General features: G+C 37.6%; 4 protein-coding genes across 8 annotated transcripts; 1 reads left to right on the top strand and 3 right to left on the bottom strand.

Annotated features, from left to right (window-relative positions):
* Positions 1-609: 609 nt before the first annotated feature.
* LOC140164404 (A-kinase anchor protein 10, mitochondrial-like) lies at positions 610-31162 on the bottom strand. Its single transcript, XM_072187681.1, has 13 exons — positions 30977-31162; positions 14377-14666; positions 12166-12543; positions 11958-12116; positions 9969-10067; positions 9084-9168; positions 7795-7918; positions 7012-7148; positions 6134-6282; positions 5027-5312; positions 4332-4420; positions 3800-3846; positions 610-2979 (listed from the first exon to the last, which is right to left on the bottom strand). Exons 2-13 carry the CDS (start codon positions 14453-14455, stop codon positions 2785-2787), a joined length of 1827 nt encoding a protein of 608 aa, XP_072043782.1. The 5' UTR covers positions 14456-14666; positions 30977-31162; the 3' UTR covers positions 610-2784.
* Positions 31163-31492: 330 nt separating this feature from the next.
* Positions 31493-46250, top strand: LOC140164405 (uncharacterized). The gene is given in 3 exon segments (XM_072187682.1): positions 31493-31587; positions 40973-43541; positions 43544-46250. Coding segments are annotated over 2 exon segments (2865 nt in total). The 5' UTR covers positions 31493-31587; positions 40973-40978; the 3' UTR covers positions 43846-46250.
* Positions 46251-56469: 10219 nt separating this feature from the next.
* On the bottom strand, positions 56470-72254 carry LOC140164406 (nuclear receptor ROR-alpha-like). Its single transcript, XM_072187683.1, has 5 exons — positions 71955-72254; positions 68478-68575; positions 63872-64010; positions 62364-63104; positions 56470-59764 (listed from the first exon to the last, which is right to left on the bottom strand). The coding sequence occupies exons 1-5, from the start codon at positions 71986-71988 to the stop codon at positions 59580-59582; spliced, it is 1197 nt and encodes a 398-aa protein (XP_072043784.1). The 5' UTR covers positions 71989-72254; the 3' UTR covers positions 56470-59579.
* A 9957-nt stretch (positions 72255-82211) lies between these two features.
* LOC140164407 (nuclear receptor ROR-alpha A-like) lies at positions 82212-96174 on the bottom strand. 5 transcript variants are annotated; one of them, XM_072187688.1, is made up of 6 exons: positions 96131-96174; positions 92620-92785; positions 92217-92311; positions 89542-89680; positions 87081-87986; positions 82212-86085 (listed from the first exon to the last, which is right to left on the bottom strand). In XM_072187688.1, exons 2-6 carry the CDS (start codon positions 92696-92698, stop codon positions 85835-85837), a joined length of 1470 nt encoding a protein of 489 aa, XP_072043789.1. In that variant the 5' UTR covers positions 92699-92785; positions 96131-96174; the 3' UTR covers positions 82212-85834. The 5 variants fall into 5 exon arrangements, with proteins under 5 accessions (XP_072043789.1, XP_072043785.1, XP_072043787.1 ...); XM_072187684.1 differs by lacking the exon at positions 96131-96174 and adding an exon at positions 94042-94130; XM_072187686.1 differs by lacking the exon at positions 96131-96174 and adding an exon at positions 94037-94098.
* Positions 96175-115470: the final 19296 nt, after the last annotated feature.

Below are 115470 nucleotides of genomic sequence, written 5' to 3' on the forward strand. Positions count from 1 at the left end.
GATGTGTTGGGGTTTTGGCAAGTTTCTTCAGTAGTCTGCTAATTTAGTGTAAACTTATAGTGTAAACACGGAAGTGGAGTTCTAATTGGCTAATTGAACCACATCATCATCACATCGGCACTTCATCCACTGGTCAAGCTGCGTAGCATCGCATGACCTAGTTTAAGTGCAGCCGGTACACTATTTTGGTCTCTCCATATGATACAATTCAATATGGTGGCTTTACCGTAGCATTACACACTGGACTACCGTAGAATTCTGTCTAGAAGCATATATGCCTCTAAACGAGGGTTTTTTTAACGAAAGATATGAAAGGCCAATACCCTTCTCAAAAACATCGCAATAGATTGGTCTTACAAATATACATGTTTGTACAGCCGCCTTTATCAGTGATATAGTTGTTCAAACTCCAAATAACGTTTTTGTTGAGAGTGTCTGCCTCTTGTCTCTTGTGTCAAAAAAACCTTGTTTAAAGGCATATATATGCTTATAGACGGAATTTTACGGTATTCCAAGTCTAATCACTTTGAATTCATCAAACTTCAAAAAACTTTTAAAAGAATAACAAAGATCAACAGAAAAGTAAGTGAGTAGGCTCTGCAATTTTTAACATTGCAAGATTAATATTCCCTATGAGCTGTGATAATTAAATACAGCAAAACGTACAATAGCATCTCTTGTGTTCATTCATCGGTGGTTATTTCATATTGGTTTAAAAGAATGATAAGAATGGTGGTTAACCAGAGGCAATGTCAAAATGGGCTATTCCAGTTGAAATCCATACACCCCCTATGGAAGACATGAACTTAATCTCCCACACAGGGGGTGTCAATTTCAAGTGCAGTCACCCACTCAGGTAACCCCATTTGAAATTCACACTCCCTGTATGGAAGATTAAGGTTATGTCTTCCATGTGCATTTCAACTGGGATAGTCCAATGACTGGAACCCATATCAGTTTCAGTTATTATGGACAAGGCTATCATTAAAATGCAACACAACCTCTGCCCAACAGGTGCATGTAATAAAAGGACATAAAACTATCAACAGTGGTCATTTCAAGTGGATCTAATGTTGCATTTGGAAGAATCAACTTTCCATAACATCAGGGAAGTGATGAGTACCAATCATTTTGATACAGCCAGGATCTGGTAATGAGAAGGACAAAACATAGGTTTACTGTGTGAAAAATAAGTACTATTTTACTACTCTATGCTAATCTTACACACATATATTGGAATACTTTGCTTGCATTTTCTTCATCTCTTGTATAGACGACAGCAGTGAGATTATTTTGCTTGCTCAGTCGATGAGTTGCCGATCAAATTTCGCTAAATCTACTCAACCAATCAGGATCTCATTTACCAATAAGTGTACCGCCCTCTTGGCTATAACAAAAAATAACCAACAATTTGAGCACAGACTTTACAATCAACTGCTACATACACTATAGTTTTACTTCAGGGTGAAGGTGAGGAATGTATGTGGCCTTGAGGATTGGGTTAAAAATGGGTAAGTAGATTGGCACAAACTTTATATAATATATATTTACTATGTTTAAGATCAAACTTCAACACCAAATTATTTCTAGCCCCAAATTACTAAGAATGCTTCTTTGGGTGCAGTGTCCAGTACAGTATGTTATAAGTTTGGTAGTGACACAGGTATATATTTGGCTGGTTGTAGAATCAAATGGAGCATGCTAACCTTATCCCGCACAGCATATACTTATGCATACAAGGGCTGTTTGTCAACATGCTTGCGGTGCAACCACGTAAATGCACTGATATCACTATTAAACTACCTGGTGAAATAAAGTGCAGTCTCAGAGAATAGATGTTTCAGAGAAACCCGATGTACCAGCACCCAGCAAACATTCATCTATGCATCACCCATCAACAGTGGATATGCTGTTAACAATACACACATAGGGCTATTCCAATTGAAAGCCATACACTCCCTATGAAGACATGACCGTATCTCTCCCACACAGGGAGTGTAGATTTCAAATGGAGTCACCCATTCAGGTAACTCCATTTGAAATTCACACTCCCTGTGTAGATGAATAAGGTCACCTTTTCCATAGTGAATGTATGGATTTCACATGGAGCATTATTTAGAGCAGCTTCAACCAGACACACATCAGTGTAACCACATGCTGAAGTTTGATCTTTTTAAGGGGTTATTTTATTTGAAATCCATACACCCCCTACAGACAACATGACCTTAATCTCCCACACATACAGTGTGAATTTCAAATTGTGGAAGATTAAGGTCATGTCTTCTATATAAGGGGTGTGTGGATTTCAACTGGAATAGCCCACATTATGTACACCTTGTATCACCACACCTTTGGTAGTGACATCGGTGCTCTTAACTTTTGCGCAGACCAACCATGCTCACATGTGTATACGCTCTACCGGAATAGTTTGTCGCGTATAAGTCGATACTGTCACCAGCTAAATACACAACTAAATCACTACCAAATTTGAGGTGAACAAAGTATAGACATTTTTATAACCCCATGAGAACTACATGCCTATTGGTCAAAAAGAAGTTTTCATTATCAATAGGACCAATCTGCAATATTGTTAGAATAATTTCACCACGCAGAAAAATTGGGGTGAATTATTTGCAAAGCTCCATTCTGATTGGTGATTAAAATGAAGATATCATGTAATTGACCAATCAGAGGCAATGTTATATTGGCAGATAGTGCTCAGCGGGATAACATCAAATATAAACCTATAAACCTTTCCATATATATATGCTAGCTATATATGTGTCAATGCTGTGAGCTGGCACTGCCTTTCCGCCTAGCGCCTTTGCTGATTGTCGGACTACCTGATGCTTGGCTTGTGATACTACCAGATGCTGGACTGTGGTGCTGTGGTGTGGAGCTGCCTGACGATGAGCCTGTCTGCAGGTTGACATCGTTGATGATTTTCTGGGCAATCTTCAAAGCCATTTCTTCTTTTGCCTGCGTAAAATATTGAAATTGAAACATGACAGAATGTCAACATTGTATGTCACTGATCAAATGGATCTGGCATGGGTAGCATGGATTGGCCAATCTGGTGCGTCAAAAATTAATTAATCCAAATTAAGGACCGTTAATATATATATAATAATCAATAAATCACCTATCCAATAATATTGATTTCGTAGATATCCCTTTCTGAAGAAAATCGATATATCGAAATTGGCCGATAATAAGAAAAAAAGTATTGCAAAATCAGGCGTATTTTGTGTGTTCACAGCCGCTATTACACCAGAACAGACACATTTTGAAATCTTTGGAATCAATAACTGGTGCTTTACGTCTTTACCGCAGTTGAAAGTTTATATTCCATATTCTACTTTTTGAAACTTTTTGTGACTTTATCATAGAAATTGGATATATCGATTTTATCGATATTGTGTGGCCGATATATCGATTTTTAAAATCCTGACATCAATGATCCTTAGTCCAAATCAGACAGAATTGTTCCAAATTGCTTGGGATGAGTCAGGTCGGGTCGGTATTATTTGTGGAATGCCGGGATTGAGGTTAAAGAAACATTGCCCTGCAGCGGACTACATGTAGTGTACAGCATTTTAAGTTACAAGTTATACCCATAATAAATGAATGGTCAGCAGGGGCAGGGGAAACATAGTGTTGGAGTGACTGAAATGTGAACAACTGTATAAACCCGCCAGTTATTCAGCAACACAAGGAGGAGGGGCTCAAGCTCTTCCTTCTCATGTATATGCCACTGGCTACAACCATATAACTGAAATATAACAGCATATTAGCTTACCGGATCTTCATCTTTGCTCATTAATTTCCTGAGAGAAAACTTGGAACCTATGAAGTAAAACAAAAAGTTAAATATTATTTGACAGAATTTAGATCCACCTTAAGCATAACCTTGAAGTTGAAGAAAACTATTGTCCATGAACTTGAAACTCTGAGTTAAATGAAATGCTCTTGATTTTCTTGAGATGCATGTAGATTTACTTTTCTAGGATTGAGGTGAGAACAGTGCTCCACCACAAGATTGAAGAGTCATCCATGTAATAATACAGGTTAGCTGTTCCATGTATGCTTCACATGCCTTAAAAAAAATCAGACCATACGCCATATTTCACCTTGACTTTCGTAGTGACGAAGGTGTGTAATTCAACTGGTCGCAATATCAATCCACACATGCTAACCTAATCCCACAGAACATATACACAATATGACATACGCATATAAGGATAGTTTGTTGGTAACCTTGCAGCGCAACTGCATAAAGCCAACAACATCACTCAAAGTCGCAGCTTAATTTGACCCTAACAATTACTCACCAGTAGCCTTCTTATTTGTTATGCCTGGATCGGGTTCATAATCCGCTACAAATTGACCTAGATGATTGACAGAACCAAATGTCAGATTTCTGAAAGAAAAGCAACAATATGTGATGAAAATTGAAAACAACCATCGGTTCAGAAACAGAATGGCCAAAATCATGAAAATCCAGGGTGTGTTTCACTCAACGTTGCAAACATCGTAAACCTCAAAATCTTAATGCTTTGCATGCTAGCCATACACTTCAACATAAAAAAAATTCCAAGATATTTTTCAAAATATCAAGAGCTATCTCAAGAACCAATACTGGGCTTGTTTGTTCTGAATTTAATACATTTTTCATGCTGATTCCCAAAGATTTACTTCACAAAGGATTTGAAGATCATATATCCTCCCTAATTAGTGCCCCTCCCTGGTACCAATTATTACAAAGGCATCTCATCAGCTCAGGGTGTATCCAAGGGGGAATAGAGGGTATGCGTCCACCGGGGTGGGGGGTCTATGCCTAAAACATGAAAAATCAGTCTATATTGGTGCATTTTGGGGGCTATTCTTGCTGCTGCACACCCGGGTTGCCTCTGCTCACCCTGGCGTAAAAGATTTTTGGGTATATCCCTGCTCATCATAACAAAAAATACAAAATTACACAATGCAGCCTTCAGATATATTTTAAGTCTTCACTAGGTTAACTTACCCTGAATCTGGTCTCTCCCATAACGAGTCTGGATTTAATGCACCCCAATCAATAAGCATGTCACTCTCATCAAACAGTTTCTTCACATTGCCCTCTGCCAGTAATGTATTCTGCTGATGACCCTCCTTTTGAACTTGTTTTTGTTCTGGCAATGCAGCACTGGCTGTTGCCTTATTGTCTGTTTCATTATTAGATTGGGTGCCAAGATTACTTGGTTTCACAGTGTTGATTAATTCAGTTAAAAATCTATAGTACAGTTCATTTTGCAGAAATCCAGGAAATATACCTGTAAACAAATGAAAAAGAGGTTTGGTAAAAACTAGCGAAAATTAGGTGAAAAGAAAACAGACAAAGTCCTGCAAAGTATCACCCTTTTTTTTTTGTTACATGTAAATGTACAACTTGTAAAAAGAAGACTGCCATAGTTGAAAGAAAATCTAAATTACCTACTGGCAGGAGTTTACTAAAGCCAGGATCCAAAAGCGGCCCATCCACAGACTCGATTATGGCCATACTGACCTGGGATTTATGCTGGCAGTGAGTGTGCCACCAACTACAATTCAACAGTAAATACATTACACTATCCCCTCCCCAACACAACGCTGCCCTAGAGTTGAGTACTTACCATTTCTAATGTAGTATATGCACTTCTCATAGGAGTATTGAAACAATCAGGAAGTGGGCCTCCTTTCCCTACAAATGTTACACTACCTCCTACCCACACAATGCTGTCCTAGAGCGAGTACTTTCCGTTTCTAATGTAGTATATGCCCTTCTCATAGGAGTACTGAAACAATCAGGAAGTGGGCTTTCTTCCTTACACTACCCCCTCCTCAACACAATGATGTCCTTGAGTGAGTACTTAGTTTCTAATGTGGTATATGCCCTTCTCATAGGAGTACTTAAACAATCAGGAAGTGGGTCTCCTTTCCCTGCAAATGTTACACTACCCCCTACCCACACAACGCTGTCCTAGAGTGATTACTTACTGTTTCTAATGTAGTATACGCCTTCTCATAGGAGTACTGAAGCAATCAGGAAGAGGGCCTCCTTCCCTACAAATGTTACACTACCCCTACCCACACAATGCTGTCCTAGAGTGATTACTTACTGTTTCTAATGTAGTATATGCCCTTCTCATAGGAGTACTGAAACAATCAGGAAGAGGGCCTCCTTCCCTACAAATGTTACTTTCTACTTCTAATCTGACGTTGTCGTCAAATCCTATTGGATGAGTTGCTTGGAGTGAAAAATACCTGCATGATTACAAAACATAAACCAATCAAGATTTAATACATTTTGAAATGTTGTTAATGACACATCTGACAAATAGATTTCCTTTCATTTTAACATTTTGCCACTCTGGCAAACAAGCTGTTTTTAGAGCATTACAGGTTATAGAGTGAGGGTACACAAATAAATAGATGAGATATCAGCAGTTAAGTGAAAGGTCACAGACCATTGGGATCAGTGACCTTGTGACAATAACCAATTTAAAGCTTTCTCCCATCCACTTTAAATGCTTACCCACATTCATAATACACTTGATTAGTTAACAAATAGCGTGTTTCATGTGGCAAGGAAGTTAATCCATCATTTGGACAAGCATAATCATCTCTGAACATACCTGGGTATAATTTGTGCACATTAACAGACTCCAAAACCCTCATAAATAAAATCCTTGAGATAACATACTTCTTCGTCCTATATATGTGCATCCCTCAAATTTGAGTATTGTCGCATGGGCTTAATGTGCAGTTTATCTATGCACGATCCTGGAACCTAGGATTGATTACAGATATCAGAACCGGGGATAGTCCCCCTTTTTCTTTGGTCCTCTCTCTGGAAAAAATCCTTGTATTCATGTACTGCGTTTTCATGTCAAGAGACCAGTATCAGATCTTTAGCAAGTTCTGCAACGTTGTTCTCAGCTTGCTCAATTGGGGTCATAAATATACTTAAAATAAATATGTTGACAAACTTACTGATCATAAAGCACCATGGCATCACTTTGTGCTTCCATACCATCATACTGCCCTTGCTGCGAGAGAAGATGCCGCTGGAAATTATCGGCTGCTAACCAGAACTGCAATAAGTGAACAGCGCCCTCTTGCTCTAAGTACTGTATGATAAAAAGTAAAAGACATGTCAATAAGCATACAGGAAATTTATATTCATAGCAGAACTGGATAACAGAGCATGGGAAAAGGAAACCTGGCGGAATGTCTTTACTTGCATTAACATCATTCACGACTGGAGACGTCATATTGCAAGACAGCTATGTAGAACAAAAACCTTAGGAAAGCCATTATGGCTTGTGGGATCCACCTGCCAGAGTTTTATTAGATAGGTAATAATAACATGATACAGATAGCACCCCAAAAGGCAAAGTCTAGCATCACCTATTAATGAAGGGCCGATTGTCCATGAAGTGAGATGGAAATACTACGCCCACTCTTGTCTGTTACAGCATATTTTTCAAAGCGCATGCATGCAATACCATGCAGGGATTGAGTTTTAAGGCATGCAAGTGCGATCCCATACCATCGCACACCTTAAATCGCCTGTCCGAAAGTGCGATTTATAGCACAGCTCAATTCCTAAACTGACAGCCGGCCTTAACATTTCCAGAAGTTATTTTCAATACTCAATCCCTGCCATGTGTGATTATATTCAATCAATTGAACAATCTGGTTTCATGAATATTCAAGAAAGAATTCCTGTCTGGCGCTATCTGTTCTATTTATATGACCATATTTTCAACTTACTTCCATAAAATGAAAAGTTGCTGTGTCATGATCCAGTATGTCTGCTAAGTAGACTCTCCCACTGGTCAGGACGTCTATTTGGTATTTACAATGGTAGTCACTCGTCAGAAAGGAAGGGAAATATCTGCAATGGACAAGACACACATTTTACTTTGCAAGAAGGGCAACATTATTTGACAATGGATAGATGAAAAATATTTCTGCCAACATGACAATGACAATCCCTGCACCAAGTAAATAAAGGTTTCACAGAACTGATGTCGGTCATTTAATACTTGTAAATGGTTATGAATGATGCACTTTTTGTGTCGTAAAGTCACACTCGGATTTTAAAACAGGAACAGGTTGGATTCAAATGTTGGCAACTTGCATAAGTTTTGGAGGTAGGTTTTCCTATGAAGTTAATGAGAAAGTCTTCCTACACCAATTTAAAAGGCCAAGGCTGTTTAACCCCCTGGACACTACTGGTCATCTAACATCATTTCTGATTGGTTGATAACTTGTTCATTGTTCATTAATGCTCATTTCAATTGCCAATTATGACTAGGCTTCAAACTATTTATGGTCAAACTTGCATTTGAAGATGATCTTATTAACCCTAACACTGGACCTGCTTTTTGGGATCGGAAGTCAAAGAAGATCCGAAAAAGTCAAGGAGAAGAAGAATTTTGACTTGGCACCCCCGGGATTCGAACCTTTGACCCCTCGCATGCCAACCACACAGTCACGGACCGGTAGCTACACAGGTTATTGCTGCCCGCCAGCAATTCCGTCCGCATATAACACTTGGGGTGATTGCGCGCCATCGAGACCCTGGGATTCATGCATGCGCAGATTTTTTCATCGTAAGATTTTGTAAGATTTTAGAGGGTTAGGGTTAGTGTAGGCTCTAATCTGGAAAAATTCATCTTAGTTAACCCTAACACTGGACCCTGCTTTTTTTTTTTTTTTGTCAAAGAAGATCCGAAAAAGTCAAGGAGAAGAAGAATTTTGACTTGGCACTTTTGGATTCGAACCTTTGACCCCTCGCATGCATGCCAAGCACACGATCACGGACCGGTAGCTACATCGGGTTATTGCTGCCCGGCCAGCAATTCCGTCCGCATATAACACTTGGGGAGATTGCGTCATCGCAGACCCTGGGATTCATGCATGCGCCAATTTTTTCATCGTAAGATTTTGTAAGATTTTTGGGGGTTAGGGTTAATACCCTCCTTGATTGGTTCAAAATTGGACACAATATTCATTTTGGCCAATCGGCAGGTAGTTCTCATGTGCAGTCAACTTACTGTTTTTCCATGACATCAAATATAAATATCTGGGCTCTCTTGAAGCAGTCTGGATTTAATGTACCTTCCTGGGGACACATTTTAGCTGAAATTGAACAAAGGAACACCACCATTTGAATGCATACCAACACAATTTACACAGATATATTATTTGTTTTTCAAACTTCTACATTTATATGTGACCTGCTACCACGAAATGTGTCTTAAGTTGCAAGTTGGTAGCTTCTAGACATCCTGGCTGACTGAGTTGATGTTCTTTGTTTGCCGCGCACCTGTACAAGCCAGTAGTATGTCCTTCAAGAATAGCCCATTGTGCCCCCATTCACAAAGGACATACAGACATACTACTGGCATGAACAGGTGTTTCAGAAACAAAGAACACCAACGCATTAGCCCAGGTGCCTCGAAACTACCAACTTGCAACTTAATGCTCATTCTGTTGTGACAGGTCACATATGTGTTAAAGGTGTCATTTTAAAACTGTGACATTTGACTAGAATTTATTTAATGGCCAGTATGTCTTACAATATGTGACATGATCAAAGGGAATAAGTCAGATGTCGCTAATATTGTTTTTGAGATTCTGGCAAAAACAAGTGCTCAAATTCTTTTGTTTTCAGCCACTGATAAATTGTTCATAAATCAGTAACCAAATGACCGATTTTGATGGGGTTTGCATCAAAATGTAGCATTTGTAAACTGCCAGAAAATGATGTAAAAACTTCTAATTGAAAATTGCCGACATGCGACTCATTCCCATTGATCATGTCACATATACAATTTGAGATCACACATTAAGAACATTGTATTACAACAACATCTTTGTGTAGAAAACAACATGTAATATATTCCTTTAAGATGACATGCTTGACCTCTTGACCTTACCTATGACCTCCATCCTGATATCTTCAGTGACATTGACAGGATAAGATGCATCCTTGCATATATACCTTGTGTAGATATTTGTTGCATCCCTTTCCACAGCTGCACAAGAAAAAACATTCATACAATTAATTCATGCTGTTCTCATACACACGATGATTTGTGTTCATCACAACAGCAGATTATGAAAACAAGAAAATACTAAATTATCCTACACAAGTAACATAGACTACACAACTGTGTACCATGGGCATGTTACCGGATGTAAAAACACAACTATTAAAAACAAATGTAAACAAATGTGGCTTATTATACCCACTATCACATTGGGTGTATCCTTGGTGTCAGATATTCATGAGCATGTTGGTAGCTCCTACTAAGGACAAACCTAAGAAATGCGACCGGTCTTGTGTCATCTACGGCGTCTCATGTAATAATTGTTCTTCCCAGTACTTTGTTGAAACAGAAAGACCTCTGAGTAAGCAACTCACAGAACACAAAAGATTGTCTTCCCATGTGGGGTGCATTTGAACCCTGAAGAGCATGATTTTAGTGCGGACAGTGTCAAAGTGCTTGACTCAGACTCACTATCAGTCTATAATATCGAATTGATTAATTCGAATTAAACAATTCATCGAGTGGCCATGGGCAGTGCCATTAGACATGTTACAAGACTACCAAGTAACAGGTGATGGACCATACACACACAAAAGAATAGGCACTTTTAATCATTTTCATCGAGGTTACTCAAAAAACCTAGCTAGTTTATTATACAGCAGGGGCCTCTGCCTTTTAATATGTTATGAAATATTCAAGTTCAAGTTATTCATCCCAGTCCGAGTCACATCCAAGTGTCTGCACTTCAGTCCAAGCCAAGCTCATTTCCTGCAATTGCATGCATATTCAAGCCCAGACATTCCAAGTCTGGATTTCAGAGTCTTCAACATGGGAACATGATTGCCAACCTTCAATTCGCTGTCGTAGTGCACGTTACAATATGACCGTTGCTAGGCCAACTGGATCACGCTTTCTTTGTTACGAACCACTGATCGAAATGATCACAACACAAAGCTTATGGCATCAAAATTCGGAACAGGTGTATGAGCCCAGGCTTGGAGTAGTAACCAATGGTTACTAACGTGCACGTCGACAGCGAATATCACACCTTCTGATTACACAGTCACACCTTGAACAAATTCTAAATTTTACCCAGAGCAGCCACCACACATAAACATGAAGAAAAAACAGTGTATCTGGCATGGTTGTTGATTTTTTAAATTTAAATCAGATTTTTTTATTTAAATTGATTTTTTTTTAGATTACAAGAACTGCTATACCCCATGATAAAGTGCCAGTGGAAACTTAAATATGCTAGTCATATGGACAATCCTACCAAGTATTTACAAAAAATCAAAACATGTTTTTGCATGTGAAAATTTCAAAGATAAAAAAATTGGTAAAATCATGGGGAACAAATCTGTTGAATTCTGCACCTTGAAGATGAATTTTTAGCAATAGATAAAGTGACATCATAGAGGTATTTTAATTGTATCCAAAAGTTGTAGAAGCATTAAGAATGAAGTAAAACAGTCAATTTATGCAAGAAATTAACTTAAATTGATTAAAAATGGAAAAAGGTGATTTTAATCAGTGATTTAAATCGGTGTGATTTAAATCAAACAACCCTGGCATCTGGCGAATCCGGCAACCTTTGTAATACATGTACTAGCATGACACTCTAAGCAACTGAGCCGAGAGGCATGCTGGAGAAGAGCAGGAGATTGAAATCTATAGGCATTAGGTTCAAATGATGTTCTTCATTTATAACAAATACACAAAGTCACATAGGAATGAAATTATTATTCAACCCACAGAACTAAGTAGAATAATCATAGTCACACCTTGTAAACATGTTACAAAGTAACTTTATACTGCTCACATATATGAATCAAATTTCTACATTTCCATCCATCATTTTCCACAGTAACCTACCTGTTCTTGTATCTACACCTTTCCAAGAATGATTCCTTTTATGTCCCGGTGATGAATCTGCCCCAGAATCTGACCAGCTCACAGTCTTTCCTATACCAGAGTCTGACCTAGTCCTGGAGTGAGTTTTGACGGAATTAGTGGATGAATCGTCTTCTTCATCTGAGTCAATAAATGGATTCGATTGTGACGGTGTCAATGACGAATCCGCTTTTGGCACTAGTCTGAGCATTGCTTTCTATTCGTACACCTAAATCACTGTTTGCATTTTCGTCACTTTTTACACCATCGTTCTCTTTAGTACTAGTTGATTCAGCTCTACCATCACTACTCGTAGTCGTAGAGTTCCTAGTGATATTTTGGTTTTTGCTTGCACTTTTGAAAGCATCACTTCGTAGCCGTGACCACGAAGCGGTGGAGAAACTCTCGGTGGCAAGCCAAAACTGTACTAAATGTACGGCATCTAACATTTCCATGTACTGTATTAAGTATGGTAACGCTCCATTGTCGTGTAGTACTTCTGTGAGTGTTTTGCATATTCTTGATTTGGTGGCTAGTCCTGTGCTTGTAAGCTTACCAGATGCTGAAGCTGCAAGGAAAAAGAGAGACAATACATCAGCACATCAGTACAGGGATAAAATTGTGGGTATAGTGCACCATATCTTCTATCTAAGTTTGGTTGATTTTCTGTCATCTTTACTCTACACAAATTAAATTTTACAATAGTCAAAATCAGAGTTAAAATAAATTCATATTTTGATCCAAAACAAATTGATTCGGGACTGTGGAGTCATAGATATATGTGATGCGATCAAGCAAAATCAGTCGAAACTCAGAAATATTGATTTTGAGATATAGCCAAACAAAGCAAATATTTCCTTTTGTTTCCTGTTGTATTGGAAACTCTTTAATTGCTTATATCTTTGGAGCTGGTTGTTTAATTCCAATGGGGTTTTCTGCAAAATCCAGCTTTGTCAATACTTTTTCCTATCCTATAAGAAACTGTAAATTTAATATTTCCGAGTTCCGACTGATTTTGCTTCATCGCATCACATATATTTGAATTTGCATTTTTATGTTCCATAAACATGTCATAAATATCATGGATGACCCACAAATTTGGAGTTACATCTAGTGTTCATCACACAGGTGGTTTACAGCTGTGACAGCCAGCATTAATTATGTTATGGTTCACAGTGAACCGTTCACTACATAGTTAGGTCATGCTACATAAATTTAATGCCAAGAGGTCACGTTATCTATGGATCATCATGCACCATCACTTCTTAAATTCATCAGCTGAATGCAAGAAGGTCATAAGTGCTTTGTTATTATGCACAGGTTACGACATTCTTCCAGTCACTCAAATTCAAATTCAACATCATTTTATCAGGGATTGTCTTTTAAAAATGAGGTTAAGAGCTGTAGCATGCTCTTCTGGTCACTCCAAGCAGAGCTTTAGAAGATTTAGAAGAGCTCTGTTTGCACCTGTGGCCCTTAGAACATAAAGAATTTAACTGGGCATCAAGAGGAGCTATAAATCGCTCTCCGCTCTTGCAAATGCAATTTCAGAGGAGCTGGGTGCTCTCACTCCTCTCAAAAGGCAGTCTCCGCTTTATCTCATAATGCAAAATGTATAACTTCCTTCTTTTTTCAAATTTGAAAAATTAGGTATCTAGAGCAAGGTCAGGTTTTTTAATGACAACTTGCATACATACATGTAGACCTATTATATTAAAATATCAAGAGGAGCTATAAATCGCTCTCCAGCTCTTGCAAATGCAATTTCAGAGGAGCTGGGTGCTCTCACTGCTCTCAAAAGGCAGTCCCCGCTTTATCTCATAATGCAAAATGTATAACTTCCTTCTTTTTTCAAATTTGAAAAATTAGGTATCTAGAGCAAGGTCAGGTTTTTTAATGACAACTTGCATACATACATGTAGACCTATTATATTAAAATATCAAGAGGAGCTATAAATCGCTCTCCAGCTCTTGCAAATGCAATTTCAGAGGAGCTGGGTGCTCTCACTGCTCTCAAAAGGCAGTCCCCGCTTTATCTCATAATGCAAAATGTATAACTTCCTTCTTTTTTCAAATTTGAAAAATTAGGTATCTAGAGCAAGGTCAGGTTTTTTAATGACAACTTGCATACATACATGTAGACCTATTATATTAAAATATCAAGAGGAGCTATAAATCGCTCTCCAGCTCTTGCAAATGCAATTTCAGAGGAGCTGGGTGCTCTCACTCCTCTCAAAAGGCAATCCCTGCTGTATGTCATAACGCAAAAACGTATAACTTCTTTTTTCAAATTGGAAAAATTAGGTATCTAGAGACCTATTCTATCCAGATAATGAAAAGTTCAGTACATTTTGAGAGCTGAAATGAAATGACGGATTAATTTAATCTACAAAATACAAACCTGTGCCTAAATCTCCATATTTACTCTCTTCATCACTGAGTACCCTCATCAGACTAGCTTTAGCCTCTTCTATGGACATAACAGCTGGTTGCTGCTGCTTTGGATGCTGATTTGATTCCCCATTTGCAATTTCTGTTGCTGTGCGGTGATCACTGGGGCTCGCTCACGCTGCACATTCTGTTGGACTGGCCGATGAGGGCCTGGTAGCAGTTGTCCTTTCACTGGTGGAAGAGAAGGGACTCTGCTGCTGGACACTGGTTTTCCTTTTGGTCCAGCTGCTGGTTGCTTCTCTGTTAATTGTAAAATCAATAAACTTTACAAAATTAATGTTCTGTTTAGTAAACCTTGCATGTTCAGTGTGCACATGAAGTCGGAGGCAAAAAATACAATGTGGAAAATGGTTTCAATGGATCACGGGCATTAATGGTAAAGTTATCCCAGAATCAGAATCTGGCTTGTGATTGGTCATCCAGATCTTTTGATGATTTCAAACCTCGGGTACAAAAAATGTATGTGCCTTAACCGAAATTAATTGATGATGGTCCAGGGAATAGACCTGGAGTTCAATAACTAAATGTATAACATGCACAACTAAAAGTTCAAGTTCAGGTGAATATGTTCATCATGATTAACATCTTTTATTTGTCAAAATTGAATACATGTAGGGTTGGTAAAGTCTAGGTGATACTGATCCACTCAATTAAATTATAATGCAAATTTAAATTTGCCAAACGCAATAATTTTGTAGCATCTTGTGTGTACTACCCATGTACCATGCCTCAGTACCGTACCATACATGTACATGTAGCTCTTTTAATTGTATCTGAAAACTTTACTTGCATAAATCATGCATATATAATTAGAAAATTACCTGGCAACTGGGCTTATATTAGAAAATAAAAAGAAAGTTGCCAATTTCTTAATTTCGCACCATTTTGACAGGCCATATCTCGAGAACTGAATGTTCGATTGAAACAAAATTTTCAGTTTTGTAATCTACAAGGCAAGAGCTTTAACATATTTTAATTGAAAGAAAATCTAAATTTTTGCATTAGCTAATAGGGGCACCTTAAACACAATAGTTAACTTTCAAGAAACAAAATATAACTAGAGCAACTGTGCCCTTTGCAAGGGCACGAGGTAAGTTAGGCGGATGACTGTGACGATCTGATCAAGCAGCAACACTGTGCTGGATAGTATTAATTTTAATAAGACTGTTTCATTAATAGCCGTTTTAATATACCTTCATCGTTGAAAGCTGGCATTTTGAAAACTTGATCTTTGACCTCTGTATGACCTCCTTAATGACCTTATATGAATTTTAAAATATTTAAAATACTAGTGCGCCTGTTGCTGTAATAGCCCTTTAGCTATTAGGGGGTATGTGGGCACTTATTGGGGTATGTGGTAGCTTATTGGGGTAAGGCGCTTATAGAAATGATTTTCAGCAATGAATGCTGGGAAGACACTATAGCATATTTGCAGCAATGCATTCTGGGTAGACATTTACAGTGCATTTCAAATTGGGCATGTAGCCAAAAGCTGAATGGAATCTATGAATGATTGACCTTGTTCACCTGCTTGGGCAGCTTGAAACTTGTTGTAGATTGTCTAGTGGATTCTTTTTATCCATGTGCACTTGCTGCTTTGTATCCACGTGGGGTATTTTCCCCATGACCTTTGACCTTGACCTCCGATGACCTTGAAACTACCCGGTAAACAGCGCACGCCCAATACCCATCTATGTGTGAAATATTGGAGCGATGCGTCGAAGCGCCATGGAACGCATAGCCGGACAGACGGACAGACACACAGACAGACAGACAACGGCTATTATTTTAGTAGTACTAGTGCACCTGCAGCTGAGAGAGCCCTGATGCTGTGAGAGCACTGGCATGGTAGCGATACTGTATGACCCCAGATTGTTGTTTTGCGCATATATTCCCCTCGTATCAAGGATTCCACCCACCAACTTTGAGCCCGATAGGACAAAGTTTGAAATCCATGACCTTTGTCCTTTAACCTCGGATGACCTCCATATAATGTTTTTCATGCTCCCCTCATACGAAGGATTCGACCCACCAAGTTTGAGCCCGATCGGACAAAGTTTGAAATTTGACCCCTCCGTAATGACCTTTGACCTCGATCGACCTCGATTTTATTTCGGGCATATATTCCCCTCGTATCAAGGATCCCACCCACCAAGTTTGGGCCCGATCGGACAAAGTTTGAAAGTTTGACCTTTGACCTTGACCTCCGATGACCTTCAAAACCACATGGTCAACATGCTTTTCCCAATACCTATCCATATCCAACATTTCGCTCGATGCGTCAGAAGCGTAAACGCATAGCCGGACAGACAGACAGACAGAGACCGCTTATTATTTTAGTAGTATAGATAGATGTTAAGAATGTCATCATAAGGATCATTGCATTGCAGCTCAATTGAAACATTTTGAAAACTTGACCTTTGACCCCCTATTGCCACTTAATGACCTTAAATGAATTTCAAAATATTTTCAACATGTTTAGAATGTCATAAGGATCATTGCATTTACATTTCAGCTCAATTGGAGCATTTTGGAACACTTGACCTTTGACCCCTTTATGACCCCTTAATGACCTTAAATGAATTTTAAAATGTTTTTAGAATGTTTAGAATGTCATAAGGATCATTGCATTTAAATTTCAGCTCAATTGGAGCATTTTGAAAAACGTGACCTTTGACCCCTTTATGGCCCCTTAATGACCTTAAATAAATTTTGAAATATTTTAAATATGTTTAGAATGTCATAAGGATCATTGCATTTAAATTTCAGCTCAATCGAGCATTTTAGGTTAAAATGACCTTTTTGACCCCTGTGACCTCTTGGATGACCTCTGACGTTAAACAACCCATGACTTTTGTAGCCAGCTACCCAATACTGCTTGTGACTGAGTTTGGTCAAAATCCGATCAAGGATGTGGAAGTAGTAGCAAATTGTGAGAAGAAGAAGAAAGAAAGAAAGAAAGAAAAAACTTGACCTTTGACCCCTTTATGGGCCCCTTAATGACCTTAAATAAAATTTTAAAATATTTTAAACATGTTTAGAATGTCATAAGGATCATTGCATTTAAATTTCACCTCAATCGGAGCATTTTCGATTAAAATGACCTTTTTGACCCCTGTGACCCCTTGGATGACCTCTGACGTTAAACAACCCATGATGTTTGTAGCCAGCTACCCAATACTGCTTGTGACCGAGTTTGGTCGAAATCCGATCCAGGATGTGGAAGTAGTAGCAAATTGTGAGAAGAAGAAGAAAGAAAGAAGAAAGAAATGGCAAGAAAGAAATAAGTTAGGCTGCACGCCTAACTTAAAGAAAGACTAGAGCAACTGTGCCCTTTGCAAGGGCACGAGGTAAGTTAGGCGGATGACTGTGACGATCTGATCAAGCAGCAACACTGTGCTGGATAGTATTAATTTTAATAAGACTGTTTCATTAATTGCCGTTTTAATATACCTTCATTGTTGAAAGCTGGCATTTTGAAAACTTGATCTTTGACCTCTGTATGACCTCCTTAATGACCTTATATGAATTGTAAAATATTTAAAATATGTTAAGAATGTCATAAGGATCATTGCATTTAAATTTCAGCTCAATTGAAACATTTTGAAAACTTGACCTTTGACCCCTTAATGACCTTAAATGAATTTTAAAATGTTTTTAGAATGTTTAGAATGTCATAAGGATCATTGCATTTAAATTTCAGCTCAATTGGAGCATTTTGAAAAATGTGACCTTTGACCCCTTTATGGCCCCTTAATGACCTTAAATAAATTTTAAAATATTTTAAATATGTTTAGAATGTCATAAGGATCATTGCATTTAAATTTCAGCTCAATCGGAGCATTTTAGGTTAAAATGACCTTTTTGACCCCTGTGACCTCTTGGATGACCTCTGACGTTAAACAACCCATGACTTTTGTAGCCAGCTACCCAATACTGCTTGTGACTGAGTTTGGTCAAAATCCGATCAAGGATGTGGAAGTAGTAGCAAATTGTGAGAAGAAGAAGAAAGAAAGAAGAAACTAGAGCAACTGTGCCCTTTACAAGGGCACGAGGTAAGTTAGACGGATGATTGTGACGATCTGATCAAGCAGCAATACTGTGCTGGATAAGATTAATTTTAATAAGACTTTCATTAATTGCCATTTTAATATAGGCCTATAGGCCTATTGATCGTGAAAAGCTGGCATTTTGAAAACTTGACCTTTGACCTTTGCATGGCCCCCTAATGACCTTAAATGAATTTTAAAATATTTAAAACATGTTAAGAATGTCATAAGGATCATTGCATTTAAATTTCAGCTCAATTGAAGCATTTTGAAAACTTGACCTTTGACCCCTTTATGGCCCCTTAATGACCTTAAATGAATTAAAAAATATTTTTAACATGTTTAGAATGCCATAAGGATCATAGCATTTTAATTTCACCTCAATTGGAGCATTTTGAAAAACTTGACCTTTGACCCCTTTATGACCTTAAATGAATTAAAATTTTAAAATGTTTAGAATGTCATAAGGATCATTGCGTTTAAATTTTAATATAGACCTATATTGATAGCATTGAAAAACTTGACCTTTGACCCCTTTATGACCTTAAATGAATTAATATTTTAAAATGTTTAGAATGTCATAAGGATCATTGCATTTAAATTTGAATATAGGCCTATATTGATCGTGAAAAGCTGGCATTTTGAAAACTTGACCTTTGACCTTTGTATGGCCCCTAATGACCTTAAATGAATTTTAAAATATTTAAAACATGTTAAGAATGTCATAAGGATCATTGCATTTAAATTTCAGCTCAATTGAAGCATTTTGAAAACTTGCCCTTTGACCCCTTTATGGCCCCTTAATGACCTTAAATGAATTTAAAAATATTTTTAACATGTTTAGAATGCCATAAGGATCATAGCATTTTAATTTCACCTCAATTGGAGCATTTTGAAAAACTTGACCTTTGACCCCTTTATGACCTTAAATGAATTAATATTTTAAAATGTTTAGAATGTCATAAGGATCATTGCGTTTAAATTTCAGCTCAATTGGAGCATTTTGAAAATCTTGACCTTTGACCCCTTTATGACCCTTTAATGACCTTAAGTGAATTTTACAATATTTTTTAAATATTTAGAATGTCATAAGGATCATTGCGTTTAAATTTCAGCTCAATTGGAGCATTTTGAAAATCTTGACCTTTGACCCCTTTATGACCCCTTAATGACCTTAAATGAATTTTAAAATATTTTAAGCATGTTTAGAATGTCATAAGGATTATTGCATATAAATTTCAGCTCAATTGGAGTATTTTCGGTTAAAATGACCTTTTTTGACCCCTGTGACCCCTTGGATGACCTCTGACGTTAAACAACCCATAACTTTTGTTGCCAGCTACCCAATACTGCTTGTGACTGAATTTGGTCGAAATCCGATCAAGGATGTGGTAGTAGTAGCAAATTGTGAGAAAGAAGAAATGACAAGAAAGAAATAAGTTAGGCTGCCCGCCTAACTTAACTAGAGCAACTGTGCCCTTTGCAAGGGCACGAGGTAAGTTAGGCGGATGATTGTGATGATCTGATCAAGCAATACTGTGCTGGGTGCTGGATAGTTTTACTTTTAATAAAACTGTTTCATAAATTGCCGTTTTAATATACCTTGATCGTGGAAAGCTGACATTTTGAAAACTTGACCTTTGACCTCTGTATAACCCCTAATGACCTGAAATGAATTTTGAAATATTTAAAACATGTAAAGAATGTCATAAGGATCATTGCATTTAAATTTCAGCTCAATTGAAGCATTTTGAAAATTTGACCTTTGACCCCTTTGTTGCCCCTTAATGACCTTAAATGAATTTTTAAATATTTTTAACATGTTTAGAAAGTCACAAGGATAATTGCATTTAAATTTCAGCTCAATTGAAGCATTTTGAAAACTTGACCTTTGACCTCTTTATCGCCCTTAATGACCTCAAAATAATGAATTTTAAAATATTTTAAACATGTAAAGAATGTCATAAGGATCATTGCATTTAAATTTCAGCTCAATTGAAGCATTTTGAAAATTTGACCTTTGACCCCCTTTATTGCCCCTTAATGACCTCAAATTAATTTTAAAATATTTTTAACATGTTTAGGATGTCATCAGGATCATTGCATTTAAATTTCAGCTCAATTGGAGCATTTTGAAAAAACTTGACCTTTGACCCCTTTATGACCCCTTAATGACCTTAAATAAATTTTAAAATAGTTTAAACATGTTTAGAATGTCCTAAGGATCATTGCATTTAAATTTCAGCTCAATCGGAGCATTTTCGGTTAACATGACCTTTTTTGACCCCTGTGACCCCTTGGATGACCTCTGACGTTAAACAACCCATGATTTTTGTAGCCAGCCACCTAGTACTGCTTGTGAATGAGTTTGGTCGAAATCCGATCAAGGATGTGGAAGTAGTAGCAAATTGTGAGAAGAAGAAAGAAAGAAAGAAAGAAAGAAGAACTAGAGCAACTGTGCCCTTTGCAAGGGCACGAGGTAAGTTAGGCGGATGATTGTAACGATCTGATGAAGCAGCAATACTGTGCTGGATAAGATAAGGATCATTGCCTTTAAATTTCAGCTCAATTGAAGCATTTTGAAAACTTGACCTTTGACCCCTTTATTGCCCCCTAATGACCTTAAATGAATCTTAAAATGTTTTTAAAATGTTCAGAACATCATAAGGATCATTGCATATAAATTTCAGCTGAATTGGAGCATTTTGAAAAACTTGACCTTTGACCCCTTTATGGCCCCTTAATGACCTTAAATGAACATCAAAATATTTTAAACATGTTTAGAAAGTCATAAGCATCATTGTATTTAAATTTCAGCTCAATTGGAGCATTTTTCGGTTAAATGACCTTTTTGACCTCTTGACCCTGGATGACCTTGGACGTTGAAAAACCCCATAACTTTTGTAGCCATCCCCCAATACTGCTTGTGACTGAGTTTGGTGAAATCCGATCAAGGATGTGGCAGAAGAAGCAAATTGTGAGAAAGAAGAAAGAAAGAAAGAAATGCAAAGAAAGAAATAAGTTAGGCTGCACGCCTAACTTAACTAGAGCAACTGTGCCCTTTGCAAGGGCACGAGGGAAGTTAGGCGGATGCCTGTGATGATCTGATCAAGCAGCAATACTGTGCTGGATAAGATTAATTTTAATAATAATAATTTTTTTTAATTTTCATTAATTGCCGTTTTAATATAGCCTGCCTTGATCGTGGAAAGCTGGCATTTTGACAAATTGACCTTTGACCCCTTAATGATCTTAAATGAATTTCAAAATATTTAAAACATGTTGAGAATGTCATAAGGATCATTGCATTTAAATTTCAGCTCAATTGGAACATTTAAAAAAACTTGACCTTTGACCCATTTATGACCCCTTAATGACCTTAAATGAATTTTGAAATATTTTTAAAATGTTTAGGATGTCATAAGGATCATTGCATTTAAATTTCAGCTCAATTGAAGCATTTTGAAAAACTTGACCTTTGACCGCTTTATGACCCCTTAATGACCTTAAATGAATTTTAAAATATTTTAAACATGTTTAGAATGTCATAAGGATCATTGCATATAAATTTCAGCTCAATTGGAGTATTTTCGGTTAAGATGACCTTTTTTGACCCCTGTGACCCCTTGGATGACCTCTGACGTAAAACATCCCATAGCTTTTGTAGCCAGCTACCCAATACTGCTTGTGACTGAGTTTGGTCAAAATCCGATCAACGATGTGGAAGTAGTAGCAAATTGTGAGAAGAAAGAAGAAAGAGGAAGAAAGAAATGGCAAGAAAAAATAAGTTAGGCTGCCCGCCTAACTTAAAGAAATGGCAAGAAAGAAATAAGTTAGGCTGCCCGCCTAACTTAAGAAATGGCAAGAAAGAAATAAGTTAGGCTGCACGCCTAACTTAAAGAAAGAAATGGCAAGAAAGAAATAAGTTAGGCTGCACGCCTAACTTAATTCTTCATCTTACATGAAAAAATTGTTATGCAAAATTTTGGAATTGCTACACAAAACAAATTTTGCATACGGTAGTGGTCGCATGTCATGAATTGGTCATCTTTTGTGTAAAATGATGTAAAATGAGAAAAATATCACCAATTTTGATTCAATTCAACACAACTTTTAATGAATACATTTTAGACCATTATAAGTATATATTTCTGGAAAGCTTATATTACAAGGATGCCAAATCAACAAAGCATAACATCATAATACAGGGTGGGTGAGAAATATACAGGGTGGAACAACAACAAAATTAGCATCTTTCTTGTCATGGTGAACCCCATATTTTTCCTTTTCTGAAAGCTATGTAGTTCAAAATAAATATGGATTCAGAAAGACATTGCATGGGTCCTTCAAACAAATTAGGAAGAAAGAGTTTAGTATCCCTTTCCCTTGCGTTAAACATACAGGGTGGTCAAAAATTGTAAAATAATTTTTATGACATTTTTCAATCAAAACTTTTTTCCTCCATTTCTGGCACTAAAACTAATAGCATAATTGAATTCCTCATCAAATTTCCTTAAAAAATGTGTTATTTTGAATAAGCAGGGTGACTCGGGCAAGAGATAGTCCATTTAGAAATGTCGGAGCATAGTATGCACACTTTGTACATTAACATATAGGGAAAACTGTCTTAATTAGCATTTAATTAGGCAATTAATTGGTTACATCTTTTGTTACAGTTGATGTACTATGAGGTAGATCTACAATCCAGGATGATATATGGTCGCATGTCATAAGTTGGGTACAATTTCCATTACATGGTCAAAAATGACAAAAAAAGTGTTTTTGGATATGTTGTATATATTGACAATCTCTAATATTTAACACCATTTTTAACCTTAACACATGCTTAATTTTTGAGATAATGCTTAATTAGTAATAAATTAATACACAGGTGTCTATGTAAATCTCAATTTTCAAATGCGTTTTTCTTAAATTGGACCTCAATTACAAAAATGACTGTAAAATTTTTATTTTATGCAAGAATGTCATCAGATTTGGAGGATATGTTTTCAATACATTAATGCTTCAAATGAACTTTTTAAAATAATTGTATGTATGTTAATTACATTGTGAAGGTCAATGACCTTTTTGCAAGTAATTAGCGAGATGGTTATTCTATTATTGAGGAAATGAATATCAAGAAGAGAAATGTACATTAGCATATTGCTAAAAATACTGAAATTCAACTAGGATTTCAATAAAAATGAAAAAAAATGGAACATATAACCCTTTAAGGTGGTACTACACACCTTGATAAATTTGTGACTATTTTTGCATTTTTCTCAAAATATAATATCACACTGGTAACAAAAGTTATGTATATTAGGGGTAAGGAATCCAGTTACTACACTGGAATTTCAGTGACTCAAGACAAGCGATGCACGTTATTTATGATAAGAAAAGAGGTACCGCTAGAATGTACCTCATTTCAGTAACATATATAATGAACCCCTTGTCTTGAATCACTGAAATTTCAGTGAAGTAATTGGATTCCTTGCCCCTATAAGTTATAATAATATACATATAACTTTTGTTACCAGTGTGTAGTTACTTTTTGAGAAAATGCAAAATTAGTCACAGAATTTATCAGGGGGTGTAGTACCACCTTAAGTAGTCAGTAATTGTTTTAGTTGTACTAATTCAACATTCAAAGCTGTCAATACATCATACCCTCCCTAGATTTGAAAAAGTAACCAGTAGTTTTGACATGCTGACATGTCAATTTTCACATAGGCCCTATTGCATACTCCCGCATCCGCCTGCTCCACATCCGCCTGCTCCTCCACCCCTGGCATTTTTCATTTCAACTGATGTGATTTGTTTACTGAATAATGTATAATTATATGCTTCAGTAGACTGAAAGAGTATAATATTAGGCTTAAAATGAGGTATCAACCACTGCTGTAGGATATGGGGTTACGGAAAACCAATCAAATTTGTATCACAATTTTCAGAAAAATGTAATCCCTCCAACCTTTTAGCATACCCAACTTATGACATGCGACTATATGTGCAATTTGAGGTCCATGCTAGTTGTACTTTTCAAGATACAAAGGTTTGAAGTTTGCCATATTTTCACAATTTTGTGTACAACCCTATGGGGCTCCCCCGTCCCGGCTCCCCCGACCCGGCTGCTCCATTGGCACATATTACATATTGAGGTATAAAACTCAAAGTACTTGTCCAATTGACTTGGGGTTTTTTGTATTTGAAAAAGAACATAATTATCTAAAAAATGACACCAAACTTTGTCAGGCCGCGACAAATCGCCTGTCCGATAGCCCGGGGCAATCACATTTTTTGTCGGGCAATTAAAACTCTGAAGAGCTGTGCCCGATCGGGCAAGTCTGAATTTAAACCAATTAAAGCTTGATGATTTGAAATAGAATATTTCTGTCCAACTTGGCGTGTTCACAGAAGTAAAAAAACAGTCAAAACAAAGTAGAAAACTTCTTGAAACGGAACTCAAATTTCGCTAGGCACTCGTATCCCACACCAGACTTGCAAACATATATGCTAATGAACATCATGGCATTACGTGACGTATTAGAAGTTTGGCCAATTATAGAACCTGTTTCGTGCAAATATCATGACGTCAATGATGTCAGCTGGCCATGTATTTGCATATGAGTGAGATTGAGATGTATTAGTGGTTGGCGAAATACGTAAATTGCTGTGACTTTACAGACAAAATTTCACATAAAATACACATTAGAAACAAACAGTTAGTGAAATAAGTGAATAAAATGTTTATTTTTTATAGTGCATTTCATGAATACTCATTTATTTATCAACTTAACTGGGAAAAATATCGGATTTCCGTAAGAATGAAACTGCCAAATTCGGCACACTTACGGTACTACATGTATGCACTGCACTGCATGATGAGTACGGTTTGTAACTTTGTTGACAATTGTTGCCGGGAATATGGGTTAATTTCGGGCAATTTCGGGCAACCAATTTTTGAATATTGCCTGCCCGATCGGGCAAGCTAAAAAATAAAATTTGTCGCGGCCTGAACTTTGTACAATAGGTATTATACTTGAAGTGTGAAGAAAGCGTTTTCATGTTACGGCTGCTCCATTTTTGGGTGACCTATTTGTGACATGCGACCTACATGTAGTACTTTTTTGCTACTGTTACACAGCATTAATGCTGGATATCGAAAAATGGACTTCATCATTTTCACTGATTTGATGTGATTTGGCAGTGGCGTAACTAGACATTTTCATTTGGGGGGCAAGCGGGAGCAAACATAATAAATGTGGGGGCAGGAATCCAGCACCTTTTGGCGACAAAAGAAGTTTATGGTACAAATGCGTGAGCGCGCCAAATTTTTTGGCATATTGAAGCTAAACTGGTGATATTGTGGTAAAAGCGCGCAAAAATTTGTGTTTTTTATGGTTAAAATGACCAGATATGAGGTTAATTAATAACTCTCAGTTCATAAGTAGGCCTACTTTTTCATTTGGGGGGGGGGAACAGGGGGCAAGGATTCAAACCCCCCCCCGGTTACGCCACTGTGATTTGGTAAACCCACATGGCTCAAGTCTAACTTCGAATTTCCTCATCACTACCCAAAATCTGGTAGAAAACAATGAAGCATTATAAGTTATATTGAGACAGAAAAGCAATGGAAGTTCAGAAGTAATCACAACGGTGACTTTACTCAAAAACTCTAGCTTCGAATTTGCACACAATATAGTTACGTATATTTCGATAGATTAGTGTCATTTTTTGCAACGCATGTTCTGTCAATGTTTAAATTTGAATGATTTTGATGAGTCAACTAAGGTCGTGTTCTCACTACAGACATGGGGTCTCGTACCTAGGTCCGAGTCCACATACAAGTGGACTCAGTCCACATTGATTTCGCGTTCTCACTAACACCAAAATGCTGATGTAGGATCGACTCCACTTACCCGGATGTTATAATATGATGCATGACGTCACAAATTCTGTTGCAATGCATGTTTTGAGCCGAACTCACAGCACAAATCAAACTTTACTAGACTATCAATTTTGAAAGATCATTTTTTTATTTCCAGGCCCCCTGATATATTTCTGCAATCTATGGATATGTTATTTTGTGATATGTATAATTTGGAAAGATCTGAAATAAAACGCTCTAAAAACTATTATTTTATATTAGGCCTATACGTGTAAAATGAGAGAAATACATCGGGTTGTTATTTCTGATTGTGGTCAAGCACGCCGATTTACACGCAACACAACCTCTAAATCACCACCAAAAATACTATTTTTGATCAAAAATACTATTTTTGATTGGTAATTTTGACTCAGTCTAGCAAAATGTACACCTCAAAAACGAATATATTACACCTGAATAATATCCTTTTGAAGTTCAAAGTCATTTTGTTTAATTCTGAAACTGGATAAAATCTGTATCTTGCCGCGATGCCGTTGTTTTCACACTGCACGAGAAGCATGCTGCTCATCAAACTACGGCAAGCATCTCAAACAAACTTCCGTGTATAGCCACTTTCCCCGAGCTTTTTCCCCATAAAAAATAAATGTTGTAAATTACTACATGAAATAAAGCCTGTAGAATACCAGCTATGAATTTTTAAAGTTGAAAATGCATGTTTAAATTTTATAATGGAAAATTATAAAATGTAGACTGTATATTGTATAGGCCTATAGTACAACGCCGGCCATCAAGGTCGTGCATAGAGCATTTCCGGTATAAGTGGATCGAGTCCACTTGTAAACGTGTTCTCACTATGCTGTTTGATACCACGTCCTAGGTACGAGATTGTGAATGCTATTGCAATAATGTATGATAATCCTTCAAGTTTTGTACAAACAGGTGATGGACCAACTGAAGAGTTTCTCTCTACTGCTGGAATCCTGCAGGGTGACACCTTGGCCCCTTACCTTTTTGTGATAGTGGTAGACTATCTCCTCAGACAGTCGATAGACACTGACAAGTCCAAAGGGATTGACATCATGCCCAATAAGACGAGCAGAGAGAAGAACAAGTATGTAACCGATCTTGACTGCGCAGACGACATCGCTTTAACAGCTACGTTATCACAAGATGCCCAAGATCTTCTGTCATCTTTAGAAGATGCTTCCGCCAAAGTTGGCCTCTTTCTCAATTCCAAGAAGACAGAATATATGTGTATCAATGGAGATAAGAACCCAACTCCAATCCTTTCTCGGGATGGCACACAACTCAAGGAGGTGTCGGACTTTAAATATCTTGGTTCATTTGTTGCCGACAGCAAGAAAGACTTTCTGACTCATAAAGCTCAAGCATGGAAAGCTTGCAACAAACTGCACACCATCTGGCAGTCCAACATATCAAGAAATACCAAGCTTGCCTTCTTTAGAGCCTGCATAGAGAGTATCCTCTTATATGGAAGTGAGACCTGGACAATGAAGAAAGATCTTCAGGACCGTCTTGATGGTACCTACACCCGGCTGTTGATGAGGGTTCGAAATATATCCTGGCGTGAACATAAAACCAAAGCAGAGATCTATGATGGTGTTCCACAGGTGTCCTCCATCGTTGCTCACGGCGAGCCAGATTTGCAGGCCACTGCTACCGTGCAAAAGACCAAATAATTTCAGATGTCATCTGTATGAGGCTTCCACGAACATGTAGAGGAAGAAGACCATTCAACTACATCGACTGTGTGGCAAGGGCGTCAATCAAGAAATTAATGACCTCCCAAATCTGATGGCTGATAGAGATTCCTGGAAAAGAATTGTAAACTCTTTCTCGGATGCGTCCGCAAGATAGATAGATAGGTACGAGACTACCTCAATGAGGTGGTCTCGATGCTACATCCTGGATGTAGGATCGAGACCACTTATTTCGCGTTCTCACTATGCTTGGAAGTGGACTCGATGTAGGATCGAGTCGACGTCCTGGTATCAAACAGGCATAGTGAGAACGCGCCCTAATACTATTGATGAGTCAAGCATAGGTTGCATATTTTGAATAGTCCAAAAGCGAGATAAAACTTTGCAATTTTAACATTTGATGTTTTGATGCGATCGCAAACCATGATCGGCCGGCTGCATTTACTTCCAAACTGGTCAGGCAGCGTAGGAAGCGCAACACGTGACGTACGAGGCTGGCGAAGATACAGGGCTGACAGCCCCATTCAAAATACATGGTTAAATTGAAAAATAACATACGTACAGTGTGGTACATTGTCGCATTACCTCAACAGTTTTAGAGTAAGATAATTTTGCTTTGACACCACATAACAAATTTAGAATTGTTTGTGAAGATTTCATGATTATGTGTTAATCCAATGGCGACCTCAAAATTGGCGATATCGCTTCCATACTGTGCATGGGGTACGAATTATTTGTATACCTATGACATGATGTCGATGAACCAGGAGTAGTACAAGGACTGTTACCGCACGGTAGCTGGTTGAAGGAATATTACAGAGTCAAGAATAGGCTCCATCATTTTTTTGTTCTGATCCCTCCCAGTCTCCCAAAACATCAAAAGCATTGCACAGTTACTTACTTAGGACTGTCCTTTTTCATATAACGCAGACAAAGTAGGGCCAAGCTACCTAGAAATGGTCAAATTTTGGCCATCTCTGTGTAATCCTATGTAAGTCCCATATCACATCGTTATCGGCTATAGTGATTTTTTTTCCTGAAGTTTGGCTGGTACCCACTAGCGACAGCGTCATGCATGTGACATGACACAGCTAAAATAATCGACCGGAAATCGGGGATCATTAAAACGTCAACAAATTTCAAAACACAGAAAGTAGTAAACTTAATGGCGAGCGGTCCGAATTTTGAGCCATACAAGTTTACGTGGTGAACTAAACCAGGACTCAGGAGCCACATTTGGGGCTATGCCTGCCACTTCCACATACTTGTGCATAATACGGAAGGTCGATTTGTGCCCATAAATGTTTAGGCCTATGTTAAACTGTATGTTATACAAATTGTACAGCTATCATTTCTACCCTATGACGAACCGACATACCTGTAAATCAAATAGCCCACAAAAAACTGGTCATCGCTGGTATTTTTCATGAAGAAAAACGACACTTTTTTACGCCGGAACATGTCCAAAACACGTCAGCTGACGTACAAGCCTCCCCACGCATGTACATAAACAAGCCGTGTTCATTGTTTAATTGTCACCTGCAGCTGTTCGCAAGAAAACTTTCTGCATTAAATTACCTGGGGTCAAGTTATCAGGCCTGAGACACACTGGCGCTAGTTTGAGGACAGTCACTATGAGTTACTAATGTCGGCACATGCAGAAAATGCGTGATGGGTCGCCATTTTGTGACTCGTGCAAGCTAACACAAACAAATTATTGGACTTAATAATCTTTTCAAGTTTTAATAAAACGTGCATCTATCATGATAATATTACATTTTATTATTTGAATTACATAAGCTATGTCAATTTTGTGTCCATGTTAATTTTTATATGGATTTACCTGTGTTGATTTTAAACTGTTGTGAACGTGGAGCTACGCAAATTGGCAGGCGATTACCCACCATGCAATGCGAATACACGGAAACGATCCAGTTTAGGATGCATCGCAGTTCCTGTTGTGTAAACCAGGCGTAAACCGCCCATCCAACCTGATCGTGTGCACAGGATTTGTGCTGGAGGCTAGTTAATGCGCACAACCAATGCGCAGAAGAAGACCTTGATACTAGGCGGAGCTTACGTTTCACAAGAATGATTGACAGCTGTGAGTTAAGTGAAATTCTGTTCTGTGATTGGTACAAAAATATGGTTCTCGTATAAATGAATATATTATCCATGGCTTCAAAATTAGGAACTGTTTCTTCCACAGAGCCCTATATAGGGCTCTATGGTCTCTACTCATCATACACGATCGTAGAAGATCTGGCAAGCGACGACGCTTGCCAATCAGGCTAGCTATTTGTACGGCGTGGCCTCTATCCTTTTTATTATCTCTGGTCTTGTCACGCTGGTAGATTCGCCCACCTGTGATTACTGACCTGGATCTGACAGAAGATTGTGGAATTTACGATTTTCAGCAGCAGGATTTTATGAAACTGCCAATATTTGCAAGTATTCTGAAGGATCGGTAATAATTAAAATATTTTTCATGGTGTCGGTAGTGCAAGTTGAAGTTAGTGAATTTGTGGTTTTGTATGTTATGTGCAAGAGCGTTTTCAGGAAGCGTAAATAGGCAAGCCGTTATGCTAAGCTCTCCATGTTATATGCGAGTTCGGCGACGAACTGGACACATCACACGGTAGTGTGATGTGTCCAGCCTGGATATAATTTGGGGCCAGGAGCTCATCAACATCTAAGCTCCTGTCCAGGCATACTTAATATAAGGCCTGAATAAACGACCTGACTTAAAATTCAGTACAATGCATTCAAATAAGTAATTGACTTCTTGACATCGACAGAAAGTAGCAAAAAATTGACTTAATTTTTATTTATAACATAAAAAACATGAAAAATACTTAAATAGTAAAATTGACAATCGTACTCACTGACCTGTTTTTTTCTTGAATAAAGGCATCTTCCGAACTCACATGGCATTTAGGAAAGAATGACAATGTAGGAATTTATTTTTGGACGGTGTTATTGTCAGAAAAGGGCATTGGTAAATGAATTGGTGGATTTTTAGCTGGTATAATTTTCGTGGTCCTCCTCCCATTTAATTCCGTCCATGGATGTCAATACGTCTTTTCCATGTATGTGAAATGCTAGAAACACTGTCATAATTGGATGTTTATCAGATATTCTATTGACTTTAATCTCTGAATGTGAAAATTCATTTAAATAGTATCATCATTAATCTAATATGTTACAATATTTATAAATTACTGATATTATACATTTTGTTCACCAAATAATTTACTTCAAAGTACTTACTTAATAATAAAAAAATTCACAAATTAAACACTACTAGGGCATGATGGGATATGTTTACAGCGCCCCCAATTTTCCAGCAGCAAATCCAACGAGATAGCGGAGAGATTGTCCAAATGTTTTCGCTTCAGTTGTCAATATTGTTCTAGTATACTCATGTAGAAGATCAATCGAGTGTTACTTGTTCTACAGACTTCAAGTATTTTGCATTATTTAGTGAATAGATTACTTCTGTAAGTTAAAATAGACAATTTATGTGAATTATTATTCGACGAAATTGCCGAATTCGACACCTTCACATGTGTTTACATGCATTATACACTTGTCAGTTGTATGACCCACCATACGACCCCCGGGAAAGGTGCATCATGGGTGGGTCATTTACCACCATGATAATGACGAAGGGGACCGTCATTGTAGCCTTTGGTCCGTCACGACTGTGACGATGGGGTGTGTCAATGTCAGTCAATTTACATACGTGCGTCATGATATCCCCGCTGTCAAAAAGGCCACGTGGTGATCCATCGGCATCATTGCCGCATCAAATACTCTCTACAGGCCCAACAGACTTTCCTTTTCACGTATTTAAAATAGACCTGGATTTAAAATACTTTCATTTTTTAATACGGATGTACATACCTTCTTCTGTCTTCAACAAAAATTTCAAAAACTCAGTCCAGACAGGGTCTTAGCCAGGATTTGAAAGTTACCCGTCCAAAAATTAGAATTATGTAAAAATACAAACTTTAATGTTTTAAGTCCTAGTGCACGCGAAGCGGGCACTGCGAGCGCCTTGGCGCGAAGCCGTGAACGGGTGGGGTCCAGGGGCCCGCCTTAGGGCCCCTGGTGGGGTACAGGGGCAAAGCGCCTGTTAGGGGTCCAGGGGGCGAAGGCCCCGGACGCTCTGAGGATTTAAGCTAATTTAGGACGAAATTTTGATGTATCTGGGACCAATTTTTCTGTTCATAAATCAAAATGTTACATACAAAAATTAGATACGATCGTGAAACACATGCAACATCAAACATTTACATAAAATCTCAAAGTTTCAAACTATTCAAGTTGCCGTACGTGTCAAGGTTTATCTTAATTGCTTACCTTTTAAATTAAATCACTAATTTCTCACGAAAATAAAGCTGTTTGTAGCGTCACAATCGCCAGGCTCAATCGGTCTCTGGGAAGCCCCCTCATCGTGAGCATCGAGTTATGCCACGTGGTGCAATTTACTACGTGCAAAATAATGCTTTAGACGAGCGAATGAATTTTTTAAAATTTATTACAAAGTAAAAGGCCTGTGCAATAATTACGAGCCCCGGAATGGGGGATTGCAAATGCAAACGACTCGCCAAAAATTGCCCCCCTGGCCCGCCAAAACTCCCCTTCTTGGCCTGCCAAAAAATCTTTCCCTCCCCCTCTGCACATGCCAATATGTGGGTTCCCAATTTGCATATATTGAACATTCCTGTAGGGTTTCCCAAAGTCATTTTAGAGCGTGCGTGTTATTTAAAAGGTGGTCCGTAAAATGTGTGCCAAAATTTACTTCCCCCTCCCTCTCGGTTTGCCAAAAGATCTTTGACCCCCCCTCCAAAAAAAAACCTCTACCCCGGCTCATAATTATTTCATTGGTTGACAATCAAATCGGTCAATGTTTGAGATGTCATTTACACCTGTGGATTTTGTGATCGTGGGGCAGTAATCCAGGCTTCACCCAGGTGCATAATTCCCTACATAAATTAACAAGCACGTGGAGAGACTTGATTCTTTTACCCAGTGGCGATTTTGTGATCGTAGTGCGCATGGGCAGTAACACAGATGCATAAAATTAAAAAGCATGTGGCGATCGAGGCTAGGCGAGAATGACTGAATACAATGTACATGGTGTACAATGTATGTACAATGACCCGGTTATACCTGGGGATTTTCTGGGGAGCAGTTACCCAGGTGCATAATCCCCTGCATAAATTAACAAGTACGTGGCATGGTGAGGTATACAAAATGTAAATAGAAATGAAAATTCAAACATCACGAAAGTGTGCATAAGAGACGCACCATTAGACTTCAAGGGGGGGGGTTATAGGAAGTTTTGAAAAAAAAAGTTTTGAAACTACATGAGCATGCTGTATATAAATGTTATTAACTGGGCGAGGCGATGTCGGTGTGCCCCCCCCACACACTCACACACACTATTTAAATTGGATTTTTGAGGAGCGCAGGGCAAAACAAATTTGAGTCAACAATTCACAACTTCCATCGGCAAAATTTTTTTTTCTGTCGGTAGAGTTACAAGTTGTGCCCCCCCTTCACCCAGGTTCTAAAACCTGGCTACGCCACTGCTGATTCGTACATTTCTTTTTAAAATTCATAATCATTTCGCCTTGGTACCGCACGATGCCCGGAAATCCCCTTTGAGGTGAGGAGTATGGAGTTGAGCGGCAAACATCTAAAGCAATGGTGTGGTACAATAATGGTACAACTTAACCGCGTTATAACAGCTTTATAATTTGATTCTGTTTGTTTACATCAGAAAAAGGTTCAGGGCCAGGCGTACTGTGATCTTTGCCGGGGTTTGATCATTTTATTTTGATGGCCTGATTACATCAAAAGAAAAGATTGACGTTATAATTTTATTTTTTAAATTTTTTCGGCAAAATTCTCCACAAATATCAAAACTTTCAAAATGTCATTTTTTCACAGCAACTTTGTGCGCAGGATGATCAGCATGCAGCATTGAAGAGCTCTAATCTGGTTCATGTTATATAACATACTTTGTTTACGATATTTATCACGCAATACATGCGCCTCGACTTTTACAGGGTCTGGCATTTTTGACTGTTGTTGTCGCTTCATCATTAAATCCTCGGCATTATAATCGCATCGATGGTGTTAAAAATAGATCATAACTTTTCCCAGGAACTTCATGAAAATCTTTGCTGCATGCGCCCAAACTGGGCGTAAACATAGCGTAACAGTTAGAAAGCTTTGTGGAAGGGGCGGATTTCTGGGTGCTTTTGTGCACACTCGAAAATAATGTGAATGTTGCCGTTTCTGTGCCCATCAGCTCCGCCCAATACACGATGACGCTGATTTGGGCGTGATATGTAGATATACGTACACCGCAGACTCTGGTAAAAATAACTTTCCCAGGGATTTCATCGATGTTTGCGAAACAAATAAATAAATAGGACTGCATAACGAAGATTTGGGGGGTTTCTTAATATAAATTGGTTGACAATGAAATTTTTTTGTGAAGCGGAGACATAACGTACGGAGTTTGTTGCATCATTTGTGAAAGCCTTTATTTTATTTTTCTTTGGTTGTGAAACTGCCCGTCTTTTAGACGTGTGGACGTATCGCTGGCTAAGACCTTGCTTCCAGAAGCAGAAACCATAAAACTTTCCATTCAATGGCGTCGCGTCGCGTCGGTTGGTAGGTAGTAGTCTCATCCCCAGAATGTATGGCCCTATTCTTCTGCATGCACGACAAACAGCAACCGACTGCCAAGTATCGTAAAACTGGGAACGAGTCGAAAGAATGCGGTGTTTCTCGATTTTTTCCGCAAAAAGAATAATTAATTGCAACGTCGGCGACCGTGTGTGCTTGATTTAGGAGAGTCATAGGACAGTCATGGTTCGTCAAAATCAGGAAATGGTGCGTCACAAAACTGACGAGAGGTACCGTCATTGCAAGTGAATGTCCGTCATTGTTGGGACGCTGGGGTGCGTCATGGTATATGAAAATCCGCCGCAGGTTGGACAAATGACGCTCCATTCCCGGGGGTCATATGGTGGGTCATACAAATGACAAGTGTATTATTGACATACATGTAGTATGTCATTGTCATGTATGTACGTTTAACTCGGTGAACTTAAAGCATGCACATGCATGAAAGTGCTAAAGTATTCTTTAATAATTCTGGGTCTTGGTACGTGATGATGATAATTGATCGCATTGGCTTGCCAGACAGTCAAGATCCAAACACAGCATTTGGCGTTTCTTTAGTACTATAGTAGGTATGCTAGGTGAATTAAAATTTGCCATCAAACTGCATCATTTTACATATCAAATTAAAGCCCTTGAGTAAAGACAGCCAAAACTGAAAACATTTTTGTCACAGCACTTTCCGTAACAAAGTTACATCTTGTCAAAGATTGACTTTCATCAAAAAGATTCTGCTAGCAAAATTCCCCAAAACGACATTTGTTTCTATCTATCTTAATCTCATGGCGATAGCAGCTTTTTTTTAATGGAACTGCTATCAAAATCCTCTAAAATTCCATGTGCGACTTGATTATCACCATAAAAATCATATATTTGGGTCAAGTGAAGTATAGAAAACATATTTATGTAGGTTTCCTTCACCGACCTATTCTCAAAAAAAAATGCAAATTTCTATGTAAATATGCATTGTGTTTGGGCCCGGTCTCGGTGAATTTCGCTGACTAGCAATGTGTTAACTAAGATTTGCCTGGGATACCTATTTGGTCGCATGTCATAAGTTGGGTACAATTTCCATTACATGGTCAAAAATGACAAAAAATGTATTTTTTGATATGTTGTATATATTGACAATCTCTAATAATTAACACCATTTTTAACCTTAACACCTGTTTAATTTTTGAGATAATGCTTGATTACTAATTAATTAATACACAGGCGTCTATGTAAATCTCAATTTTCAAATGTGTTTTTCTCAAATCGGACCTCAATTACAAAAATGACTGTAAAATTTTTATTTTATGCAAGAATATCATCAGATTTGGAGAATATGTTCTCAATACAATAATGCTTCAAATGAACTATTTAAAATAATTGTACATATGTTAATTACATTGCGAAGGTCAATGACCTTTTTACCAGTAATTAGCGAGATAGTTACATTCTATTATTGAGGAAATGAATATCAAGAAGAGAAATGTACATTAGCATATTGCTAAAAATACTGAAATTCAACTAGGATTTCTTTAAAAATGAAAAAATGGAACATATAACCTAAAAGGTGGTACTACACACCTCGATAAATTTGTGACTATTTTTGCATTTTTCTCAAAAAATAATATCACACTGGTAACAAAAGTTATGTATATTATAGGGATAAGGAATCCAGTAACTAACTACACTGGAATTTCAGTGGCTCAAGACAAGCGGTACTTTATTTATGATAAGAAAAGAGGTATCGCTAGAATGTACCTCATTTCTTAACATATATAATGAACCCCTTGTCTTGAATCACTGAAATTTCAGTGAAGTAATTGGATTACTTGCCCCTATAATATACAAATAACTTTTGTTACCAGTGTATAGTTACTTTTTGAGAAAATTGCAAAATTAGTCACAAAATTTATCAGGGGTGTACATGTAGTACCACCTTAAGTAGTCAGTAATTGTTTTAGTTGTACAAATTCAACATTCAAAGCTGTCAATACATAATAACCTCCCTAGATTTGAAAAAGTAACCAGTAGTTTTGACATGCTGACATGTGAATTTTCACATAGGCCCTATTGCACACTCCCGCATCCGCCTGCTCCACATCCGCCTGCTCCTCCACGCCTGGCATTTTTCATTTCAACTGATGTGATTTTTTTACCGAATGATGTATAATTATATGCTTCAGTAGACTAAAAGAGTATAAAATTAGGCTTAAAATGAGATATCAACCACTGCTGTAGGATATGGGGTTACGGAAAGCCAATCAAATTTGTATCACAATTTTCAGAAAAGTGTAATCCCTCCACCCTTTCAGCATACCCAACTTATGACATGCGACCATTTACTAGTTTCAGGCCTACAATTTTACATGTTAAAATATAGCTGCCTGCCTTGTGGAAGTACAGTGTTATAACCCTAACCCAAGGCAGCTATTACATGTAAAAATAAAAAACCCTAAAGTAAAGGAATGCCCATCATTTTATATATCAAATTAAAGCTCTTGACTGAGCCCGAGTAAAGAAAGCCAAAACTGAAAACCGTTTTGTCATAGCATAGCACTTTCCGTAGTAGAGTTACATCTTGTCAAAAATTGACTTTCATCCAAAACGTTCAGCCAACCGTATTGTTTGTAATAAACGCTCGCCCTCTAATAAATGCCCCCCCCCCCCCACCAATTTTTCTGTGAAAACTTTACAAAAATTCCATGGCATGCTATTATATTGTGTGAATAAGCTTAAAACTGGCATCAGTCAGTCAGTCTTGTCAGGAACGATCGGTAAATTGCATGGACAAAACCTGTTATGACTCGCACTTCCATCCATTCCATTGCCTAATTATGGTAGAATTTCACTAGATTCTTGCCTGATGATGTACTTACGGGTGTAATTTTGATGTATTTACCACGAAAATTATATTTTCCATGGGCGTCGCCATTAGTATAGCTGTAAGTCCCTCTTTTCTACAGAAGCACCATCGGGAAATTTAACTTGATTTTTAAGTTTTTTTCACTGACAATTCACCTTCAATAAACACCCCCTTGTGGAAAAATGCAATGCCCCTGGGGCATTTATTACAAAAAATATGGTAGTCTCATGAAGAGCAGCTTTTCTATGTGGAGTATTATCGCACTGCTTACAGACAAGCTGTACTTATTTTTACTCAGGAACGTAGAGTAGATGAGTGTATTTTTGAAGTACATGCAGTCAACAGTAGGCCTACCTGAACGATCCTAAGCAAGGATGTCAAAAACTTGTGCAACTAACGCTAAACGAGGATTTTACTCAAATAAAAACACCCTAAGTGAGGAATTGGTTTGAAATTTGCCCCTAAACAAGGGTAGACATTGTGTGTGTCAGTATTGGTGTCATTCAGATTTTTTTTTTCAAATAATATTGCTTGGAAACCAGTCTAATATGTGCTAAATAACTTGATAAATATCACTAATGGCTGGTAATTGAGTCATATAAAAATGGATCATCCTTAAAAAACACCCCTTCTTCAGTAAAATGAGTGTTTTGAGATCCTAATCGTGGATCCGCACGGATCCTTGTTTTCCTTTTCAAAACCACCCTAAATCCATGTTTTCTTTCACACGATGCTTACAACTTTTTATACATGAGTCCCCCCCCCCCGGATCCCATATCAAATGTTCACTGCTTGATATGGGATTTCCCAGACATATAGTAGCACTTATCCAGTCCCTGCAGTGCAAGTAGATGGAGAAATCACTGAATGTTTTGAAATCAAAAGAGGAGTATGACAAGGTTGTATCATTTCACCTGTCCTTTATCTGAGAAAAACTAAGTTTTAATATCTCAGTGAAAAATCTCAGAGGTTTATAATTGGTGAATACTTGGCATGATAAACTTAGTTTTTCTCACATCAGTTGTTTATTTGTTTATCCAAAATAAATTTAGTTTTTCTCAGATAAACTTGATTTTAATTAACATTCAGAATTTCATAAAAACTTTATTGAATTACTAAGGCAATAGAAACAAATTAGTTTGATCTTTCGATTGACCACCGATGCTTGGTCGATCCTTATTGGTTGATCCTTAATATAAATTTCGCTTTAATTCTGATTAATTAGTTGTTAGTTCAATAATAGCAAGCATCAAAGCAGCATTGACGGTCGATCCAAAGATTGAACAAATTTGTTTCTGGTGCCTAATTGGTGATATCCATCACCATAGGGAATTGGCATATTTTGTATTATGTTTAATAATATGCTGTAGAAGGTAACATTTGATGTTAACCATTTTTTGTCAACAGCTGTAGCCAATAGATATCGGGGAAGAGTATACTCTTAGTTTCCAGTAGATATAATCCTAGTGGTGACCACAATTGTTCACTGTTCAGGAATGCACATAACTTATGAATGAACTCTGTAGTTATCTTCAGTCAACAATTTTAACCCCTTGAGAAGTACCTGCTGATTTGCCAAAAAGAAGTTTTCATTATCAATTGGACCAATCGGCAACATTGTTAGAATAATTTCACCACCAGGGTTTTCATTAACGCACAAAACACGCGTATTTACGCGTTCAGGCACTTTGCTCACTCCTTCAAATCCAAAGTCCCAAAGTCCAACGCGTACAAAATCTTGAAAACGTACGCGTTCAGATATTGCAAGATTTGAATAGAGAAACACCCGATATTGTGCATTTATTCTCGGCTTTTGTCATTTAGGACCTACTCCCGATATGTAGGGCCCATCACATTTTGTCAGCATCGATCCATGCATGTTTTAGTGATTGCGAGTCTCTAAAATTGTAGAGTGTCAGTTTGAAATCTTGCAAATTGGGTTCAGGTCCTTTTTTCTGTTTAAATGATGCACCAAATGTCTTCAGTTGGACTTTAATTTTGCAAAATATTCCCTCTCATGGGGGAACATCCCCCTCAGACACCCCCATACCTAGTGGATAAACAAGTGACCATTTTCGCATCGGCTTTCGACATTTGCCAATTTAGGCCCTATGTTTAACACAATTTATAGGCCTAATAGGGAAAACGTGACAACGAAGGCTTTATGGACTGTCATTTCACAATTTTCGGCTTTTCAACTTAAATTTTACACAGTAATAGTGCCAAAATGGTCCACCAAATAACTTCAATTAGGTCTTCATTTTGCAAATTTTCCAAGTTCTGAGGGGGGAACATCACCCTGTGTAGTTGATAAACAAACGGCCACTTTCACTTCTGCTTTCGACATTTGCCAATTTATGTTTAACACAATTTATAGGCCTACCATAATAGGGAAAAGTTGCCGTCCACAAAAGGCTCCATGGACTGCTCATTTCACAAATGTTCGGCTTTTTAAACTAAAATTTTACACATTAATAGTGCCAAAATGATCCACCAAATTGCTTCAATTAGGTCTTCATTTTGCACAAGTTTCTTACTTCTTTTATTATTATTATTATTTTAAATGTTATTATTTTCTTTTAAAATTGCCCCCACCCCCTTCTGACTGCTCTAGATCCGCCACTGCTCCAAACAGTGGCGTATATTTCTTATTGACTTGGGAGGGGGGGGTGAAAAAATGTCTTGAAGTATAGTGAATCCAGCACCTTTTGGCAAAAGAATAAGTTTATGGTACAAAATATTTTACCATTTTGAAGCTAAACTGTTGAAATATGGTGCATAAGTGGAATAAATTCGCACTAAGCGGTCACTTTTGGGACTAAAATGACCAAATATGAGGTTAATTTGGTCAGAAACCCACATACAGGCGTCAACATTGGGGGATGATTGTATGGACCATCCCCTAGCAAAATATTGGGGGAGATTCCCCCCACCCACCCCCCCAGGATCTACATCTATCCAAAAACACACATATTGTTAAAAATGTCTTCAAAAATAGTATTATAAAAATACCCCTTGGGCAATGTTTTTGACTCCTTCAGAGGAAAAATTCACAATTGAAAGGGTCAAAAAAATTTGAAAATACCCTTTCAGCAAAATGCTTAAAGAAAACCCTGTTCACCACACAAAATAATTGGGGTGAATTATTTGCAAAGTTCTCCATTCTGATTGGTGATTAAAGTAAAGATAACATTGACCAATTAGATCAGCAGGTAGTGCTCAGGGGGTTAACATGTCTGATTTTTTCTATTTTAATAATCAATAATACTTACTTGGACAGCACAAATGACAATTTTGTAATTTGTTTTTGTCTCCACCGTCTACAGGCAAACATGAAGAGAAACGTAGGAAGAGAAATACGGAGGACAGCCCAACCTATTCCAACATCCATACCAGAAGAATATGATTCAGCAGGATGCATGGATTCAGACCAATCCAAAGAACCTAAACCAATACCAGAATGGGTCCTGCTTAGACCATTCCAGTACAACGGCAGAGTACTAGCCACAGCATTGCCAGGTCTATGTCTCGTTTTATCCTTGGCAGGAGAACTACTCCTATCAATTATCGTCATAGGTGCTCTGATCGTGCATCTTGTGGACAGCGGTGGCGCTAAACGACAGTCCTTGATCATATTTTTAGGTATTTTCATCGCGGTGCAGATGAGTATTATTTATTCAGCCATCCCGTTGGTGTGGTTATCCATATTTAATGTAGCTATTTTAGTCATTGTGAACATGTTTGTAGTGATAACAGGTGGATGGATATTGCTACAGTTTGACACATTACTACTAGAGGAACCAGTGCTGGCGGAGTTGATTGAAGCAAGTTTATTCACCGTTTACCCTGGTGTATCTGTTATATTACTGTCATGGATAATTGGGACTGTATGGTCTACAAAATATTTACACTATGTAGCTATATTACATGGGTTTCTATTACTGAGGATATTCATCACACCAAATCAGCCATCGTTCAGAAAACCAACTCAGAGAGCCGCACAAACTGGTATCGCCTACGTCATCGGAGTACCAGAAATTGCTCTCATGCTTATTATGTACGCAATCGCGCCAACATTAATTTTCGTCGTTTTTAACTTCTGGAATCTTGCCCGATATGATGTTGCTCTTGAACTTATCCATGTTATCAGTACGCCTTTGTTTCTAGTGTCTTTCTTAGAACTTCGCAGCTGGACAGAACATGCCGGAATCCCATTCAAGACAATTTCAGCAGTACGGTGGACTGCTGGTATTGTGTCCTTAATCGCTACTTGTGCAATGCTTATGCAAACTAAATCATCAGTACTAGTACTGTGGCTTCTGCCAGTTACAGCAACAAATGTGGTTCTAGGGTCTTTATCAAACGCTAAAGGTTACGCCATGAAAGCGTTGACGCCTCTTCTAGCGATTTCGGTCGGACTGATGTACACGATCGCAATCTTGGATGCCATACCGTGGCATCTAGATCTACCCAATGTTGACTTGATGTGGATGACTATCTCGCTGATCGCTTGCGCGGCACTTTCTATCGCCTGCTTCATGGTGGCAAACACTGGAAATAAACAGCTGCTATCTACCTTGTTGATTTGTAACATGGCTGCTGTGGTTTACATCGAATACACACTCTCTCTCCAAAAGCTCTGCTCAGCACCACTACTTGTGGCGACGACAACATGCGCCATCTACCTGCTAACACGACTGCACAACGCAGACGTCATTGCTTGGCACGCGAGTTGGGTTGGAGCTGCTTTGCATAGCGTCAAAGTTTTACTTTTTTTACAAATGATCAACTCAGACTCGTTAGAGCCAACATGGATCAGATCTGCAGTTATTCTTTTTGTCGTTCTAGTCACCACAAAATTGGTATTTTTCGAGAAAAGAAAAGAGCTGCCAGATTTATCAGTTTATCAGTATGTACTAACTATATGTACTAGTGTAATGTTATTTTATCTTTCGGTACTACGCAGGCTGTGGTTGACGTTCATCCCATCTCCGCCAACCGTGCAAGACGCAACATCAGTGTTCATCATCATCTGCAGCGCAATCTGTCTCAAATTATCTTTCTGTCACATGCACCAGTACAAAGGCATCCGTAAAATCAACATCCTCAGCCTCGTTGCCGGGGTGATGATGTTCATTCTACAGCCGACGATTCCCAAATCTTTGCTGGAAATATCAGATTGGTTTATCATAATTTCCTTTTGTATGATTCTCGCAACCACAGTAGGCTTGATTTCACCATCACAGAACTCAGGAATCCTACTCTCGCTATCATCTATGGTAGGATTCGCTGCAGGTGCCCATATTTGTCAATATCTGTTTCCACAGCAGCGTGTGGAATGTTACAAGACGATACTTTACATGTTAACTTGTACTTTATGCGCTTTTATAGGATTTAACATTTGGAACTATAACCTCTGTAAAGGTTCACACCGTGCCACTAAGATGCCAAATATCACTGCCCAATATGTGGCGCTCGTTGTTACCAGTGTAATAATGCTGGTGTTAGAGTGTAGTACACTGTCAATAGGTACGATAACATTAGCCAGCCTTGCCTTACCCTGTACCCAGCTATACTGTGGTGTGTATCTCCTGATAGCAGTCATCTTAAAAATCCACCTGACATGGCAGCAATCAACCGATCCATTCAACTACACATTGGGTAATATCCCAACAATAATTAACATGTCTGCTATTCTCTGCTACATTCTAGCCATTTTGAACTGCCCCATTGAACCATGGGAAATATGGAACTGCACATGTGCAATAGTGCTTCTGCTCCTCCAACCAGATCCAATTCTGTTGACTTCATTTCCTACCCAAAAGCATCAGTCTGGTATACTCGTGACAGTCTGCATGGCTAATCTATATATTGCTAGTGTTATGCACTGTGACCTATGGCGTGCGGCGTTGGGTTCTTCTCCGTCGTGGAGTTAATAATATTAATATTAGTTCTGCCCGGGTACATAGTACTAGGACGAGATTTTTGCAGTAATTTTTATTCGGCTTCGCCAGAGATGGTTGTATTCATATCGCCATTGAATTCCATATTATATGTTGTAGGGAGTAGCTACACTAGTTGGTTACTAGCTACTGTGGGACTTAGTGCAGCGACTTGGTTTATAGTTTATAAAATATCTACTGGTCAACAAATGGGAAGACCCCAAAGAAGTACAATTATGCAGTTACAAAAGTATTGAAATCATTTCCTACAACAGGCTGTTAATATCAGGAAAATTGAGATTTCATCAACACTGCACTCCTGGAGCACTAGAGGGTTAGGGGTTTATGGATACATTGCAGTACTCTTAGATTATGGTTAGGGCTTGTGTTCCAGGAGCACTGTGTGTTGACGATATCTCAATTTTGCCTAATATACAGGGATGTAAGTCTTCAGGCTTTTCCTGAATTCAGGTTTTTTTGTATATTTAACACAATTTCTTTTATTTTCAGCCTGTTTTACGGCCATTCTGGACTTTCATTCCTTTAACATATCGTCAGTCTGCTACGCTAATTGCCTAAGTCACTTTTTGTAATTTTGAGAACAAAGTACAAAATATGATTCAAGCATGATAATGATACAAATGAAAGTGAATAATCCGAAATAATAAGGGTGATTACGTAATTGATGCATACTTGGACCACATTTTGCACTTTGTTCTCAAAATTACAAAAAATGACTTAGGCAATTAGCGTAGTAGGCTGACGATATGTAAATGGGACAAACATTACAAGCAGTGTTTCAAAATAAGTCAAAATATTCAAGGGCTATTCAAGGCCTTGGGTTTGAACACTACAGGCCCTCAACTATTACCATAGGCCTGAACTCATTATTGTAAAATGTTCATGTAATATTATGTTACACTGGTCCAACATTTGTGACACTTTGTAAGATTTCATACTCTCACAAATTTTGGGCCAGTACAAGCCTATGATAATTTGATGAGGACCTGATTTCAAATGCAAGGGCTTAGTTGGCCCCCCGGTGGGTTCAGTTTGTATTTAAAGGTAGGACGTATGACCGTTCTAGGATTTGAAAATGACCCCTATTTCACGGGGAATCGAGGACATTTGCAGCAATTTTACCCCCTATTTTGCACGAAATCAAGGAAAATTTGCCCCAAATACCACCCCTATTTTTATCATCTTGAGGACGCATTTTTATTTCACCCCCGGGGCCCCCTTATCACAAGGAATCAAGGACATTTTTCCGAAATAAATACCCCTATTTTTACCATTTCAAGGACACTTTTGAATTTGCCCCCTATTTCATGGTGAAATGAGGACAATAACAACAACTGTAGCGGTAAAACACGGACGAAAGTCCTAGAAATACACCCTATTTTTCATTTCAAGGACAATTTTGCTCCAAAACACCCCTAATTTAAACAATCGCGAACAATTTTGTCCTCGAAAATTCCGCGGACATTTCTTGAAAAGTACCCCTAATTGGAACCATCATGCGTACACATTGTCAGTGAAGACTGAACCCACCGGGGTTGGCCCTTGGAATCCTACTTACAAATCAACAACACCATTTGTTGATGTTTAAAGTCTGCATTGAGTTTTCCTGTCTTCATTGACAAAACGTTGTGGTTTGAGGCCTCTAGTGATGTTCACTAGCTTTTGGCCCAAGGGCCGCCATATTTCAAACAGTGAAGCGAAACCATGGAACATACACAAGTCCACAAGTTCACAACCTTTATTTTTACCAGCAGACTGCAACTGATACAAATTTGATACAAATAAAACAAATTTGTTACTTGTAGGGCCGATATATTTGTATTAGGGGGCAACATTTTCATGCTTTAGGAAAAATATTTCTCTCATAGAGTTTGTGTACAGGTTCAATATCATTCAATTAACACTCGCTAACTCCTCGCTTACTGGTTGAAAATCAATCTTTCCTTAAAGGCCTGTTTTTCACATCTAACTATAATTTTTGCAAGGTTCCTTTTCAGCATTAACCATCGCAGTATACACGGCACGCGTCAAGCGTATGCATTGGACCTTATTCAAAATAATATGCGCTGGACGGCTAGCAGTACGCTTAATTTGTGAAAGGAAATCTGAAAAATTGTATATGTGCAACTCATTTGACAAAATAACTATCTATAATTTTAAACATGTATTTTATATAAAACCTGTAAAAAGTAAAGAATAAAAACACATCTCTCGTCTTGATTTTTAGAACACCTACAGGAAAGAAACTTTTTGTTTCACTGAGATGTTTCACTGGGATGTATGTACAGTGTACATACTACACAGAAGATATCTTACCCTTCCCAGAATCCTTTGCAACATGAGGCAACACCTCATTATGGCAAATAACACTCATATTACTTTGTACAGTTTTCCTTTGTTTTCATGTTGAGAATAGACTGGTTAAACATGGGTGGATATTCATAAAAAAATTAACATATTTTGCAAGATATTGATCTGCTCTGTTCATTGACCCATGTTGCACAGTGGTCCAATGGTTAGGGTGCGAGCTTCATAATCGAAAGGTTATGGGTTTGAGCCCCACCACAGCCAGTGTGTTGCGTCCTTGGGCAAGACGACTTAATTCCCAATTGCTTCACTCCACCCAGGTGTAAAATGGGAGCTGCTGGGGTAATCACAATCAGCTGAGAGTACCCAAGCATCAGTTGCAGACTTGTGGAAGCGGAAATGATTCTGATATATCCTAATGGCAGCGGAATAATTGTTGTAGTGTGCTGGTACTTAGGTGTAGCGCACATTAATTCACCGACATTTATTTATTTTATTTATTTATTTAGATAGCAAATCAGTAAAGAAAAGTGTAATGGAAGAAATGTATTATGGGAAGTGTAATTGCCTAAAATTGGCCTAGCAAGATAAGTACAAAATCCATCTAGAAACACTGGAGGGGCTTGTAAAATTCTGTACATGTAAATATGTAAAAGAAGAGTTTGATACCTAGATATTAATTCTGTTCTCTCTGTGTCAGGTAATATAATGGTCGAGGTTTACTGCCCTCTGACCTTTTTCCTAGAACTCACTCACAGATCCCTTTGAATATAATAACAATAGTGTGTGCATGGTAAAAAGCAGTCATGCATTATAGACACTTTGAGAATTCTTTCGCATGCAAAAATAAGTAAAATGGTGTTACATGTAAAAACAAATGAAATTAAAATAAATTAAATACAACTCCAATGACCAGAACTTTAAATCATCTTTGCAATTCATATTTCCAAAGTCAAGTCAATTCTTAACGCGGCTGTGTACTCTAGCCACTGTTTCTTTCTCAAAATTGAGTTTTTATGATATGTTTGTACTTTGTTATGTTTTTATAAATACAAGGAATGAAAATCCAGATTTGTAAACTCCAACTGCAATATTTTAAGGATTTTATTTCACTATTCCACTCGTGTTTGAAATTGAAAAGGAAAGAAAATCTTTGTTGTACCAGCAAGGTACACGCGCACAAGAACAATTCATCGCTATGATCGCGCAATTTGTTAACGCACAAATACGCGACGCATACGCGACGCTTATCTGCATGCGCGGCGCATCTTATGGAAACACCACAGAAGCACTGATTTCACAAAAACCTAGTGGTCAAATGGCTCCGTTTTAGCGGATAAAATGTGGGTTTTTTTAAGTTCTTTCCACCGATTTAAATATCAAGTTATGAATGGATTTCGCTCAAACTTCTCAAGGGGCTGTGGATTTACCCGATGTTCACGTAATATAAGTTACAAAAACGAAAACTGTCGCATTCTCCTGTGAGATTCGATGAAAGTGCAAAATGTGACCACTTTAAACTTCAACGGCCATTATTTCAATGTTCATTTTCTCGGTAAAAGGACGATTTAGGTACACGATAACTCAATAAATACAGCATCTATAGGTAAGCAAATATGATCATCGTAAAAAGCATGATCGACTCAAGAAATGGTTTTCTCATTTTTTATATTTTGGTCTATTTCCGATTTTGGGCATCATTTTGTGCAAATAGGCGCTTTTTGAATTTTAAAAAGTTCATTTTGATGCCTTATATGGTCAATATCTCAAAAAATAAGGCCAATATCAAAAAATAAAAAACTGTTTTTGGAATGGAGCCTCAAGATTGAGCTAAAAACAAAATAAAATATTTTGGAAAGAGTGTTTTTTGTTATGATGTACCTAACAAATATTGCCAAAAACTCACTGTTTTGTGATTTTCTTCAAAATTGTTGTTTTTACCCCAAATCTGTATTTATATTAAGATTTATTGATGTCTTGCCTTCATAAAATGTATACTTTTATATGTTTTATGTGAATAATTACAAAGTTATTGCACTTTTACTACATGCATGTCTGAGAGTACACAGCCACCTTAAGTACAAAACATCAGTTTATAACATGGCCAATTCTAGACGAATCCTTATCAATGTAAGGAGATCGCACAAACTACATTTTGTCTATGGGAAGTTATAGGATCAATTCTCGCTATTCGCAATAAGGGCGCCGCCAGCGGTTTGCGATGTATCATGGGAAAAATTGTGATGTATCATGGGAAAAGTCGACATCAAGTCCAGCATAATCTGAATATTACCATGCTATTACATAGGAACACGTGACAATATTTTTTAGTTTGTCAATATAACGGTATTACACGCAAATCGATAGAGAAAAAATTAATTGTGCACATTTCAAATCACATTTGAGTATCGATTCGCGTGTAACACCTTTATTTTGACAAACTAAAAAATATTGTCACGTGTTCCTATGTAATAGCATGGTAATATTCAGATTATGGACTTGATGTCGACCTTTTCCCATGATACATCACGATTACATCGCAAACCGCTGGCGGCGCTCTTTATTGCTAATAGCGAGAATTGATTCAATCACCACCAGTTCAATACACCTGAGTAATGTTCTGTACTTTGTATGAATAGGATATATGCACTGCTTTTGGACAGCAATGGGCATTTGTCACATTTTGCGATGAATCGTTTTTGCCTCAGCTACCCCCTGGTATTTGTATCAATTGATCAGCTTGATGCTCTGTGAAGTAAACACTGAGCATGTGAGAGAATTGCTTTTCTGCAAAAACAGTCAAGTATAAATTCAGTTTTAGAAAAAAGTGTGCTACAAGGGTTTTGCTGTCCTTCATGGGGCACCTTTAAAGGTTCTTTGGTTCTTCAAATAACTATCAAATGATTCTATTGATTCTATAAGGAACCTTTCTGGGTTCTTAAATGAATATATAAAAAACCCTCTTACAATATTATAGACCCATTCAGTTATCCCAGCACAAGTGTAAAAAAATTAAAATTGTTTATAAATTGCTTAAAAGTGAAGGATGAGTCATTCAAATTGTCATTTGCTATTTTTGAAATGACATATTTGAAGAAAACAGCACTACTGACGAAGTTGAAGCCCCATTCAAATACACATAGCTAATTTATATACTGTCAGTATCTAAATTACAGATTCGTGTAAAATGTCTTATTTTGTCTTAAATACACAGCTTTCGGCTGAACCACTCGCAGGCTATATTAGCACATCTATTACAATGACAAAGGTACCAAAATCTGAATTTTGATGATTTTTACGATCGGCCGGATGAGCAAATCACTGAATGGGCCTTTAACTTCTTTTGTTATCAGTCCACCTAATTATTGATATGAAAAAAGCCCAAATGTTTTTGTGACTGTGTCCATGTTGACTTTTATGTTACATGTCAGAAAAGTACAGTAACATACCAGGGCAATTTTAAATTATACAAGCAGAAAAAACCTTTGAATAGTCCAATTTGGTTCTTTGTGACAACCCTAAAATCGGGTGATTCAGCGTTTACTCCCCATTCCAGAAAAATACAGCACTAATTTTTGGGGATCAAAAAAATATATTATCAAGTTCTGCTAGATGAAACATAGCTCAATCCTAATCATTCATTTAGTCCTAACTGGAGATAAAAGAAAAAGTTCACTATTTTACTAATTTCTTGAAAAAAAGAGCCAAAACATGCAATTTTGCTCAAATTTTCACTGTTTTTGTGTTACTTGAATTAAATGGTTGGTTATAAGAATGAAACATGTCTTTTCCAAAAATTATCATGCATGAACTGAAATTAGTCTTAGTTCAAGTCTTTGAGCTTGATTGTCACAGCATACAAAAAAAGGGCGAAAAACACCCTTTTTTCCAAAATTTTGCCAAATATTAAAATGTGACTTTTAATGCTAGTTAGGACTAACTAAAGGATTAGGATTTAGCTATGTTTCATTTGGCAAAACAGGATAATATTTTTTTAATCCAAAAAATTTGTTCTATATTTTATGGAATGAGGAGTAATTCATATACCTTTTATTGTCACAAATCAAAGGAATTGGTTAACGGATCAATGAAGTGGAGAAGGTTATTTTTGTTGCAGGGTCAATCACATGACTAAATTGACAATAGACTTTTTTTTAAAGGATCTCTAAAAGGACAATTACATGTAAAAGGGAAAAAGGACAGTTGATTCCATATTAGCTTGTAGAGTGAATCTCATTTTGTCCAGCTTTGATATTTTATTTAGATTTTGTGGTTCATGGTTCCGGGTTATAGACTGTTTAATAGTAAGACTGGTAATTTTCATGTGGCTTAATATTTTATGTTACTTTATATTTTTATGTAACTAAATGTGATCGGTAGAAAATTTATCCATAATCGGACAGTGTTTTAGCTAGATGCATGTATGCCTGTCATTTAGGATGGGCAGTGTGCCCTATCAGGCAAAATCAGAGCCTTTTGTCTTTTACAGATCTAAGCCCCCCCCCAAAAAAAAATTGTTTGCTTGTCCTCCACAAAAGTTTTTCTTTTGTTTCACTGTACAAATGAATACCGACCCTAATTTTAGAAATTCCAAAAAAGTTGTTGTTTTTTTTTCAACATTTTTGACATCCTGAAAAGTTTTTTTTTTACAGTTTCTACACACTTCTGAACTGTTTTAAAAACATGAAGGAAGTGGTATACAGTAGAGAAATATCCCAATTCACAACTATTTGTGCTATTTATTAAGCTAATTAAAGGCATACAGTCAAGTTTGGGCTATGACCTTTAAAAAAAACAAAAATTCCGACCGACCGACCCAATTCTGAAAAAGTTGTGGAAGACAAGCAAACAATCTTTTTTTTTACCTAATTTGCAATCTTCAATCTTCTTCAATGGTGAATCCTTTTGCAGCTTTAAAAGCTATACTAGGGACAATTTTTTTATAGCTGTTAAAAAAATTTACCTGAACTTGATAATAGATGAGACACCTAAAAAAGGCTATGAAGACCATTCACATTCGTAAGTTTGTACGGTCATCTCAAAACAAGATTCCACTTGCGTAGTGTGTTTTGCATTGCTTCTTCTTTCATGTGCATCCTTTAATTACCACGTTTTTTCCGCTATCTCAATTCAGTTCCAATTGTTGGCCTTTGTGAATCGGATCATATCACATGAACTCTCACCATCATTTATAAATCATTAGGGGTACTACACCTGCCCAATTTTGTGCCTATTTTTGCATTTTCTCAAAATTATAGCGCATTGGGGACAAGTAAGATATGTATATTATAGGGGCAAGGACTACAACTACTGCAATGGAAATTTTATTTCAGCACAGACAACAGTTGTGGAGTTACAGTCAAAAATGAGGGAAAACCAATTTTTGATCAATAAATCAATAACTACTTGCTTTGAGTTGCTGAATTTTCATTACAGTAGTTGTAGTCCTTGCCCCTATAATATACATATCTTACTTGTCACCAATGTGCTATAATTTTTAAGAAAATGCAAAAATAGGAACAAAATTGGCCAGGGGTGTAGTACCCCCTTAAGTGTAAAGTATTGTATTCAACCCGCATGTAATGTTTTTGTACATGTATGTACACCCTATGCAAAAACCAACCAAAACAGTAACTTTACCCTTGAGATGGCATCCATGTTATATCCATGTAGGTTAGGATGCAAGTATTTGAGAATAATGATTGAATAATTCATATCAATATCTGACTCTCCAGAATCCATTTTGGAGGACAATGTTTTAATGTCATAGCATTGCATAGAATATGTATATAGTTCCCTAGGCCCAATGTAAAGTCATCCTTCATTGGGCTTTTTCAGGCATGAGAATTTTCAGGTTTAAACCCAATTTTCAGGTGTGTGTTTTTTGTCCAAATTTCAGCACTTTGTTTTAATTTCAACCTGTTTTTAGCCTTTGTAGACTAATTTCACACACTTTATCAGGTTTTTTCATGGATTATCACTCTCATGCCTGGCTATTCCATTTGAGTTCAACCCCCCCCCCTGTGGAAGATTGCAGTGCAATCAATTCCAGTTGCATGTTAATTCCAGCTGGAAATATTTGCTAGTTTATGGAAAATTTCAGTTGAAACATGATGAAATTATGCCTTTCCAGTTGAAATGTTTCACAATTTGGTCTAAAATTAGACAATTTTGATTGGAATTCCAAAATCTTCAACACCTTTTCCACCATTAATGTATGATTAAAATTCCACAAGGGGAATGTGGTTTCATGCACTTTACATGCATTTGGACCATTACAAAACTTTTGGTTGCAGTTCAGCAGGACTGTTTTGCAATTTTGCCCCCCCCCCCCGGAAATTGTGTTAGTGTCCGTAAATGTGATCTAAGTTGTTGGCGAAAGGTGATATCAACCAGATGTTTTTAGAATTTTGCAATGTGAAACGTGTCTAACTATTTGGGTATGGTACTAATTCTACTCAAGTTTGTTCAGCATATAATTGGCAAAAAGAATGAGACTCCTACATGTATAACATTTTAACATATTATTCTACAGTTGAGCGCAGCACTTACGCGAGTTTTGTGTTCACAGTTGTTTAATGCGTGTTTGGCATTCCCTTATGTGAATTTATGCGAGCGTAAGTTGTGATTTTATTGCCACAAGTAGCCAGGACAAGTAGTAACAAACAAAAAAAAACATTTTCACCAGTTACGAGCCAAACAAACTTTATAATGGTATTTCAAGTTCTGTTTTCTGGTAGATAGGTACATGTAGCTATAAGTTTTATGTATGTATGATGAGGATCATAATTGACATATTTCATGAGGTCAAAGGTCACATAAAAGTTTTTAAATGAATCGCAAGAATGACTTTTGTTTTTAAAGATTTTGTTATGTTTCGACTTTAATTAAAGACACTTGTGAGGAGTGACCTTTGACCCTATTTTTAACATATCGCATTGTATCATGTCACACTATATTTATGTCATTGGGATGTTACATTTGATACCCGCACCCCCTGTGGAAGATTTTGTAAATTCTGTGAAATGCAAAATTTAATATAGGGCTACTGGGATAAAGAATTGCCCAAATTCCAAACCTGAAATTCCACTGTGTTTGGATTTTAAAAGTGCTGTTTATATATAGAATGCTCAAACTACTGAATTTGGTCCAAATGTTCCACAGGGTGTTTGGATATATTATGGAAGAGTCCATTCAGAATCATCCATGTTAATTGTTATAAATAATTGATTAAGAAAAAACAGTACCGGTACCAATAACATGTTTTAATATAATTTGATATGATTTTATTTAAACTTGAAGAATAAATCTTATATCAAATGGCTTTATATAAAAAAAAGTATACATTTGGTACCTGTTGTTTGTTTTTGTTTACTATCATAATTAATCTTTCTATACTTTGATCAGCTCGTAATCGGCGGGAATTATTAGGCTTTTACCACTACGCCGAAAAGAGTTAAGAGTGATATCACTCTCAGAAATAAAGGTTCTTAAGTTGTCCTCTCAGGGGAACCCTAAGAGGTTCTCTAAAGAACCAAAAATGGTTCCAAAACTGTCGAAAATGGCCTCAAAAATGTGAAACAGAACCGTTTTTGGTTCTTTAGAGAACCTTTAAGGGTTCTCCAAAATTAAAGAACCTTTTTGAGAGGTTCAAGAGGGAGGGTTCTCCTGAGAGGACAAAAAAGGTTCTATTTAGAACCTTTATTTCTTAGAGTGATATAGTTGATCTGCCTGGTATATATTTAGCATCTTAATGAAAGTAGACCAAGTATAGGAAGTTCCATTAATAATTTGTAATACTTCCGACGAGATCTCACTTGTTAATTCTCCAAAAATGATATACATGTATTGATTTTAATCCGTTATGTTATTAGGCCTGCCGATTACGCGCTGATCAAACTAAACACAGCCAAATTAAAAAGTCGCCACTAGTTTCATCCCCATTTAATCAGAGTCAGTGAGTGCCAAGAATTATGTCGCCTGAATATGCCTAGGCCGGCAGGTTAATCAACTTCTACACATATGCATGCATCTGAGAGGTCTAATTTCATTGTCATTAGGTTTACCCATGAATGTCAAATTGCAAATCAAATACCCCGCTCTTTTAATTCCTGTATGGGTTGCTTTGGGCCACATATTAAGGGGTGGGGTATGAACCTTTGGACAGTATTTATTGTGGGACATTAGGCTCTAATTTAGAGCACATCAGACATATCGAATTGCATTCTGATATCCTTCAGAATGTCCTTCTGATAATAGTGATATCAAATAATTTTGATTTTTTTTTAATTCGCAAAATGTAATACACATTTTATGGCAAATGATTAAAAATTGATATTTTTTATATTTAACAGTACTCGAAGTAAACTTTATAAATCTGATAATATGTACTTAAAGTGTATGTAGGTGGGATGAAAAGCCGACGATCAATTGAAAATTTTGACCAGATATGGATTTTTTTCCAAAAACACCAAAAAAAATTGGGTCTTTTTGGGAAAAAATCCATATCTTCAATATGAAAGGTCAAAATGTTCAATTGATCGTCGGCTTTTCCTCCCAGTTACATACACTTTAAGAATATATCAATAAAATTTACTTGGAGGACTGTTATATAAAAAAATGTGAAAAATATCAAATTTTAATAATTTGTCATAAAATTTGTATTATATCGTGAATTTCAAAAAATGAAAATTATTTGATGTCAGAAAGACATTCTTCGTATTCAGAATGCAATTCGATATGTCTGATGTGCTCTCATGTCCCACAAAAAAATACTGTCGAAACGCTCAAAACGCTCTTTCCAGATCCCTTAAGCTGATACCATACATTGGCTTTTGCATGGTCAATTCGTACACAAATTTCCAAACAACGGTTCCAATGCTCACGATGATTAAACTTTTAATTTCAAATTTTGTATCACCCTTCAAGTGTATAGAAAATAATTATATAAATTATTTTGCCATAAACTCATCAGACTCTGGTTAAATGGGGATGGAACTAGTGGCGACTTTTTAATTTGGCTGTGTTTATATATGAAGAGCTTATTTCCAAACCGTGTTAAGTCCACAAGATTCACTTTGAAGAAAATCAGGAATTTTCTTTATGGCAATGAAAAAAAGTTAGATTTCTATAAAATTACAGTGAAGTGAAGGTGACATATATAGGACCATAAAACCATGTAAAGTTAAAATCTACAGACTTTTGATTTTTTTTAATGAATTAATTTGTTTTAAAAATAGTATGGACTTAACACGTTTTGACACAAAACGCAATTTCTGGCATGGACTTAACACATTTTGACACAAAACGCAATATCTGTAACACAGAACTAACCTCATTTTTCTCAAACTAGTCTTAAAAGATAACAAATTTATTAAAAACATACAAAATGTGATTCTCTCTACTATAAAACTGAATCTTGCCACAAAACACTTTGCATCTCGAACCCCCTCCTCCCGCCCATTTTTACCAAAATCTGACGTTTAATATTACAAAAGTCAAAACTTAGTGATTGTATTGCATTTCTCAGAATTGAATAAACATCATTTCACTGACAATAAGTGATGACCTGAAATATCCACTTGTTTCATCCCAAAATCACAATTTCCCCCTCCCCCATATTGACAGTCCTTTTTTAAAGTTTTTAATCCTTCAAGTTAAAAATAATACCTTGAATTTAGTAGCACATTTTGATAATCACACAAAATAATAATATCAAAAACTAACTCCTCTACCATCCTCTATAAACATTAATTCTACCATCACAACCTCTCCCCCTTCCCACCCTGTTCATGTGTTTCTGGAGGTATCTATCAAATATTTCAGAAATCCCATACAAACTACTAATATTATTATTTTAAAAAAAATATGCAGACCAAATAAGAACGAAGACGCAAAGCAAGGCAGTGTTATCAACTGTATTGTTATTTCACTCCAGAAAATTGATTTCAATTCTATTCAAATTCAATTCTTTCTATACCTGGAGTCTTCCTATTCAATTCCAATTCAATCCACCTTGCTTTAGAATTAATTCAATTCGATTCCAATTCAATTTGTCAATTTCAAAATCATTTCAATTCAATTCCAATCCAATGCAGTGAAATTAACAGCTAATCCATTTCAATTCAATTCTGAGCATTCATTTCAATTCCAATTCAATTCCAATTCCAATACAGTTGCAGTTTGTGTTAATTTACCAAAGGCACACTGCAAAAACTGTGTCTAGAGATTGAACACTTTTTTGTCCTCGATTTGTAAACACATATAAAATCTAAACACAAATGTCAAACTTCAAAACATTAAGTGTTTAATATTAATTTTAAACACAAGGCATCAAAATCAAATTACTAAACATGTTTAGCAAATAGCAATGTTTACAAATCGAGGACAAGATGGTGTCTAGAATGGTGTTTAACATTTAGACGCTGTTTTTGCAGTGCATGTTTTAAATGTTATACCAATTATACTCACTTTTCACATTCAAACAATGCGAGTGATCCTTGACCTCTGGGTCCTATTTTTATGAAACTTTGGAACTTCTTAGTTCTTAGGTGACTGACTTCCTAATATTTGTCCTAACTTCTTGTCCACCATGCACATCATTTTCTAAACTTAAGGTGTGTGGTATGATTGATAATGGGACCCTGTCCCCACACTGACCTCAAAGATGTCAAAAATCAAGGTTTTGATACTATTACATAGCCCCTACTTGTTACACCCAAAATCCTTGTACTTTTGAAAAGTGTGAAAAAAGCTGTCAAAGATATAGGCCTAAGCATTTTCTTTAATGGTTTTCTCAAAATTTGTTCAAATGTACAATGACATTTGAGCATAAAAATTAGGAGCTTGAGAAAATAAGGGCTTTATGATCAGTGCCAAAAGTTTGAGATCTTTGGCAAGTTGGGGGGGTCTCATACTCACATTATCGATCATATCAAGCAATTTAAAAGATTGGGAATGCTAAGAATCAATTTGCATCATGTTAGAAGATATTAGTGTCTTTATGAACATAGAACCTATAGGCCCTAATTTTCCACATGACAAGAGAGACAGTTGATATTCTTCTAAAGAAAGATTAAGAAGAATTCCAAGAAAGTCTCAAAAAGTTTAACTATACCTGTGTGTGAGAAATGATATCATAATACTTCTAATTTTCTTCAATATACGTGTATTTTATGCTATCATTTTTAAATGAAAGCTTTCCAGATTACTTAGTTGCAATATGTTTTGTAACACTTTATGTTTATGTTTTGTACCAGTTTATGGTGACCACTGTTTCTTTTTATTTATCATGTTTAGGGAAAACAGTTTGCTTGTTTAAACAGAGCAGAACTTCATGGGGAAGGGTACTTTTTACAGGTGGAATGATCTGGAATCACAGACATCTGCTTGTGAATTGAAATGCTGAATTGAAATCAAAGCTGAATTTCATTTCAATTCCACTTCATTCTTCATCACTCAACTTGATTTCAATTCCAATCCAATTCAATTCTTCATTGCTCACGATGATTTCAATTCCAATCCAATTCAATTCATGCCCAAGCCCACTCATTTCGATTCCAATTCAATTCCAATGCATTGAAATGAAAATCGCCCAAATTTCATTTCAATTCAATTCGATTTCAATGCATTGAATTAACATTAGCCCTATGCCGTGCTATTTGCCTACAAGCTGCCGCATTTCTCTTGCTCTGATTGGACTATTGGCCACGAGAGCAGTGTTCGTGGACTTAACACAGATTGCTACAAAACTGGGTTGGACTTAACACGTTTTGGGAAAAAATCTATACTTTGGGTGTCAATATTTCGGGACTTAACTCATTTTGTGAAAAACCACACACATTGCTGGATAGTCCTAGATACTCACTACCCATTTTCATCAAAATCTCAATTTTGAAGGTGGGTGGACTTAACACGGTTTGGAAATAAGCTCTTCATATATTTACCACATTTATGACACAATCTGATCCAATATTAAAGCCCAGTGGTTACACCAGGAACTTGGATGGGAGAGGGGTTGAATTGCCTACAATTTGGCATTTTTGATCTAAAGTAAAACATTTCTAATTTTCTTATTTTGACTAGTTTGTCTCATCTCAAAGTTGAGAGTAACCTTCAGTAACGCCATGTTGGATTTCGCAGTGGCAGTTTGGAATCAGTGAGTTTATGCAGTTGCATCACCAGCATATAGACATCTGTACCCAGTGAACACAAAACGTTTTTCAGAAAACGTTTAAATGTTGGGCTATCAAGGGTATAAAACGTTTTAATAGCACTCAGAAAACATGATGCAACACATTTTAATAGAATGTTTGTTATCAAGTGTTGACAAAATATTTTGCAAAAACGTTTGCCAAAAAATATTTTGCAATAACATTTTGACCGCATATTTAAAATGTAGTTGCAATGTTTTTGAATATAAAACTTTTTAAATATGTTTTCATGACCTTTATATTACCCACATTTAAATGTTATTAAAATGTTTTGACCAAAACCCCAGGACAAAACCAAAACGCATTTATATAACTATATTGAAATATTTTTGTGTTTGCTGGGTATTTAGAAAAGGGCATACTTTTAACTCTTGACTCTGTTTCTGTACATATCTTGTATTTTATTGGGGAGTGTACCTATAAAATTGAGTACAGGATCTGAGAGCAACCGAAAATGGAGAAAGGAAAAGAAACTTATAATTTATCACATGGTCATATCGTGAAAATCAGTCCATCAAAATGAACCAAAATTACACACAGGATTTACTTCAATACTCGACTCTAATGACATGTCAATATCTAAGCGGTTGCCTATTACTGACACAATTGAAAATGCATGGAACAGCTTGCTGTATAACATGTCACTGCCTGGACATTTCGTCAACATAGAGTTTAAGATATGTGAAGAAGTTGTGAGAGAATGTTGAGGCCCCTGGATTGGGGTGCATGGAGGCGTTTGTGTCTGTGTTGGCCTAGTATGCCGGGTGTTATTTTTGTGAGGCAATCCTGAGACAGGAAAGTGCACATTGCTGTTACAATTGCTTTACACATATATCAAATGGGCTGTAACATGTCGTCCAAGAAGCTGTTCCATGTCAGTCCATTTTACTGTTGTGTCAGTTGGGCAACTGATTGGTTACTGACATGTGAGAGTAGAGTATTGAAGTAATTCTGTGTGTAATAACTGTATACAATTAATGTTTTGGTTCTCATCCAGAGAATTTTCATGAATTGATGAGGGAGGGAGGGGTTTTTTTTTGGGGGGTGGTTTTTTTTTCAATGTGGAATAGTGTGAAACGGGCCGATTTCTGCATTTCACGCACTTTCTTCAAGAAACAGGTCTTGTTCTACACTATTCCACTTACTCACAGATTTCTTGTGCTGGGTGCCAATTATTGGGCTGTGAATTTTTTTTTCCAGGAAGCTGTTAAATGTCTGCATTTTACTGTTGTGTCAGTTGGACAACTGCCTGGTTACTGACATGTCTTTAGAGTAAAGTATTGAAGTAATCTTGTGTGTAATTTTGGTTCATTTTGATGGACAGGATTTTAAGATTGACATCGTAAAAAATTATAAGTTTCTTTTTTGGCTTAGTGTAGTTTATTCTTGTTCTTCCTCAAATATTTCTCTATACAGTGGTGGTATCATTGTAGCTTGTGGTTGCAGATGACTTATGTTCCATACAGCATTGCTATGTTGGCAATTGATTTCACGAATGTGTGGCAAGAGAAGCATGAGGCTCGCAAACACGTCATCATGGTCCGTTGGGTGCGTCTTACGTAATTGATGACGTAGTGCCTTTGAAAAAAAAGTTGTTGTTCTTCAATCTTGTTGCGTTGCTTCAGACCAATTCTGCCTGCAAGTTAAAAGACGGATAAAATACACTCTAGATGAAAATGCTTATACCTAACTTGGACATAACCATCTCAACTCAACTTTTGTAGAATACACAAACCGGCAGATGGAAGCATTCAGCTATTTTCAGGAGGTCCGACTAAATTCCTAGTGTATTTTTTTTCCAATTTACCGAAAATCACTTCTTTTAAATTCAAGCTGCAGAAATTGTTGCCAGCTCCCTCGGGCCTTCTGAACCGTACAACCCACCCAGTGCCCAATACCTCCGAAGAAGGGGGTAAGGGGTCCGGGGTCTTAGTGCCAGGGGGCTGTATAACGTAAAGATAAGATCAGGCCTGAGTTCTTCCTTTTGATTTTTAAAGTCACTTTCTTGTCCGGGACCTGACCAAGATCATCTTGACCAGACCATTTACTTGATATAAATGACAGCTGATCTGACTTTGAACAAAAGAAATACAATGGATAATGGAACAAAAAAAGAGGGCTAGACGTATAAAAATAAACTGATAGCAAGAGATGTCCTTAAGTTATAGGTTAATAGGGAGAGGCTAATACAAATACTTATATAATACAAATTATCTATCTTCATTAAGAAGTCACAACAAGTGTTAATAGATTGTCCTGTCTTAAGGTCATCACTTGCTATCAGTGTGTGTGATCAGTTTTAAGATGATAAGACATTGTGTAAGATCCATGTGACCATTGACTTAGCTTGTGTTAATGCGACTTAAATAATAAGATAAACGATTTGCCACACGTTCAGGCTTCGTATAAATACTGCTGACCGTGTCCCGCTTTATACAGCCCTTTTTCTTATCGGAATTGTATAATCTTAATGCGCCTCTTAATCATCATGTTGATAAGATAAACGGGTTGTCCCGGTAGTAACATGAGTAATAATAATAATATTGTTAAGTAATTTTTGAGTATCAGTGCTGACCTTTTCCCGTCACAATACACATCCCGGCCGAAAGCCCGGTGTGAGTTCAGTTTGTATTTAAAGGTAGGACGTATGACCGTTCCAGGATTTGAAAATGACCCCTATTTCACGGGGAATCAAGGACATTTGCAGCAATTTTACCCCCTATTTTGCGCGAAATCAAAGAAAATTTGCCCCCAAATAGCCTACCTCCCCTATATTTTTATCATTTTGAGGACGCATTTTCATTTCACCCCTTATCACGAGGAATCGAGGACATTTTTCCAAAATAAATACCCCTATTTTTACCATTTCAAGGACGCTTTTGAATTTTCCCCCCTATTTCACGGGGAAATGAGGACAATTTGTATCGGAAAAAATATCCTATTAAATTTTGTGTGGAACTACTAAAAAAACAGACAGAAAAAGTACAAAAAAACAAAAACTGTAGCGGTAAAACGCGGACGAAAGTCCTAGAAATACACCCTATTTTCATTTCAAGGACAATTTTGTTCCAAAACACCCCAAATTTGGACAAACGCGAACAATTTTGTTCTCGAAAATTCCGCAGACATTTCTTGAAAAGTACCCCTATAATTGGAACCATCATGCGTACACATCGTCAGTGAAGACTGAACCCACCGGGGACGAAAGTCATCCCCGGGAACGCGGGAAGTCGTCCAATAATTTGCAGGGAAGTGGCATTGAGCACTTGCACAACCACAGGGGTCACTTCAATATGAAATGGGTTTATGTGTAAGGCTGACTCTTTTACAGCAAGAGGCATTCGGCGAGAGCAAACTATTTGAAGATATGGGGTCATTGGGTGAGAGCATGGATTTTAGCATTCAGTGAGAGGAAAATGTAAAAAATATGGGGTCTTTGGGTGAGAGATGGACCGTTTGGATCTGCATTTGAACGGCATTGGGTGAGACGGGTCATTTCCTGGAAAGCTGGGCTGAACATAAGGCCCTTCACAATTAATTCTTAGTTTCCTGTTTCCCGCCCGCATCCAAAGTAAAAAATTGCAAAATATTTAATTATTTTACTTTTATTTTGTATTTTCTCTTTTAAAATAACTTTTAATGACTTCCATTTGCTATTTTCTTACTTTGATCATATCAACTATAATGATGAATAAACAAAGAACATAACTGTACCATTACTAATGTATAAAATCAAACGTAGTTGTAAAATAATTAAATGCATGTGCCTAGTCAAAACGGGTTGATGTAGGTTGCGACCGCTTGATTTAAAATAAAGAAAATAATAGATAATTAATAATTAAAAGTCGCCTCATCCCTTGTTTTCAACCATGAAACAGGAAACTAAGAATCAATTGTGAAGGGCCTAAGCCTGACTGATTTCCCATCCGGGTCATAATATTTCCATCATGGCTATTGGCTGAAAAACTGGTCCGGACTGGAAATGAGGCAAGGAAAGAATTCCTTTGGGAAATAACGCTGTCAAGAAGAATTGGTTAAAACTTTCAGGGCCCTGTACCGTAACCATGGTAATGGTGATGACGTGGATATGTGCAGTGGCGTAGCCGGGGCAAATTAAATTGGGGGGGCAAAAGAGTATAAAATGTCATTAAAATGACTAAAAATGGGATAAAATATTGAGAAATGGGGACAAAATTTTGCCCCCCCCCCCCAAAAAAAAATGAGCTAAAACTTACCAGCAGAAAAGACGAGAATGCCGCACACAATACTGAATTCTGTAATTGTTATATTGAGACTCATCAGTCGAGCACTAACACGCTCTATGTCTCGGAACAAGCGCTCCAATGGCGTACCCGCCAACATTTCAAAAGGTAAAATGCAATGAGGATCGCCAAAGAACACCAAACTGCCATTTTCTATGAAGAATGCCGCTCGGAATGCTACGATCTCAAAAGTTGCACCTTTCAGTACTTCCATCTGATCCTCAAGCGAAATGTCCTTAAATCCAGGCACAGCTTTACAGAATTTAACTACTTTTTCAATCAAGTCTGTTACACGTGAGAATATCATGGAATATAATTGGTCCGGCTGTCCATCGAACCGCGTAGCCTGGTCAAAACGTATGTAATGACCCCTCAAAACGCTGTTGAATTCGGTAATGCTTGCTGTTGGATGGCCATGGCTACATGGGAACGTAAACGAATCCATGAAGGCATCATAGGTTTGCTGTGCTATAGATTCCATATGAGAGACTTCATCAGGCGGGATAGCATAAGCGCTTGCAGCTCCTGCAGATGTTGATGCAACGTCCGCAGACAACACAGATGCTGCAGCTGACATTGATGGTGCTTCTCCAGGCATGAGATGCGCATCCTTAGCTGGTATCTTACTTGGAGTTGAAGTGTCTGGGGCCATTGCAAGATTTTTTGTTGCAAGTTTGTTTTTCAGATTCTTGGAGCGACGGCCGAGTCTGACACCTGTACAGTTAGTGAAATAAAATTAAATTATTTAGAATATTTTCCTGAATATCCTTTTTTCAGATTCGTACCGATTCCGACTTCGAAGGCAACTCTACTTCTTTATAGCATGCAAGTTTTATTAAGACTGTGGATCATTGATCGACACTATTAATTGCAATTTGTCTTATACGCTTTTCAGTCTTCGCTCCCCTTTCCCTTTCCGAATCTGATTATTTCTGTGTCTTGTCTCTGTGTATACGTATCTCTCACTCACTCACTCACTCACTCACTCACTCACTCACCCCCCCCTCACTCACTCACTCACTCACTCACTCACTCACTCACTCACTCACTCACTCACTCACTCACTCACTCACTCACTCACTCACTCACGCACTCACTCACCACGCACCCCCACTCACTAACGCACTCCCCCACACCCCATCCCTACACCCCCCATCCCTACACCCCCACCCCCCCCCACCCGCCCACTTACGCACTCTCGCTTTTCCTGATCCTGTCTCTCTTTTCTGCTTTCTGACTTTCTCATAATATAAATGTTCGAACTTCTAGCTTTCTTCTTTCCCTTTCAATAGTCTTCCTCGCTCACTTTCCCCATTAAACGGTGGACGAATTATGTGATTGCGATTTCTTTTACGCCTTGATGTTTACGCTCTTCTATTTATTCAAAATCACTCTCCTGTGATGAAGTGATTTTGAATGGTTATATGGACGTTAGCACCAAGGCATGAGAAATCACAACCCTCTTAACTATTTCAACTCACCCTCTTTGGACATCCCCACGGACAAACATTTTCGCCATCTGCAATACATGCATCGATTTCGCGTGTCTTTTGTGATAACACAGTTCTTCGATGGACACGAATAGGATGCGTTTGTTGGCAGCGCCCGGGCAAAGAAGCTCTGGATAAGAAAGAAGACTAGATGCCACAGTAATGTGTTTTACCAAACACGAATATCTATGCCCGTGACCACACCTAACCCCCTTCCCATATTCACAAACAAAAACTTGGTGAGCACCATGTGAAAGCACTTGTTTTAAGCTTTCATTTGATATACATGTAATGCTCATAACACTAGACTGGCCCACACTCTCTCTGATACCCAACCAAGCCTTCACTCTCTCCTACACTCCACCAGACCATCACTCTCTCTCAAACACCGCCAGTCTGGACCATTCTCTCTCTAATACCCTACCAGACCCTCACTCTCTCTTATACTCCACCAGACACTCACTCGCTCTAAAACACCACCAGGCTGATCCATATTCTCTCTAATACCCCACCAAGCCTTCACTCTCTCTTGAACTCCACTGTACAATCACTCTCTCTAAAACACGACCAGACTGGCCCACACTCTCTTTAATACCCTACGAAGCATTCACTCTCTCTTATACCCCATCAGACCCTCACTCTCTCTTATACTCCACCAGACACTCACTCGCTCTAAAACACCACCAGACTGGCCCACACTCTCTCTAATACCCTACCAAGCCTTCACTCTCTCTTATACCCCATCAGACTCTCACTCTCTCTAAACCGCCACCAGACTGGACCACACTCTCTCTAATACCCCACGCCTTAACCAACCATACCCCTTGTCCTATCATGACAACATTTTGAGGTGGTCCAAGGAACCAAAATCAAAATGCCTACACATTCCCTTTTTAAGGGAGTTTTTGTCAAGTGATCAGTTTCCTTGGCGTACGATTCAGACCTTCATCATTGCAAACACAGGTAGCTAACAAAATACTACCTATTGCGCTATACTGTGTTAATAGGTCGCACCTATTTTGCTTTTTAAAGCCTTTAGACTTTGACCTCTGGGGATGCGGCTAATACAGAATACATCAAGGGTCATGAGTCATCATTGTACCAAGTATGACCCCTGAGGGCGCTGTAGTGCTTGAGCTAGAGCTGTTTGAAATTTTACACATAATTGCTCACTGTAGTCCATGACCTTTGGCCTCTGGGGTCGATGTTACCTCAAAAAATATCCAAGGGTCGTGGGCCATCATTTTATTAAGTATGAACCCTGAGGGCGCTATAGTTCTTAAGCTAAAGCTGTTTTAATAGTTTACACATATTGCTTCCTGTAGCCTATGACCTTTGACCTCTGGGGTCGCGGCTTCCATATGTTACTTTAGGGATCATGGGCCATCATTGTACTAAGTATAAACCCTGAGGGCGCTGTAATTTTTGAGCTAGAGCTGTTTGAAATTTTTCACATATTGCCCCCTGTAGCCCATGAACTTTGACCTCTGGGGTCGAGACTACCCTACGAAATTTTCTGGGGCCATGGGCCATCACTATACCAAGTTAGGGCCCCGAGGCTACTTTAGTTCTTGAGCTAGAGGTGTGCAAAGGCGTGGTCTTAAGAAGATGAAGGAGAAGGAGAAGGCGAAGAAGCCGAAGACTAAACACAACAAATACAATATCTATGCCCCGTTGCACGGGCATAGATAAATACCGAGCGGTTATGTGTAAGACCCAATCTATATGAGCTGCCTTCAAATGTCAGATGTGTACAACACATTATAGAATGCAGAAATTGCCAAATGTATAGAGCCCATGCCAGCCAGGACCGGGTTTACCATTGGGCTATATAAGCCAGGAGGCCTGTGCATCACCCGTTTTAGCCCGAGTAAAAACTTTAACGTACTATATGCTTCAAAAAGGTTCGAACTTGCAAACAAATTGTTTCAACAAAATTTTGGTCCTTAAATAATTATGTCAGGCGGATTTATCCGCCTGATATACTGTGAAGCTCTCAAATCTTCTTCTTTCTTCTTTAGTAAAACCAAAAATTGCTACTAGTGCCAGATGCTTGCACCAATTTTGACCAAACTTGGCCACAAGAAGCACTGACCCAAGCTTAATATAACTTCTACACGGATAGGGGTCAAAGGTCACATAAGGGTTATTAGTGGTCATTTTGTGAAAATCTTAAAAATGCTACTGCTCCTTTAAATGACATGCTATGACCACCAAACATGGTCAGCAAGAACCGCTGGCCCAAGCTTCAAATAAGTTGTACCACAGATTGGGGTCAAAGTTCATGTAAGGCTTGATAGGGGTCATTTTGTGAAAATATTTGTGTGAAATGTAATGAAGCAGCTATCATTAGAGGCAGCAATTTGGCTGATAGGCAGTTAGGGGCAGTAACAACATGGAGACATCTAGTCTAGTGTTTTGATAAACAAGAGATAACCACAGACAATGGTTCTGCTGTCTGAGCTTCAAAACGTGTAAAGTTTCGTCAGAATTGGTCTATTGCCAGGTGGTGAATGCCGTGCATTCTCTAAATTCAGTAAATTTCCATCGTCAACCGTGTGGAAAATGTCATACGGCCGGGCGGTTTCACAAGTTGCCGGCTCTATCATGCCACTCGCCGCCTGGCTATTGCAACTGCAATCCATACATCAAAACGTGTACATTTTCGTCTAGTAGGCTATTCCAACTGCAATCCATACACCCTTCATGCAAGACATGACTTGAATCGTCCACACAGGGATTGAATATTACAAACGGAGTCACCCATTCAGGTAGGCCCATTCGAAATTCACACTCCCTGTGTGGGAGATTAAGATAATGTCTTCCGGAGAGGTTGTATGAATTTCAACTGGAACAGCCCAGTTGGGGTGTATGAAACCGCAAGTGGGCGATTCACACGAAACAAACTGAGGTATGTTCAGATGCCAATTTTGTTACATATCTTGAGTGTAACTTGTGATGTGATGCCTGTATGTTAGATATAAACAGCTATATAATTTTCACTGATGGCTAATAAGGGTGTGTGTGTGTGTGTGTGTGTGGGGGGGGGGGGTGATATCTTGGCTAAAACTGCATCATGCCTTCCTATGATGCATTTATGAAAATCAATAATTCCCACTATATATAGTTTCTACAGATGACGCAATAATGGTGAATAATGGGGGGGGTAAGTCGAATGTTGAAATATGACCGCATAAAACTGCAAAGGTCATGTGAGGTCAAAGGTCAGGTCAAATTTGAAGTTGCTCCGATCAGGCTGTAACTTGGGGAAAATGATCCCTGACACTTGGGGAGTATGGAACCGCAAAGGTCATGTGAGGTCAAAGGTCAGGTCAAATTTGAAGTTGCTCTGATCAGGCTGTCACTTGGGGAAAATGATCCCTGACACTTGGGGAGTATAAAACCACAAAGGTCATGTGAGGTCAAAGGTCAGGTCAAATTTGAAGTTGCTCCGATTGGGCTGTAACTCGGGGAAAATGATCCTTGACACTTGGGGAGTATAAAACCACAAAGGTCACGTGAGGTCAAAGGTCATGTCAAATTTGAAGTTGCTCCAATTAGGCTGTAAGTCGGGGAAAATGATCCCTGACACTTGGGGAGTATGAAACCACAAAGGTCATGTGAGGTCAAAGGTCAGGTCAAATTTGAAGTTGCTCCGATCAGGCTGTAACTTGGGGACAATGATCCCTGACACCTGGGAAGTATTAAACCGCAAAGGTCATCCGAGGTCAAAGGTCAGGTCAAATTTAAAGTTGCTCTAATTGGGCTGCAACTCGGGGAAAATAATCCCTGACACTTGAGAAGTATGAAACTGGAAAGGTCATCCAAGTTCAAAGGTCAGGTCAAATTTAAAGTTGCTCCGATCAGGCTTCAACTTGCGGCAAATGATCCCTAGTGTAAAACCGAAAAGGTCATCCGAGGTCAAAGGTCAGGTCAAATTTAACGTTGCTCCCAATATGAAACCGAAAAGGTCAACCGAAGACAAAGGTCGGGTCAAATTTAACGTTGCACAGTATTGCTGCGTGATGATGTCATCACAGTCATACGCCTAACTTACCTCGTGCCCTTGCACAGTCCCTTATACCTCAGGAGTATAAAACCGCAAAGGTCATCCGAGGTCAAAGGTCAGGTCAATTTAAAAGTTGCTCCAATCGAGCTGTAACTTGCAGAAAATGATCCTTGACACTTGGAGAGTATAGCATGAGTTTACCCGAGGTCTAAGGTCAAACGATACTAATCAGAATCAATCACCGCCTGACATTCGTGGCTCGTGAGCCACAGTAGCTCTAGTTGTGATTTGTGATCACACTTATGCGACCATTTTGACACATTCCTAAACGTGAGTTTTTGCCCAGTTTGGAGATGAACATTCTGGGCCCTATTTTAAAGACATTTTCAAACAAAGCGGTCCTTCAAAAGTAAAAAAAAAGGCAAACAGGATACTTTTTGATTTTTTTCTTCTTTTTTTTTCTCTCTGCTTCCAAAACCCGGGCCGAGGGTCCCAATGTAGCTCAATGTCGGCGGCTCCGCGTGTAACCTGTTTTACTTTGGAACAATAATTATTGTATTTTTGCATTCGACACGTTTTACTCTTTACCTTGCATCCTTGACATGCTAGAACTCCGTAATGTATAGCAGTTGCTTTGTCGCCACAAACTTGACAGATGCCACCGCCATCGCTAACTCCTGAAACTCCTGAAAAAATAGGTACATTGCAAGTAAAGTCTTTACAAAAAGTAACACAACCGTTATAAATACGCCTATAGTTTCAGAACTAATAATCGTATTCACAATGATACAAAGAACGATGGTTTATTTACGCGCATTTTGATACCATAAAATGTACCGTACAATGTCTTTTAAAGGTCCGTAACCCGATCGACAGCATCATCCCCCCGATTTTTTTCAATGTTGATAAGGTTTTGGTATCACATAATAGATACTATTTTTCTCATTACTATCCTGAAATTTGACGCTCCAATTCGATGTATTTCCGGAGAAATCATGAAACACAGCGGTTTTTACAGGTATACCAGTTGTTCGCATTTTACACGACACGGGAGTTTTGGGTAGTCATAGAATGAAATCGGAATAGATTCGGAAGACTTCACCCCAGTACCAATTCGTCCGCAAAAATACATCAAATAGGCCCCTAATGTCAAACTATAGATGGCGCTATAATGATATAAAACAAAAAACAAAAATAAAGAAATACATAAGAGGCGAAATAAATAAGGAAACATGACCTATATTGTCAAGCATGATACGAGGAATATGAAAAAAATTATGAGAGCACCTCCCCCCCATTAAAAAATTATTTAAAAAATAAAACAAAGAAAAATCATAAATATGTGAAAATGTGCATCATATAGCTAAAAATAAAGAAATAATTAAGCGAAGTAAATACAGCATGGGCTATCTTGTCAAGAATGATAATGAGCGCAGTAATATGTAATGTTTTTAAGATTAATCAGTATGAATAGAGGGTATAAAAGTGTACAGGGGCGAGCCGGTTTTCAGTGCCAAGGCGAACACTTCCTGTTTCCACCGGGACATACGCTCGGCCGTTGTTTCGAGATGCCTGACCAGAATGCAATTCGCGCGTACCAGTGTATTGGCTTGCTAATTATGCTAATTATTCACATTTATGCTGAAATTGTTCCCGTTTTCTCACATAGATGGATAAAGGGGACAATATTTGACATTGTATGTAAGTTTGAAGAGAATCCATATCCTAAACCGATAGGGTTACCCCCCTTTAATATTAGCAACAGAGTACTGTTTTAAAGAAAAATACCCGCATTTAAAAGTTGCAATAAATTGCACGGGTTATTCATGCCACAATGCTTGCGTAATACATTGTAAAGTATAACTTTAAAATTTGGGCTAAAAAAAATACGTGATGCTAATATTGAACGACATCAAACAAACATAGGCTTAGGAACCGGGGGATTGGGGGTTTAGCCCCCCCCCCCTCAAAAAATGAAAGACAAAAGTGCCCCTCTGACTAAAAAATGAAAGGGAAATCTGGAGGGCAAAGGAAAAGAGGCAGGGAGATCCTTTACCATCAAAATTCACCCCGATAATGGGCTAAAATAGTGTAAATTACATAATTTTGTCACATTTGTCTCAATAAAGCCCTTTTCATACCGATCATGGCCGAAAAATTTATAATACATTACTGAGTTTGGCGACTTGGTAAGGCTAAAAACTTCTACGTTTTACATTATTTCGGAAAACGGATTTTTGCGTTGCGTAGAGTAAAGTTGTCCGCACCCCAATAAAACGTCCAATTTTGTTTTTGTTTACGTTAAGGGTGTCAATTTATGTTAATTAGTTTCAAAGGCACTACCAGAGCACCTGCATGCTAAAACTTTTCAGGCCAACACAATACACTAATGTTGACATAGCCTGAATTAGGCCTTCTATCCTGTCATCGGTGTGAGGATATTATGCCTGTAGTCTCAACTATTAAATGACACAGTAGAAGTATGCCTGCAGTCTCAACTATTACATGACACAGTAGAAACTCAATTAACATATATTGTTTATTCAACTAATTTATCAACATTAGCATGTATTCTGTGTTTTTATGGAGAACCTATAGTCAACAGTAGAGTGTTTGTTTATTGAATTAGTTTGTAAGTGAAACTTTTGAAGGACAAATTAATCAGGGTTGCCAAACCTGTTGGTAACCCAAATGGGTGACTTTTGAACAGTTTCACTGAGACTTCCCATATGAACAGATCATGGTTAAGAAAAACACAGCTGCACAGTGGTGTAGCCAGGACTTTTCAGAGGGAGAGAGAGAGGGGGGGGCAAGGCAAATTTGGGGATTGTCACAAATGGGCTATAGAGTATGACAAATTTATCCAAAATGGGCTAATAAATAAAAAGTACAACAAATGCATAGAAATCTAAAATATCAGATCACCCAGCAGGCCACAGGGGCCAAGAGGGATGTGAATAAAATTGTGTTCATCTGCTCAGTGATGTAGCCAGGACTTTTGCAGGAGGCGGGGCAGCAAGGTACGTTTCAAGGTGGGGGAAAACTTGGATGAAAATGATAAAAACATGAGCTAAAAGGTACAACAAATTTGTCCAAAATGGGCTCAAAAGTACTGTAGAAACAAATGCATAAAAATTTTAAATATCAGAGCCGCCAGCATTCCACAGGGGCAAGACTTCTCACGGTGGATATGATATGGTGGCAAGAAGACTTGCTTCGATCATGATCTAATTGCAATTTCAAGCCATTGATTTATATGGAAAAGATACTAAATATTATACTTCTAAGTTCTAAATGATAATCTCCTCTCATACCTTTAATCACATTAAATAAAACTTTTACATGTACACAAAATATACAAAATTTACCAACCGCGAAAGACTCTGACCGCGAAAGACGGGTGACCGCTAGTACTATAAAATACAAACTTTTTGCGCGCTACGCGCTCACATCGTCACATTAAAGCCTTTTTTGACTGCAATTTTTTCCGTCTGTGCCCCCGATATTTTATCCCCCCCCGCCCAGGAAAGCTGACTACGCCCCTCTATGCCTATCTAATAAAATAAGCAAAAAATAACATTGGGGTGGCTAGGCGCTTAAACACAAAATATTAAAAGCAGAATAAGCAAGGTATATAAATAATTTATGATATACCCCGGTACTATTAAGCATAACAAATGTAACATATATTCAAAGAAAATTTGTAGAAATCATAAAATACAGGGCATATATTTTTTTTAATTAAATTGTTATATTATGTGTATAATTATATTACTTTACCGTGATGTAGTGATCAATAACGCTTGAATTCCACAGGAATTGGCCCATGTGAATTTTGGCATGCCCCATTGACTGTATAACTTTTAAAACAAAACCTCTATTATCACACAGAAAAATCATGACTTAACCAACATCATACACGCCGGCAAATAATTTTTCTTTTCGATATTCCTTTTCTTTTAATAAAAAAAAATACAATTGTAATATTTTTTGAGATACACTGTATCTGATAAGAAACACGTAAAATTCACACAAAACAAAAGCAGATCGGTCTGTTTCTTTTACCTCTTTCGGTACCTTCGTGTTGTAATTCGTCCATTGTCGCTCACGATGATTCTGTGGTACATCTGGACAACATCTAGGTATGGATGGCAAAGAAAGTATCGAAGTATCAATCACCTTGTCGTGGTATGTCCGTTATTAATATGATAAGAAATTCCCTCCTGTCTGCAAACTGAATTACATTATTGTTGTCACTGTACGTGTGACATGCAATCTTATCGGGTACTGTCATGAATTACGAAACAAGGCCCGTATATCCACGGAAGTACATAGTCCATACTTGTTTTTAATTGGTAACCATTGACCTGTGCTAAGCGTCAACTTGAAATCACACGTAAAGTCATATGTGCCACAAGAATACGTTGCCAAAGAGAAGCCTTGAAATTGTGTGCATGTGCGGCTTGACAATCCTAAGTTCATATGTCCTTTTTTATTAATATTATTCAAAAGTAACTTTTGTTTATAGTTTACAATAATTTACAAACAAATTTATACGGGTTAAATTCTAGTTAATTTTCAAAAAATAAAATAAATTTATACGACGGGGATTTAACCCGGGGAAACTTGAGTAACAAGTCACTAAGTAAAATACACATTAAATATCTAAATTATTTAACCTGTGAATATACCACATTTTGGAGTTTTATTTGGACGAACTTAGGAATAGAAAAGAATAAATTTAGAATAATACACAGAAAATATCTATTTATAACCTGTGAATCACGGCACCACATTTCGGAGTTTTATTTGGACGAACTTTTTAGTAGAATAGAATAGAATAGAATAGAATAGAATAGAATAGAATAGAATAGAATAGAATAGAATAGAATAGGATAGAATAGAATAGAGAATAGAATGGAATGGAATGGCAGTCAGTCGCTTACAATGTGTAAGTACTCGGATACTCTAGATTGCCATGCAGTACCTGGTACCTCTGGGGAAGAAACAATTGGAATCTGGCCGTGCATGACTACAGAAACGTTTTTACACAAATGATAATGCAGCCATGGATGCAAATCAGCCTGGTTTACGTGTGGTATAGTCTATTGTAATCCAACCTCAAAAAATAAAATAGCGTTATTTTTTTATTTTAGTAACTTATGGAATACCAATTATGCAAATCAACCAGACCTGGTCTACGTGCAGTTCGTGACTTGTAACAATCATGCTAGATCCCGGGTGCTAGATAAAGGCTTCAATTGTTTTATTGATACTTGAATAAATTGTTCTCTTAAAAAGTACCACGAAAGAAAAATAAGTTCAGATTATGAGACATATATACGTTTTATAACATTTCGTCAACCATAACTCCGGGAAAGCAACAACTGGTGCCTTGGGTAATTTGGATTGTGGGTCATATTTTGAGAATGGGTCATGAATTGCCATCACCAAACCCCAACTACCAGTATTTAAAGGCATGTTTTGCTATCTTATGAGCCAGTGCCCGAAAGCACACAAAATTTTACTACCCTATTTGGGCAAAAAACTTGGTGTGTTTCGTGCTAAAAAGGGGGGTCGGACCCCACCTAAAATATAGGGGGGTCCTGGCCCCGCGTCTCCTCCCCCCCCCCCTTCCGCCGGTATATGGTGGACATTATGGACGAAGTCCAGGGACCCCGAGGGTTCAGGGGCTCACCAAGTCCCCCACATGTACGAGTATGCACGCACACACGATATTCTCTGTGTAGGCTAATGGAGACAAATCAGACATCAATGTAGTTTTACCATTGCCAGGAATACCAATTTGCATAAAAATCAATCTTTTTATAGTACAGGAAACACAGCCATGCAGATTAACACACACCCAAACAAACTCACACCACCCCCCCCCCCCTCCCCCCACCCCACATACCCCCCCCCCACCCCTACACCCTATACCCCGGTACGCAATGATTTATCTGTATTAATTACACGCGCGCGTAAAACCAAACGTGCACCCAGACAACAATTTGCAGCACACAGACACTGATTCATAACACACACTCCAACCCCCCCCACCACCACCCACACACACACACACACCCCACCCACCCTCCACACATCCAACAAACAAACACACTCCACATGTGCGAGTATGCACGCACGCACGATATTATCTGTGTAATCATGGTAAATGGAGACAAATCAGACATCAATGTAGTTTTACCATTGCCAGGAATGACTTGCATAATAATCAAGCTTTTACAGGAAATGGTAAATGTCTCATTTCAGGGATGTGGAATGAGCCTTTCGACAGTATTTTTGTGGTACATGAGAGCACATCAAAAATATCGAATTGCATTCTGAATACGAAGAATGTCATTCTGATATCAAATAGGCCTAATTTTGATTTTTTGAAATTCGCGATATAATACAAATTTTATGACAAATTATTAAAATTGTAAATTTTTTGATATATAACAGTCCTCGAAGTAAAATTTAAATCTAATGATATGTACTGAAAAAAGTGTATCTAGCTGTGAGGAAAGGCCGACGATCAATTTTTTGGGTGTTTGGGGGAAAAAATCCGTACCATCAATACGATATGTCAAATTTTTCAATTGATCGTCGGCTTTCATCCCAGCTACATACATTTAAGTACATATCATCAGATTTATAAAGTTTACTTCGAGGACTGTTAAATATCAAAAATAAACATTTTTAATCATTTGCCATAAAATGTGTATTACACTGCAAAAATTTTTTTAATTTAAAAAATCAAAATTATTTGATATCAGAAAGACATTCTTCGTATTCAGAATGCAATTCGATATGTCTGATGTGATCTCATGTCTCACAAAAAATACTGTCCAAACGCTCAAGGGATGGGCCCTTAACATGCTTAAGGTTAGCAACATTTTTAAACTGTTGCGATTTGGTAGTTCACTGCATCTTGCGATATAGTGCGCTTTGGCAAAAATTGCATTGATCATTTCATAGCGAGTGTGTAGAATAATTCAAATATCACATATATACTTTTTTAGGTCCTACAGTTCTTGAGTTATATTATAAAAAGAGGGCTGAAACAACACTTTTGTAAAACGACTCATTCACAACAATAAATCAAGCAAGTTTACAAGTATCTGATTTGAAGAATGAACTTTTGCAAAACACTGAAGTGTTATTTTTCAATAATATATTGATTTAGATAATGAAATAATTTTTAGCCTTATCTAATGTTATCTTACCATACTGACTTACTCTATCATGTTGCTTATGGTTTATAATCTTCTTGATATAATTCATTCTGTATTTTTACTGTATTTATACTAAAACTGGTCTCAGTATACGATTGTTACTGACTGACTGTGTTTAATTGATATAACATTATTAGGTTACTATATCACTCTTGTTTAAAACTTGCTCAGGCTAAAAAAAATTGTTATGTCTCAAAGCCCATGGCAGTTTCAAAAGCGAATGTGGAATGAGTTATTTTTTAGAGATTTTTATTTTTTTCAAAGATTTTTTTAAAACTAAATTTTGAATTAAGATGTCATTTTCGAGTGTTCAAAAGTACACAACATAAAATTGTGGTTGATTTACACAATTTAAGTACAAATATCAATTGTTTTATACCTAAACAATGCTAGTATCGAATCAAGTAACTTTTCTTTCAAATTTGTCTCAGAATTTCATGGTTTTACGGCAAAAAACGGACAAATGAATTTGCCGTTTCAGCTGACATGGACGAGCTAAGAAAAACGAACGCGCGCAGGCGCTTTGAGGCATAATTTTTTAAGCCTAAGATGTGTTGTAGTAAAAACTTTATTAAAAAGGTAACTTTTAATTAACAGTTATCAATTATAATAATACTCCACTTACAATGTACCTTTATTAATCGCTATTATTACATATTCACAACTCACGTTCGTATGGCATTAACGCATTGACTCTCCTTGCTGCGTTGAAGTCCGTCAAATATTAATGAAAACATTGACTCTCCTTGTAGCGTTGAACTTGAGGTACGCCAAATATTGAAGAAAACATTGACTCACTTTGCTGCGTTGACTTGAGTTCGTCAAATGTTGAAGAATTTAGAAAGCAATGATTCTCTTTGCTGCGTTGAGCCCGTCAAGTATAATGGACTCTCCTGGCGTAGATCATTATATAACAAAATCGTCATAAATTGAATATTTGTGCTATAGCAACGAATTGAGTTGCATCTTCAATTTACAGATCAAATTGCAGCGAGTATGATTTAATTTTACAGATATGTGGTGTTATTGGATGAATACTCTACACCGAGCTTTGTATAAAATATAATTATACGTGTATTTTTAAAAATTAAAATTTTACAAAGTGTTACAATAACCAATAATAAAACAAACCAAATACAAATAAACTGCGATTTCGTGGCAAGTATGAGAAAGTTGATCACAAATGAGGGCCTAATTATGAGTCTATAATCAGAGTGCATTACACTTCCATGTTTACATGGCTGAAAGGGAGATAATCATTAACTACTTTTTTAAACGTTGCCGGGTCAAAATGGCAGAAATGGATAACATTTTGCAATGTTGTGCAAAGTGACATTGTGAGTGTGTGCATGGTTGGACAATTTTGTGACCATTGCAACCAATGTGACGCTACCTTGTACAATATGTGGCTGCTTGGTGCAATTTTACTAATCTAAATCAATTTAAAGCAACTTGTTTGACTACAGTTTAGTCATCCTTAATGCAACTCACTGAAACAATTGAGCAAATTATGCACTTTTGTCAATTTCAGCCACCTTATGACATTTTCCCATAGCGAAAGTTCCCCATTATCAGATACGTTTTTGTCTCACCCTTCATCTTGGTAATCAGGAAATTCCATCTTCCCCAAGCATCCGTAACCTGGGTGTTATTTTTGATTACTCCATGACAATGGCTGATCACACTACCAATTTGTCTCGTACCATTAACTGGCAGCTGCGAAATCTCAATCGTATCCGTAAATACTTAGATACAGACACTTGTCATAACATTGTCCGCACTCTCATTTTATCCAAACTGGACTATTGTAACTTACTCTTCAATGGTATTGATAAAAAACACCTAAACCGTCTTCAAGTCCTCCAAAATAAGTCTGCCCGTCTTATCTTCAGGCAACCGAGTCGCAGTCATGCCTCTCCTCTTCTCCAATCTCTCCACTGGTTGCCTGTTGCCCAAAGAATACAGTTCAAGAGTCTTCTCCAGACATTCAAAGCATTTCACACTCAATCACCTGATTACATCTCTTCTTATTTTCAACCTCGGACCAACAAAACATCTTATGCGCTTCGATCTGACGCTGCTGTCACATTTGAAGTGCCTCGTTCCAAGAAACAAGCTATGGATGGCGGAAACCTTTAAAATACGCCTAAGAATACGCCTAAGAATACGCCTAACCTTAGACGTCTAAGATGCAATCTTAGACGTCTAAGATGCATTCTTAGGCGTCTAAGATGCAATCTTAGGCGTCTAAGAAATTAGGCGTCTAAGGAATTCGCGGTAGACTTAAATAAACGAATCACAGGACTAGAAATCCCAAACAACCAATCATCTTAGGCGTATTCAATTATTAGACGCCTAAGATTTTACACGCCTAAGAATTCTTACACGTCTAAGATTGACCATTTGACCGTTACTAGTGATGGACGGTATCGCAAATTCGATCAAAACGTACAACGGACGCTGTGCGTTAGAGAATATTTCGAACAATGGCTGGGTGGCGTGTTTTAATAAACTCCTTTTCTCTCCATAGCCACCCGCGTCAATCCCAAAGAGAAAGGGGTGCTGGGATGGGAGGGGGATATCACGTATGCTATGACTGAGCCAAAATACACAGTTAAGAGACCTCGATACCTCCATTCAACAAGAAAATTAACCTGACGGTGTAGGGTATGATGTGTTTATATCCAATACGTTCAGAGGTCAAGTTATTACTGCACACACATTATAAGGTCAACCAACTATGTCTTTGTAATTCGAACAGCGTGTGACATATTTTCGCCAAGGTCAAATCGTCTTTTATATTATTGAAGGGATCAGATATGCATAATTTCAGTCCGCAAAGTGCAAGAAGACAAGAGGTCAAATTTTCCATGTTAAAAATAGAATCATGGAGGTATATAAATATATGCTAGGCATGTTTGTTCCTCTTTGTTGTTTGTGTATTAATTTTCATCATCATCATCATCATCATCATCATCATCATCATCATCATCATCATCATCATCATCATCATCATATCATCATCGTCGTCGTCGTCGTCGCCGTCATCATGCTCATCAACATTAATACCTCGACTACTACTAGCCACACCAAAACAGCACACCAAACCAACGAAAATAAAATCAAACCAATTAATCAATTTTGCTGCAAGTCCTCAGAGAAAATCACATTGGTGATACCGTCCATCACTAAAATATCAATCTTAGACGTGTAAGAATTCTTAGGCGTGTAAAATCTTAGGCGTCTAAGATTTCATTGGTCAATAAAATTGAATACGCCTAAGAATACGCCTAACCTTAGACGTCTAAGATGCAATCTTAGACGTCTAAGATGCATTCTTAGGCGTCTAAGATGCAATCTTAGGCGTCTAAGAAATTCGCGGTAGACTTAAATAAACGAATCACAGGACTAGAAATCCCAAACAACCAATCATCTTAGGCGTATTCAATTATTGACCAATGAAATCTTAGACGCCTAAGATTTTACACGCCTAAGAATTCTTACACGTCTAAGATTGACCATTTGACCGTTACTAGTGATGGACGGTATCGCAAATTCGATCAAAACGTACAACGGACGCTGTGCGTTAGAGAATATTTCGAACAATGGCTGGGTGGCGTGTTTTAATAAACTCCTTTCTCTCCATAGCCACCCGCGTCAATCCCAAAGAGAAAGGGGTGATGGGATGGGAGGGCGATAACACGTATGCTATGACTGAGCCAAAATACACAGTTAAGAGACCTCGATACCTCCATTCAACAAGAAAATTAACCTGACGGTGTAGGGTATGATGTGTTTATATCCAATACGTTCAGAGGTCAAGTTATTACTGCACACACATTATAAGGTCAACCAACTATGTCTTTGTAATTCGAACAGCGTGTGACATATTTTCGCCAAGGTCAAATCGTCTTTTATATTATTGAAGGGATCAGATATGCATAATTTCAGTCCGCAAAGTGCAAGAAGACAAGAGGTCAAATTTTCCATGTTAAAAATAGAATCATGGAGGTATATAAATATATGCTAGGCATGTTTGTTCCTCTTTGTTGTTTGTGTATTAATTTTCATCATCATCATCATCATCATCATCATCATCATCATCATCATCATCATCATCATCATCATCATCATATCATCATCGTCGTCGTCGTCGTCGCCGTCATCATGCTCATCAACATTAATACCTCGACTACTACTAGCCACACCAAAACAGCACACCAAACCAACGAAAATAAAATCAAACCAATTAATCAATTTTGCTGCAAGTCCTCAGAGAAAATCACATTGGTGATACCGTCCATCACTAAAATATCAATCTTAGACGTGTAAGAATTCTTAGGCGTGTAAAATCTTAGGCGTCTAAGATTTCATTGGTCAAACCTTTAAAATACGCCTAAGAATACGCCTAAGAATACGCCTAACCTTAGACGTCTAAGATGCAATCTTAGACGTCTAAGATGCATTCTTAGGCGTCTAAGATGCAATCTTAGGCGTCTAAGAAATTCGCGGTAGACTTAAATAAACGAATCACAGGACTAGAAATCCCAAACAACCAATCATCTTAGGCGTATTCAATTATTGACCAATGAAATCTTAGACGCCTAAGATTTTACACGCCTAAGAATTCTTACACGTCTAAGATTGACCATTTGACCGTTACTAGTGATGGACGGTATCGCAAATTCGATCAAAACGTACAACGGACGCTGTGCGTTAGAGAATATTTCGAACAATGGCTGGGTGGCGTGTTTTTAATAAACTCCTTTTCTCTCCATAGCCACCCGCGTCAATCCCAAAGAGAAAGGGGTGATGGGATGGGAGGGGATAACACGTATGCTATGACTGAGCCAAAATACACAGTTAAGAGACCTCGATACCTCCATTCAACAAGAAAATTAACCTGACGGTGTAGGGTATGATGTGTTTATATCCAATACGTTCAGAGGTCAAGTTATTACTGCACACACATTATAAGGTCAACCAACTATGTCTTTGTAATTCGAACAGCGTGTGACATATTTTCGCCAAGGTCAAATCGTCTTTTATATTATTGAAGGGATCAGATATGCATAATTTCAGTCCGCAAAGTGCAAGAAGACAAGAGGTCAAATTTTCCATGTTAAAAATAGAATCATGGAGGTATATAAATATATGCTAGGCATGTTTGTTCCTCTTTGTTGTTTGTGTATTAATTTTCATCATCATCATCATCATCATCATCATCATCATCATCATCATCATCATCATATCATCATCGTCGTCGTCGTCGTCGTCGCCGTCATCATGCTCATCAACATTAATACCTGACTACTACTAGCCACACCAAAACAGCACACCAAACCAACGAAAATAAAATCAAACCAATTAATCAATTTTGCTGCAAGTCCTCAGAGAAAATCACATTGGTGATACCGTCCATCACTAAAATATCAATCTTAGACGTGTAAGAATTCTTAGGCGTGTAAAATCTTAGGCGTCTAAGATTTCATTGGTCAATAAGAATTGATACGCCTAACCTTAGACGTCTAAGATGCAATCTTAGACGTCTAAGATGCATTCTTAGGCGTCTAAGATGCAATCTTAGGCGTCTAAGAAATTCGCGGTAGACTTAAATAAACGAATCACAGGACTAGAAATCCCAAACAACCAATCATCTTAGGCGTATTCAATTATTGACCAATGAAATCTTAGACGCCTAAGATTTTACACGCCTAAGAATTCTTACACGTCTAAGATTGACCATTTGACCGTTACTAGTGATGGACGGTATCGCAAATTCGATCAAAACGTACAACGGACGCTGTGCGTTAGAGAATATTTCGAACAATGGCTGGGTGGCGTGTTTTTAATAAACTCCTTTTCTCTCCATAGCCACCCGCGTCAATCCCAAAGAGAAAGGGGTGATGGGATGGGGGGGATAACACGTATGCTATGACTGAGCCAAAATACACAGTTAAGAGGCCTCGATACCTCCATTCAACAAGAAAATTAACCTGACGGTGTAGGGTATGATGTGTTTATATCCAATACGTTCAGAGGTCAAGTTATTACTGCACACACATTATAAGGTCAACCAACTATGTCTTTGTAATTCGAACAGCGTGTGACATATTTTCGCCAAGGTCAAATCGTCTTTTATATTATTGAAGGGATCAGATATGCATAATTTCAGTCCGCAAAGTGCAAGAAGACAAGAGGTCAAATTTTCCATGTTAAAAATAGAATCATGGAGGTATATAAATATATGCTAGGCATGTTTGTTCCTCTTTGTTGTTTGTGTATTAATTTTCATCATCATCATCATCATCATCATCATCATCATCATCATCATCATCATCATATCATCATCGTCGTCGTCGTCGTCGTCGCCGTCATCATGCTCATCAACATTAATACCTGACTACTACTAGCCACACCAAAACAGCACACCAAACCAACGAAAATAAAATCAAACCAATTAATCAATTTTGCTGCAAGTCCTCAGAGAAAATCACATTGGTGATACCGTCCATCACTAAAATATCAATCTTAGACGTGTAAGAATTCTTAGGCGTGTAAAATCTTAGGCGTCTAAGATTTCATTGGTCAATAATTGAATACGCCTAAGATGATTGGTTGTTTGGGATTTCTGGTCCTGTGATTCGTTGATTTAAGTCTACCGCGAATTTCTTAGACGCCTAAGATTGCATCTTAGACGCCTAAGAATGCATCTTAGACGTCTAAGATTGCATCTTAGACGTCTAAGGTTAGGCGTATTCTTAGGCGTATTTTGAAGGTTTCCGCCATCCATAATACGCTGGCGATCGCGCCTTTTCAACAGTGGGGCCGCGCCTTTGGAACGAGTTGCCCACCACTGTCCGAGGTCAAGAAAATATTACCACGTTCAAGAATCTCCTTAAAACCCACCTCTTTCCCACTGATTAGCTCTTTTTCCTTTCTTGTCTTTCTCTCTTTTAGCGCTTTGCCTACTTTTGCAAAAGAAGCTTTATAAATCGCATTGTTTATGTTTATGTTTATGTCCCATCAAAAATGTCACTACATGTATACTGTAATTAAACAAGAGCCAGTAACCGCCAAACAAGGTTCATATTAAAGTGGGCGCCGTGGAAACGAAAACAGTGCTCTTCAGGTTGAGCTCATCAAATATTGAAAAAAAATCATGGATTAAGTCTCTTTACTGCGTTGAGCATTGTTGAGTTCGTCAAACATGAAAAAACATTGATCTCCTGGCGTAGAACATGATATAACATAATATTTTGTACTATAGTAGCGAATTGAGTTGAATCTTTACTTTACAGATCAAATTGCAGCGAGTATGATTTAATTTTACAGATATGTGGTGTTATTGGATGAATACTCTACACCGAGCTTTGTATGAAATAAAATTACATGTGTATGTTAATTTTACAAAGTGTTACAATAACCAATATTAAAACAAACCAAATACAAATAAACTGCGAATCGTGACAAGTCTGAGAAAGTCGACCACAAATGAGGGCCTCATTATGAGGCTATATACAGAGTGCATTACATTTCCATGTTTGCATGGCTGAATGGAAATAATCATTACTACTTTCTCAAATGTTGGCCAAAAATGGCAAAAATGGATAAGATTCTGCAATGTTGCGCAAAGTTAACATTGTGAGTGTGTGCATGGATGGACACTTTTATGACCATTGCAACCAATGTGACGCTACCTTGGACAATATGTGGCTGCTTGGTACAATTTTACTAATCTAAATAACTTTTAAGCAACTTTGTAAAAGTTTGACTACAGTCCTTAATGCAACTCTCTAAAGCTTTGAGCAAATTATGCATTTTTGTCAATTTCAGCCAACTTCTTACATTTTTCCAACTGACGTGGCATCTCCTGCTGTTGATCATGATATAACCTAATCTTCAGAAATTAAATATTTGTACTGTACATGTAGTAGCGAATTGACTTGTATCTTCAATTTACAGATCAACTTGCAGCGAGTATAATTAAATTTTACAGATATGTGGTGTTATTGGATGAATACTCTACACCGAGCTTTGTATAAAATATAATTATTATGTGTATGTTAATTTACCAAGTTTCACAATAACCAATAATATAGCAAACCAAATACAAATAAACTGCGAATCGTGGCAAGTATATGAGAAAGTTGACCACAAATGAGGGCCTCATTATGAGGCTATATACAGAGTGCATTACATTTCCATGTTTGCATGGCTGAAAGGGCGATATCATTAACTACTTTCTTAAACGTTGGCCACAAATGACAAAAATGGATAACATTCTGCAATGTAGTTGACATTGTGAGTGTGTGCATGCTTAGACACTTTTGTGACCATTATTGCAACCAATGTGACGCTACCTTGGACAATCTGTGGCTGCTTGGTACAATTTTACTAATCTAAATAACTTTTAAGCAACTTTGTAAAAGTTTGACCTCAGTTTATCCATTCTTAATGCAACTTTCTGAAAATTTGAGCAAATTATGTACTTTTGTCAATTTCAGCCAACTTATGACATTTTCCCAACTGACGTGGGGTCTATTCCTAATCTATAGCGAAAATTCCCCATTATCAGATATATTTTTGTCCCAACCTCGTCAAAAATGTCACTATACTATAATTAAACAAGAGTCAGTAACCGACAAACAAGGTTCATATTAAAGTGGGCGCCGTGAAAACGAAAACAGTGCTCCTCAAGTTGAGTCCGTCAAATATTGAAAAACACAATCATGGACTCAGTCTCTTTGCTGCGTTGAGTTCGTCAAACATGGAAGAAAACGTTGATCATGATATAACAGAATCTTCAGAAATTGAATATTTGTACTAGGGTAGCGAATTGAGTTGCATCTTTAAATTTACAGATCAAATTGCAGGGAGTATGGTTTAATTTTACAGATATGTGGTGTTATTGGATGAATGCTCTACACCGAGCTTTGTATAAAATATAATTATAAGTGTATTTTTAAAAATTAAAATTTTACAAAGTGTTACAATAACCAATAATAAAACAAACCAAATACAAATAAACTGCAAAATCGTGGTAAGGTCGGGGGTAAGGTTAGTACAGGGTGAGTCAAAAAAAGTGCAATAGAGAAAAGAATCCATTTTTATTTAAGAACCGAGTTGAAACTTTTAGGTTTTAAAACATTTTATAAATGATACATACATTAGTGACCTTGTGTGAAATAATTATGGAATTAGCATTTACCGTTTTGTTTTTATGACACATTTTATTGCGATACCCAATTTTAATGTTTGTCCAAGAGACGTCTAAAATTTGAATGTCAGCTCACTATGTGTAAGGAAGATTTGGAACAACTGCCATTTTCTTAACTTTTAAGGCATTGAAATAAAACGGAGCACCCAAAGTGTTATTGCCCTTAGTCTTGTTTAAGTAAAAGAAACATTATTTGTTGTTATTTTCATTTTACCTTCACTTTAAAGATGTTTTTTCTCTATCAAAACCATACAAATTTGTAGGCGGGGTTTTCAAATGTCGAAATGAAATGCACGCAAAATTGAAGTTTAGTGAATTACAAAATATCAAGTAAGTTGGACATATTGGAATTAAAGTTGGAGTCGAGTGAGGTATGAAGGACTTAAAATAATGTTAGAAATTTTGTTTCAGCAGAAAAAAAAATAAAATAATACAAAGATCAACCTTACTTAAGTTAAAGTCAGTTTCAGAGCTGGTGCCTTTATCGTCCATTGTGTGCTCTCATTCAAAATACATGGTATCTCGTGGACAAATAATGAAATTGGATATTGCAGCAAAAGGACTCATAAAAATTAAACGGTAGTTGTGATTCACTTCATTTTTTCACAGAAGGTGACAATTGAGTGTGGCATTTATAGAAACTTTCAATAATGGAAAAGTTCAACTTGGTTCTTACATAAATATCGATCATTTGCTCTATTGCACTTTTTTTTACTCACCCTGTATCAGAAAGTTGACCACAAATGAGGGCCTCATTATGAGGCTATATATAGAGTGCATTACATGTCCATGTTTGCATGGCTGAAAGTGATTAAGGTGATATAATCATTAACTACTTTCTCAAACATTGGTCAAAACTGGCAAAAATGGATAACATTCTGCAATGTTGTGCAAAGTTGACATTGTGAGTGTGTGCATGGTTGGACACTTTTGTGACCATTGTAACCAATGTGACGCTACTTTGTACAATATGTGGCGGCTTGGAGCAAATTTACAAATTTAAATAACTTTTAGCAACTTTGTAAAAGTTTGACAAAAAACACAATCATGGACTCAGTCTCTTTGCTGCGTTGAGTTCGTCAAACATTGAAGAAAGCATTGATCTCCTGCCGTTGATCGTGATATAACAGAATCTTCAGAAATTGAATATTTGTACTATTGTAGTAGCGAATTGAGTTGCATCTTTAAATTTACAGATCAAATTACAGCGAGTATGGTTTAATTTTACAGATATGTGGTGTTATTGGATGAATACTCTACACCGAGCTTTGTATGAAATATAATCATTATGTTTATATTAAATTAATTTTACAAAGTGTCACAATCACCAACATAACGACCCTAGGTCATCCACCAGCTGAAGACCAACGGTTGAATTAATCACAATCTGTTTTAGACAGCTTAGGAATTAGGAATGATTACGAATTCTCTGAGCTACTAGTCCTAAACTGCTTTCACTCGCGCCTTCTTGGTCAGACAAAGCAAGCTTAGTTATCATCTCCCGCAAAAACTTCTTTATGCAAAGGTGGAAGGACATCTGGTTGTCCTTCGTTGAATTTAACAATCATGTTGCTGTGTTGACAATTGATCTCACGAACATGAGGCATGAGTAGCATGAGACTGGTGAATACGTCATCGAAATTGGTGGGGTGCGTCTGACGTAATTTATGACGTAGTGCTCTTGATAGGAGGAGTTGCTGTTTGTCGACGACTTCGCGCTTCTCTAGACCAGGACGACCTGGAAAATAAGAAAAGAAACAAATCCTGTATGATTACTAACTTGAACACGTGTATGAAAGTTTACTTAGATATGATGGACGAAACGTAGAAACAATTATCGTTGCCAGTGATAAAGGTGATTACTAATACATGCCGACAACCCGGGCCGACAAGGGTTTTTTCATATCACAAACGCTTATGTTTATAACTCTAGACAAATTATGTCACAATAGTCCTGTTTTTTGTTTTTTTTTGTTTTTGTTTTTTTCATTTTATTAACCATATCATCGGTGTACTTATTACAGACATTTTGCAAAAGCTTGTAAGATGTACCAAGTATAAGGACTACTTAACCGACGGACCGTATACCTCTCTCGTAGCTGCCTATTGGTAGAAATACAACAGGCCCGGGGGGGCACTCCAACTTTGGAGGTGACGCGTATGTAGGGCTGTTAAGACCCCCCTTTTCAGTGTCGCTGTCACCCAAAGACCCCATATTTGTTTTTACAAACACATGCTCTGTCACCCGAAGACCCTTATTTTTTCATTTGATCTGTCACCCAAAGACCCTTACAAGTTCAATTTGAGCAGCAACTTTCATTTATCACTGATTTTGTTACTTATTTTGAAAAAACAAAGAAATTTGAAGCCATTTAGAACTAGAAATTCGATTTTCGAGGTTTCTGTGGCGCTCTTTTGGCTCTCACCCAAAGATTCCATTTAAAAAAATGGTCATGTTCTCACCCAATGACCTCATATCTTTTACATTTTGCTCTCACCGAATGCCAAAAATCATGCTCTCACCCAATAACCCCATATTTTTTACATTTTGCACTCACCGAATGCCCCTTAGTGCGGAAGTGCCAGCCCTACACCTATATCCATTTCATATTGAAGTGCCCCCCCCCGGGACAACAGGATCCTTGCAGCACCTTACCCGCTCGATGTAATAACATATAGGTATGAGTAAACAAAGGTTGCAAGACATTATCACAGACATTATGTCAAACTTACCGGGCGACAACAGTACAACGCCACACAGTAGGCTCAGTTCTATAGGTCGTATCTCTAGACTTTTCAGTTTGCTGCCAACGTGCTTCAATTCTTCGAGCATAATTCCGAAAGGAGTTAAGGACAGCATATTAAATGGTACTAAAACATGTGGGTCTCCCAGGAACGTCAGCATTTCGTTTTCCAAGTCCACGACACTCGCTGTTTGTAATGCTACTATCTCAAATGTGGCGCCTTTCAGAATGAGCATCTGATCATTGAGACTCAGGCTTCTGAAACCAGGAACACCTTTGCAGAATTTGACCACTTTCTCTATCAAACCAGTCATACGCTGAAACATGGATTTATTGACATCCATTCCGGGATTAGGTTCCATTGAGGTTACCACCATGTGATGCCCATGACGAATGTTCTCGTGAGACATGATTGATTCCGATGGGTGACCATGAGAGCATTGGAAAACAAAGGCGTGCTCAAAACTCGTAAAGGACTGATTTGCAGCTTCTTCCAATGCAGTGGTATCTATAGGATCTTCCTTGAGCTCATCTTTCATCAATAACTGCTCGGAACTTGATGGAGGGCAACTCATCAGGTAGTTGCTTGCTTGAAGACCTGGTATTGATGTATCCATCGGAGTGGGTCCATCTGGTGGGTTGGTAATTCCAAATGCACGTTCATCTTGTGGCGTTATTTGGAGATTGCTGAGGTCAGAAGGCAGAGTCGTCACAGTTGCTCCCGCTTCTACTCCTTCTTCTTTGTGGAGGTCATTGGACTCATATGCCATTTTACAATCTGTAGGCGCTTCAACGGCTTTGATCTTTGCTGGTGTTGCCGCTTCCTGGTATTCGACTTGAGTGTCAGCTGCCATCTTGTTTTTGAAGTTCTTCGGGCGACGTCCGAGTTTTGCACCTGTTCAGATGGAAACAATTAAATCAGAATGGTTCAGTTTATAAGAGCTGCGTGTGCAATTATCTTTACCTTTGTGGCTCAGCAAAGTTCAAAACTATTTCCTGTGAGCGAAGCTCATATGTTAATAATGGATACATTCAATTGGTGAGTGTTATGGCACGTATAGTGTTGGATTTTTCTGCGGCTTGTGAAACAGCTATCACATATTGAATATTGGCAATTGACCGCTCCGTTCTTGAAATAATTTTACGAAAATCCCTCATTTTCAAATCTTTTCACGGATTCAAATATCAATCAATCAATCAATATGCATTGGAGTACCAATCAACGCATTAGGTGCATAATTGGCGTTGATTTATATTTTCCAAAAAATTCTTATGTTTCAAGAACGCATGGCCATTGTCAAATGTAATAGCTGCTTTATTCCTTCTCCACGTCAATTACTTAGTTATGTTTGGTTCAGGCATTAAGGGGGTACTACACCCCTGCCCATTTTTGCCTATTTTTGCTCAAAAATTATAGCGCATTGGTGACAAGTAAGATATGAATATTATAGGGCATGGACTATAACTATACTGCACTGGAAATTTTATTTCAACACAGACAACAGTTGTGAAGTTACAGTAAAAATGAGGGAAAACCAATATTTGATCAATAAATCAATAACTACTTGCCTTGAGTTGCTGAATTTTCAGTGCAGTAGTTGTAGTCCTTGCCCCTATACTATACATATCTTACTAGTCACTCACCAATGCGCTATAATTTTTAAGAAAAATGCAAAAATAGGCACAAAATTGGCCAGGGGTGTAGCACCCCCTTAAAATGCCAAAAATTGAAGCTTCTGACGATACTTCTTTCAGGGACACCCTGCACGTACCAAGCATGAATGGGACTGGTGGCGTGACTGTTAATTCGCCAGCGAAGTGCTTCTATTTCCAGGGTCTATGATGTAATCCGATTGAATAACAGGGCATTCCGGGCGCTTGATTTCTTTCTGCGACCATAAACAATAATGGGCCGCTGCAACTATGGGCCACAACGTAGGCCTACCTAATCTTTAGGGTTGGGGTTAAGGGTTAAGGTTAGGGTCCCGGTTAGGGTTAACGTATTGCGGCCCATCAGAAAATAACGCTTCCCGGGCCGCGAATCTGACCACGGTCTTGATGTGGTGTATTTTGTATTTTTTTCTTTCTTGTTTCTTTCATGAAGTAGGCTACTATAGACGAATCCAACGAGCCAAGTCATGGTCAGGATTTGGTCGGCCATCTTTGGGTCCCCGCAACACCAAAACGCCGCTTAAAAATCGATGTTAGATTCTTTTGTGTTGTAAACTGTCATCATTCTTTTGTAACATGGGTGATGGAATGCAGTTTAAAATACCCTTCAAGGCCGCATTATTTCACATTTTAGGTGAGATTGAGCCGACGGGGACCCAACTTTGGCAGCCATTGCGGTATAGCAATGCGTGAAATTGGTTTCGTCTATAGGCTGTTTGATAGACTGATAGTCTGTCTAATTGTCTGTCTGTCTGCTTGCAAATAATACGTTTACTCACTGTCTTTGGACATTCCAACAGCCAGACATTTCAGCCATCTGCAATACATACATCGATTACGAGTATCCTTGATAATTATGCAATTCTTGGTTGGACAATCGTATGACGTGTTGTTGGTCAAGGCACGGGAAAAGAAGCTCTGAAACACAACAGGGAGGCCACAAACAGATAAAAAAGATAAGTAGACTATAAAAAGTTATATTAAGTGAAAAACATGAATTAGCAACAAGAATGAATGTACACGTTGGTATAAATGAAGAAATAAGTGATTCGCGCAATAAGAACGGAAATATCAGTAAAAGAATAAACTTGACTCAGACCAATTAGTCTTGGTCCCAGCCGATTTGTACTCATTCTAGTGACGGAGGAACACAAACCGGCTGGGACCGAGACAAAGACCAATATATGCTCCTCATTTACGGAAGTTTGGTCATAATAAACAATATGCATCACACCCTCCCACATATATACGGTACCCTCACACCCCTACACACCCCGACACACATCTACAAACTCCCCATACCCACATGAATCCAAACAACACAAAAATGTGTCTATATCAAGAGTTACATCAAACATTTGTACGTATTCAATATTTGCCATGGTTGTCAAGTTTATCATTGCATAATATTAATAATCAACTTTTCAACATACATGTCACCAGTAGAGATTAGACCCACCACAGACAAATCATCTCATCCCACGCACCCCATTATACACACACCCCTCACCCCAAGCAAACACCCCCCCCCACCCCTACCCCTACAACGTAAATCTCTAAACAAATTTGGCATCAATGTTGTTTTACCATTGCCTGGAATACCATTGCGTGCATAAGCCCCCTATCTACTTTTCACAATATGCTGCAAAATCAAACGTGCGTGCACCCAACACACCCCGGCCCCACACATTAACTTACACCCCCCCCACACACCCCCACTCCCTATATTAACCCGTGACTACCCACTCCCCTCAACACACAAGATATCTCTGTATATCCAGAAACAAATTGTTTTACCATTGCATTGTCAGGAATGTCAATGCATATTATTAACTCATATGCTGCAATGCAAACAAATATCAGACATGATCACCACATACCCCACAGCACCCCATACCCAACCGTATAATACACACAGCCACCCCAGGGAGCCACCCGCTCGCATTGGCGGCGCCAGGATTTTTTCGGGGGGGGGGTGTGGCATGGGGGCGGGGGCACAAAGTGAATTTCAAGGGGGGCAAAATTGCAGCAAAAAGTTGAAATTTTCGTAATTTTGGATTGTTACTGGGAGAAACAGGGGAAAGAGTTCTGACTGGGGAATTTGTCCGCTACCCATCCCCCCGTGGCGCCGTCACTTCCCGCACATACAAGAAAAGCGAGAGTACTCTCAATTCCCTGTGCACCCCTACACCCACCCCAACACATTTTGTTGTTAATAAACATCTCAAAAAGTAACTAACCCCCCTTAAATAATGACCATTTAATATTAAAAAACGGGTGATCTGTAAAATGCGTTGGAAGCAGAATTTATTCTTGCACATTTTGACACCTCATTTGTAGCAATTGACTAAATATTGACGTCACAGCGTACATTCACAGTGTGGCGTACATTTAAGTCAATGTAACCCAAGATTTGAAAGTTGTAGTAAATTGTATTGATTTTGCATTCAGTGTAATGGAAAGAAATCTGTGTAATGATATTTGAGTGTTTTTGTATTGGAAGAATTTGTATTTAAGTGCAACTTTCAAATCTGGACCTCACTACATTAAATTGACCGGTGTTTCATTATTTTCTGGGCTGTCGTATCAAATCATGGAGGTAGTAGAGACCTACCTCCATGATCAAATGAGGTGTCAAAATGCGCAGAAATAAATTCTGCTTCCAACGCATTTTACAGATTTGTAATACAATAGCCCCTTTTTGAATAATGGGCATTATTTAAGGGGGGTTAGTTAGTTTTTTTTGAGATGTTTATATACACTGAACCAGAAGAAATAAACACACCGGGGTTCAATTTAATGACTCATGAGGAAACTTAATATAAACATAACAAGAGAAAGGATCTTTTGTTGTGACTAGAAGATCATAAGAAATAATTGCACTTGAAGGTTTCAAATTATCACCACTTAAACACCAAAGAAGTAATACATTATGCCGATAATGCCCCCCCGCAACTCAAAGAAAAAAAAGGAGTAAATTTAAATACGCACACATTCAGTAAACACCTTGTTTTGATGTATAAAATAGTGTAAAATTCAACTTTACTTTTCGCACACTATAACAATGTGTATCAACTTTTTCTTCAAATAGCATGAAACTGAATTTTTTCGCGGGCAGATATCCCAGAACAATTGGGCCGAACTATAAATACACAAGGAGAAAGTTTTTCAAGTCCCCCGCACAAAAATTCCTAAGTAGACAATCAAACTAGTGGCGTACATAGAAGCAATTCAGTGGGAAGCTGCTCCCCTTGTGGAACATCCCCTTTTGCCCTCATCCCTGGTATACTGGCCCCCGTAATACTTTAGATTATCAATGTTGACAATTTCCGTCAAAGTTCCCCCTCCCCTGAAAGTCACTTTTCCCGCTTACCCCTGGCCCAGCCCCCTGGTCTCCCTCAAGACAAATCCTGGCTATACGCCACTAAATTGATCATCGTAATGTAAACCTTACCTTGCATCCTTCGCACGTCAGGACTCCATAATGTATGGCCTTTGATTTGTCACCACATACTTTACATATGTCTCCCCCAACATCTTCATTTTTTTCTGGAAATGAAGAGTATTGCAAATATAATGTCATGAAATATGAATATTGTAACATTTATTTAATCTTTCATCGTTTTTGGTTATTTTCTCCTAAAAATAGATGTTTTAGCTCAAATTTGTAATCACATTTTATACTAAATTTTACAAGAATTTTACAATTTTGAGACGAATACCGAAAGAATGCCATCACGGTCCCTAGGCAGTCGTTCGTGATCATTTTGTCATATCTCCGATAGGCTTGGCTTTATAAATATATATACAACTGATGAATATTCACAAACAAACAAGCGACGACGTGATATACGCACCTTCTGCATTATGATAGGAGGATGAGATCACATTTCTCTGCACAGCAGTTCCGGTTTGTGTCGGAATATTGGTCGCCATGGTTACGTCTTAGCATGCAGCTCACAGGCGGAATATTACGGTATTGATGATGATGATATCAATTGCCACAAATCTCTAAATCAAAACCTAATTATAAAAGCGGGAAAGTTGTTATAATCGGGTCTACTATAAACACTAAAACACGTTTATTTTTATATTTTACACGTATAAAAGTATACGGGAGGCCAGTGGCGTAGCCAGGATTTTGGAACCGAGGGGGCACAACTTGTAAATGTACCGACGGAAATATTTTTTACCGACGGAAGTTGTGATTTGTTGACCCAAATTTTTTAGCATGGTTTGAAAAAGTGAAGAGCAAAAAAAAAAAAAAAAAAAAAAAAGGATAATAGGCGCTACTAACATAAAAACACATACTTTTTATGTGCAATTGTCAATTTTTCATCATTTTCGTTACAATTCTCCTAATTTTTCTGTCCCCCTGGATGGAAAATCCATATATTTTTAACCCAATTTTTTTTTCAACAACGCCTTCCGCCTACCGACGGCCTTACATGAACCGACGCCCATGACGAGCGGAGGGGTGGGGCACCGGCCCCCTGCCCCCCCCCCCACTGGCTACGCTACTGCGGGAGGCATTGCATACGATTAACACCATAATACGTTTATAGAGGTATTTGTGATTTAAAAAAATATTGAACACTCCATTTATATTACCGGTATAATCCATCAATAAATCCTTTACGTGTTATAGTGTTAATCGTATACAACGCCTCCTATACTTTTACGTGTAGAATATAAATATAAACGCTTTTTAGTGTTTATTAAGTGTTATCCGTTATACAGTGTGGCGAAATAACGGGTACTCGCTCGCACTCATTTTGTACTATTTGTGTAGAATATGGCAATTCATCACAAATTGAGCGTGAGTTATCAGAATTTAATAACACACTATTCTACGACTGATTTACCCCATCATTTGCGATAAGATAACAAAAATCTAGTATAATTTTCTGAAATTTACCCAAATGTAGCATAATCTCTTGTTTTCCTGTCGCAAAATTTGGCACAATTTGCTGTGATCTCGCAGAATTAAGCAAATTGTCTGCGATTTACCCAAATTTTTAATAATTATAAATATAGGCTACCTGTACCTGTGCACATTGATGTCTTTTGAAGCGTAAGACCAAAACAAATTACGTGTAATAAAATGCACGTTTTGTGACTCCTCGTGTGAGGTTTCTTCTGCATCCGTGAAATCATAATAACCATGTAGGCCTACAACTTTATAGCATTGTTAATTCAAATCATTAGTCCAAAACGAAAAATCGCAAATCGTAATTAATTTCATACCAAAACCCGGATTCAAAAATACATTACCATACCAAGCTTTTTCCGTTTTCACTTCAGCATATTATACAATATATCAGTGTGTAGGTTTTCATTATCAAAAAAGAGTTCGTTGTGACCTCGGGTTTCATTATGAATATTCATTGAACCATTATACGTACACAGAACAAGTTCAAAGAGAACTGTTTATCCTATGAACTGTGCAAAATAATGAAGAAGAAAGCTGAAATACTAAACACAAATGAACGGCAAATACAAGATTGTGGTCGGATTTATTTGCCATTGTGTCAAAAATAAAAACTAATTGTGTTCAAATATTATATTTTGAGCTAACCATAGCAACGACCACAACATTTTATTGTTTAATTGTACAATTACGCGTTTTCATCGACTGTGAAATTAAAAGATATTTTGACTAACAGATTGGCCTATGTGATGCTTTATATTTCACATTATTATTTCACTTTTTTTTTTCTAGAGATTAAACGCATTGTATAGCCCAGTCAAATCATGAAATCACCCACCACTTGCTACAGAATCCATTTCACATGCGTCCATTTCCCAAAAGCTCACAAAAAAAATTCAAAAGTCCCGGAAAATCCAAGTAGTGGAATAGTGCCCAATTTGCATAAATCCAAAATAAACCCCTGATATAAGTGTTCCTTACAATATTTTTCAAATTTTATGTCATTATATGATTATGAAAGAGCACACTTAAATATTGTCCATATATTATAGCTTCATTTCAATGAGCAATGGTCAATTCTCTTTAAATTGCAAATCATGTATTGCAAAAAGTTACTATTTCGCCTAACTATATACGGTATATGACTTTGCTAAAGAGCGCTTACAAATTGATATGCGACACCCCTTGAGAGGCACGCCTTCCACCACCTCCCCTTTGCAAAGAGCCCAATACGTAACAAAAGCCCAGTACGTAACAATTTGATACGTATTGGGCTCAACCACTTCTACCAAGAACAAAAGTGGCAAAAATAAATCATCCCGCCCAATACGTAACAAAACTAAAATTTGATTAAAATTACTTTATTCATACTCCCTCCCTCTGTAGTGGTTTTTGTTACGTATTGGGCTCTATACATTTTTTTGTTACGTATTGGGCTCTTACAGACGCCTATGACCAGCCAATGTACAATTGGTCGACAAACCCAGTTTTTTGAAAAATAAAACAAGTTTATCGGTGACAAACCTTTTTTTCAACCGAAAGCTTGGTTTCTCGATCGACAAACCTAGATTTTTGCAACCGGGTTTCTCAATTAATTGCACATTTGGCCTGCCGTAATACGTCACTGTCATTGAAACCTAGGCCTATTTCAGTCTTAACATACACAACCAGTGGCGGCGCCAAGGGTGGGGGGGGATAATATTTTGCAATTTGGGGAAATACAAAAAAATGTGTTCCTGATAGTTTCGAAATTTTGATCGGCATACATTTGTACAGGAAAATTTTGTTTCCCAAAATTTGGAAAATCTGGGTCGGTCAGGTCCGTAGAACAGGGTTTTCTTTTTTCGTCGCTAACCCGAACTTGCAGGTTTCTTCATTTGTCAATGATCAAATGTACAACATTATCATTAAATCCACGTGCATTTTGTATCGAATAACTAGCATGACAAAATTATTCATGGATCTTTAAGATCTCATAATGTAAGTAAAAGAGTTCAATTTAGTGAGACATTTCACTCATGATGTGAATTTCAATAATTTTTACACTTTGAGAGTGAAGAATTCACTCCGCGGGATTCACTCTTTCCATTTTAGTCCACTTCTTGAGCGAACTGTCCTTTTTTTCTTATTTTTTGCTTAGAATGAAAATTGCCCCTCCGACGCGACATTTTATTTACCCCTCCGCGGATCCGACGCAACGTTATCCTGATAGTAGTGCTCGGTGACTTACCCCTTCGATGCGACGTTTACTACTCCGTTCGACGCGACGTTTATTTCATCTTCTCAGTACTAGTAGTAGGCCTACATGTATGCTCATCACCTGTCCCGTGGCTGATTATTTTGAACATCATAATTTTATTTAAACTGCATAGGCCTATTTATTATAAGCATGACAACAACCCGATAGGCCTTAATTTCATATCAACATCCATATTTACCGATAGTCAGGTTAGCTCCGGTTAGCACATCATTCTATCTTGTCTTGACCGAAAACAGCAACCGTCGCTTTTGAAAATCAATCTTTATGAAAATGTATTTGTTTCGTCGAATACGTTGGAGAGCCTTATCCTATTTTGCATATACATGTCATCTATTTTAATTAAGGCTAATTGCGTTGTACGTACACAGGTCGAAACACATACAAGGAAAACAGGAAGCCATCCAATGAAATCCCCTGAATTCTTGGGAAAATACGCTAATTTTAACCACACATTGACAATAGTAGCATCTGTCCCGTTATTAGTAGAAGACCGTAGTGTAGAGTTCGTGAAAAAAAAATTTGGTTAACAATAGACTAATTTGTACCCAGGGTGACAGAAAAAGGGGAGAATTGTAAAAAAATTGTGAATGAAATCGAATTTAACATAAAAATGTTGTGTTTTTATGTTGGTACCGTCCAACATCCTTTTTTTTTTTTTTTTTTTTTTTTGCTCTTCACTTTTTCAAACCATGCAAAAAAATGTTGGGTCAACAAATCACAACTTCCGTCGGCAAAAAATATTTCCGTCGGTACATTTACAAGTTGTGCCCCCTCGGTTCCAAAATCCTGGCTACGCCACTGGTATAAAACAAAACACCCAGTGACTGCCCTGCCCAGAGATTTTTTTTTCATGGATAGCTAGCTAGATGTTGGATCAGAACAGGATTGATGGATTTTCCATGGTCTGAGGGATTAGAGTGATGATAAATTTAAAATGATCTACTAAAGTACACTAAAATATCATCAGCTTATAAAGCGTTCTCCATAATTCCAATATCCCCCCCGCCAACCAAAAGTTACGCAAATTTCCACTTTTTGCGCAAAATTTGTTGATTTTGCCCCTCCTGAAATTCACTTTGCGATCCATCCCCACTGAAACAATTCAAGGTGCCGCCACTATAGCCAATTACGACGCCAAGCTTATAATTACGTTGATTAATCTCGTTAGTGCTGATGAGACAATAATTGTCACAATAATTTTGTTACTTTCCGCCAAAATGTCTTTTGACTTGAAGAAATGTTATAAGCAATACAGAAACAAGCTCGATTTATTCGTCAATTGTTCGTCATGTATAAGATTATGTCTGAAAAAGAATAGTTTGCACTATCCAGAATGCTTCGCGAAGCAGGTAGACCTATAACCAGGATCTGTGACTTATTACATAACATCAGGTCAACCTCCACATGGCATGTGGCAGTGATGCACCCTCTGATGGCCTATTGATAAAACACTAATACTGATTGTATGACCAACCCAGGGTACACGAAAATGTTCTTAAATGTTTATTCAAAACGTTTTAACAACATTTAAATGTCGGATTATATAAAGGTCATAAAAACGTAATTGTGAAATATTTTGGGCAAACTTTTTTTTATAGGGGACCTATATAACCCGACACACACCGACATCGCCTGGCTAATAATTATTTGGTCCAGCAGTGACATTAAAATGAATACACGGGATCGATACACGTGAATTGCTATGCACGATTTTGATATCAGACGAAAATCTTCGGATACTGAGTTAGAAAATGATGAATATCTCCCGTAAATTAATTTTCTCAAGAAACCAGATGTGGTCTCATACACTTGAAAATACGTGTTGAACAGATATTATAGTCGTTAGCGTGCGCTTTGAAAATTGGCCGTGCGCTTTGAACTCAAAATTTGACCAAGACTCTAAATTTTATATTGCGTTGGTCTTGTATGGACTACAGCGCGCAGCAGGCTATAGCGGCACTCACTCAAGTGGAGAGAGTATAACCATTGACCGCAATGTCGTATACAAGCTTGCTCACAGAGCGAGAAATCAATTACCCCGTCTATGTCAGTAGCCTTAGTCAGGTCACTTCGCTAATAATATGCATCTCATGAGGTACGAATAAAATGGTCATGGGTGGCTGTGGATTCAACCTACCATGGCGATTTCTACTATGAAGATATCGGGGCGATGTCACTGTGCGACATTTAAACGTCTTCTGTGAAACGTTTTGTGTTTGCTGGGTAATGCGCCGATTCAGTGAACAAAACTAATTCAAGTCAATGTGGTTCTCAGTATCTAAATTCTTCGTTATGATCGCATTTAATAATGGTGCATCGCCATAATGGGAGCTAATGGGATAGATCTTTTTGTCGCGTTATCAAAATTTTATTGAAGTAGAAATATAAAGGCCTAAAACAATCAGAAGACGTATAAATCTTGGATTTAAATTAAGCCAATATTGTCTGGTAACATATGCTTACATTTATCCGCTGGCGCCCCCCGTTTACAGGTTGACTCGTTTGTGCTTGAAGACAACTTTGCATTCCCTGGCATTCAGTCACTACCACGCCCGCCCTCTATCTCGTTGATTTTATTTTTGCACGGACAACCAGACGCTGGTAAGTTTACTATACTACATACATTTTACCAGTAATTCACAAAAGGGTGTATAGCTTTGAATTGATGTGATGGGATTCAATTTTTATATTCAATTGCGAGCGCAGCGAGCAGGAAAATTTGCATCGTAGGCTTTAAAAGCGTTTCTGTACTGTTTTCCTAAGCCTTTTTTTAGAGTATTTTATTTAAAATGAATGTGTGCCAAAAATCGCTTGTCCCCTCTCGGCTTGCCAAAAATTACTGCTCCCCTTGTACTTGCCCCCTTTCGGCTCGCCAAATATTTCTTCCCTCCCCCTCATCCCACCAGTGCTTAGTCATAATTATTGTGCAGCAGCTCCTAAGCACGCAGCTTCAGTTTTCAAATTTCATATTCCCCTACTGAAGTTTTTTACCAAAGATTAAGGCCTACTTTTTTCCTTTTCTTTTGAATCTTTCCTTTTCCATTAGGTCTATAGCTGTTTTAGCGAACGTTCATAAATACCTTGGTGGGGGCTGGGAAAATTCCAGGGGGGTCAAAAAAGTTTTGACCTTCCAAAAAAAAGGGGGGGGGTCAAAAAGTTTGTGATGTGGCAAAGGGGGCGGGGGTCAAGAAAGTTTTAACACAGATACAGTGAGGCATGCATATTTAAATCACCATGTTTAATTATGCAAGATAATTAAACACACAATTTTAGCACATTTTGCAGGAGATGCTATTTTGTGCTCAAATTTCATTTGATTTTTATGTCTTAAACAGTTCATTTATTTCACAAAAATGAAGTTCTTTGACTTGAATGAAAGCTGAAATTGTGTTTTTATATTTATTTTCAGTATCAATAGAGAAGTAAATTTTGACAAAAATCTCAATTACGACATTCTTCCAGGTACATGATGAAATGTGAAGTGTATTTTTGTCTTAAATATAATGCCTTTGTGTAATAATAATAATAACGAAGCATATCTTTTTTTTATGTAATCCTGTAGACTTTTAAGTGTTTGTGTGCCAGACATTTCAATCATTGGAAGGACTTGGTGTATATAGTGATTTCCCATTTCATCCTTTGCCAATAATCATTTTTTTTTGTATGATAAATGACAATCCATGTCTTTCTCTTTTTATTATGTAAATGCAAACTTTACTGCTTTATAAGCTTTTATATTGAAAATCCACATGTGTCATTGTACCGGGGAACGTGTATATTTGTATAGTTTTGATTTTGGTCACGAAAATAAAAAGAACCTCTAAATCAGGGTTCGCAGGTTTTTGCCGCAGGTGGAAAAACCGTGGTTTTAACCACGGTTTTAACCGCTTGGCAAAAACAGTTTTTGCCGGCAAAAATGGCAAAAACTAAAAAAGTGATTTAAAGTTCGGATTTTTGTATTTCAAAAACAATTATCAAATTAAAAATTTAATTCCTGAGTGTAACAAGGCCAGATTTTGTAACATATTTGTTTATTAAGAAATTAAAGGCATGCATTTTCATTGCACAATACTGCATTTAACTGAAATGTGGCAACTTTTTCACTTTACGGACTTGATTCGATTACAAATATGTTCAATGATGAGCTTTCTGTGTTACTTGTTAATATTTCAGTGACTAAAATTATGAGTTTTTGCCAGTTTTTGCCATTTTTGCCGGTTTAAACCAGGCAAAAACAGGTTTTTGCCAGTTATTGCCACATTGTCGGCAAAAACAGGTTTTTGCTGGCAAAACCCGAACCCTGCTCTAAATTTCTTTTCAGAGATGCAGATGGGATGCCTGTAACATGGGTGAATCTCACCTTTTTGTTCAGAACAACAATCAATTTAAAATAATAAATGAATAGGCCTACATCCGTGCAATAACCTGGTTTAAAAAGCAATATTTCTATGAGGTCATGAACTTATGGACAATTAGGTCTATCAATAAGGCCTGTAACATGATAAGTGTCGGCCCTATTGCAGATCTGTTTTTTTTTTAAATATTGTAACACGGTTGAACTGCATTAGTAAATAAGTTTAATCCATTATAGTAAAATAAAGCATTACCTATATACCGTAAAACCTCGTCTACAAGCAGGCCTGTACGCAGGATTTGGATTGGGGGGTGATTTTGAAAAAGTGGACTTTTTTTCCAAGGGGGGCGATTTTGTGAAAAGTGGACTTTCTTCCCAAAATTTGGACCTTTTTTGACCAAAAAAGTGTAAAAAACCTGCTTTTTTTGTGTAATTTTTGGGACTTTTTGTATAGGCCTACTTTTGTCAATTTGGGGAGGGGGTCGTACCCCCCTGCGTACGGGCCTGTCTACAAGCATAGAGTGCTTTTAATGAAAGCTAAATTAATCCAGGCGCCATCCATCGACAAAGTTATAACATTGTGAAGTTTGGGCAAATAAAGCATATTCAGCCTATTGGCCCTGGGGGGGCACTTCAATTTGAAATGGATATAGGTGTAGCGCTGGCGCTTTCGCACTAAGGGGCATTCGGTGAGAGCAACATGTAAAAATATGGGGTCATTGGGTGAGAGCATGATTTTTGGCATTCGGTGAGAGCAAAATGTAAAAAATATGGGGTCATTGGGTGAGAACATGACCTTCCAAAACAGCGCCACAAAAACCTCGAAAATCGAATTTCTAGTTCTAAATGGCTTCAAATTTCTTTATTTTTTCAAAATAAGTAACAAAATCAGTGATAAATGAAAGTTGCTGTTCAAATTGAACTTGTTAAGGTCTTTGGGTGACACTCAAATGGAAAAATAGGGGGTCTTTGGGTGACAGAGCGCGGAGCGAGCATGTGTTCGTAAAAAAATATGGGGTCTTTGGGTGACAGCGATGCTGAAAAAGGGGGTCTTTAACAGCCCTACATACGCGTCACCTCCAAAGTTGGAGTGCCCCCCCCGGGCCTATTGGCATATTTACGGCTGTTTCATACCGTAAAATGGGGTAACTTCGCCGGCAGAGGCTCCGGAAGATGTTAAATATTGGGGGGGGGGGCAATGGTGCCTGGCCAAAATTATTTTCCCCAATAATTTTCCATAGGCATCCAAATTATGGGGGGGGGGGGGCGCGCCCCCCTGCCCCCCGGTTCCGGAGCCACTGCTTCAGTCAACGGAGTAACTTTGGTCGGTCAAATATATATTTTTTAATGGTCATATTTTCGTACAGCAATATTGTTTTTAGTCATATTTGGTGTCATTTGTTAAAAAATATATTTGGAAGATATAATAGTCGCTCATGTCCATTTTCCTCGAAATTTAAGACTACAAAAGGGGGTCAAAAAGTTTTTGAGTCCATAAAGGGGGGTCTATTAAAAAGTTTAACATCATGACAGACAGGGGGGTCAAAACAGATTTGACATACCGAAATCAAAATTTTCCAGCTCCCCCCTCACCAAAGTATTTATGAACGTTCCCTTATTGTGATCAACCATAGGCCTTCAACAGGGCCTTCAACTGACAAGAAAATGCAGTTGAGGGGAGTGAAGTCAGTCAGCATGCAGCAGTGATGCTTGTCGATCGTCATTCATTGAAAAAAATTGACTTCCGGACCTGTTTTCCTTATTTGGAAAAATTGATCTGCGCCTGCGCAGTACGTACGTAAATACTGAATGAGTTTTCATTATAGAAACAATATTGTCTTGTTTTCCTATAATTCAGTCACACTTTTCCATCCAATAATGATGAATGTTATTTATATGTCACTCATACTAACTAAAACTATCCGTTTTTACAGTTTTTCATAATATGCAACAAAAATCAAGCTCAAAGTAAGACAATATAGATAAATATTGATGTTTTTTTTAGAACTTGTGCAATTTCATAAACTAACAATACTTAATTTTCTAAAATACTGTCATGGCCGCCACGCCGTATCTTGCGAATTGAGAGGGATCAGCATTGCTGATTTAGGTGCTGTAACATCAGCATGGCCAGTCAGCGACCACTGGATTGGGTATCTTTGCTGATAGCACGATTTGAAGAGCAGGTAAGGTTATCAATCTCAGTCTTCAGTTCCTTTTGAACATGTTTACATCGTCGTGAAATGATGGCCGTATGATGAACTCATTCACTGCACTCATTCACTTGCACCATAGACTCTGAATATTCAGAGTCTATGCTTGCACCCAGTTCTGCACTGCATTGTACAAATGTATATCAATATCATTGTAGTGTAGTGCACTCTCTTCTATGTGTCAGACTGCGATGTTTATTTCCAATTCGATATATGAATAAGAACACTAACTGCATTGCACCGATTTTCTTCGTAGAGTACTAAATAAAAGTCAAAAAGAAAATTATGTGTCCTCAATAATTAGGTACGGTATGCTAGGTGAATTCAAATTTGCCATCAAACTGCACCATTTTACATATCAAATTAAAGCCCTTGAGTAAAGAAAGCCAAAACTGAAAACATTTTTGTCATAGCACTTTCCGTAACAAAGTTACATCTTGTCAAAGATTGACTTTCATCAAAAAGATTCAGATAGCAAAATTCCCCAAAACGGCATTTAGGGGTGTTTCTAGATCTCAGTCTCATGGCGATAGCAGCTTTTTTTAATGGAACTGCTATCAAAATCCCTCTAAAATTCCACGTGCGACTTGATTATCACCATAAAAAATCATATATTTGGGTCAAGTGAAATATAGAAAACATATTTATGAAGGTTTCCTTCACCGACGTATTCTCGAAAAAAATTCAAATTTCTATGTAAATATGCATTGTGTTTGGGTCCCGGTCTCGGCGAATTTCGCTGACTAGCAAATGTGTTAACTAATGTTTGCCTGGGATACCTACAATAATCACCCATGTGTTATGAATTATGTACATCACATTCACAATAAATAACAAATGATCGTTCACATAGCTAACAGTGTTGGAGGACTCGGACTCGAGTCTGGACTCGGGAGCTAAGGACTCGGACTCGGACCCCAAGGACTCTGGGACTCGGCTCCGAGTCCTCCTCGAGTCAGGCAAAATACAGTTCCAATAATTGAAACTCCCGCTCCGACGGGGAGTTCCAACAGGTGCTGTGTATGTGTTTGTATGTGTTTATTAATGTGCATTCACATACACACTTAGCCGTCAGTCTGAAGAAATCGTTGCTCCAAAAATGATTGCAAATTACACATTTGTAATCATTTTTCACCACAAAATATGATATGAAAACTAGGGCTGTGGTCGGCACTGTTTTTTATTGTCGACATGTCGATATAATTCGTATACCGACTGTCGACATAAAGAAAAATTCTAAAAAAAAAAAATAAAAAAAAAAAAAATTTAATTTTCAAAAAATATTTTTGGCCAGAAAATCAAGTTATAGGCCCAAACTGACTTGTTATTCAAGGTTGGAAACCAGAGAAATACTGCTACTATAAAAAAATGCCAATTTTTTTTACAAAGTTGGAAAAAGTTGTACATTTTAATTACTTTTGTTTCTATTGAACAGCTAGCAATGCATACTAATTCAATGTGTCCCTGACTGTTCAATAGAAGCAAAGGTAATCAAAATGAACATGTTCATCCAACTTTGTAAAAAAAAAATTGGCATTAGTAGCAGTATTTCTCTGGTTTCAACCTTGAATAACAAGTCAGTTTGGGCCTATAACTTCTTTTCTGGCCAAAAATATTTTTTGAAAATTCAAAAAAAAAAAAAACCCATTTTTTTTTTTTATAGAATTTTCTTTGATGTCGACATGTCGGCATACGTGCCGACGTCGACATTTATGTCGACATAAGGCATGTCGACCACAGCCTAATGAAAACACAGGTGAGCAATGTATGAATATATGGAGAGGTGAAACAGGTTGTTAATTATTGTCAATATTAATATTTTGCAACATTTATAATGGAAATAATTAACACTGTAGACACCCTACAGTGTATGGCACCTTCTACAACTTGAGAACAAGTCCTCAAACGTTCGAAATTTGTAGTTACTACAACTGGGCAAAATAGGGTCTTTTTAGGTCTTTCAATGTAAACTTCCTTGCTTGATCAATGTCCACATCACATGATTAATTTAAGTAATTTTGAATGCAAATAAATTCAGTTTGTAAAAAAGTACAAGTAAAAAGCAAGATTGGTTTCAGTTATATCTTTAATGGTTTTTAATCATAATTGTTTTGACATGACTGCTTTGTTAGGCGCAAGTCTAGAATGTAGCCTACATGTACATGAGTACCGTAACCACCCGGGTATAAGCCCACCTTCAGGTATAAGCCCACCCCCTATTTTTAAAAACATTCTGGGAATAAGGGTGCACTCGGCTATAAGCCCAGTACTAAATTTTGGCCAAGTTCTTAAATCAAATCAATGCTTTTCTCTCTCATATAAAAAATATCAGTTGATAATTAACATTCCACACTTAGAATTTTAAGAAATTGACATAGATCAAAGAAATTACTGGTACATTGGGCATATACAAATGGGGATGATTTTTCTTATTTCTTAAATTCAAGTACTAGCCCCTCCCCGGTTATAAGCCCATAAGGGGGGTGGGCTTATACCCGAGTGGTTACGGTAATACCCTGGGATGGGGCACTCAAGTTAAATTTTGGTAGGGGTGTGTGGCGCCGAACTTTGGGAACTAAGAACTGATTTGTGGGCAAAATAGGGGTTTGATGAACTAAAATTTCAACATTTTTGTGGAGGTCTGTGAAATTATAGGGCGAAATTATAGGCTTTGGAGCTAACAAATTCAAAATGTTTCCAAATTTGAGCTAAAGAGCTTCAATTTTCAGAGTGTTAAGCTGGTTTCATACTACCCTGCCGCTTGCCGCTGAGCGGTGTGGTGCATGCCCATTGCAGACAAACGGACACAATCAAGGCTTGTCATTGGTTGAAACGCCCTGCCGCAGCGGCAAGCGGCAGGAAAGTATGCTGGGGGCATTAGGCTCAATGAACTGGAGCATGATGCAAATGTGGGTCTTAAGGAACTGCCGGAGAGCCTGAACAAGGGACCCTTGACCGCCGCACCTACCAGTACCACCTTCACATGTGAGGGACCCCCCCCCCCACCCCTGGAATAATACTGCATAGGCCTACCTACAGCCAGATCCAACACCCCTTAGTTTGGCACCTGAAGTTTGGTAGAGACGTCATATTTTTATTGTCATAATGCATCTTTTGCCTACTGTGAGTCTGTGATTATTCTGTTTCCAAGGTATGCTACCTACGGGGCTGAGCAAAAATTATGAGCATTGGGGGAAGGTAAAATTGGGGGTAAGAATTTTTTGGCCGATCAAAAGGGAGGGTGGAAGCCATTTTTGGCAAGCCGAGGAACAAGCAATTTTTGGCACATACGGGGCTCCTTTCAAATAAAACGCTCTTTTTAAGGCTTATAGAAAACAGTCCGGAAGCAGCTTACATATGCAAATTTCCTGCTCGCTGCACTCGCAACATAATCTAAACCATTTAAGGTTTGTAAATTGGAATCCCAAAAAATGGCATGTGCAAAGGGGGGGGGGCGGTGCAAAGATTATTGGCAAGCTGGGAGGGGGGGACAAGCGATTTTTGGCAGGCCGAGAGGGGATAAGCATTTTTGCAATTACACCCCTCCCGGGCTCCGCATAATTATTGCACAGCCCCAAAACAATACTAGGCATGCTAGTTGGGACTAGCAAATTATGTATTTTACAAGAAAATAATATAGAACTAAAATTCTGGTTAACCGTTCGTTGACAAAGTAGGCTATTGGTGAAAATCCCAGGGCTTGAATTTGATACATAAGGACTCGGACTCGAACATTGAGGACTCGGACATCAGAAATTGGCAGGGACTCGGACTCGGACACCAAGGACTCGGACTCGGATAATGAGGACTCGACTACAACACTGATAGCTAAGGCCATGGGAATTAAAGTAGTAGATTTGCGTCCACCGCCCGCATGAAAAACTCATTATTTCAGATAAATTTCATTATTTGTGTAAAAACATTACGTAATGCAGCAAGAAATGAACTACAAGCGCATTTTTGAAGTCAACAAAAGTCACAGTGAATCCTCAGGTATACCTCTGCACCCTTCAACGCACTTTGGACAACAGCAGTACATGTACAGCGTGTTCACACGCTGGCTGCGATATCCACTTCGAATAACGTGTTAAAGCGTATTCACCCGCCGCCGTTGATATCACAAACAAACACGCTGTTGACATTGAGAAATAATGGAGTCTTGATAGCCGACAGGCAACACCAAGCATTACTTATCACTGCATCCGAATTTTGATGATGCGTCTTTTACGAGCACAATGACATCATTATATATCGCTGCTCATTAAATATTCATGAACCCGACCATTTATGAATGGCAAGGCGTGCTCTCTCCTGTGATGTGATTGGACTATTTTGAGATTTAGCCCCGGGAAATTGTAAATCAACCAATAAAATTGTGCGTCTCATCAGTTGTGTTATAAAAGCTGAAAGTTTCTCCATAAACTTCCGTGCATGGAGATGAGTGAGTACTAAAATCAACATAAAATCAATACCGGTACACTATAAACGGCACTGGATAATAGGTCAAATAGGTCTACAGAAGTAAGTCATTGTTTGCGTACATAGCTGCACTTGTTTACAGCTATCTTCTAGCATCTATCTGTTGAAGGAAATTCTGGATGCAAATCTACTACCGTACTTTATCCCATGGCCTAATCAAATTAAGTATTTCTTGGCCGAACTTAATTTGATAGCGGTTCCGGCGTTGCCCAACTGGCCTAGATTGCATGGCTGATCGGAGTGTTATCATCAGAGCACCTCGGACTAACTTGAGTCTTGTTGACCATATTCCCCTTGAATAAATTGGACTTCTCCTAAACATGTTGAGTGGCTTCATTTATTTGCTTTTTCATCCTTTAATTTGGAGGATTTATTACGCCGATTTATGATAAAATTAGCAACATTGAAAGTGGCTTAAACTGGTTTACAAGTGAAGTTGCAATTTCACTTCCTGCTTTTCAATTTCTGTCAGTGGAGTAAAAATATTAGTCTGTCTCAGCTCAGACTTGTGCTCAAGTGGGAAATGGTGTCCGCTTTATTCATGTATTTGATATTGAATTTAGCTTGTATGGTTCAGATGAACATATTAGTATACATATATGCCAATTAAAATATAAATGTGCCCAAAGAGGTCCCAGGGTCACACTTCACCTGACCCATACAAACTAAAATCAATATCAAATACATTTTTAAGGGTCGGTTCATAGTGAATATTCAAAGGCGAATATTCGGCTTCAAATACTTTTTGTGACGTCAAAATATATACGGCAACGAATAAAATATGATGACACGCCGAGTTGAATCGGATTAAATATCGCGCAACTGATAGCATCATAGCGAGATATTATTGATTCATATGAAAGGCTTGAGGTCACCTGAATATCGTTCGAACGATGATTTCAAAAATCCCCAATGAAAATTAATCTGCACAGTTGTCAAAATAAGAAAATGTTATTAGTGCGGTACAAGTGTACCCATTTTTATATGACATAAAAGTAAGGGACTATATAAAGACGTCCAGAAAAAGGAAAATGCCTGGCAGGCAATAGCATTCAATGCTGTAGTGATGGTAAGTAATGCAAATAATATGATATTTAGGCTTACAAACATAACCTACAAAATGTACAAGTGAATGTTTCCATATTAACGTAGCTCTATTTAAATCGACTAATGCATAACTCAAAATTCAGATTTATGCCTCCACCCCGGTTTGTCTGACATAAATAACGTTTGGCCCCAGATCCCGGGCCCAGATCCAGGTCCCCATGATAGCCGACAGGCAACACCAAGCATTACTTATCACTGCATCCGAATTTTGATGATCGTCTTTTACGAGCACAATGACATCATTATATCGCTGCTCATTAAATATTCATGAACCCGACCATTTATGAATGGCAAGGCGTGCTCTCTCCTGTGATGTGATTGGACTATTTTGAGATTTAGCCCCGGGAAATTGTAAATCAACCAATAAAATTGTGCGTCTCATCAGTTGTGTTATAAAAGCTGAAAGTTTCTCCATAAACTTCCGTGCATGGAGATGAGTGAGTACTAAAATCAACATAAAATCAATACCGGTACACTATAAACGGCACTGGATAATAGGTCAAATAGGTCTACAGAAGTAAGTCATTGTTTGCGTACATAGCTGCACTTGTTTACAGCTATCTTCTAGCATCTATCTGTTGAAGGAAATTCTGGATGCAAATCTACTACCGTACTTTATCCCATGGCCTAATCAAATTAAGTATTTCTTGGCCGAACTTAATTTGATAGCGGTTCCGGCGTTGCCCAACTGGCCTAGATTGCATGGCTGATCGGAGTGTTATCATCAGAGCACCTCGGACTAACTTGAGTCTTGTTGACCATATTCCCCTTGAATAAATTGGACTTCTCCTAAACATGTTGAGTGGCTTCATTTATTTGCTTTTTCATCCTTTAATTTGGAGGATTTATTACGCCGATTTATGATAAAATTAGCAACATTGAAAGTGGCTTAAACTGGTTTACAAGTGAAGTTGCAATTTCACTTCCTGCTTTTCAATTTCTGTCAGTGGAGTAAAAATATTAGTCTGTCTCAGCTCAGACTTGTGCTCAAGTGGGAAATGGTGTCCGCTTTATTCATGTATTTGATATTGAATTTAGCTTGTATGGTTCAGATGAACATATTAGTATACATATATGCCAATTAAAATATAAATGTGCCCAAAGAGGTCCCCAGGGGTCACACTTCACCTGACCCATACAAACTAAAATCAATATCAAATACATTTTTAAGGGTCGGTTCATAGTGAATATTCAAAGGCGAATATTCGACTTCAAATACTTTTGTGACGTCAAAATATATACGACAGCGAATAAAATATGATGACACGCCGAGTTGAATCGGATTAAATATCGCGCAACTGATAGCATCATAGCGAGATATTATTGATTCATATGAAAGGCTTGAGGTCACCTGAATATCGTTCGACGAACGATGATTTCAAAAATCCCCAATGAAAATTAATCTGCACAGTTGTCAAAATAAGAAAATGTTATTAGTGCGGTACAAGTGTACCCATTTTTATATGACATAAAAGTAAGGGACTATATAAAGACGTCCAGAAAAAGGAAAATGCCTGGCAGGCAATAGCATTCCAATGCTGTAGTGATGGTAAGTAATGCAAATAATATGATATTTAGGCTTACAAACATAACCTACAAAATGTACAAGTGAATGTTTCCATATTAACGTAGCTCTATTTAAATCGACTAATGCATAACTCAAAATTCAGATTTATGCCTCCACCCCGGTTTGTCTGACATAAATAACGTTTGGCCCCAGATCCCGGGCCCAGATCCAGGTCCCCATGCATCTGCCCCTGGCAGATGATGTGGGAGGGTCGGGGGGTGTAAATTATTGGTTATTGATATAAAAATGCGTTTGCCACGGATGTTCACCCATTTTTTTTTTTTTTCGCAATAGCGGAATTCTTGACGTTTTTGGCACCTATAAATGATGTTATTTTGGGCGGAATAAAGGTGAAATGCGTTGTTATCAGTCAAATTCATAATTATAATTATAATTAATAATTAAGGATGCAAAATAAGTAACATGTAGGAATGGAAATATAGCGCTTTGCAATGAATCTCTTCATAAGTTAAAGTTATGCAGAACAACCAAAACCACGAAAGTTGGTACCCTATTGCGTGTTCTTTAAAAAAAATTATTGTTTATTTCTATAATTTGTGAATAAGGCATTAAAACACACTTAGGCCCTATAGCAATGTAGGCCTACACAAGTTCGGAACGAGACTTTTTATCTTTGACGCGTATTCCGGTCGAATGCCAAAATTGATTGCTCAATGAATCATGAAATGAGAGCAATACTACTTTGATGATACCGTTCTCAAGTGGGTATCGGCCAATGAGAAAAGTATTCGCCAGAAATATATTTGCTGCAGTTCAATTTTGTTGAACTCGATAGATATATATTTGGTGGGTCACCGTGGGTGGTCTCATATATAGCACTTGTGAGTGCTGTCATATTTGTCGTCGCTTCAATCATGTCTCATGTAATTAATTAATTAATTAATTTATTGATTGATTGATTGATTGATTGATTGATTGATTGATTGATTGATTGATTGATTGATTGATTGATTGATTGATTGATTGATTGATTGATTGATTGACTGACTTATTTATTTATTTTTTATTTACTTATTTATCTATTGACGCATTCATTTCTTGATTTGCTTTGTAGAAACCTGCAAGAAGGTATATGGGTCAACCTCCGCGCCGGTTACAGGCAGGTCGTCGTAAATGCCCCGAAAAGCAAATCTGTTTGACTCCTATTAGACCCATTACAGACATTAAATCATGACAATAGTTCAATTGAGTTTTAGTATTATGATTTTATTAACTTCGTTAAAGAAATTCTCTAAAGTTTGCTTACCTTGGTCAACGGGCAGTACTTGTTAACAGTCAGGCAACGCTTTGAATTGTAGAAATATATCTTTCTCCGGTTCATAGTTTTATATTCGAAGCCGTATATATTTTGACGACCAAAAAGTATTAATATACACTTTGAACCGGCCTTAAGAGTTTCATTTGTGGGATGGTTTCATAGGATTGGTTATTTTTTTGATAGACGAATCCAATGTTTTTTTACTCACTTTCTGAGCTTTCGATGACCGGTTTTGTCATCTTATGTTGGTGAAATGGGAAGAACATTTGGAATTAGATTTAAAAAAACACACCAGAAAGATGCAAAAAAAAGTAAAGAGCAGAAATTACACCAGAGCAAAAAGTAAAGAATCTCTAACAGAACAAAACAAATCCGCCATAACAGATCATATCGCACAAGAAAATCACGTTATCGACCACAAGGGGCAAAGATAATAGACTCGAACCAATTTACTAGAAAAATCAGTGAAGCCGTGTGGATGATCGGCAGAAGGGCGACACAACCATGATTAGGGATCTTTGACTCGCTGCACAACCAATCAGGAAGTGCAGTGAGCCTGGACAACTGTGATCAAGATGACATATCATGTCAGCGAAAGCGCAACCAAAAAGATTGTTCTAGACGGTTTCAGGATTTAATACTTGTATGGTCCGAGAAGGCATTGAGACAAACAGCCAGCATGTGTTTGAAACTTTGAATTGGTCCAAAGTATATCAAGCGAGATGAAAGTGGGTATTATTGAAGTGAATAGATAATGATTCTTTCACTTTCATGTAAACTTTATCGAGTGAGTTAAGTATGGTGTGTATTTACAACATTTTCTTATGTTTTTCGACTAGGCATAATGTAATATTTCTGTTAATGAAATCAATTTAAATTACGATTATAAATCATCTTTATGAATCAATGTGATTGTTTTAAAATCACAAATGTAACATTTTATTTTATAGGCCTACATTGCCTATAATTTTACCAAAAAAATCAGTGTGTATGCCTTATTTGATAAACAATATTTCGTTTTGAATTGGCCGTACTGCCTGCGTCAGAAAACCAATTTTAATATCATGTTCAGTAACTTAGGCCCTACTGGACTCATTGGAACGTTTGAAACCCTACCCTGGTTTGTCAAGGTCAAATGATATTTGTATTTTGATGATTTTTACGTTCTTCTGAATTAACCTTTTCGGTAAATTAGTCTGAGATGTCATCCTTTGATGTCAGTTTGCATCAGGCCAATCATTACTGCGCATTGCAAGTCGGTGTGACATCAAATGACAACATCTCAGGTGTACTCGCAAAGGCTTATGAAAAAAAAAAAAAAAGGTCAATGAGCAAATTGCTGAATGGGCCTTTAAGGGAATAATAAGCCTCATAAAGATCCACAATATGCTCATCTAGATCATATGGCACAGTTCTTTTATAACCCCAATACATTTGCACATGTATTCGTTGGATGACCTTTGAAAATTTGAGTACAAAAACCCATACTCTGCAATATAAGGTCAAATTTTGTACTAGGATTGTTTAATTAATTGAGGTTATTGAACTATGCCATTGGGATGATGCTATTGTGGTCCATAGTGGCTGACCAAATTATTTTCACCCATGGTTTTGAAAACAAACTAACACACAAGTGTATGTGATTACAAAATTATTGCAATATTGGTGCATTTCACCATAGATTTTAAATAATCTATGATTTCACAAGGTTGTCAATTTGTAGAAGAAGAGAATAATTACTGCAAAAATTACATCAAACAAGGGATACAAATGTAATGTTCATGGGATATCTTCTATGCAGTTAGTGAATAGCAAAACTAACACTTGCCAAGCTTATTTGCCATTCCAATGTGTTCAAGTGTGCAAATACAGCACCTTACAGGTCTGCCTTGTTAGCCTTGTTTGCAGTTCTACAGTCCAATCCAGGAAAAAAAACATGTATCAGGCCACGTGTTTTGAACTCGCCACCCTTATGGTGGGTTCATACTACGTCTTTTTCCGTCTGCAGACGTCTACCGACATCGGCCGACGTCATTCTACTATCTTTGAGTGACGTCACAGCGATGAGATTTGGCATCGCTGTCCATCGGCAGGCGTCGCGGCGACGTCTTTGCCGAGTTGAAAAAGTTCAACTTTTCACGATGACGACGCCGGCGATAACCAATCAAATTCGCGAACTATTTAACCTTTGACCTGTTGTGTGTTGTATTTTGTAAACAAAAGCACGTGTTAACAAAAACACACCTGAATTACATTGCATGGGTCTATTAGGCATATTTATTATCAATGAGGTCTATTTCTTTCAATTCAGAACGATTGGAAAACTACTGACTCCCGTAGAGTTATCACTCACAAGTGGCGCAGCCAAGGGGAAAGGGGTGAAACTTCCCCCATGTGAGAAGTCTTCCCCCGGTGGGGGTGCTGGTACCCTGATATTAAGGTGCTTATGCTCTCTTTCTTTAGCCCATTTTTGACAATTTTCGACCTTTACTCACGTACCATACGCTACTGGCACTCACACATAAAGATGTGAAATCACTTTGTATAGAGACCAGACAGCAAGAAATCTTGTTTTATATAAATGAGTGAAATTTGTAGGCCTATTATGAAATTGACCCGGAAATTGAATTGTCAGTTATTTTATTATTTAGTTTTTTCAAGGGGGGGGGGGTAATTGTTTGTCCAAGGTAATTGAAAGTATCACTACTTTACTCGATCCTTTGGACCATCATCATAATCCATTCGTTAATGAAAATCAGTCCAATCATTTTTTTTTTTACTTTTTAAAAGTTAATTGCCTTTGAATCATTTCACAAATAATACTATACCGCATAGGCCTAAACGTTTTTGAACTTAAACTCATTATTTAATGCAGATGTTTTGTGCTCTTGTATACCAATAAAACAAAATAGTAAAATAAAAAAACCCTTTTCTGTTCAAATGTTGACATCGGGTGTTTATCCCTTCTTCTTATTTCCTTGTTTTGTACATTAAAAGTTCACTTCTTTGGTTCTTTTTTAGTTTTTGTATATAAAAATGTCCCATGGTTTGTTTGGTTTTTTTTTGGGGGGGGGGGGCATAAAAGGTCGCTGTGTAGGTTTTGGACATAAAAAGCATTTGTTTTGTACATAAAGTGCACTCTTTAGATATGTCGTAGCGCACTTTGTGGACTTAAGTCAGTGTAAGTTGACTTGTTTATGCAATTTTGAATTTTTTCAACTTTTACTTCACTACATAGGCCCTACATACGCCCAAATAGCTGCAACCCCAGCAAACACAAAAATGTTTTTAAAACGTTTTAAATAAGTTATATTTTGGGTTTTTGTTTATTTAAAAATGTTTTAATAACATTAAATGTCGGGTTATATAAAGATCTTGAAAACGTTTTAAATAAAACGTTATGTATGAAAACACACTACAACAATATTTCAAAGTGTTTTTTTTGTTTGTAAACAATTGAGTTGCAAACAATTGTTTGCAAACATTTTTTGCCAAATATCTTGTCAACACTTAAATACCATTAGGCCTATGTTTTATACCCTTTATATAACCCGACATTTAAATGTTTTCTGACACTGAACCTTTTGCGAATGATATCGAAAGTGTTTTTGTGTTTGCTGGGACTGATCTAACAAAAAACTTTTCCCCAGTATGTTTCCACGCCCTCTTTAGGGTGTAATATCGAAATAGTGCTCAAAATACAGCAAAAATTGCCCGTCCTCCCCAATTTTGGCCTGCCAACAAATCTGTGCCCCCCCCCCCCCTTGGCTTTCCAAAACATCTTCCCTCCTCCCTTTTGCCCCCTCCTCTACAATTCACCACTGGGTACACATAATTATTCATTGCACCACCCCTAAAGGCAAATGACAATCAAACACACAAAGAAACATTGCATTTTATGTATATTGTGTTTATTTTTACCAGTTATTAAAACAAACCAAATGTTAGAATTGCAGATTCATACATGCACACTAGTGGTAATAAAACGAGAATAATTTAACACCACTTGTTTAGGGACCGTTCACAAACACTTGGGGCCTGATGCAAAAATAAAATCATCGCGAAACTTTTTCGCCCCCTCCCCTTTTTCAGATCTCAAAAAATTCAGGCCCTCCCCCTTTTTTTGACATGAAAATTATGGGTCAACCCCATAGAAAAGCATATAGACTCAATTTTCCCGGGAACATTTTTCAGAGCCCTCCCCGTTAGGAGGGTCAAAACTTTTAATAGCCCCCTTTTTTGCATTTTGTCCCCTCTAACAAGTGTTTGTGAACGGTCACTTATTTCGCTTACGGGTACGGGAGCGCTTTCGAGGCGATGTTGTTGTTGTTTCATAAAAACGTTTTTAAAATGTTAATGTTTTATGAAAATACAACAACAATTTTAAAATGTTGTCAAAATGAAAATGTCATTTAAAATATTGTTTTCAAACAGTTTACAAAAAGTTTCGTCAACGGGTTATATACAGGTCATAAAAACGTTTTTAAAATGTTACATGAAAACAACAACAATTTTAAAA

This window comes from Amphiura filiformis, chromosome 11 (genome assembly GCF_039555335.1).
Source record: "Amphiura filiformis chromosome 11, Afil_fr2py, whole genome shotgun sequence".
Taxonomy (NCBI): domain Eukaryota; kingdom Metazoa; phylum Echinodermata; class Ophiuroidea; order Amphilepidida; family Amphiuridae; genus Amphiura; species Amphiura filiformis.

Excerpts from the sequence above, each read along its gene's own strand:
- LOC140164406 (XM_072187683.1), bottom strand. The coding sequence starts at position 71,988 with ATGGACGAATTACAACACGAAGGTACCGAAAGAG. Across the intron at positions 68,576-71,954 it reads ACACGAAGGTACCGAAAGAG|GAGTTTCAGGAGTTAGCGAT; the intron begins GTAAAAGAAACA and ends CTATTTTTTCAG. Across the intron at positions 63,105-63,871 it reads CGTGGGGATGTCCAAAGAGG|GTGTCAGACTCGGCCGTCGC; the intron begins GTGAGTTGAAAT and ends CTAACTGTACAG.
- LOC140164404 (XM_072187681.1), bottom strand. The coding sequence starts at position 14,455 with ATGTCCATAGAAGAGGCTAAAGCTAGTCTGATGAGGGTACTCAGTGAT. Across the intron at positions 12,117-12,165 it reads TGCTCAGACTAGTGCCAAAA|ATGAAGAAGACGATTCATCC; the intron begins GCGGATTCGTCA and ends TTATTGACTCAG. Across the intron at positions 2,980-3,799 it reads TGAGCAAAGATGAAGATCCG|GCAAAAGAAGAAATGGCTTT; the intron begins GTAAGCTAATAT and ends TATTTTACGCAG.
- LOC140164407 (XM_072187688.1), bottom strand. The coding sequence starts at position 92,698 with ATGGCGACCAATATTCCGACACAAACCGGAACTGCTGTGCAGAGAAAT. Across the intron at positions 89,681-92,216 it reads TGACGTGCGAAGGATGCAAG|AGCTTCTTTTCCCGTGCCTT; the intron begins GTAAGGTTTACA and ends GTTGTGTTTCAG. Across the intron at positions 86,086-87,080 it reads CGTTGTACTGTTGTCGCCCG|GTCGTCCTGGTCTAGAGAAG; the intron begins GTAAGTTTGACA and ends CTTATTTTCCAG.